Source organism: Lemur catta, chromosome 3, assembly GCF_020740605.2.
Source record: "Lemur catta isolate mLemCat1 chromosome 3, mLemCat1.pri, whole genome shotgun sequence".
NCBI lineage: Eukaryota > Metazoa > Chordata > Mammalia > Primates > Lemuridae > Lemur > Lemur catta.
This window is the reverse complement of record NC_059130.1, coordinates 60,609,848-60,754,026: the sequence shown is the minus strand read 5'-3', so window position 1 is coordinate 60,754,026 and position 144,179 is coordinate 60,609,848. Positions and strand designations below refer to the sequence as shown.

The 144,179-nt window shown below is 36.3% G+C and overlaps 1 protein-coding gene and 1 non-coding gene across 5 annotated transcripts; both read right to left on the bottom strand.

The window, feature by feature from the left end:
* Positions 1-48,430: 48,430 nt before the first annotated feature.
* On the bottom strand, positions 48,431-134,764 carry TTLL7 (tubulin tyrosine ligase like 7). 4 transcript variants are annotated; one of them, XR_006734132.1, is made up of 22 exons: positions 134,684-134,764; positions 126,268-126,468; positions 125,936-126,067; positions 123,919-124,040; positions 123,057-123,124; positions 117,552-117,710; positions 113,507-113,723; positions 108,937-109,101; positions 105,296-105,454; positions 100,563-100,657; positions 92,571-92,718; positions 92,411-92,484; positions 91,187-91,322; positions 88,472-88,558; positions 84,799-84,997; positions 80,642-80,847; positions 79,488-79,622; positions 77,240-77,320; positions 64,492-64,652; positions 57,678-57,851; positions 55,210-55,275; positions 52,075-52,113 (listed from the first exon to the last, which is right to left on the bottom strand). XR_006734132.1 is itself a non-coding variant. In XM_045547665.1 (21 exons), the coding sequence occupies exons 2-21, from the start codon at positions 126,290-126,292 to the stop codon at positions 52,008-52,010; spliced, it is 2,649 nt and encodes an 882-aa protein (XP_045403621.1). In that variant the 5' UTR covers positions 126,293-126,468; positions 134,684-134,764; the 3' UTR covers positions 48,431-52,007. The 4 variants fall into 4 exon arrangements, 3 of the variants coding, with proteins under 3 accessions (XP_045403621.1, XP_045403624.1, XP_045403625.1); XM_045547665.1 differs by lacking the exon at positions 55,210-55,275 and having other exon boundaries at positions 48,431-52,113; XM_045547668.1 differs by lacking the exons at positions 55,210-55,275; positions 123,057-123,124; positions 125,936-126,067; positions 126,268-126,468; positions 134,684-134,764 and having other exon boundaries at positions 48,431-52,113; positions 123,919-124,035.
* Positions 96,791-96,922, bottom strand: LOC123636331. The gene has a single exon (XR_006734510.1). It is a non-coding gene; the product is annotated as a small nucleolar RNA U109 (small nucleolar RNA).
* Positions 134,765-144,179: the final 9,415 nt, after the last annotated feature.

Here is a 144,179-nt window from a genome sequence, read left to right as displayed (position 1 = left end):
GGCAGAAAGAGAGAGTGCAACTGTGGCCAGCATCTTGACTATGGTTTCCTCAAGGAGGAAGAAGCAAGGCAGGAGAAGAAAATTTATGATTGAGTAGTTTAAATAATTTCAGTGGACTCTGGGGCACAGAGGCTGTGCCTGGTTGTCTGGTACCTGGCCTTGGGGAGATTAGGGCAGGTATATAGTTCTCTGGTGCATGAAAGCCTAAAAAGTGAGATGGTTGGAAATGCATACTTCGTTGGCTACTTAAGAAGGAGAACTGACCAGCCTCTAGTTAGAACTCAAAACTGGGTCAAGACAGTTTTTTTTAAAAAAATTGTATTACACAATGAAATTTTATTCAGCATGAAAAAGAAATGAGCTATACAACTGCATAAAGACACAAAGGAATCTTAAATGCATATTGTTAAGTGAAAGAAGCCCATCTGGAAAGGCTCCATATTGTATGATTCCAACTATATGACATTCTGGAAAAGGCGAAACTATGGAGACAGTAACAAGATCAGTGGTTGTCAGGGATTCAGGGGAAGAGAGGAAGAGGTGAAGCATGAGGGATTTCTAAGTCAGTGAAACTATTTTGTATGCTACTATAATGGTGGATACACGTCATTACACATTTGTCAAAACCCATAGAATGGACAATACCTGTAGAATGTACATAGAATACACAACCCATAGAATGTGCAACTATAATGTAAACTATGGATTTGGTTGATAATGATGTGTCAATGCTGGTTCATCAATTGTAAAAAATGTACCACACTCTACAGGGCATTGATGGTGGGGGAGGCTGTGCGTTGGGGGAGGGAGCAGGTACATAGGCTCTCTCTGTACTTTCCACTCAATTTTGTTATGAAGCTAAACCTGCTCTAAATATAAAATCTAGTAATTAACAAAATAAATAACATATGTAAGTCATTTAGAAACATAAAACTGAAGGAGAGCTCTCCTTTAGAAATCAAGAAAGAAAGAATGGTGACAATTATGTAGCCATCATACAATAAAAAGGAGTAAGAAGATGGATGGTGGAACCCCATTCTTATTAAAAGACAATCTAGAAAACAAGGTCATGTTCATAGAACATTTACTGAAGGCATACAACATGCCAGCCACTACAAGAAGCATTCAAATAATAAGACATTATCTCACTTAATTTCATTTAATCCTTAACTATTAACTCATGAAAATGTGTCATTAACTCATTCTAAGATGACGAAGCTGAGATTCAAAGATGATAGATGGCCTGCCCAGTTTGATTAACTCAAGTAAGGAGGGCTGTCTCCTGTGGGCTGAGCAGTCTATGAAACTCTTAGAAGAGTCTATGATAATTAAGAACCATCTTCTATAGAGAAAGAATTGACAATTTCAAGAGAAGATGGCCATGCAAACCACAGCATTGAGGGCATGGAGAAGGGAGAAGTGCCTCGAATCATTCATTTTACTTGGAAGGTGTAAAGAAGGCTCCACAAAGGAAGAAGTGTTAGAGCTGGACCTTGAAAGATGAGAACAATTTCTATGAATAATAAACATGCAATGTGAGAAAGAGTGTTTCTGGTGGAAATGATGGCAAAGGCAGAGAGACACAAAGATCAAGGAGCCCAGAGTGGATGAGGTGTGGCCTCAAAGAAGGATGTGGCATGAGAGGAGACTGGAACCATGACTGCCAAGGACTGTGGACTTGACTTGGAAAGCAATGGTGAACCACTGGATCTTTGGAGGAGGACTGTTACATAATCCAGTCCATATTTTTGGAATATCATTTTGTGGCAACATTGGAATGTCAATTACAGAGAACTGGGGCTGGATATAGAGACCACAGGGAGGCAATGGTAACACAATGACACCCAAATAAAGCCAAAGCAGAGTAGGGTTCATGTAAGGACCTTTATGTTTTATGAAGCGACTGAGTTGGAAGTATGAAGGTTTTATTGAGTTAGAAAAAATATAGTATATTCCTCAAATTGATTCTGAGTAACTTTTATCTAAAATGTATGTCTAAGTGTCACCTGCTCAATGAGGTCACTCCTAACTGCCCCATTTAACATCGCAACTCTATCCCAGACTGCTAATCCCCTTAACCTTCCTTATTCTTTCTTTTTTCCACAAAACCTATCAATGTAACTGCTAACATTCTATATAGTTTTCTTGTGTCATTGTTTATTGTCTGTCTTCACCCACTGGAATGTAAGCTCCACAAGGAAAGAAAGCTTTGTTTGGCTTGTTCATTGATCATCCCAAACACCTAGAATACTGCTAACAGATAGTGGATGTACGATAAACATTGTTGAGTGAGTGAATGAACATGTACGTACATTGGCTTCATCCCAGAAGTGCTTCAAGTTAGGTATTAATAAAAGATACTGCATAGAGATAATATCAAGGGTACTTAGAGATAAACTATCTTCTTTATTAAAACATTTGTACATATATCTAAGGAGAAATAATTATGAAAGAATTTCCATGATTAGTAAATAGCATACAACCCCAGTCGAGGAGACCATATCTTTTACATGTACTGAAATCTTCTATGGTTCTGATACTCTTGTAGATTGGACAAGAGATCAGTGATAAAAAGGGATGCTTTAGGGATGGGAATTGAGCCATGATAAAGACCATGTCATGATTTGATATACCATAACAGGGTTTTTTTTTGCATATTTTATTTTAGTCTGTGTAACAGCATGCTAGCATTGCAGGATGTTGTTATTTCTATTTAGCAGATGAGAAAACTTAAGACTCAGAATGGCAACTGGCTTGCCTAGTGACATAGTTTGAATGAGCCCATTTGATTTCAATGCCTGTGTACTTCCCACTGTGACAAGGAAATTACATGGGGGAAGCAAGACCTTCTTAAGCATTTACTTTGGACCAGATACTGTGCTACTCACTTTACAGCAGCCATATAAGATGGTTAACATTAATTTACCCATTTTACAGATGAGTTGATATCAATTGTTCAAGATCACATGTCTAGCAAGCTCTAAAACTGGGACTCAGACCCATGCCTGAGACTCTAAAGCCCAAGCTCATAACCACTGCACCATATTGCCACGTGGAAAACAATGATATTGCCAGATGGAACAGGTGGAGGTTTTGCTGATTTGGAGGAAGAGGAATTAGTAAAAGATAGGTTTCCACAAGGCAAGTGCAAAGAGATAACCATTTAGGAAATTAATGCAGTAGTTTGAAGGGCAGTTTAAGCAGATGCCATGCAGAAGTTACCAGAGAAACCATCAGTTCTTTAAGCCAAATAGTATTTTGTGAGAATGAAGACAATGTAATTATAAGATTTTTACCCATGAAAACAAATCCATATACATAAACATTTAGCTAAAAGAATAGGGCATAGTGCTGGGAATATTACATTAAACACATCTCTTACCAATTAGAAAGATATTGGTCATGCTGAAATTACAAGTTCTCAAATGCAGTGATTATACTGGGAGTTGAGGTATGATTACTGCTGTTTATGTTTACACGGAAATGTGAATCTTCCCAATCACTTCTCCCAGTGAGGGCTTCTGCAAGGCCAAGAAAGGAGCAGAAAATGTCTTAGCCGTGATGGTCTAGGACCTCACCCACCCCAACCCAGAGACTAGAGCCAGGGACTGTGCAAGAAAAGGAAGTCTGAAGGGAGCTGAGGATCAGCCACTGAAACAAGTGCATCACGGCAGAGATTAACAACAGCCTACAATAGATGCCGTGGCTTTCACTTAAGCCATCTTGTTTTCTTGCTTTTATTGCATATTGGGATGTAAGAAATCTAAAGCGCCAGGTGGTAAAGGGAAAGAACTTAGGAGTTCACAAAGAGCTTCAACATACATGGATTACTGTACTAGTTTATGAATACTTCAAAGGCTGTATGTAAGTAGAGCTAATCCATCTCTGCTGCCCCAGCTCTCAATGTGGGGTTGCTCAGCAAATGTATCTTGACCAAAGAATGGCTGGTCCTCATTGATCAACAGATCTGAGATGATTCTTTTACTTTAGGGCATGGCTTGGGCACACCAAAAGGATAAAGACAAAAGAGAATATCTAATTAAATAATAAAACATCTCTAACTACTTATATGTAGCCTGGGGGACCTCTCCTGCCATATTAAGAGATGATTGAAGGAAGCAGATTTCACTCATCTGACAAGAAGATCGACCTAAACGAATTGGGCTTCAGTGCCCCATACCATATACTTAGCCAGTGCTGTGTGTGTGTTTGCACATGACAATGTCGATGTCGAAAGAATGTGACACAGTTTCACATTATGGGAACTGTAACTACAGAGAGAGGTAAACTTCTTCCAGATGAATAATGAAGAGCAACCTTTTCTGTTAAACAGTGAGGAACACTCAGTCTCCCACAGGATCAAGCCTGCTTATTTTGAGGAATGCAAAGAACAAACGTTTTTCTCATTCTATTGCATTTATTTCATCAGCAGTCAGCAACATCTCTGCCATTGCCCTTCTGACTGCCATGCTCAGAAGGAAGGAAGTCTTTGCCTTATTATACAGTATTTTAAAAAAAAAAAATCTTAAAATTAGAAGCAGAAATAAACTAAAAATGTTGAGCAGAGAAATACTTGACTGAATGGAATCCAACAAACCTATTTGGTAGCTTGCATTTTGCTAGTCACTTGCAAGTCATCCTCGGGCAAGTTACAAGTTAAAGATATAAACTAGCATGTACCTGATACATCATTGGCACTCGGTAAATATTTGTTGGATTAATTAATTAATCCTAGCTTTCACAGCACAGCACCAGATAGGAAGAATCAATATTATTGTTAAAATATCCTCAGCTCTTTGCTCACCTGGCTCTGTCACCCAACACTTTTCTGAGTCTCCTGTTTCCTCTCTACCCCATCTCCTTCATTGGCATTCTCTTCCTCTACCCCCTCAGAGGCGGTATTCCCTAGACGACTGAGCCTAGCTTTTTGTTCTCCTTGTTCCACACATTCCACGTGAACGTGCTGACCACGTGTGACTGGCCTTGACCATAGCCTGTGATGATGCGCACATCTCCTCCCCCAGCCAGACCCTTGCCCTGAGCTTCAACTTCAGAACATTTCCTGTGTCCACTCCTTCCCTCTGTTGTCCGGTCTGCTGTCCTTCCCCAGGGCCTTATCAGTTCACCGCTGGACTGCTGCAAAGTCTCCTCTCCAGCCTAGGCAGAATGTCAAGTCCATTCTAACTGGGCTGCCAAACCCAGACTAAACCTTCATGACTCACTTTGTGACTGGTCGACCCACCTCAGCCTACAGGATCAGCTGCCACCTCTTCAGGAGGCCAGACAAGCATTTCCATGATCTGCCTCTGCCTGCTTCTCTACCCTCATTCTCCACTCTTTATCTCTCTCTTTAAAGACTAGCAATTCAAGCTGCTTGGTGTTACCCACACATTCCTCCCAGCCTTTGCCTTCACTATTCCCCTAAGTCCTACTCCCTTTTTAATGACTCAGTTCCAGTCTCCTCTCCTCCAGGAAGTCCTTCCTGATTTCCTCCCCCCACCTACTGTAGGCTGGGTCAGGTGTCCCTTATCCCGTGCTGCCCTGTTTGACACATTCTTCTTGCTGAATCTACCACACTGCATCAAATCACCTATTAACAATTCTTCCTCCCCCAACAGAATGTGCACCGAGAGAGGAAGAAGGCCACATTTTATTCAGCTTTGGATACTCAGCCCACAATGTGGTTGGTATCTGGCACAGAGGATAAATGAAACAAGTATTTGTTGAATAAAACTGAACTGAAGGCTGCAGATGTGTGAATTAATTAGCATCTCAACCATCTCTGAGTGCATAACTACTCAGAGCACAATCAATTATTCCATTTCCGAAATTCCCTCAGGGAAGAAGCTTGCCCCATTCAATGCCATTCAGAGGCATGATTGCTTAACTGATATTGCCAAACTGGGTCACAAATAATGAGAAAAGTTCCATTTCCCTCAGCTGTGAAAGTTTTGAGGTACACAAAATGACACTAGAAGCCTGGCCACTTGGCCTGCGCATTTAGGATCATGGCATCTGAGGGTATGAACGTGTTCCTTAATTAAGCATTCTCTGAGGAATAGTATCACAGGCCAGGAGAACCAGTCTGCCACAGGTAGATTTTTCATTAACCTCATTGGAATTTCCATTTCTCTGTCTTTACACTGTGTGCTGAAATAAATTGTCAATTTTGTTGATGCAAGCACACTCGCAAACGACTTGAAACTACTCCAAACACCAACAGCCACGTGAGAGAGAACAAAATGAAATGCAGTTTGTGGGAAAGTAAATTCTTGATTATGTTGGAATTAAAGGGTATATGCTTTGCTGCACTCTCAAGAATTACAGATAAGAGGCTCAGTAGTGTTTTACTCCTGTGTCAGACAAAGAGCTGGCAATTTACTGTACAAAATAAACAGATGGAGAAAAATAGAAAGGTGGTATCTCTGCTTTTTAACTATATTCCTCAAGGGTCATCACAAAGAGAGAAGTAATAATTATAGCAACTGAGCAAGTGTTCTCTGGCCTATTGGAAAGCTTTATAGGCCGGTTGTTTACTGCTAACTTTTGGTGAAAGACTAGTTTAAGTATATCAAAACTTTATGGCCTGAGTGGGAGCCATTACATATGAAAGCTGACCTGACTGTTACTTATAAGGAGGGCAGAGACTGGTATTCAAGAAATAATGACGTTACCTTTGCAAAGACAGAAACCAAAATGGTCTTTGGAGATCATTTTGAGTAATCAATGCACTGGCTATATGCCACCTCAATGTGCAGGGACAACATGTATGGTGACCTCTTTGGACCAAAAAAAAAAAAAAAAAAAGGCGAGAACCTCTATCCTGAGAATGTTGGTAAGTGAGCATATGCTTATGGGGTTGGAAGTAAGTCACAGTAAGCATCCATAGCTCACTGTGAGGGCACTGAATAGATTCAGGTAAAACTCAAAACATCTGGATCTATACTAAAGAGTGCCTGGCATTTGGCAATCTGTTGGGCTGTCATGGATTCACTAATCGTAGGGAAAGCAAAAAGGCCCCAAATTTTTTAATCTCTTCTTCACAACAGTTTTCATGTCTGATCTTTCATTTCTTTCCCCACTGCTGTCAGCTTCATCTAAGACATTGTCATTTCACACCTTGTCTCCTAACTGAGCCTCCTACCTAGACACTCTCCATTTTCCACTCTCCTCTTTACATCTTTGCCATTCTTATCTTCTTAAATACTATTTTGGTGGCCCAAACGTCATCCACCTCCATTCTTTCAGGGAACTGCTGCTTGCTTATTCTAACCGTGCATTTTGGGGTGCAGGAAAGATGCTACTTAACACAGATATTCCCTCCTAGACACAGGGGTAAGCACCTGACCTCAGAGGGATGAATCCTGGCACCCCAAACTCCAGGGCACAAACTTTTTACTGATAAGGAATCAACAAAGTTTGGAGACCTGGGCACAGGTGGCACTAAAGAGGTTTCAACTTCAAGGCCTCTCACCAGAACAGGCCCCTGGGAGCAGTGGGCATGCCAGGAGTTGTAGTGTCCTGGTGGGGAGGGAGAATCCAGGCATTAACCAAAGATAATTTCTATGCAGGCATTTCTGGTGAATTGCTTAAAGAGATCTCAAATGAGAAAGACCAAAATCTTCAAGTCTCCAATAATTTGGTGAGATTCTTATTTTCATTGAAAATAATTTTTTATTTGAACACATAATTTTTACATTCATAATCTTTTATTATTTTTCTTAAAGAAGCTCCTACCCCCAAATTATATAAATTGCAGGCCACTGTTCCAGAGCAGAGGTCTATGTATTCTACTCTTTTCAATCTCCTCCAAGACGTGCCCCATTGCCAGCCACATTCCTCACCACCCTTCCGTCCACATGCATCCAGGGTTCCATCTTGTCACCTACTCATCACTCCTTCCATGTTCTGTGCTCTCCAGCTTAGCAGCCTCTGCCCACCTTTCTACCTTGGAAGCCCTTTCACACATCTGGATCAGCCAAAGACCAACCATTCAGGCCCTGCTAACACCTCGCCTCCTCTATGAGGTGCACCAACTGCGTCTGCCAGAATTTCCTCACTCCACTCTCTTCCCATGCTCCTTGTAGGACCCAAGTAGATATTTTTAGGATAAAATTGAGTTAGATTAGGATACTCATCACATTATACTTTGCATTGTTACCTGTGTATTGATTTTGCCTTTTTCTTTATGAACTTACGGAAGTCAGGACTCTATTTGCCTCAAGTTTACATTTGTACAGCCCCTCTTACTGCTACTGCTTTGAACATAATGAGAGCTCAACAAATAATTGGCTTGAGTGGAACAGATCTGCTCATTAAATGATTGTTGATTGACTGAAAGGCAAGATTTCTAATTTGGAAGGTATTTCCTGAGCTCAGAAACCGAGTAAACTGCCATAGAGGTAACTGTTCCCAATTCTCAGATTTTTTCTGCTTTAGCACACAGAAGCACATAGTCGGGAAACAGGTCTGTCAGCCTTGAACTCCCAGGAGAGAGAACTGAAGTCCTGTTCAAATCATTTCCCTTCCCCCTGCTATTCCAGACAAGTACAGCTCATGGCAATATCCCTATGAGTCCCTGCCAGGACTGGCTGTTGGTTCGTAATATCCCCCAGCAATCAGTATCTTTCTTACCTCGCTGGAGTGTATGTGAAGAAAGGCATAGCTGAGGAAACTAAGGGACAGACAGGTAAAGCAAAGCCCCTTTCCAAACTCTCTGTTTAGGGAATAAAAACAATTAACAGGCTCAACCATGATTCATAGCTGTTAATCTACTTCTATTCAAGGTAAGTGAGGGTGAAAAAATAAAGACTGCAAATTGCACCTGAGTCTGGATTACTCAATTCAGACTCCAGGCATATTGCTTGGCATGATCCGGGGTGTCCTGTTAACCATGTTTACAGTTTTTGTTCAAAGGGAAACAAAGTTCTTCAGACAATTTTGAGGCACAGATCTATCTGGCAGGGCAATTTCTGTACTGAACAGTGCTGTTAGAAGGACGCTGTCCACATCAGAATATTCCCTTTCTGGGGTTGATGAGTACTGGAGAAAGTTTCTTCCTTTTTTGAGCTCAGGTGGTCGACATGAGGAAGGCTTCCTTCTTTCCTCCCCGACATCAGGTATCTCACTTACAGATGCAGGGAGAGTAGTTCGGGCAGGCAGGGGAATAACCAGAATCCACAGGCAGAAAGAAAAAAAGGATTCCATTTTGGCTTGACCTGCACCTGGCCCAGGAAGATTGAGTTTGCTATCAGTGTCTGAACAAGCTCCCAGGGGTTGGTGAGCTCTCCCGCTCGAGGATCCCCTTTGTCACAGGGTAAAGAATTTATTAGCAAGAAATTTCAATTTCAGAGCTTAAAATTGTCTCGGCTGGCCTCAAGCTCTGTCCACACTGTGCTGTAATACGCTTCTTGTCACTGTTTGCACATTTTTTTCACCCCATGATCCCTTTCATGTTTGTTTGTAAAGGGATTTTCTTTTAAAACAAAGGAATTATTACTTCATTTAGGTCATTTTACCCAGTCTCCCAGAGGATTCTTAACAGGCTTGTTAGTTCTTAATGAAGTTCGAGGAGAACTACAGCTGAAGTGTGTGATGTCCAGTCTGCCCAGGACCGAATGCGGCCCCACTGCCCGTCCACCTAGATGTACCATGCACGGATCGCTGTGCTGGTCTGCTAGGGCTGCTGGAACAAAGTACCCCAAACTGGGTGGCTCCAACAACAGAAGTTTATTCTCTCACAGTTCTGGTGGCTAGAAGCCCAAGATCAAGGCAGGACTGGTTCCTTCTGAGAGCAGTGAGGGGGAATCTCTTCCATGTCTCTTCCCTAGTTTCTGGTGGGCTGCTCCAATCTCTGGTGCTCCTAGGCCCACAGATACCTGCCTTCATCCTCACATGGCATTCTTCCTGTGTGCATGTCTCTGGGTCCAAATTCCCTCTTTTTATAAAGACATCAGTGATATTGGCTTAGAGCCCACCCTAATGACCTCATATTAACTACTTACATTGGCAACAACCCTATTTGTGGGGTACAGGGCACAATTTCACCCAAAACAATCGCTAAGGAGACACTAGGAGGCCTTTGGAAATATCCTGTCTCATGGGTCAAGATTTGATACCATTTATCATACGACAAACCTACTACAGTCAGAAGACACTAGGGTCGGCTTTGGTAACAAAAACTCATGACTTAACATAAAAAAGGTTTATTTCTCACTCACGTCAAAGGCTGATGTGAGTCCAGTGCCTATTTTGGGGAATGAGGCAACTTTCCTCTAACATTGACTCAGGGATCCAGATGGCTTTCATTTTGCATCTTGACCGTCTCAAAGTTCTTTCTTTCCAGTTTGTGAACTGGAGAGAAAGAACATGGAGAACTCACCCCTGCTCTCAACCGTCTTGGATTAGAGGTGACACATCACAGGAGTCGACCACACAGTTCATAGGCCAGAGTTAGTCCTGTGGCCTGAACTCTGTGGCAGAGAGACTAGGAAACATAGAGAAGCTCACGGATATTTGGTGAGCACAAACGCTTTTTCCATGCCTTCCTCCACCTAGAACATCACAGTCTTGATAAGCTGTTGCTAAGAGAGGCAGAAAGAAATGCACATCGGTGTGAAACTCTGGGCTCTGGAGTGAGGCTCTCCAGGTTTGAATGTTACCCCACCACTTACTCACTAAGTGTATTTAGCCACTTTACCTAATCTCATCGTCCCTCAAGGTCCTCCTTGTGAAATGGTATTAATAATACTCCCTACCTCATGAGCTTGCTCTGAGGAGTAAATATGTTGTAAGTTTTGCTTATAAGTGTTTCTAAAGCCAAGAGAATTGGGTGATTTCATTTGCAAAAGATAATTTACAAATGTTAGAACAAAAAAGGGGGGAGGGGATCATATGAAATATTCTGAAAACATTATGGATCTTGATCCTGAGTAATTAGTAAAATTTCTGTTAAAGAATGGAGGAAGCAGGCTTTTGGTGGCTCAAATGAGAAGGAGAAGTCATAATTGATGTCATCATTGTCAATCATCCCATTGATAAGAAGGAGGCAGGTCACTCTGCTTCTGCAAAGCTGGGGCCACATTGTTTCTGTGGACTTTGTTCACCACTTATCAGGTGAAAGAGCCTCTATAACTGTGGCAAAATATCACCACAAAAGTGCAGGTAACATCTGATCCTAAATATCATCCTGAGTGGGGGAAAAAAAAAAGGGACTTTGTTAGAAAAGCCTTTTTTTTTTTTTTTGGTACATTTTTTTTAATTGAGGTAAAGTTCACACAACATAGAATTGGCCATTTTAAAGTGTACAATTCAGTGGCACTTATTACATTTAAAATGTGCAACCAACACTTCCATCTACTTCCAAAACATTTTCATAGCCCCAAAGGAAGCCCTGTACCCATTAAGCAGCCACTCCCAATTTCTTCCCCCCCTAGCTCAAGGAAACCAACAATCTGCTTACTATCCTTATGGATTTACCTATTCTGGATATTTCATATAAAAGGAATCATGCCATGTGTGCCCTCTTTTGTCTGGCTTCTGTCACTTGGCATAATGCTTCCAGGCTCGTCCGTGTTGTAGCCTGTGTCATTACCTTGTAAGGCTGAATGATGCCCCATGGAAAGGACTCACCACATTTTGTTTATCCAGTCAGCAGCAGAAGGACAAAGTTGTTTCCACCTTTGGGCTATTGTGAATAGTACTGCTATGAACATTCATGTACATGTTTTTGTGTGAACACCACCTGTTTTCAATTCTTTTGGGTAAGAGTGGAATTACTGGGTCATATGGTAATTTTATATTTGAATTTTCAAGGAACTGCCAAACTATTTTCCACAGAAACTATACCATTTTACATTCTCACTAGCAATGTACAAGTGTTCTAAATTTCTCTACATCCTCACTAATACAATTTTCCATGTTTTTTATTATAGTCATCTTAGTGGGTATGAAGTGGTAACTCATTATGGTTTTGATTTGCATCTCCTTAATGATTAGTGGTGTTGAGTGTCTTTTCATGCACTTGTTAGACTTTTGTATATTTCTTTGGAGAAATATCTATTTAAGCCCTTTGCCCATTTTTTAAATGAGTTTTTGTTTTTTATTATGTAGTTGTAAGAATCTTTTACATATTTTGAATACTAGACCCTTATCAGATATATAATTTGCAAATATTTTCTTCCATTCTGTAGCTGTTCACTTTTTTTTTTTTTTTTTTTTTTTGAGACAGAGTCTCACTCTGTTGCCCAGGGTAGAGTGCCGTGGCATCAGCCTAGCTCACAGCAACCTCAAACTCCTGGGCTGGAGCAATCCTCCTGACTCAGCCTCCCAAGTAGCTGGGACTACAGGCATGTACCACCATACCCAGCTAATTTTATATGTGTATATATATATACACGTATATATATATATATATATATGTTTTTAGCTGTCCATATAATTTCTTTTTTACTTTTAGTAGAGATGGGGTCTTGCTCTTGCTCAGGCTGGTCTCGAACTCCTGAGCTCAAACTATCCGTCCACCTCGGCCTCCCAGAGTGCTAGGATTACAGGCATGAGCCACCGCGCCCGGCCGCTGTTCACTTTCTTGATAGTGTTCTGTGATGCACAAAAGTTTTTAATTATTATAAAGTCTAATTTATTCACTTTTTATTTTGTTGCTGAAGCTTTTGGTATCATATCAGAAAAAGCCTTTTGAAAGATATCCATTTCTTAAGGTTTGACTCTTTCACTCATAGACTAATTAAAAAAAAACTAATTTATCAATCAAGATACTGAAAGAATAAAGGAATCTCCATGATCTCCACTCATCTTTGATCAAGAATTTACTAAAATTAGTTTCCAATTTATATTTCTCCCCAAAATGTATTTGTCACTAGTATGTCTTTACAAGTAGGAGAAATACCCAGACTCCAATAAGATGTCATTAAAATATCCATAAGTGTTGTGAATGGCAGGAAAACTATAGAAAGGATTCAGAATTTAATTAGGAAATTTAGAAAATAAAGAGCAAACTGTTGGCAGTTAGTTATTAAAATATACCCTGGTTGGGGCGTTACAGACTGTCCCCTACTCAAATCAGCTGACTTGATTACCTAAAAACGTATCTTGAACCCAGGGGGAAGGGGCTGCAAAATAAACCCCATCTGAAGGAAGTAGCTTGCACTCCTTGTTTTCACAGCAACCATTAAAAAAGGCTACAAGTGTCCACATTTGACATAAAAAAGGGTCACCCTGAACATGTGAAGCCACTGATTTCATATCTGAGATCATAAAATTGTCCCCTTAGTGGGCGTCTTTCCAAATCCAGGATGGTTTAGAAGTAATTATAAAGATGATAAAGTATTAATTCTTTTGTGTCAAGTTCAGGAATGGGTTTTTAATCATTGAGGCAATCTGTGTATATTCAGCATTTAAAGTGTTTGTAATGACTCAGGAGTGGCATAGTAGAGACTGACAGATTAGCCTTGTGATTCTAATTTAAAATATGTAATTGACTTGCGATTTCAAGTTGAAGGTGAAGATTTTCAACTAAGTTTGTAAACAGAAGTAAAATGTTTAAGAGAACTAGATTTACTATATTTATAAGTTTAATAATTTATTAGGCTTAATTGACATTTAAATTCTCAAGGTAGTTTTGCTCATTAGAGACATGAACTTATCTGGTCAAGTAGTTGAAGAGCTTACAAAGAAAACAATGTATTACATTTATAGCTGCAGTTTCAAATGCCCACATTTGTAAATGAGACTGATTGTTTAAAGAGAAATTAGTTTGCTAAACTGATCAAACACTTAATCAGTTGCCCCTCAAAGTTATGGTTCTTAATTATTAAAAAATGTAAATTTTTAATAAGAATAATAACACAAATTGAACTTTAAGATTTAGGAAAAAACACAGGGTTTTAACTTTAAAAATCCAATACCATATTAATAATTTAAATTATAGGTAACTCTGATTGCACAATGTGCTGGAGCTACGTGAGGTGCCCATATGTCATTATGCCCATTCAAGTTACTCAATCAAGGAGCAGTCCTGGGATAAGAGAAATGAAATTAGTGAGCAAAGGTCAACTCAAGATAGAGTGAGTGTGGGCAATTCCACATAAATTAGGGAAAGGCTTAACTTTTCTTTTTAATAAGTGGAAAAGGCAGCTTCCTTCCAAGCAATTATAAAAAGAAAAAACAGTGTTAGAATAAGGTATTGTTCTCTGAGTCATGCTAATGGAGAAATGTAACTGCTGCAACCAATATGTGTCTCTGAAACACTGGCGACCAGACTAAATCTCCGAGGAAAGACAAGGTCTTGACATTCAGGATGCTGAGTTCGACATCCTTTCAAACTGCTTGCATATGACTTTGTGGTTTTCAAATGGAAAACCTTTGAGATTTGAATAACTGGTATGTTTCTCTAGTGGAAAATGAAGCCATCAGATGGCTGAAAAGGATGTCTTTGGTGGAGTCAGATAGCTTGGGTTCAAGTCTTAGCTCAGGCACTTATTAAAAGAATGACCTTGAACAAGTCACTTGCCCTCTGGAAGAAAGTTCGGTTATTTAATAGAGTTGTAAGTAGAGAATGCAATAACTATCTCTTAGGGTTGTAAAATATCATCAAGAGTTTAGCACCATGATTGACACATAGGAACCACTCAGTAAGTTACTGTTTTATTCACTGTATTGTTCAGAATAGGAAATTTCCGTAAAAGGACACAAGTCCACCATTAACATGGTGGCAATTTTTTCCCGTCTTCAGCTTCTGAATAAGAAATACACATTGCTGTTTTACATTAAGTTCATGCTTTTCATATACTTGAGCAAGTTTTCTCTCAAAGAATCAAGTTTGATATACTGTCATCTGTTGAAAATTTGAAGAAAGGACATGAATGCTGAAGGCTTTTATTAAAATGTCTCAAGATAAGAAATAACATTCTTCTCATTGAATGGTCCTAAATTCAGAAATGTGAAGAAAGCCAGCTTGCACAGCTGTGAACATGTAGTTATTGGAAACCAAATTTTGACTTTTAAAAACTTTATTTATACATGAAGTAACTTTGAAATTATTAAAATTTGAGATATTTGAGAAGATTAGACATGAATTTATTGTTCTCCTAATTGATCTTTCAGTACTTCACTGTTATTTAAATTAATTCTCACACAATGATCTCATCAATCAGTTCAGAGCATTCATAAAATGACCATGGTCACACCTTATTTACTGTTAGATAAATTTGGAAGCCCGGGATGACTACACAGCTCAGAATCCTCTAAGACCTCTGAGGCCACCTTGGGAAGCTAAGTCTTCTCAGAAACATCACATGATTCACATCTACCTACCTAAGTGTCCATAAAGACAGTCCTCTTGTAAGAAAATTGCTCTGTTAAATAAATGTTTATTACAGAGGCTTTAAACTTTATGTAGTGACAAATGACATTTTTCAAAACAATGTATTCCCTACAGCTTCAATAAGTAAGAATTTTTTCTCAACTCATAAGGAACTGGGATTTCATTTTTTAAATTAATTAAGGAATATTTTAAATAAAAAAATTAGTATTTCATTTTTTAATCAGAGTAAGGGAGGAGTAGGACTATCATGAATAAAGAAATTTTATATAGTTATGGACCAGCTGTTCCTTATCTCCACTGGGAGAAAAAAATTAAATTAGAAAAGGAAGCCCTCAAATGCACAGAAGGACATTTAGATAGTGAGAAATGACTGAGGAAGGTTATGGAATCTCTGCGCCCGGAGGGCTTTCAAAGGACAATCCTTACCTTCCTGGGGTGACCAGGTCCTCCTGGGCCAGACGCCATCACAAAGCCCCAATTAATCTAAATATTCCATTTTTGACAGGTATACTCTTGGGGTTTCTATGACAAGAAACTGAAATCTACTGTTGAGGAATGCACCTTTGATTGTTAAGCACTGAAATATCTGCCCAAATTAGGCTGACCCAGGATATGGACTTTGATCTCAAAATAGTTGAATCCTGAAAATTCTGTCATTGTCTTTTTAAAAAAAGAAAAAAAAACCTAAGAACTAGAGACAGCTCTTAAAGTAGTATAATTAGTGTGGAAGCATCTTTCACAGATATCATGGCATAACCTTCCATGAACCCAAGAGAGAAGACTTCACCATCATACTCAGCAACTAGGAGGGTTTTTCCTCCTATTTACCCAGATAAAAAAAAAAAAATTCTTAAAACTAACTAAGGCACACTTAAGGCACAAAAATTGTAGTACTTAAGAGGATTTATTTAAATTTCTCAAATAACAGCTTGAAAACAAATCCTGTTAAATGCTCCATTTCCCTATTCTTGTCAAAAATTTTTGCTTGGCCCGTTCCCTTTTATTAAACTCTGTAACTATTCATTATATTGCGAAATAACATGGATGGCTGTTAGCAATCACCTGTAGCTATCGGCATTTCTAAAAGCAGTTAGGAAGCAAAGCCTTGAGATTTGCCAACATGGTAAAGCTGAATTATGAAGATATGATTCATCAGAGAAAAGAAACTGAATTTTTTTTTTTGAAATGCTATGAACACACTCCCTCTTCTTCACATCTTTTTCCCCATTAGCATCACCTGCAAGAATTATTTGCTCTATGAGTGGAGGCCAAACCCAAGTTTTAATCGGAATACACACTGCAAAATCTGATGGGCTTCATTTGTCCCAGAGGCTGGCGAGGAAAACCAGCGAGGTATTACTTGCAGGAAGACTCAAGGAGTCGGGAAGGCCTTGGAAATACTGCAGCTGACACTGACTGCCAGCGCTAAGATCCCCACACTGTCCAGGAAGGAGGCTTCCCGCAGGCCCCAAGCAGATGCCCGGGCAGACACCAGGACAGGACGAAGGAGATGCCGATGGTCTGATGGGGGCAACAGCCATCCTAAGAAGAAAAGGTAGAGGTCCAACACTTGACCTCGGGGCATAGTCAGTGGGGGCAGGGGCACCACAGGCGTGAATGACTTTGAGACCCTCGGTTTGGTGGCACTCTGATTACCTTCAAAAGAAAATGCTTATAACAAATATTAAATCACAAGGAAGAATCAAGCCACTGGAGACAAGAAAGAACAAAGCAACAGAGAGAAGAGAGTATTTTCCCACTCCCATGTGGTGACCACTGGAGCAAGACTGAAGAATAACTGCCATTAAGCCACTTGGAAATAGCAAAGGGAATACCACAGATAACTGGGAGCATCATGGCCTTTGCTGAGAGTGACGGAGCAGAAGTAGCAAAGGGAGATACGTAGGAAGCTGCTATATCAGAGAACTTGATGAGAGACCATAGAATGATTCTTTAACTGACAGGAAGGCCTGGGGGAACTAGGGATCCACTGATTTCACGGGTGGGTGCTAAGCCACGGGACTACTGTTTTCTACCATTATGGTGATCCTGTTGTGGTTGCTGATAAGAAGCCCAGGAGAAGGCATGTGTAATTGATAATACTGAATGATCTGAGCACTGCAAGGCTTGCTTCCTGCTGCGTGCTTTCTTATCAGGGGAGGTGCTGTCTGATGTGATTTCTTCCAACCTTCTCTTTATCTGCCCCAGACATGACTCCCCACAGCCTCCCTGCTGTTGGTGTCCCTACATCCGGCACTGGGACAGCATCCTGGTCAGATGGTTCAAGCCCAGCTAGCTCCAACAGAGTCCTAAAGGTCCAAAAAAAAAAAAAAAAAAACACTCACAAAACCCTGTGGGCCAAACAGAGGTATCACTGTGGGCAATATTTCCACTCCCTCTCTTTCCATTTTGCACTGACTCCTTTTTCCCTTACTCAGATCAGCAAGTCCACTTCATATGTAGATGTCCACCTGTACAGAAGAAGCCAATCTTTCTTTTTATCAGCCATCCTTACAAATTTAAAAGGCTGTATTAGATCTCCCCTCACTTGATTTGGTGTGTGTGGGGAGACAGGTGTCCCAAGAATGTCCACTGAGTTCATAACTTCTCTGATTTTTCCCCTTGACTTCCTTACATAAATGGAGGGGATAATGGCAGAGCTAGTTCTGCCACCTCTTACGTAGGTCCTGCAAGGATTTTCAGAGGCTCTGTTAAAAATAAAAGGCTTACTATCCTTATTTTGGGAGATTTACTTACAAATATGAGCCACAGAAACTGTTCAATTCAACAATCTGTAAACACCTTAGTAGAAGGATGTCAAATGGGGCAGGAAAAATGCTGCCACTCAGAGCAGCCATCTCAGAATCTTTCTCAAGACAGAGTCACTGCCATTCTATTGGTATGAAATAGAATAACAATATTACTTTTATTCCCATTCTATAGGCAACAAAAATGAAGTTTAGAAAGATTATGCAGCTTACCTAAGATCACACAATTAATAAGCAGTGACAACAAAATTCTAACCCAATTCTCTCTTGAACATAACTTTGTGATTTGACATATGATCACTAATATCTCATATTTTATCCCTTTAAAGTGAATCTCTTATCTGACAAAATAAATATTCATGTGTTGACATGCATAAATATTTTATGTTCTTGAAAACTAAAATTCATAGTTTTAGCATCTCTAATAGATGTTATCAGGGCACCAACCTAAACATATGGCTGAACCCTCTATGTCTAAGAGATCAATCATCTTTAAGTTGACTCTTCATATTCTAATTCTCTAATGGATTTGGGAAGATTGAAAATCCATTCTCTTGTTATGTGAGGAGTACCCAGAGTCAGGAAGTATGGCAGTTCTTATATAAATATCTACAACTTGAAATTGTCTCATATTGTACATCCTCTAATAAACAGCAGGCCAATTACAGGCCAATTAGGTAATGGGGAAAAGTCATTAGTGAAACTATATCTAGCATATCTCCCTTTCCAGGCAAACACTCTGCAAGGGAAAAAAAAGTCAACCTGAACCAGCTTGATCCTAAAGAAAATGCAATTCCATTTATTCATTGTATCCTGTCCAATACAATGTGTCATCCTAAATAATGGTGAATTTTAACATTCTGTGTAGGAATATCCCTGCATAATGACACATAAATTTGATAAACTTTTTATAGGGTAGCCAACTTCTAATTATGTCCTGAGCATATTCCAATTAAAAGTCAAGTGCCAACTGGGTGCACCCAGAGAAAGTTCTGTCTTCACAACAAAAGTTTCAGCTGTGGGCTAAGGCTTTGAGGAATATATGGTGGTCAAAAGTGCTGAGATAGATGCTATTTCATGCCAAAATAAAGACAAGATCCCTGAGCTTAGGTGACCTAGGAAGTTCAGGTACAGATGGGAAATAAAAAGAGCCAAGGACACTTTGGGGGTACCCAAGGGTGGAAATAAAGTTACTCTTTTCAAAGCCAAGGTACGAAAACAAAGTTTACTTAAATGGATGGCATCTGAGGCCTATGTGGATTGTCAACAACCTGACTGAAAGAATTAATTATCACATCTAAATTAGATCAATCATTTCAAAGCAAAGAAAAAGAAGAATAAGAGAAGGAATGCACAAGTGGTATTCATCAAATATTGTTGGGAGACAAGATGCCCTGCCAGGCCAACATGCATATAATAATTTGACAGGTCTCTATATTAAGGAGAAGACAGCAATCATATAAGGTCTTCCAATGAAACATCTGAATCATATATAAATTTCCTTCTTCTAATTCTATGCTCGCCAAGAAATATTCTGATATTCCAGCTTTTTATGTAACTACCCTATAAGAAGAAACTTCACCTGTCCAGAAAGTGTTCAAAATTTTTGTAAATTAATAAATTAAACTTTCAGGTTTTATGTATAAGTCTTATATCACTTAGGACTCTTTGGACGAAAGTGATAAAAACTAATATTGACTAATGTAATAAATGAAAATTTACTAGAAGGACAAGTAGTTGGAAGAATAGAGAGTCCAGTCTTAGGAAAAGGCAGGAACCAAAGCATCTCAAGAGGCCAGAAGCCAGAAATACTGAGGTCATTTTGGAGCCAGGGCAACCTGGAGAGGGCATTGCAGCTACGGTGCTGGACTTCCATACATCTCTCCTGCCTTTGCTCATATTCTCAAAATCTAAATCCCAGAAGAGACTATGTGACTGGCCAAGCTTGGTCCCACAATTGTTCCTGGCCATACTAGAGTAATGAGAGGAAGGATATGGAAGGAGGAGCTTCTTCATCTATAACAGAAGAGCAGGTACCAGAATTCACTGTCCCACCAAGATAACACTCAGTATGACAGAGGTATTTTCCTCCACTCACAAAAGGTAGAAGAAACATTTGATAGCCAAAATCAAAATAGTCACCACAAATTCCCATGAATCATTTTTTTTTAAATGTAATTCAGGAGGTCCAAGCATGGTTACATTTGAGACAAAGACAAATTCAAGTTCTTAAAGTTGCAAGAGTGTGGGCCAGAGTCTGAACCAAGGCAAATTCACAAAAAATAAATGCCACTTTATGAGTTTGGGGAGAAAAAGGCTTTATAGGTCATGCAGTCTGACTCCATCTTGACCTCCCCATCGATGCCTGGTATTCTATCACAGATAATGTCTGAAAAAGATTGTTTGACCTGGTGGTTTCCAAACTTGGTTTCATATCAGAATCACCTAAGAAGGTTAAAGCAATACAACTCCTAGACTTCCAGGACTGGAAGGACTTCTGGGGTAGGCTTAGGGCTCTTTGTATTTATACAACCTCCCAGGATCACTCTTACAGCCCACTCCATCTTATGACTATTCTGAGTATTAGAAAGTTCTTCCTTCTATTGACCCAAAATGTACTAAACTGTAGTGTAACATCCATTAGTACCTATTTTAATTCTTAGAACTAAACTGAATGACTATTCTTTCTTCTCAGATAGTTGAAGGCAACTCTTCTGTCCTATGATGTCCCTCTCCACTTTCTAGCTGCCTCCAGGCTAGCCATTCCCACCTTTTCCAATCTTTCCCTTCATGCCAAGATTTTAAATCTCTTTACCTTCCAGGTTGCCCTTCTCTAATGCTCTTCAACTTCATCCTATTACTCTTAGAAATTTCAGGTGATCTGTGATCAGTTCAGATACTGTGATTCTATTTTTGCAAATTCAGATCACATTAGCTTGTGGGTAGCTATATCTCATGTGGCTCATTGAGACCTCCCAATTATTTTTTTATTTTGTTTTTTTATTTTAATATGCTTTATTTATTTTTATTTTTATTTCAGCATATTATAGGGGTACAAATGTTTAGGTTACGTATATTTCCTTTGCTCCACCCAAGTCAGAGCTTCAAGTGTGTCCATCCCCCAGATGGTGTGCACTGCACCCATTAGGTGTATATATACCCATTCCCTCCTCCCACTCCCATCTGCCTGACAACCGATAATGTTATTACTATATGTGCACTTAAGTGTTGATCAGTTAATACCAATTTGATGGTGAGTACATGTGTTGCTTGTTTTTCCATTCTTGTGATACTTCACTTAGTAGAATGGGCTCCAACTCTACCCATGATAATACAAGAGGTGCTAGATCACCATTGTTTTTTGTAGAACTCCATGGTATACATATACCACATTTTATTAATCCACTCATGTATTGATGGGCACTTGGGTTATTTCCACATCTTTGCAATTGTGAATTGTGCTGCTATAAACATTCTAGTGCAGATGTCTTTTTTATAGAATGTCTTTTGTTCTTTTGGGTAGATGCCCAGAAATAGGATTGCTGGGTAGTCCAAGAGCTACAAGTAGAACTACCAATTATTTTTTTAAACAGAAGTTGCTACCAAGCTTCACCCCTACCCCAGTTTCCTTTTCCTAATTCTGTATCAATATAGCTTGTTTAATTTTGATTTGGACCCACACACATGACTTTACAGTTAACTCTTATAAAACTCATCTTATTAGATTCTGCTTATCCCATTAGCTTGTCAATATCTTTGTCTGTACTAATTTTGTCCTCTAAATCAAAGTAACTCCTGAATTTCTACACAGGAGAGTCTTTGATGGTGGGCAGGAATCTACCAGGAGATGGGTTATTAAAGAAGCATTTGCCAAATATGTAACATAAGACGGAGAAAATATCTAATGACAGCCAATGAAATATGAGGGATAGCTCTTCCAATTCATCTCTTAATGTCTCCATGCATCAAATATTTGATATTCTTCCCAGCCTCATCTTATAGGCAAATTTGAAAATCACATCTTTCAGATTTTCAAGTGAACTATTAACAGAATGTTACACAGAACATGTTTGAAAACAGAAATATTATATACTTGCAACCAGATTAATATTGATTAACTCATCATAAACTTTTGGATAGTTGCTCAACTTGTTATGACACTACCTAATTTTACTTCTATGCAGGCTTTGTGTCTCCTGAATTCAAGCTTATCATGATACAGCTGGAAAAATTCAAAATAAAAATAATACATTTCCAAGATCTCCCAGTAAAATAGTGCTAGCAAAGAAAGAATTAGATTAATGTGTCTCGTTTTTAGTGAATCCATCCATCCATTCAATGGCCGTCGTACAATTTTGCCTGAAATTGACATCAATTTCTAGAGTTTATCTTTGAGTTTAATAGACTGCAAACTCATGAGCAATGGGAACCATAACTTCCTTGTGTGCTGAGAGTCCTTCAGAGTGGCTAGAACCCCAAAGACACTCAATAAATGTTGAGAGTAATAAATCTGTGGTTCAGTAAATCTAGTTTTCCCATTTTTGAAAAATCAGGCTGGCATTTTTCTCAGCCTTCTGATTCCTCCACAAGAAGTTCTCTACCCTAGATCTGGTGAAATAATATCCAGTTAGGGCAGGATCAGAATAGACTCTGAGGGAATAATAGTCAAGTGCTATCCTTCCCTACCAGTGAATTTTGTCATCTCACACCCTGTGATCCTGTAACAAACTTTGTGCCCTGAATATCTAAAGGAGCTCTGACCTTTAGCCATTTATCATAACATTGACCACATATGTTGGAATATGTGCTTATATATGCCTGACTACCTTTGTGTCCAATTTTTAATTGGAACCGACACTTGGCACTAATCCCTAGACTGCTAGGGGGCACTGAACTCTTCTCTTTATTGCCAGCCAGAGATTGGATCTTGCTTCTGATATTCCTGTCACTGACTTACATAGCAATATGACCTATCAATTACACACTGTTGCCATGCCGTGTTCTGCCACTTCTAAGGGCCCCTTGGCATCACCAAAGACTTGCTAGAGATAGAGTTATTAGGGTTTCTTATCTTTCTTATATTTAGGGGCCTTGAATGTCCATCTGACTTCACCATGGATAGGAGTAGATCTTCTGTAAGCTCTTGTATATTCTGTTTAGTTTCCTTAGCTTCCATTTGGCAAGTCTCTCTCTGGATTTCTAGCACGTCCCATGGTCATGGGAACAGTGACATCCAGGGTATAAGTCTTCTGTGCTACGAGACTTGACATCATCTGGAATATTTAGGTATTTTTTAGAATCTCTTTGTCATCCTTGGCTCTATTTTTCCTATATAATTTCAGTTCTATGATATGTACTTTGAAGATTAATTCCCTTGACAGCTCATATAGAAGCAAAAACAATTGAGGAATTCTATTTTTTTCTCTTTTCCATCAATGTTACATCATCAGTTCTTTACATGTAAGATAAACCTCAGTATTTATGTTTTAATCTGGGTGGCATTATTATTATAGGTCTATTCCACTCTTTTAATCACCCATGATTAAATGGCTTTCTTCCAATCTTTTGTACATGTCCTTTACATTCATTTATTCCAAAAATATTTCTGGGTATCTGCTGTTCACAAGATCCTATTATAAGTGCTCGTAATACAGCCATGAACAAAACAAAGGTCTGTTCTTTGGAGGCTAAAAGAACATCTTGGAGAAGAATATCATAGGCAGAGACTTGAGGTAGGAATGTGGTTGGCTTGTTCACTACAGTGGATGAAGTGGACTGAGCAAGCAGGGCTGGTGGGTGAAACAAAATGAAATACTAAAAAATAAAAGAGGAATACAGGAAAAGATAGAAGAAAAGTAAACAGATGGGACAAATTGAAAATAAATAGCAAGGTGGTAGATGTAAATCAACCATATCAATAGTTACATTAAATGCATATGGTCTAAAGCAATTAAAAATCAAAGATTGATAATCTGGTTAAGAAAGCAAGGTATGCTGTCTACAAGAAACATACTTTAAATATAAGGATTCAGAAAGACTTAAAGTTATAGGAGGGCAAAAGATATATAATCACTAACCATACAAAACATGGTGTGGCTATATTAATGTCTAACAAAATACAGTTCAAGACCAGAACTTTATCACTAGGTATAAAGAGGGATATTTTATAATATTAAAGAGCAAATTCATCAGAAAGACTAATAATCTTTTTTATTGTGGCAAAATATACATAACATAAAAATCACCAGTTTTAGGAATATAGTTCATTGGCATTAAGTACACTCACACTGTTGTGTAACTGTCACCACCATCCATCTCCAGAACTTTTTCATCTTCCCAAGCTAAAACTCTGTATCCACTAAATAATGACTTCCTATTCTCCCTTGCTCCTACCCACTGACAGCCACCATTCTATTTTGTGTCTCTATGAAACTGACTACTCTGTATACCTCATATAGATGCAATCATATAGTATCTGTCCTTTTGTGTCTGACTTATTACATTTAATGTAATATCTCCAAGGTTCATCCATGTTGTAGCATGTGTCAGAATTTCATTCCTTATTAAGGTTGAATACTAATCCAATCCCTTCTGGAACACATGGCAACAAGGTGCCATCCTGGAAGCAGAGAGCAGCCCTCAACAGTACCAAACCTGCTGGTGCCTTGATCTTGGACTTCCCAGCTTCCAGAGCTGTGAGAAACAAATTTCTGTTCTTTATGAATTATCAGTCTATGGTATTTTGTTACAGCAGCACAAGCGAACTAAAACATGAAGATAACAAGTAGGGATAACTCTTTGGGGAAGTTCTGCTATAAAGAGATTCAGAAAAATGGAGCATGAAGGGACTAGAGAGTCAAAGTAAAGTTTTGTATAAAGTCAGATATTTAAACGCTTTTGTTGCATGAGACTGATTCAGAAAAGGAGGAATATATGAAGATGCAGGAAAAAGAGGGCACACATGTAGGAGTGGTGTCTTTGAGAAGGTCAGAGTGGAGCATCCAGCAGACAAGTAAAGGGCTCTTCAGAGAGGTCCTTCAACAACCATCCCATTTGTTTTAAAACACCCCAAATTCAAAGATACTGCACTTAAAATGTTTGTTACAGTGCTGGCATATATTCAGTTTTAAAATTTAAAAAAAAAACTATTATTGGCTGCTGCTGTTCCTTTTTTTTTTTTTTCTTTGATTACACAGATTACACACCATGGGTGATTTCACGACAACTTTTACTTCTTAAAGTAGGCAAAGAAAGCAAACTTTGTAACTGAGCAAGCATGATGAATTTGGGTTAAGGGATTGTCACAAAAGGTTTTAGAAACTGATAACTTTAATAGCTATTCTCAAAAGACAAGCACAGCAAAAAGTGGAAATGTAAAAAACTTCTTGGCCCAATCCAGGTTCAAAGGCTGAATTAAGGTTATAGTAGAATAACTGCTAATCATCTTTTTCTCATTTTGAGCTGATTGAAAGCTCCAACTCTTACATAAGTGCTGCAAATATCCTAAACTGCCTGTGATTTTCCTAAGCCTCGCTGGTTTAGAATTAATATCACTAAAGCTCCATCCTCACCCCATACAGGACTATCTCACAAAAAAAGCCGGTATTCAACATCGACAAATACCCACAGCTTGAGATTAATAGTCAGGATTTAGGAGGGCAAGAACCTTCGATAAAAGCCCCATGTGAAGGCCAAAGTGGATTTTTAATATTGGGGACAACAAGCATTAACTAATTTTTCCTACTGGAGTGCACTGTCCTTTAGTCTCTATTTTTGCTCCTAATTGTTCCTGCAGGTAGTAGGTTAACATATAAGGTACTTAGAGAAGGAAGCAATTGAATATGCCATAGATACTGAAAGAAAGGGCTCAGTAAAAGAGCAGCATGTGCTCTAATCTGGCCTTTTACAACATCCACTATCAAAGAGCTTTGGGGTTTAAGGGGATTAGATACCATAACCCATCTGTCAGGTCATTATGGAAGGAAACACTCCCGCTGTTTTCAAGGGAAGATGCCCTACTGTATATTATTATCATTAAGCATTTACAGAGTACTGAAGGCTTGCAAAGCACTTTCAAAGCATTTTTATTTGTTGTTCCCCACAAAATGCTGTCAACTCTAAGAATCATCTACAAATGAAGAAATTGAGGTATGGGACAATGGTGGCAAAAGTTTCAGTCATGTGGGGAGGAACAGGAGCTATGAGGCGAACTTGGAGCCTTAAGAAAAGGGAATATCTCCTGTCTCCTCCTGCCTAGCCACGTGCCAAAGAGGTGTGTGTGTGTGTGTGTGTGTGTGTGTGTGTGTTTTAAGGACAAGACCAATTCTCTTGTGCTTTCCTGCAATCTTATACATTATTCCATAACAAATACTTATGGGTTATTTTCCATAGACACAGGATGTATGGAACCAGCAGTTGTACATCATGATTGACACTGTTCCATCTGGGAGGAGAAGCAGGGTGCACTGGAGCATGAGCCTGGGTAAAGATGGACTGAGACAGCGTAGCTATCACTTACAAAACTAGAGATCCCAAATCTAAAGCATAATGAGGCAAAAATGAAATACTACATGTCCATTCATCCATGTACTTGTAATTTGCTAGAAATAATTTAGCATTCCAGTAAATCCTAAGCAAGCAACTTTGTATACAGGGCAAAAAATAAAGATGTTTTCTAGAAAATAGCAAAGCTATCTAATATGGGCTCCCAGGAGAGGAGCTCTAACACTTCACAATAACATGGGTGCAGTTACCTGGTAGCATTTCTTTTTCTGAGATTTTCTCTCCTATTTAGAACAGAATTATAAGAGTCATTTTTGTGAGTCTTACAATTGAAGGGATTACAGTTTTCCTCTGAGAGAATTAATCTCCATTAAAATAAGGAACAAATAACACTGATATACTTAGACCTTAAAGGGAGAAACTGTATACCTCAATTGTGCAAAATTGTTTAAATGTACTGATCAAACTCGATGACTTAATTAAAAGGTCACATTTTATAGCTTTTAAAGTTGTTATGTCTTCTCCCCATGAAGGAAAAAAACAGTTTTTCATACTATTCTTTAATTATGAGTTGGTCAAAATGATTACTGATGTGCACTTATTCATTCTTTACTGAGTACCTACCACCTGTCAAACACAATCTCTTTCCCAGGAGTTCACAACCTAATAAAAGAGATAAGATATATCCACATATAACTGTATCATAAGGTGTAAGGTGATGGTTTCATATGTGAATTACAGGTAAATTATGCTGGAGCTTGCGGGCAGGTCCAGGTCCAGCGCTGGAGAGGACTGTCGTCTCCTGCACTGGGAAGGGAGTGTCAGGTAAGGAAGGAGGAGGAATGGGGGAAGGCTCCACAGGACAGATCTCAGTGAAGGTGGTTCTCCAAGCTTGTGTGGGAACTGGGTAAACAGGAAAGTAAGAAATGAGATATTCCAGAAAGTAGTGGCACATTTAAAGACACAGGAGCAAAGAAGGCACTTGGAGGGGAGACCTAACAGTAGCTGCTAGTGTTAGGTAGATAGCGAGGGATTCCGGGTCTCCTAGGGATGAAAGTGGGTGCTGTTGCCTTGGTGCAATTGCCCCACCTGGGAAGAAGGACAGGGGTGGGCCCCAGGCCCCCATCTTGGTCCTGCCCCACCCTAATCCTCTCCCAAGCAACTGCTATACCTGGGGGAGGAGGGAATACCCTATGAATCTGCCAATCAGAACTCAGCGTACCAGCTGCAAAAGAATGCAGAGGACGCTCTAGCCCACAGGGCAAGCAGCACAGGTATCATAGAGTCCAGAAATCGAACTAGAACAACCCATATGTGTAGTTAAGACTCAGGTCATGCAACTCCCAATTGTCCAATCAAAGTGATTCCATGGTGACACCTGAGCCACAGGGAGGTCCCAATCTGGGTACTATAAAATAAGACTGAGACCATAATCAGGCCATTTTTTTTGGCCCCTTCCTTTTGCTCTCCCTTTGCTGTGACAATGGGTCCAGTTGTCATCTGTGGTGTATGTATCACACTCTGTAAACCTATATCTTGCTTTTGTTCTATAAGTCTATCTTCCTCTCCTCAGTTAACCTCATTTTCGTGCTTGCATTACTTTGGTGTGTCTGGTCATTCTTCGGCCATGAGCGCACTAAGAACTGCTATTTCAGACTAAAACCTCACACTAGTAGTTCATAGCTACTAAATAGTTAAAAGGAAGTAGGAGAGAAGGCAATGACAGACCAATTAGTGCCATGGTTCCCAAATAATTCATCAGACTTTGTACAAATTTTGAGAGATCTTGACTCCAGGAGATTCTGATTCTAGACATATAGATTCAAAGTAGCTGGATGTGCAGTCTCACACCCGTAATCCTAGCACTTCAGGAGGCTGAGGCAGGACAATTGCCTGGGGCCAGGAGTTCGAGACCAGCTTGAGCAAGAACAAGACCCTGTCTCTACAGAAATAGAAAAATTAGCTGGGTATGATGGTGCACACCTGGAGTCTGAGGCAGGAGGATGGCTTGAGCCTAGGCGTTTGAGTTTGCAGTGAGCTATGGTGACACCACTGTGCTCTAGCCCAAGCAACAGAGCAAAAACCTGTCTCAAAAAAAAAAAAAAAAAAAAAAAAACCCACATTATATGGATTCAAAGGCTGGGGTAGCTCTAGCTACAGTCATCCATAGGTGATTCGGATACTCAGCTATGTTAGCAACCACTGGTTCCTTTCAAATTTCTCTTGGTCAATTGGTCCTTTCATTTCATCCCCACTTCCTCTGCCCTACTTCAGGTCCTCCTTACCTCTCACCTGGACAATTACAATGTTTTTTCTAAAATGCATGTATGCACCTAACTGCCCTATGTCAAAACTACTGATGGCTCCATATTGCCTAACAAAGGACATGGTGTACTAGATTAGTCAAAATCTAGCCCAAACCTGCCTTTCCTCCTTTATCTGTGTCATCTCCCAGCACAAATGTGAGCACACACACACACACACACACACACACACCCTCATTTCCTAAAGCCCATTCAGCCACTGTTGGGATGCCCCGTGCTCCCCTTCTCTAACAGCAGAAACACTGACACTCATCATTTCATTCCTGGGAATCTCTTCAAAAGCAATAATCTAAAATGTTAAAATCTTTCTTTTTAGACTGATCTCTTATCATTTCCCACCTCACTCCAGCTCCAGCTGTAAGGAACTGCTTGCAGTTCTCATTGCTTCTGGGCTTTGCAAATGGCGCTCCCTCTGCTTGATGGCTTCCTGGTGGTTGAGTTTTTCCCTTGATTTTTATTTCTCTGTATTTCAGTCTTAAAAGATCAGTTCAAGTATCTTTCCTCTGTCTTCTCCATCCTGCTAAGCATTTAGCTATTCCCTTCACCAGACTTGCTGGGACCTGGAACCTATCTCTACTATCGCACTCATCACATTGAATTGTAACGAATTACAGGTCCATCCCTCTCTAAACCACAAGGACCAAGAGTCCATTTTCTGTGCTTTATAATTAGCATTGAGCCCTCCAACATTTGTAAATAAATTAATGAATGATTCAAATGAGAAATAATGAAGCTTAAGCCAAGGCTGTTTTTGTTTTTGTTGGGTTTGTTTGTTTGTTTATTGGGATAGCGTCTCACTATGTTGCCTAGGTTGGTCTCGAACTCCTGGGCTCAAGTTATCCTCCCACCTCCGACTCCTGGGGAGGTGCATGCCACTGTACCTGGCTCCAAGTGGGGTTTTGAAGGGTGTTGCAGAGGTAGAATTTGTAGGATTTACTGTTAAATGTGAATGGTAAAGCTAAGAGAAGTGTCAAAGACAAGGTCAAGCCTAGCTGATCATGAGGATGATCTTGACCAAAAAAAAAAAATCAGAAAACATAGGATGAGAAAGAGGTTAAAAGGAGAACACTGACAAGCCAGCCTGGGACTTAAGGAGCTCTAGGTACAAAATGATGAGACATACAGATTGGGTCATTCATCCCTCTCTGTAGGCTGGGAAATCTGGATTTTTCCATGCTATACTGATGATGCTTCTTCCTTTAGCTCTCATGCTATTGAGATGCGGTGTGGGTAGCTATTAGTCACTGTATGACTACATAAGAATCAATAGATGTGTAACCAGTTTATTGAAAGGGCTGAACGTAATGAGTACAAACAGGAACCAGCTGTATTTTCCTCCTACCACTGCCTCTCAATATGTCAGATTCCCCTTTCCCATACCTTAATGACATTTTACGCAGCTCCCATAGCTTTCCTGTCATTCTCAACAACAACAAAAAATGTCAATCTCATTTCAGTAATTATGACTCGCTTCCAGGTAGTAAAAGGCTCCGTTAAATTTAAAATTTTCATCTCATGTCTCATTCAAAGCTTCTCCCCTCCCCACAAAACAGGCTCAGGACCCACCTGATTCCAAGCTCCTGCAGTGGAAAGCTGAGCATGGTCTGTTCAGAGTGTCTAGAAAAGGGGACAAAATATTTTTACTTAGATGATGCTCCTTGTACTTCTCTATTGACTGTTCCTGGCCACTTCCATGCCATCTGTGTGTACAAATGCTAACTTTTTGCAGGGTCCATGTGTGTGTACTTCAGAGCCCCCTAGTTCCCTGGTGTGGGCACTCTCTGGCTAACTTCCTATGATCCCTACATACACACACATAAACACACACATAAGGGTCCCAGCAAGGCAGCTGGAGCCTGCTTACTTCCAACACTTGCTCCATGGAAATTACATATCTGCGTGACATCGAATGATGGGAGCACAGGCTTGCCTTACTGCTGATCCCTGTCCCAGCACAAGTGGTTCCATAAGCCCCACAGAATCTTGATGACTTTCCAACACTCCATAATAAATGGCCTTCTCTTTGTCTCAGAGAGATCAGCCTTGTTAAAGCAGAAGTGAAAGGAGAGAGAAAAGAAACAGTCAATGCTCAGTTTTGAGTTTTAAAGTAGATTTATGAAATGGATAGATAGCAGAGACAAAAGTGTGAAAGCGAAAGCTTTTACTTGTAAGAACTATGTTATTTTGCAAGAAAAAGGAATTTTTTTTTTAATTCCAAAAGCATGGTTTGGGGAAATAGGCAAGGAATAAAAAGGCAAAGCACTAAAGGAGCTCAGGGCATAAAATTTATGCCATAAACACTAATTAGAAAGACCAAACGAGAGCCAGGTTGCTGCACTCCAGAGGAGATAAAGATTTGGAGGGGTAGAAAAGGCAAGATAATAATAATGGAGGAGAATGTGACAAAGCTGAGAAGTCAGAGAGGCCCAGGATGGGGGCCCAAGCCTGGAGGAAAAACATGTGCACCCAGAAACTGCCCAGCCTTTGCCAGAGCAAAAGCCATATGTCACCATCACGCACCAGAGAGGCACAAGAAACCATCTCATTGTTACAAGTCCATTGTGAGAGTATCCAATGGAACACTACACATGACTTGTGCTGAGAAATTACATCAGCTGTACTTTCCATTACCATCCAGGGAGAACGTACTATCCACTGCAGTCTACTTATCACCTGGTAATCATGCTAGTGTGTTAAGCTCCATCTGTATCATTATTTGTGGATAATCCATCACCTTTTAATGGCCTGGGACAACCTTTTAATGGCCTGGGACACTTGAAAATCCCCAACATAGTGGCCTGGAGCCTTAGGATGGTGGCATCACTGTGGAAGGAGAGGCTGCCAGCCCCCAGCTTCTATACATGGGTTGCACTGAGTGGGTCACTCCCACCCAATGCAAAAACACCTTCTTTATATATTGTTTCTCTTAGGAAAAGGTCTATACACAACTTTAACACAACCATGCAAGGCTTACCTAGAAGAAAAGCATGATAACAATAAACATAAAACCTGACAATTTGGAAAATGCAGAATAAGGCAAGGTAACTTTCCACTCTATTCACTCCACATTATTCACACCATCTACCTAAGCCCCTTTTTAACTTGAACGTGTGGGAAAATGGGCTTTCCAGGGTAACCTGGCTTCAAACCAATTTCTTCCTTGGTCTTATATATTAGGAGTGGCATAAAAATAATACTTTCCTCTCTTCTAGAAACTAAGTTATGTTAAATAGGTTCCTTGTCTTAACAAAAGAAAACTAAGAAAAAGAAGACTATGTAGAGGAGCTCTGGCTATGAGGAATACCAAAGTGTAATTAACAAAAGTATTTAGATATACTGTGGATTGAATTTGGTAATATTTAGTTTTCAAAATTAAATACCTAAAATTTACCAGGTCACAGAAAACATCTATAGTGCATTCCACATTTCCCTAGATATTCACAGGCAAGTATTTCACTCAGCTTTAGGGAAATTTTCCCGAAGGTCTTTTGAAATGTATTTGTATAGAACATTTCAGAACCTATCAGTGCTGATCTCAATAATTCCAAGCCATGACCCCTTCCTTCTGATTTCCATATCAAAAGGCTAAAGCATGGGCAGAAAACCTTGAATAGTCAGTTAATTTCTTACAGTCCTTAGAAGAGTTGACTACAAACAGTTTGTATATTCTATTCATGCCTATGGTTGCAAAGTGCCTTTGTAGGCTACAACATGAGATATTACTCAATAAAACATTGCTTTCTCTGTTTTTCAACATTTTAACAAACATTTACTAAGAACCTTCTTTGGTGTGCTGGAAGTTGAAGACACAAAGATAAATGAGAAACAATCCTTGCCTTTAGGGAGTTCATAATCTCTTTTATTTAGTGTATTTATGTGGTGGTCTCTTTGTTTTGTTCAATGTATTTAGATAAATGGGGTGTGTATGTTGAACTTTGCATTTATTTGTACTCTGTGTCCCTGTGTTTGAGGGCAAATCTGAGTCTCCCTGCCTTTTTGGTTTTTTTTTTTTGGTAGCTCTCCATATGAATGTCAGAAATCTATTTCTTTTTCTGATTCTTTCCTTCTATCCACTTCAAACTTACTCATACTTTTTCTCTCTTCCTTAGTGAGTTAAGTGAAAATACATTTTATTTGTTAGATTTGTTAAATTATTGTGTTCCCTGATCTTAAATCTTAATTTTTATACTTTTAATTTTTTCATATTATTTACTTACGTAGCCCTTACGCGATTTTTTCTCATTTATGTGTCAGTAGAACTTAACAGAAAAACAAAGTCTCTATCTCCTGAGCTGACAACTCCCAGGCAAGATATATAAGATACATATATAATCATAAATAATAGAAGGGTGATTATATTCATCATTCATTTTTACTCATTGTCTGGTATCAAAAGTCTCACTATGATTTCCATTAGGCTTGGCTTCATTTCTTTTACTTTCATAGTATGTGGGCCAAGATAATATTTAATTTGAGAGAAATAAAAAATACCCCTAGAAGAAATCAGGAAACAGATTATAAGCAAAAAGAAAAATTGTATATCTAGAAAGGAACATGTAAACAAACCTGTTTGTTGGCTCAATCACCAATTTGCTTTATTTCATGCCCACACATAACTCCCCAGTATAAAATAAAATCAAGTTTACAAATATATTCATCACACTCTATTTTATGAAATTCTAATATACTAAAATCAGCCACATTATTCACTTTATTCGTGCTTATTTGGGGGCTGTTTATTATTAAGCCTTAGCCTTAGTCTTAGCTCGAAGTACTGAGTGATGAGTATTGTCAACTGGTTTCTCCTGAAACCTTTGCCTCCCTCCAATCTACTTTATGAACTTTACGCATTCACGGCTGTAGATTGTTACAGCTCCCTGTCTCTCGTGCTGCACAACACGTCTGAGCTCTCTCTGTGGGGACCTACGATCCTTTGTTCTGACAGCTGCCTTCTCTCTATGTTGTGTGATCGGAGAAAGTTTTGAAGATCTTTTGGTCGCATTTCTGCATTTGGAGCTTAAACTGAAAATCAGCTGCACCACTTGCACTGCTACTCAGAGCATCTGTGTAGCTCAAACCTCCCCTGCCCTCTCCTTTTCCCCACAATAGTCCTTACTGACTTCATGCTCAGCTCACACGGTGAGCCTAGAGTAATGTAACTCGGTCAAAACTTACACAACACATACTCTGTGCCACACAATCTGAGAGGTGCTTGGAGACACAAAATGGAAAGTTAGGATCCTTGTTTTAATTAATTATCACATAATTTCTTAAGAGGGAAAAAATGTAAATCATCACAAAAAAGCAACTGTAGAAATAAGGGTTACATAGCCTCAATATAAAGGACTGAGCTGCTCATTCATGGGCAGGTGGGGACTTTTGACATATTTCAGGTAAAGGGAATGGCAATTTTACAAAAGAAAAAGCAAGGAGATAAACAGCAGAGCATCTTCCAGGAGTCTGCATGGAGCATATGTTATGGATACATAAAAAGCAGCTCAGAGAGGTTATATCAAAGGCTGAAGATGGCAGGACTAGTATTAGACATAGAATTAGCACACAGGACTAACTGACTCCAGAATCCATGTTCTCTACACAACTGCCGCAGAACAGAAGTCACTTACTGTCCATACAACACACACAGAGTGACAAAAAATGCTCTCTTGGTGTCTGTGCTTCCTGTAATGTGTTCAACCTGATTTAAAGTGGCGTTCTTCCCCCACTGCTCCATTGAAACTGCCCTTGTGAAGGTCACGCACAGCCCCAGGTTGACTAATCCACCTCTTTTGCCTTACCCAGCTTCTACACAGCTTTCAATTCCACAAAACAATTTCTCCTCTTGGCTCCTCTAACCCTACAGAGCCCTGCTTTTCCTCTGGCCTCAGTGGCTGTTCTTTTTCAGTCTCCCCTGCCACCTTCTCATGTCCTTTGCCACCTGCAATATAAGAATACCCAGGAATGGCTGTGCATCTTTCTACTCTCTACTTTCCTTTCCAAAATGAACTCATTTTGACACCATGGTTTTAGATGTCCCTAACTTTGAATGCCCAAATGACAGGAGTGGCTAAAAGTGTAAACTCTGGAGCCAGCCAGGCTTTCTGGATTTTGATCCTTGCTCCACTGACTAAAGTAAACCAGATGATCTTGAGTTAGGGGGGTCACTTCTCTGTGCTTCAGTTCTCTTATTTGAAAATGGAGAAGACAATAGTAGCTATTAGTATACACAACCACCTTCCCTGCATCTACACTTCGATATCAAATTTAATGTATCCCAAACCAAATTCTGTATTCCCTATCCCCTCACAAACCTGTCCCTCCCCACTCCAATAAATGGCACCATCATACACTTACACACTCCAGTCAAAAAAAATCTAAGAACATCCTTGTGTCTTTCCCTTTGCTGACTTCCAACACCAGCAAGTCTCATCTGCTCTACCTCTAAAATATATTCCAAATCTCTCCAGTTTTCTTCATCTCCACTTTCCCACCCTAATACTAATTCCATCATCTCCTACTTGGACAACTTTAGTAACCTCCCAATTGACCTTATATTCACACTTGTCACCCTACAATCTATTTTCCATATAGAACTAAGAGTTACCTTTTTTAAAAGGCATGGGCGATCATATCACTCCTCTTCTTGAAACCTTCCACTGGCTTCCTACTGATCTCAGCATTCAGATTCTATACCACAGCCTAGAACGCCCCCTAAAACTAGCTCCTTCTTCTCCATCCTCATCAGTAACCCACCCCTGACTCCTCACGCACCAGCCGCACTGGCCTTTTCTGTCCCATAAACATGCCGTCTTGTATCATCCCAGGACCTTTGAGCTTCAGTGAAATGTTCTTCCACTGGCAGAGATGTTTTTACCCCTGGGTGACTAGTACTGATAGGGGTGCCTGGCACATAGTATATTTTCAGTAAGTATCTGTTTAACAAACTGACTGGTTGATGGTTCTTTAAAGTAAGTCAAGATTTCATTCATTTAATTTGTATTTTAAATTCACTAGGGGTGCTTTCTGTGTAAAGGAACTCTGAAGTGAAATATTTTTAAATGTGTAGAATCATTCCTAAGTTACAGTTTTAAAAATGGGATTTTTGCAGTTATAAGGAACACACATACACACACACACGTTACACATGATCCAGGAATGCTTTAAAAAAAAAAACAGGTGGCTCACTGAATACATAAAATTGATCATATTCTGAGATAACTATATCAAATATAGAATTGGATCAAAGATCTCATATATAATTATCAGTTTTTCAGAACTGAGTATGAAAGTGTAAGAGTAGTACAAGACCACAAAGGTACACAGGGCAAATGCTTCCTTGTGGCACCGACATTCCCAACACATGCCCATCAAGATTCTTAACAGCAAGTTATAGAAACCATGCAAATATTTATACACAATATTTGAAAGCCACAAGGGTCTTCCTATAAAGACTTCTAAAAATAAATCTTTAACAATAAATTTATATGCATTTCAATATTTTTCTGAATTTTTCTTAATTTAAAATCACATAAAAATAACTTTCCTGAAAGCACAGAACTATTGCATTTATTTGTAGCCATGACCATTTTTTTTCCTTCCCCCACCTTGGTAAATACTCTCCCCACCCCAGGCCCCACTGGCTAATACATATCTAAAGATCTATAAATCATGAGTTTAATAAGTATAATAAATCATTTGTTACAGGCATTTTTAAGATTTGGCCTTATCAAGTTTTAACTGATATGTTTTGCAGGTACTCCTGCTGTTATATGGAAGCAATATAAGTTTAATATTTAGTTACTGCAACCTAAACACACTATGTTTTACTGAAGTATGAAAACTGTGAGTGGAAACAGTGTCCCTTAAATAATTAAGGCAAGACTGTAAGACACAAAATCCAGCAACATTTCTAATTAACGTTGGTGATAATTAATTCTTTAAAAGTTCAAAATTTAGTGATGAAATCTTCATACTTCCATTTTATGGTCCAGTGTCAGTTGTTTATATTCAGAATTGCCATTACACTTAGTAGTACTAAAATCTTCCTAAAGAAAATTTCCAGACATATCAGTTCTCTTAAAGTTGGATATTATGTATCTTAATTGCTTTAAAACAATATAAAATTTAAAATCCACCACTCACACATTTAAAACTCTTGAAATTTTTTTTAACCTCATTATACCAGATGGAGAAAACATATCCTGTTGAAAGCCATTTCTGACAGGAAAAACAGCGTCAATTTTTAGACACTCAAACATAGACCATAAGCGAAATCATAATGAAGAAACATATTGTGCATAGAAACTATCTAAAGACAAAAATATGATCTCTATAGAATGCATCATCAAATGCCTTAACCCTAACTAATCACTGCACCTCATCCATCAAGTTCAGGGGCAGGTAAAGTAATAGATTCCTAAATAAAGCATGTATGTGAAGCTTCTGCTTACAATGTAAGATGGCCACTTAAATTTATTTTGTAAAGTGTGCTTATGTTGCTCTCTCTTGGTGAAAAAGTAGTACTGTTCAAATTGATAACCACTGATTTTGTAAACTTTTTTTTAAAGATTTTCTTGTTAAGAGAAACAGTCTGTTTTGATACAGTATTTTCAGTGCCATTTGCACAAATTAAAGTGCTAATTGCTAACCTCAGAACAGCTAGAGCTACTTTAAATAATTCTGAGTTTTTAAATTGACACAAATTAAAAGCCAATTGGAGTACACACTCAAATGTTTTCTTTTATGGACTCTCAGGAGATTTCCTTTTGTAATAAACGAAGTACCAAATAAAATTAAGAACAAGATGATAATAACTATATAAGAATTCAGCTTTGAAAACCCGACTCACTGAAAGAAGGTGAAAATATTGGCAAAGAGGCTCGTAAGTGCTCTATCCATTTATGTATTTGCAGAAAACAATTATGATCCACTTTTTGAAAAGGTTACTGGATAGACATAAGTGGTAGCAGAAGTCCAAACATGTAAAAGAAAAAAGAAAACAAAAACTTTTGTGACAACCACTTCGAAGACCAGAACCAGTGGCATGCTGGAGCCAGCTGGTACCAGTTTTCAAGAGCTGAGTGTGCACATAACTTCTCAACTCCATGTTCAGTGACATAATTTTGACAGTTGAAATCTGTCATGGTGGGAGTGTTTCCACCACAGAAATTGGCAAACACTACATATAAGGATTTTGTCTTTCTTTTTATGTGTGAGGGTTTTTTTATTTTTTTATTTTTTGGTTGACTGGTTGTTAAATATTTACCAGCATATCACTAGAAATGCCAAAAAACATGCCAAAAAGAAGAACTTTGCCTCTGACCAGTAAAAATTGATGCATAATTAACAATTTGTCCTAATTGTACTGAATATAAATGCCGAATAAAGGACTTCTTGAGGAAGTCATTACATACTAAACATTGTGTAAGTGAAAATATTAAAGTTAGTCTAGTACCTTGGAACAAGAGGGAGTCTTTTTCCCTCTTTTTCATATACTTATGAATCAAACAATATAAGGCATTTTATTCCCAGAATAGAAACTGTTCACGATTATCATTTCTCCTCTAAATCAAGAGTCTTTAGAGAGAGGCACTCCAGTGATATTTCTAACTAGTTCTCTACGGTAGTCAAATAGAGCTGAATAACTTTTGGGGAGTAGTTAACTTATCAAAATACCACACTCGATCAAAGTGAAAACATGTTTTGTATGCTTTTGTATTTTAAATATGAGATTGATGACATGGATGTCCAATAGCAGGAACGAAGACATTCGAGATGTAAGCAAAAGTTTGTTTGGCAAAGGCTTGAAAATGATGTTCAATAAGCCAAGCCCCTCATGTGCTCACTGGGTTACACTCACCTTTAGGAGGCAAGACCCAGGGACCTTCTGGGGTCTTCTTTGCACTTGAAGATTCACCCATAAGTTTAGAGAAAACCTTCAGAAAACAACTGTTATGGTGTTTAAAACCTTAGAGTAGGACCTTCTATCTACAAGACATGAAAGTTTAACTTCTAAGTATCATGGTCTTCCGCAGCTCACCTATGTCAAAGGCAAGGAAATGAACTTGTAATACACAGCCTGGTAGCTTGCGTTTGCATTAGGTACAGTTCACTGTGTGAGAGGATTACCAAGGGAAAGTTTGATTGATTATTATTCTAGCTCTTCCTGTGCCTTCAGGACCCAATTGAAGACGTTATACCTCAAGGTGACTATTCCGTTGAAGAGAATATAATATTAATTAATTAATGATTACATATAAATAAATAATGGAAAGAGACTAATTGAGCCATAGTTCAGCTAAATAGCTCCAACAATGTCACCAGCAGTGACACTACCACTGAGCAACAGATAAACAGTACCAGCCATCGAGGGCAGAAATAGAGCCTTTTAAATTCATTTTTCCATGTATTTCCCCATAATGAAAACCAATAACAAAAGCATGTTTTAGATGAAAAGATGTTAGAGAAAATACAATCATTGAACAACAAGAGTTGTTGGTTTACACAATCATTAAAACCTCAGAACAAAAAGATACCCGGTGATATAAGATTGTTTTTAATATTATCGACAGAAGGACAGAAAGATCATCATATCAGTAACATAGAAAGAAAGAATCATTATGCCGCAAAGAACAATCAATGGGAATGCAATTTCCAATGTTACAAGTCATTAAGTTGAAGATACATGAGAATCAGTTTTAAATACAACATATAATCAGAATCTATATTGAAACCAGATAATAAAAATAACTTTTTAAAATCTGCACCCAATCAATATGGTGTTTATTTAATAAAATAAAAACCTGACCTCTGGGTACAGTTATTTTGAAGGTTCTCTGTCACAGAGAATGAAAATGAGACTTCATTTCATTGACGTCAGAAAAGCACAAATAAATTCTCATAACAACCCTACGAGTACTAACATTATCATCCCCATTTCACTGATAAGGAAAATGAGAAACAGGACATTAAATAACTTATTCAAGATCAGACCATTAGTAATTGGTGGGGCAGGGATTTAAACCCTGGCAGTCTAATCTCTTAGCAACTACATCACACACCTTTCATCTGAATAAAAGATAAAACTGTGAAAAATCCAGAAGTCGTTTCTAAGGAGAAAGTTCCATCTTGAGCTGTACTTTTGCCTCTGTCTGCTAGATGCCCCTATTTATAGTCTACAGTATTAGACGTGCAATTCTGCCTTCTGTTCGGCAAATTCCCCATTATACCTGATGCCTGTAAGGACCATTCCATCTGGGAACCAGAGCCAGTCTCTCACATTATATAGAGTTGTTCCACGATAACACTAACAGAACATTTAACAGAATTCCCTACATGTATCTCTGTTACTTATCTTTATTACATTTCATTATCATTATTCGAATTTTTTTTTTTTTTTGAGACAGAGTCTGGCTGTGTTGCCCGGGCTAGAGTGAGTGCCGTGGCATCAGCCTAGCTCACAGCTACCTCAAACTCCTGAGCTTAAGCGATCCTACTGCCTCAGCCTCCCCAGTAACTGGGACTACAGGCATGCGCCACCATGCCTGGCTAATTTTTTCTGTATATATATTTTAGTTGGCCAGATAATTTCTTTCTATTTTTTGTAGAGATGGGGTCTCACTCTTGCTGAGGCTGGTCTCGAACTCCTGACCTCGAGCGATCCACCCGCCTCGGCCTCCCGGAGTGCTAGGATTACAGGCGTGAGCCACCATGCCCGGCCCATTATCATTATTTGTTTAGATGACTTTTTCCTGTGCTGGAATTTGAGCTCATGGAAAGTGAGGATATTATCTTATTAATAATTCGTTTCTCTGGCATCTAGCATAGTTACTGACACACAGCTGATACTCAACACATATTTGTTAAAATGAAATTCCCTGTCATAGCCAAAGAAAGCCAGCTTAAAAGGAACAACTTTAGCCTTCATATTAAACACACAGTTAATTGCTTTTTTTACACTAAATAAAATTTTTAACAATGAAAAAATCTTAGATGGTTTCTTGACTTCTTTCTTTAATTCCTCATATAAAATAGGTCAAAAAATCTGAAGGATTCTTGTCCAGAAATGCCTTTTGAATCTGGATCATCACCCTCATCCTAACCTGCCTGGACTCCAGCAACAGTGTCCTAACTACTCTTCTGCCACCAGCCACTCCTAAATCTAGTCTTCCACTCCTGGTCAACATAGCCAACTCCATAAAATGCAGACCCTATCTCCTTACTACTTGATTTTAAAAATAATCATTGATTCCATTGTATAAAGGGTAAAATCCAACTCTTAACTATGGCATCTAAGAATTCCAGATTTGGCCTAGCCACACCCCCATCCACACACACCCTAACCCATGTCAGCCAAGCTGAGCTTCTCTGTTCCTTAAGTTGGGCCCTCTAACCTCTAATATTCCCTATTTCTGGAACCCTCTTTTTTACTGTTGACATCCTGCTTACATATCAAGACCCAACTCAAATGCTATCTTGGGACACTTTTCCCAGCTCTCCCACACAGAATACTCATGTTTTCTGCTATTCATACTCCCACAGATACCTTGTGTCTCCACTGCACCCTTTGTCTGCATTAGTATTATCCAATAGTGATTATGTATCTCTCCACCTAGAACATGAGCTCTTTGTACTCTCAGAGCACAGGACAGCAACGCTTAGGAAGTAGTAGCCTTAGTGTTTGTGGTGCTAACAATTGACCACTTTTACAGTAACCAAGCCCTGCTGAGCAAAATCGGAAGTAGATAATAAAAAACTTTTATTTATTATCATCTTTCTTACTATCTTTTTGTTTCTGAAAAAGCATGCACATGGTAATTCTATGATGTTTATACTTGGCACTTCCTAAGAACAAATGCCTAAGCCTGTTTCTTACAGATTGCTCAATTCTTCCTTACTTTCACACAGTCTATTCAGAGATCTTGATGGTTAGAGGAACTTTTTGGGAATTGAGCAACTGCATTGTCCTCTTGTCCAAAAATTGCGTACTTACTACCTACAACAGGAAGAAGGAGCTAGATAGCAATGCTTGAAAATGTGTGACGAGAAAACCTGGAGCCCTCCCCAGAATACCATATTGTCAGAGTAGGAGACAGAGCTGAGAGCCGATGCAGGGGCTGGCAGAGTGGGTGCAGGTGTTAAACTCTAACCAAGAGGGGGCTGATAACCACAGACCAGAAACGGCTTCATCTGGCTTGTCAGCTATCTAGGTCACCTTACATAAACTTTGGCTAATTACAATATCATTTGCATTATGGTTTTAAAAGCTCTCTGCCCTTGAAATTGCCACAACAGTTCCAAAACAACTATATAAAGTATAAAAATGGGAGGGAACCCAATTTGAGGAATTACTACCCAAATTCTTAGTAAAAAACCAACCCCTTAGCCTTGAATATTCCTCCCCTCAATTAGTGCGACGTCAAAAAGCCCAAGACCCTTTCCTCTAGGGGGCAGCTGCTCTCTGCTCTGGAGGGCATACTCTCACTTTCACCTTCACTAAAAGCTGCTTGCTTTTGGCTTAGGTGTGGCACATCCTGAAATTCTATTCTTCCCACTATCACCAAGAAATTCGAAAAACCTCCACACACAGGACAGTAACAATATTGGCTTTGGGAGCTCACAACCCTGAAATATTTTGGCAGAATTATGTTTCTCTGAGGAGGGTAGAGAAAGGCATCATGTGGAAATAACAACAACAAACAGTTATTGAAAGGTAGATGCTTAGAACTTTACACTGAATACCCCAGTTAATTCCCATACAACACTACAGGAAAAGCTCTACTCTAACATGAAGAAACTGAGGCTCAAAGAAATGCATTTTGCCAAAGTGCCCCAGGGATTGAAGCCCAGGCTATCTGGCGTCTCAGGCCACTTCAGGGTTGATTTTTCTGAGGGGTGTTGTCCCAGTTCTTTGGCTCCTTGCTTGGAAAAATTGCAAGCGGGGCCAGGGTGCCAAGGAGTGATGACAGACACTTAGCACCTCCACACAAGCAGCTTTTATTGCAGGCTTTTCAGTAAAGAAAGAGAAAGTACATTTCCTGAGGGGAAATCAGTCCATCTCCAGGAGTGGAGAAGATGCTTGGGTCTTCCCACGCTTCTGCTTTCATGTTTATACCTTATGATATGCTAAATAGTACGTGGAATATTCATTATTTCTCTGGGAAAAGGGTGGAGAGTTCTTAGAGCTAGGGGCCTGCCCAATTTTATCCTTATAGGGTAACTTCCAGGGGTTGCCATGACATTTGTAAAGTGTCATGGTGCTGGTGGGTGTGATTTTTACTATGTTAATGGGAAAAGGTTACCTTCGGACGCGAGCTCCCAGTTTCTGCGCATGCTCCTGGCCGGGAAAAGTGCGTAAGCTCAAGTTCCTGCTGTTGCCCATTCGGTGCTAAACGTTAATTGGCCTCCTCACTTTCGCCCCCCTCCTCTTTTCCTGCGGTTAGGCTGCCAACCTGCACCTGTCCCTAACAGCCGCTCTTTTAAGCCACCACTTTACTTTACTGGGAGTAACTGGGGAATTTGGTGGGTTTTTTGGCTAAAATTCCTGGCTGTGTCAGTAACTTTGAACTTACTTGTTGATCTGGAGCCCCCTGGAGAGAAAGGAGGTGAATCACCGGTTCCGGCACCACAGCGCCCCTTCCCGGCCCCTCTCCATTCCCCTGTGGACCCCTCAGGACTCCTAGCTTGGTCCGCAGACGCCCGAGGTCCCCTTCCCCTCCTGGGCCCACTGAGGGTCCAGCCGGCGTCTGGATTCCGAGGGCGGACCTGGGCCTCTCCGCCAACCCTGGCCTCGACAGGAGGCCCCGCGGGAGCCACTGTCCAAGGGCCTCCCCCAGCCTCCCCCCCAGCTGGCGCCCCGCTAGGAACTGCTGAGCTCTTGAGGTTGTGTCAATCGTGTGTGTGTCCCCAGGGCCGCAGTTTAACGCATGCACAAAACGCTGTGATTGAACGGATGAAGATGATTACTTCTGCTAACACGTTTCCTAAGTCGGATTCTTGTAGAACCTGAAACCTCAGCCTCACCAGATTTAGAATCACAAAGCAGAATCTTTCAGATCATTGAGATGTTTTTTATATACAACGAGGAAATTATAGTACTGTACCCTAGGGACTGGTGCTTGTTCATTTCCTCACAAAACGCTCATGTAGACCCAGTTGGTATTTATTTTTAGGAAACAAAGACCCTGTCCCACCCAGCTGCTTCATATAAGAACCAGGATTGGAACCCATATCTTCCGTTTCCTATTCCAGTGCATTTTCTATTTCATAAGGAAAATAAACAATAAAGTAGATGAATGGTAGTAAGCTAAGGAAGCTAATAGAGTAGAGAATCCAATCTTTGTAAGGGAGCTTCATTTTTATTTTTCCAAATCCTTGGGATTACTTAGTAAAGTGTTATGGTGCTATGAAGCCTTTTAGAAATCTGTAATCCCCCATCTAACAATTAGGTACCTAGGTCCCATCTGCAAACTGCTGCGGAAATTTCTAAGCATGTGTAGGAAAAAGCAAAGTTAACATTTCTTAGAACATTTCAGGTCTCGCAGTGGACTTCTTGAGGTTTACTAGGACATAGATTCCCAAGAGATTCTGAGTAGCCACAGAATTTAGAAAGGTTGTAATCATTTACCTGCTGCTCAGAGAAAGAGGACACTATGACCATGGGCCAAATTGCTAAGAAAAATAATTAGTCCAAAAATGTAAATAATAATGTGTGAATGGAATCTGCCTTTGCCCATTCCACTCTGTCTTGGAAATGTAAGAGCTTGAGGTTTTAGTTAAAACAACCAAAAAAGGAAAGATTTACTTGGCATTTTTAGAATGAGAGTAATGTGGCAGTGCTTCCCCTGAGAAAAAGTGGAGCTGAATAAGCTGAAATTTAGAAACTGAGACATGGTCAGGAAAAAAACCAGAATTTAAAAGCAAATATAAGTAATATTTGAGTGAGAAACTTAAGGCCAAAATACAAAATCAAGCTAATTTCTGAGGAATCCGCTTATTCTTTGCAGTAAATGTTTCATGACAAGTCTATTGCTTCAGTTTGGGAAGAGTCAAAACACAATGGAATTAGCTAAATTTGTTTATTTTTAAAAATCCCTTCAATTTCTTCCCCAAATTTGAGTTTTCCTTTGTACTTCACATTATGATGTAGAACATTTACTGAATAAATACCAATTTGGACTAAAGTGATATTAGGTTTTGATGATCTACCTATTTTAGCCTAAGGACTAAGTGATTTTCTGAATTCACATTTTCATCATTTTAATGAAAATGAGGTAATATGCTGAAATGGTATTTTCTTAGATTGTATTAAGGTTTATATACTCTAGATTTTTCATATACACTGTGTCATACTTTTTCTCTAAATCAGATATATTATGAACTTGCAGATATATTATTTTTACTGCTAAGAGCAGGCTGCAAGTTTAAAAAATTACTATTATTATGTTTCTCGACCTTTTTAAAGTTATTCTAGGACTAGCAATAGCATAGCTGTAGTAGGACAGAGCTTGACTAAATATAGCTTTGTTGTTATCCTTGGAAGTTTTTGTCACTGCAGTGTCTATTTAATACTTAAAGGTTTATGTAGATTTGCACCTTTTCTTAAAACAGGACAAGAGGTAGAATTTGCATATTTTCATTGTATGTTTCTATTACTATTTCAGAGATTGAAGGCTTCCTTGAAATAATGTTTCAAAACAATGAGTATCCATTTCTGTGCAACCATCAAGACACTACTCAGGCTACAAAATTCTCAGTACTTTTGATAACTACATAAAATAGTTTGGTTTAGGCCACTATAATGCCTAGAGACTCATTAAATGCAAACTTTTATCATATAAGACCCAATAAATGATTAATATCTTTTCATAAGAGCTTAGATTGCATTCAGACCACATTCTTAAGCATTTTACATTACTTTGCATATCATGATTATGTTGCAAATATCCACCAATATAACTCATGCTTACCATAAGCATGACCCTAAGGTTATATTTACCTGTCCCTATCCTCCTGGCCTCAAGCCACCCCTTTTGAAGCCCTGGTTCAAATACTCCTGTGGAAATGATCAAATTCCTAAGTGACAAATGCAAGTTAATTTCTTGCACTAGATTTGTCAGTGTTCATATTTATACCACCAGTGTATATTTGATAAGTAAATGATTAAATACATCGATTACTTTATCAGTAAATCCATTTGTTTAGTTTGTTGTTTTCCACAGTTTGCTCCACAGAAGCCTGGTCCTGGGATATGCATTGCAATTAAAGGTACCACAGTGAAATTAGTTTGAGAACTGATGCATACTATAGTCCCTTTCTGGAAACTCTCAATGCACCTTAGGGTACTAAAGACTCTGAGAGATATTTAAGTACAGAAACACCCAGTGTTTTCCAAATTTACATGACCATGGTGATAAACATTGTTATACTACAGCTACATGATGAATAATCAGTAAAAGATAACTCTCTCCAAATTGAAGATCTATTATTTTTCTCTCTACAAAAGAACTAAATGTTTTATTTTGTTTTTAAGGAACTATATAAAGTTTTCTAACCCCTGCAAATCATTTCAGGATTTATTTTGTAATTTAAAAAGATTTTCAGTCATTTAATTAAATGAAATCATATATGTTCCTTAAAAATGATCTGATTACATAGGGAGATACCAAACTACACACATTGGCCTCATCTTTATCTGTCACTGAAAAATAAAATCAATTCAAATTTTAAGGGCTTTATAAAATAATTTTGCTTTACAAAAATAGTAAATTTTCTAAAATATATTTTTAAGAGTCAACCTTTATACCATTAGGTTGTCAATTCCAAGAAGCAAGGCATGCATGCATTAATATTCCCACTTTGGATTTTTATTCAAAGTGCTTCTTTTCTTTAAAAGAAAACTATTCTAAGTAACTTTTATATAATTATCCTAAAGAACAATGGTATAAATGGCAATATGATATGATTCTTTTTGAGGCCTAATATGCTAAGTTCTAACAATGACAAAATTAAAAATTCCTGAAAAAAATAAACTTCATATCTGAGATGCTGATGTAACACTATTAATAATCAGATTAGTAATACTGTTATCATCCCTGATGCAAGAAAGATATAAAAGTGTCATTTCTAAATTTTAACTCAGTCTGCCTTCTAGCTAACTAAAGGAGGTGACACCAATTTTGTTTACTTGACCTGACTTTAATAGCAGGTAAAGTTATCCCCATAGTGCTATTGCATCTGTACAGCAGAAAAAATGACTGGAAATATATCTCATCACCCTAAGCTTAATTGAGAGCCAGTCTCTTCTATTACAGAAAACTCTGTATGTGCGTATGTAAAACAGAAATAAGCATTTGATGACATATTGTAGCTTTCTTATGTTAAGCATTTTTTATTATAGTAACATATCTGAGTAATTGAAATAACCACCATACAGATATCACATGCTGGAGCATGACAATGCAATGCTAATTGCACACTGTGTTGACATTTCAAGCATATTTTCTGTAACAACATTTGCATTCATATACAGGTAGTAAAGCACATGGGGATAATCTGAGTCATGATTCATGTTAGCAAATGTATTGCTTTCAAGCTAATCCTCAAACCCAGAATCTTCAGCAAATCCATTAATATTCAGATGTTGTAGCATGTACAGTAGTTATTGTATGAACCAAACAGCTTAGGACCAAGAATTATTGTTCGTCTTTGAAACAGAAATAACAATGTCATCGGATTACTTTTGTAAGGTAAGCCTTCGTGCTAATTTAGGAACTATTAGTGTATTGATTGATGTCTTCACCATCAGCTTTCAAGTTAGTAGGTGGTGATAAAATGAAAGCTTTCTGTAGCTCTTCTTAGATAATACAGCCCAGTTAATGGAGAATGTGTTACCTGAGTAATTTTCCTTCGATATACCATATACTCATTTAAGAAAAGGTAAAAAACCCACAGAAACACCAAAAAAGGGCAGCAATCTCAAAGTGTGCAATAAATTTTAATATCCCAATTTGGGTTGCAAGACTGTTATTTGTAGCCATGTATCTTGCTTTATATGGATCTGGCCAATTAATGCTCTTTCAGATAGAGAGACTGCAACGTGGTTCTTAAAAATCTCAGCAAACAAACTGAACCTGATCCAAAAACATATTTTATCTATGTTTTATTGTCACTGAAGCAAAACCACACCACCATAAAATGCAAGAAAAACCAGTGTTTAAAGGACAGGCATTCTCTTTTCTTGACTTTGTCCACACAAAAGTCAAACTTTCAAAGGGAACTCTGAACTAAAAGAACAACAACAAAAAAAAAGTAGTAAAGAAAGAGAAAGCAGTATAAGGAATAAAATTTTCATCATGAATAATTTCTAAATTTATAATTTATTTCTAAGTCAACATTAACCAAAAGTATTTAGACAGCTAATATGGTCCTTGAAAACTTAAATTTCTTAATTTAAAAAGAAAAGTAAATTTTCAAAAAATCATGAGGTCACAGGAACACAATTAATTGTACAGTTATACTTTTTATTGTTTAATCCTTAGAACCAATTAAATTAAGACTCAAAATGTAAATTCGCAATACAGAACAGAAAAGGAAAGTATTTTCTGTCACTCTAGAGGTATTTGCTATTATTTTGTTAAGAACATATATTTAAGAATGAATCAGTGCTTTACAGAAAATCAAATAATAGTGTTTATGAAGCTATCAACTTTTTGGTACTTTTGAAAAAGTCGAGTAATGTATATGTTTAGAATTAAAAGAATTTTTAAACAGAATTACTTTGACATGCTAAAGAAGAAAGTACTTGAATTAATTTATATTAAAACATCTGAAAGTTCAAGTTAGATAACAAAATTCCATACTCATATACTTTACAAATTAAAAAGAGAATTAAAATGAAATCCTTTTCTTGATGTCTAGAAGCCACTATTATCTAGTCGTGTATACATATTAGACAGGAAGAAGGCTGGGTTTTTTGGTTTGGGCTTGGTTTGGTTTTAGTTTTAGGGAGGAGGAACTAGTTCAAACTTTTTGTGTACTTAGACCTAATATTGACATATAACATTTATACAGATCTTTACATCTTATAGATAACCAAGGATATTCAACTTTGCTCTAAGCAGGGGTTACCATTTGTCATTTCCATATTTGATGCTGTTACAACTTCATTTTTATATATGCAAGGTAAATGAAATGCTAGTAAAATAAAATTTGTTGCTAGCATAATTAATCAAAATATGAATCACAACAGTTCCTTCAACAGATTACATAAAGCAAACGGTAACTAGTCTACAATGCTGGATTATTCAAGTGAAAACTAATTTGCTCTCTCAGACTATGTTTGTAGGTGATGATTTAAAATAAAAAGGCTGTTTCTTAGGCAATTCTGGAAATTATTCCAATCTCATATAGTTCTGAAAAGCATTCCAATCTTAGATTTACTAAATGAGCAGGGATATGTTTTTCTGTAACAGGATGAAAATATGCTTTCATTGTAAGTTAACTGAATTTCTTATTAAAACCTCTGGTAAGATTAAGTAGCTTCTGGGTTTTTTCAGATAAAGCTATTTTTTCTCCTAGAAGAGAGAGAGAGAGAGAATCAGATCTATGCTATCACTTATGCTGATATTTTTAAGCCTATGAATAAAAAATTTATAATAAAAAATAAGGAATATCTTATAACTCTAAAACATTTCTATGGCCTCTTGGGACTTCCATGGTTTATTGTGTCTTTTCTTCTTAGTTGCTCATTAGGGAATAGCACTTCAGCAGACATAGTCCACAGCATAGCAGGTAGTATATATAATGAGCACATGGCTTTTATTCACAACTTCATCATATCAAACTAGATCAGTACAAATAGGCAACTGTGGGCAATAATATCCTAGTACTCAAAAATAAGACCAGACTTAAGTAGCTAGAGAAATGAAATTTATTCTTCAACTGATTGGGTAATTTCATACATTTAAATTACTCTTAGTTTTAAAAGTTTGTGTTTGTGTGGGTTTTTTTTCCCCCTGGGGGAAGGGTTCCTTGTAAAGTTGGACATTCTTATTTTTGTTTTAAATAAAAATTTCAATCTTATATAAGTAAGGACAAAAGTTCCAAAGCATACACTCTAGCAAATTAAGTAACTGTTTCTAATTTTAAGCTAACGCAAATGAGTGGCCAACAAACTGGATAGATATCTTATACCAGACACTTAAAAGTTATGTCTTCTTTGTAGCCAAATCATAAGTTTTCAAAATAATGCCTAAAAATTCTCCATGAAAAGATTTACTTACTGATTGTTCTTACAGTGATTTTGTAATATCCCAATTTTTGCATTATTTATTCTAAGAAATCTATAACATATTTAAGAATTCATAAAATAGTCATGAATACTATACTGTAATTTCTTTCATTCTCACATCCTTATCTTCTTCTTTCACAATAATAGCAAATTCTTCTTTAGGATGCATCCAGCAAGGAAAAGTATCTACTGAAATGTGGATGTTCCATAGTCATAAAGAATAAAGTTCCTGGCAATGATTTAGGAAAGAAATAAACTACTTCAGCTGAACACAGACTCAGAAGATGGCTTGAAATGTGAAATATATCTAACTTCCAACTTTGGGTTGCCAATTATCTAGGTTGAGAATTAATTCAGCCAATTTGCTCCTCTCAGTCCTCCTTCTCCTATGGGACCATTTCTTGATTTACTGGAAATAGCTTTTAGGATAATAAAAGGAGGTAAAACGTTCATGGATTTTAAAAATAATTAGCATCTGTGAGAAAATAAAACTGTTGGGGGAAGAAATTTCAAAAAATTCTAAAAAGTGAATATTGCACTTTCTGAGGCTTTCAATGTCAATGATAGTGTCATTTATATTTTTATGGAAAACTGAAAGCTCATTCATTGTTTTGAAAATTGTATTCAAGAAAAGGAAGTATTGCTATGAAACTTATGCATAATAACTTTGGACAGGAAGAAAACTTCATACTCAATATTAAAGAACCCTCAAGGGTACATCGATGACTAGTAATATGTGGTAATTGGAATCTTTTATTCACAATCATTTAAATTAGTTTCTATGGTGCAGTGAAAAACTATTATATTAGACTTTGCAATGTTAAGTTGACCTCAACCTTGAGTGATTTATAAAATAAGTGTGACTCATTATAACATCAAATTGAGTTTGAAACATCAATTCTTCTGCAAAACAGAAAAACTGTATTTTACTGTATGTTAAACCCATCAAAGATTTACTTTCCAAATAAAAACGAGTGATGTGAGACACAAAAACCATGCAGAAAGATTTTTGTCACTACCATCATTTTCTGTTCCTTTATGTGACTCCCTATGAAAAGTAAACATGAAAGCTAGTTTACATTTTATTTTTAACCCACTGGATTGTCTTCCATTTTGGATCATAAAATGATCTTACCAGATCTTTACTGAACATATATATTATTACAAGTAGCTAAATTTCCACATAAAGGAATAAAAATGTTGGAGAATCGAGTTATGAACTTTCTAGTACTTTACAGTGTGCTGTTCTAATGATAAACCCGTTTTATACTTAATCCTACCATTGAGCAACACCAGGCTTCTAAATATTTCTTGTTTCATTTTAAATGGCTACTATAGATGAGAATTAATAAGGTATTATACTATTAACCCCTTTTCAAGTCAAAAGGCATGATATCTAGAAAATAATTTAACACTGTAATGGGATCTTCAAGATCAATTGTTTTATATACTCTGCAGCAAAAATAACATTTCTAGTAGGAAGGAATTAATTATAAACCTAGCAAATTCTAGACATTCACATATTTGTGTAAACAATTTTAACATGGTTTATTCCAGAAAGGTTAAATCTTATATTTTCTGCTAATTTTTTTTCATATATTATAATAAATATATACGTTATTTGGGTGCATGTGTGTATATATTATCACACACATTTATATGTCTTATATACATAGAACAGCACTTAATGGTAACTTTCTTTGCATGTTCAACGTGAGGGAGAAAAAATGATTTGCTATTATGCATAACTCATGGCGATCTTCCCTTCTGTTTCACAAATGGCCATATCAGGATGTAAACAAAACATTGGAGCGAGTCATTCCAGGTGAATTGTATTTCAAGTTGTAGGTTGGTGTTCTCATGAAGAATTGGGTACCTCCTGGTAGCAAATACCTAAAAATGATAGTTAATAAATTAGATTTTTGCAAGCAAATTATTATTAACATCTCTCACTAAAGGGTTATAGGGTTATAAATTTACATATTCTACATGAGAAATGTTACTATAACAATGTAATTCATATAAAAAGATTTACTCCCCCAGACTATGGGAGTGAAGGGGAGAGGAATCATAGAGCTTCACCCAAAGAGTTGAAAATAGATGCAACATATGATAATAGTATCCCAAGACATCCCATAAAGAGCCATTGTACTGAAAAGCTGTGTACTGTTTATGTGGCTAATGTAAATTTAGAATTCATCATCAGTCCCTGTAAGTAATGTGTGGGTCCAGTCAAATATTCCTTAAAAACATGTGATATGAGAATTTGACTGGCCACATTAACAATAATTGTGTTAAAAATGTTGAAACCACTGATTATAATTTAATATCATTGATACATTATGACTATAGGCAATCCAATAGAAAAAGTTAAATATCAGCATTCATAACTAGATTATAAATTTTATATTCGTAGACTTTATAGTGCTTATGATTACAGAACATCAAAATCAATCATCATTACAGGTCACATGTAACCAAATGTATTTTCAGACAACTGTATTTCAAAATATGTGATTTTTTCAGATTTTAGAAAGGCAACATAGTGCATATACTAAAAAATACCTCCATCAAGGCCTTAGAGCAGAAGCTTCTAAACAAACCATTAATATTTGTGTAGTAAAGTGTATGAATATTCACAATAAATCAGATAAAGACTATAAATAATTTTATGTCAATTCAGGTCAGATTTGCAAAGTAATGTGTTACTTTTTTTCCCAAAACTTTGAAAATTAGGAATTGCAAATAAGAGATTGTGCACCTGTACCATATGTTTTCCTGTGAGAAACCTTGATTAGCATTAGTCCAGTCCAATCTATATGACTAGTGAGGAATGGTCAAGGAAATCCATATGAACAAATGCAAATAAACAACACTATTCAAAGTATAAGTCCTGGTCATGATGAGAAGGACATGCTATAAAGTCAGGACAAAGATATTTATGAGGATTTCTAAGAGCAGAAGTAGCAATACAATGGTTTGTAATTATCAGTGATCTTGGAAAAATAAACAATGGTAGAGCATCATATCATTTATTTTATTTTTTTCACTTGACATTAGACTCCTCCAGTGACAGTATTATAGTTCCAATGGGTACATGAAAAATTTGAGGTCCAAGGGCACTATTAGCTATCTAGGCTATGTCATATGATACTGATAACTATGACACCTCTATGTCAATGGAAAATTACATTTATAGTTGTGTTATCTGAATTTTGTAGAGAGAAAATAAATTCACTATAATCAAACTGCATACAGAATTCAGATTAAAATGAGAAAATTTTTCATAATATCCATAAATATCATTTCATCATGAATTATCTATCTACTAATATCCTCTAAATCTATTACCTAATGTCACAAACTATAAATAATTATTCAAATCATTAAGTTAATAGAGCAGTAAAATAATATACAAGAAACCAAATTAAATCAAAATTGTATAATGGGTGATGAATAATGAAACAATTGATTTCTCACATCACAGGTTATATAAATTATTTTCTTAATATCATTCGGGTAATTTATATGGATTAATTGTTATGTCAAGAGTTGGCAGAGTCATGATGATTAATCGGATTATCTTCTGCCATGAAAAGTCTACCCTTCTCATCTAGGGCAAAGGTGCAAAAGAAATTAAGGTGTTTGATCCAAACTCACTATTCCGTATTAGCTGAGAGTTATTCTACCTTCTGTTGAAGATATAATTTTATTGCACTGACAATTACACAGTAAATAGTAACTTCTACCAACTTTAATTCAAAGAATTTCCAAGCAATTGCTACTATTGACATTTCAATAACATTCACGTAAATTGCTGAGATAAAGATCTCCATTTTGCACATGAAAAAAACAAAAGCATGAAAGCTAGGACCACCACTAGTTTATACTATTTTACTGAACAAATATTTAAATAGTGGTTTCATGTGCACAGCACTATTCTAATTGCTTTACAAATATTAACTCATTTAGTTCTCATAACAGTTCTACACGGTATGTATTATTGTTAGCTCCATTTTATAGATAAATAAATTTCACAAGGCACACAGGGTCCAAGTGCCTTGCCCAGGGTCACAAAGCTACTAAATGGCAGAGCTAGGATTTGAACCAATGCAGGCTAACATCAGTACTCCTACCAACCATACTATATTGTCATGATAATTTCACACAACTGTCATTGTATATGAATGTCAATTTTAAAACTAATGGGTACAATTATTATATTTGTCTTTTCAGAAATGTGAAGTTATAAAATAGCCTATAAAGTGGAAAAATATTATACATGCCACAAACCTAAACTTTTTAATACCAGCAGAAAAAGTCAAGATGAAACTTTGAGACTTAAAAAGGAAAAGAAGTTCAGTATGAACTAAAAAAAAGCATATGAAATTACATTGGAAGAAACACTTTGCTTCCCTAATGCAAGTGCTGTGGGATATTTTAGAGTGTCACAGGGGAATACAATGGAGTATTTGCCTTAATATCTCCATTAATATCTCTTGGGAGATCCCACACTAGCTGAACATCAAAGATTATTTTTCAAATGTTCTTTGCAATGAAGTTAAATAATTTGATTTTTTAAGCAGGAAGACTATCTCAAGGAAATGGATTTATAGACTGTATCTAAAGAGTTTGTGCAAAGCACCAAAAAATGTGAAAAGTTTACAACTTTATTTTTTTTCTAGCTTATTCTTGATGTAGAAAAATAGCTCCCTTATAGCTAAATTGTGCCAAGGAAAAATATCCCAGCCTACCCTATCTCCATTGGCTTCACACACTGAGCCTCACTCCCCATCCCTAAGGCGGGCTGTGCACATCTTCACATACCCATTATACAGCCATAGCACATGCATTTGTGTAATTCCTGATTGACATAGAATCAGTTGGCCTTTTATGTACGAACTTATTGCTGACTATGGAGGGTCTCTAGAACATGAAACATTTCAAGACTGGTAGGGAATTAACTTTGAAAACATAAACTACACCCACCTTCTGGGATCTTCCTGGAGTAAGACCAGGACCCCTGATCCCCCAGAATAAACTCAGGTTCACAGTCTGGGGGAGCAGGATAAATAAAGGTCAATAGCATATTTGTCTTGTGTTTTTTAAAAAACTTTTTTTATTGTAGTAAAATGTATAACATGAAATTAACTAGCTTTTACCATTTTTAAGTGTACAATTCAGTGTATTAAGTACATTCACAATGTTGTGTAACCATCACCACTAATTACAAAACTCTTTACCCATTCAATACTGAATTCCCATTTCCCCTCCTTCCTATGCCTGGTAACATATATTCTACTTTCAGTCTCTATGAATTTGCCTATTCTATACACCTCATATAAATGGAATCACAATATTTGTCCATTTGTGTCTGGCTTATTTAACATGTTTTCAAGATTCATCCATGTTGAAGCATGTATCAGAATTTCAGTCTGTTTTATAACTGAATAATATTCCATTATATGTGCCTACCATACTTTGTTTATCCATTCACTTGTTGATGAACACTTGGGTTGTTTCTCTCTTTTGGCTATCATAAATAATGCTGCTGTGAACATTGGTGTACAAGTATTTGTTTGAGACCTTGTTTTTAATTCTTTTGGGTATCTTCCTAGGAGTAGAATTGCTGGGTCATATGGATAACTCTCTATTAAATTTTTTGAGAACCTCCCAAACTGTTTTTCACAGTGGCCACATCATTTTACATTCTCACTAGCAATGTATGAGAGTTCCAACTTCTTCACATCCTTGCCAACACTCATTATTTTTCACTTTTTTGATAATAGCCATCCTAGTGGATGTGCATTGTCTCGTGGTTTTAACTTTGATTGGGGGGCAGGGTGGAAATCCTTGTTTTTCAAGTTTCACCTTTGCCATATGCTACCAATATGGATTTGGATAAGCCACTTAACCTCTTTGGGCCTCAGTTTTCTCCACTACGAAAAAAGTCCAATTGTTTCTGCCATGTCTGGCTCACAGAGCACAGAGCCAATAAAACAGCATATGAATAAAGTATTATTTATAATTTATGTACTATGAACATCAGCCTCACTGGCAATACTATCCCTGTTCTGAAATAGATATATTGAACTATAAAGCATAATATCTTCCTTCAGAGTAACCAGGAAGACTCAGCTTATTTTGCCTACCTACAAAATCTACACGATCAAATCAACAGAAATTGGCTTATGAAATCTGGAGTTTGAATGAATTCCTTCCTAGACTGGAACTTAAGGTTTTCCTGATCATGCTTCCAGAGTATCACCCCTTAAAGAGAAAGCTCTTCATTTATATGCTATAATGTCTAAAAAATGGCCTTCATTCTTTTAAATCATGTGGAAATGTTAATGAAAGTATTTAAAGTTTTATTTTAATATTTTGCTTCAGTCAACACATTAAAATTGTAGAATATGACTTGATATTTACATATTTTAAATATTAATGGTTAACTTTACCTCTGCTATTGTTGTAATGATCAGCTTCTATTTGTATAAGAGTTAAAATAGGTCAAAGGTCCTACAACAGTACCACAACAGAATCTAAGACAAAGATTAAAAATATATCTCTCAATAATTTCTCTGAAAAATATTCTGAGCCATTCTGCTGTTGCAGGTCACTTCTGTAGAAAGTTAGCCTTATTATACTCTTTGAGATCTTTTTAATAAACAGATCAATTTCTAGGTGTTTCAAAAAGGAAATCCAAGCTATAGTAGTTCTGTTTTCCTCACTGTTTATTCAACTATTCACAGACATTTTTGACTATCAGTTAGTTTTTCAAAGTCATGGCTTAATTTTTTTTTTCTATCCTGAATAGCACTACAATTTACAAATACACTATAGTTACATATTCATCTTTATTTCTAATGAAAACTACAGTTGTTTTGAGAAATGCTAAAAGGTACTTCTTATTTACTCTGAGTATTTTTGCAGCTTATAAACAATACGGTTTCTCGTGGCTTTTGGAAAACTATCTATTTTAACCAGGCAACATTTATAAAACCCAGTTTTTAAATAGAACCTGACAAAAATTCACCTCCTACATACTTGTTTGGTAATAAAAGTAGTAGAGGCATAACCAAAGGCATCTTTCTGACCTTAGTACGCTCAAGGATAAATGCCAAAATATCCCTAATGGGGAACAAAAGTTAAATGTATCGCCACATTTTTAGGTGCTCTTATTCTTGGCTTTTGAAAGCAAAAACATAAAAGTCCAATAGTCTCCTTTCCATCTATGTTCTATCACCATTAGGTTCATGATTGCAGTGCTTGTTCGGTCTCTTAAAAGTAAAGACTGTGCTAATTAAAAATATTTTGTAGATAATACCATGTATGAATTTTCAGTCTTTAGCTTTTTCACTAGCCATATAAGCAAAAAACAACTCAATTTCAAACTGTATTTTGGCATTACTTTATACGAAACTCACAGGAGCTAGAGAATGTGAACAAACAAGTACCTGGAATTACCCCAATCAGGACCAATGCCTGAAAGTGATCCTCTCGTGTCAGTTGCATATTTGTAAACCACTAGCAGGCACTGTTTACAAAGCTCGACCAGGCGCTGGCAACATTGGAGCTGCAAAGGAGTCACCACCTCCGGGCTTTTACTGAATATACTCTCCCAAGAGGATCTGTTGGCATGGAAACAGACATGACCTCATGTTCGTGTTCGGTGTTAAAAATGGCAACCAGCTATATCACTTACCTAGGAACAAACCAATAAGGGAGAATAGAAATGGCCTGCAATAACTGTGAATAGGTGAAAGGTATATATAATAAATACAAATTAGGAAATTGATCTTTACATTTAAAAATACAACATTCAATCCATATACTATTTATCCTTTTTTCTTTAGAGATGGGGAGGCTGTCTATGTTGCCCAGGCTGGAGAGCAGTGGCTATTCATGGGTGCAGTCACAGCGCACTGCAGCTCCTACTCCTAGGCTTAGGGAATCCTCCAGCTTCAGCCTCCCAAATAGCTGAAGGTTACTACAGGGACAGGCCACCACACTCAGCATGATTTGTCTTTAACACTTTTAATGCTGCCAACTGTGGGTGGCTGAGAAGATGGTTTTCCAACACCTCCTATAAAATGGAGTCATGCAATATTAAAGTATTTATAAAATACTGAGCTAATTTCTCAAAAATTAAATGTTCTAGGAATTTGGGTTTTCTAGGAATCTGTATTTATCTAACATTAATAATGATCCTACAAAAGGATTAAAAAGTTCCTGCAACTTAATTTGTGACCTCTCTTCAACTAGAAGAATTTAGGTTTATCCCTTAATTACAGCCATCCCTTTAAGTATACTTTTAGACATAATTATGTCCATGATATTCCTAGAACATAGATTCTATACTCTAGAAGTAATGTTACCTTAGCAAGTACTACCCTATTGCAGTCTCAAAGGTAGTATCCTTTCTCCTTCCGCACACAGCTTTTTCCAAAGCAGGTAATAGGGCATACTTCCTTGGTAAATGGCAATTTGTGTGTGAACAATTCCTAAGGTACCAGCGTGGCTTAAATCGGGAAACACCTCACCAGCCCTCCACCAGAGAGAGAGAGAAAGAAAAAGAGAGAGAGGGGTACTGACTTATTTCTTAGTGTAAATGAAACTCTTTTCAAGCCTTGAGGGGAAAGTTTGGTTTGAGATTTGGTAATGGTTCAAGTCTCATTTTACATAAACCAATTCACATAACCCTCAGAGAGAAAAGAGTAGACTTTTAGAAAGGAAAAAATATTAAGGAAAATATTTTCCTGAAGAAATGTACTTCCCAATGGGAAACTCAAAGACTCCATTTTCAACCTTCTGTGGATATTTGATATATTTGGAATTTTAAAAAATGCTTTAGAAACTCAGAAAGGTATTTTTTTACTAGAAAAGCTACTGTTTATTTTTTCAGGAGAAACACGGTCCCAAACAGACAGCATGTTATCAGTGAATGACAGGTTTTCTTAAAGGAATAAGATTCAAATGAGCTAACTGAAAGAAACAAATTTTCTTCAGTGTTCTGAGATGTTCAGGACTAAATATAATAGACTAATACAATACTGGGTTCTTTAAATTAACAAAGGAGTAAAAGTTATTTTCATTCAAGAAATGTGCTAGTTAAATTAACTCTAAAAATAAAATTTAAATTATTATGAAGTATAAGAAAAACTTGATATGATATACATGTGATTATCAAGATATACAGATGCAGATATAAAATCACATTACCTAATTTGATCAAGAAAAACACTGGAGAAAATAAATTAATTAGGGACTATGTTTATGATTAATATATATTAATCTAGCAGGCCCTACATGTCTGGGAACAGAGTAATAAAAATTTCATATAAATGTAAATACACAAAGAAAACATCCTGTGTTTTTACTTTCTTTCTGCTGGGATTTTGGGTATGGCTACAAAAGTCTACCTCCATCACCACCCTCCACTCTCAACTTGGATATGTTTATTTTTTGATACTTTGGAGCCATTTGATAAGATCTACTGTCAGGTCACTCACATCATGGTAATTTTTCTTTACCTAAATTGGGGTTTAAAGGTAGGAAAAGTACAAGTAAAATGGAAGAAAGATAAAGGGGCTTCTTCTATAACACTCTAATTTGATATAACTTTCTGAATAATATGTGCGTTATATTAAATATGACCAGCTTTGGCTTCTCATTCTTTCATTCTTCCTTAAATATTTAAAATAAATATATGAATCAAGGTCCTGCATGTATTTATTTCTAGTGTACATATTTACCACCACTGGCCAAAGACTACATTCTACTCCATTAATCCATATTTAAGTGTCAGCATACCCAAACCCCTCATAAAGAAAATGAACGAAACCTGCTTCATTTGCACTGGGCTAATGGTACGCCTTATATACAAAGGAAACCTGAGTAAATTAGAACTGTGTCCCCTCCTCTACCTGACACCTGGCATAGCTAAGTTGGTGTAAAATTCCTCTATAATACTACAGTATTTCAATTTTCAATATGAGAAACACAAAGTGTTTTTTAAAGGTGAAAGGAGGGTCAGATGCGGTGGCTCACACCTGTAATCCCACATTTTGAGAGGCTGAGGCAGGAGGATCACTTGAGCCCAGGAGTTCGAGACCAGCCTGGGCAACATAATGACACCTCATCTCTAAAAAAAAAAAAAAAAAAACATAATAATAATTAATTAATTAATTAATTAATTTTAAAAAAAGGTGAAAGAGGTAAAAATAGTTACAAATAACACTACTTTTATCAAAGAACCCAAGGTCTCATCTACCTGCTTTCTGAATCTAAATTCCAAGGAAATGGAGTACCAAAATCTATGCATTAAGAAAAATTAAATGATTATAAAGTTCTTTCTGGCTCTCCCTAATCCTCAGAGATATATTAAAAGAAATGACTTTAAATGCCTTCTTTTATTTTGATAATATAAAGATAAGGTATAGAATACTTAATACTTCTGGCAACAAAGGAACTTATTAATGAAATTCAGAAACTTAAAAATCCTTACATTATCCAGTAATCCAATAATTTTCACCTACTTTCTCATCAAAACATTTAATAAAGCAGTTATCTAAAGAGTGAAACAAATTTGTTCCTTTCTCCTCCCGTAGAAGTCCTAATTGATGATGAAGTGGCCTACAGTTAAGCAGCAGAAAGGAGAAGGGAAAGTTAAACAAAATAGTAATTTTATATATATATATATATATATATATATATATGTACACACACACACACACATATATATGAAGGACAATATACCAACTGAATAATCACCAACAGAAAGATTAATGAGCTGAAAACTACTAACAACAACAAACCCAATTGAAAGTGATAGGAGAACAGGGAGATTCACACCATTTTAAGTAGTCTATATATTATGCATACATTTTCAAATAGGCATAATTCAGACTGGAGACAGACTGCTGCCTTGGAATGTTCCTAAAGCTTCTTCTTGCCCTGAGATTCTAAAAGAAAAGCTTTTACACTATGACAAACTTTCACAGGAAAATGCTTTTGAGTAAAGGGTCCAAGTCAGATTCTCTTCTTTGGGGTTTATATACCAGGGTTTTGAATGGAATTAGGGCTTTTCCAAATGACGCATTCCTTCTCCCATACCAACCCCTGCTCTTACCTGGCAAACTCCTATTCTTCCTGCACCTGCCAGTTGAAACGTTACCTCCCACAACCACCTTTCCTGAGCTCTCAGGCCTGAGTTTGAGTCCTATCACAATGAAACATGGTAGATAATTTTATTCATGAAAATTCTAAGAGCTATTTCCCTCAAGAGAACATATTCAGGGCACAGGGCATCATAACACTCCCAAGAGGCTGCATGTGTTAAACAGGTTACTGGGCTTGGGCTTCAGATGCCTGGAAAAGGAAAAGAGGGACAAGGGTGTTTTCTGTTTGATGCATCAGCAAAACCCCTGAGCTGACACTAGGGAAACCCACCACAAAGATCTACATTACTCTCTGATGTTTCTGGAGGCAGACAGGGGATGGTTTACTTATTCTATTTTAGGGGACTCTTGACAGGCAAAGGCAAGAATGAAAGGTGGCCCAGAATTATTCGGATTACATTTTTCCAAGATTTTACACCTAACTGTGAAAGAAAGCTCAACCTTATATTAAAATCATTCCTTTAGAACTGAGAAGAGTAGGTTTTCATCTCGACTACTGGCTGTTAGACCAAAGGTTAAAGGAGTATACATTGCCTAGGCATGATGCAGAGGATACAGTAGAACTATTCTAGGTCCAAACTGAGGATCAAACACACACAATACTATGTGACTTTATTAAATTAAGGAAGCCTAAGAAACTCATTTGTAAAGATGCAAAAAGTAAAACCTGATGTTAAAACCTCTACAAAACTACCAAACTGAAAAAAGTATATGGAGAGTGGAGTCAACTTGGACTCAAAGCTTCTCCTGCTCTACCTGCTCAGGCATAACGGGTTAGGGACTTGGCTAATGCTACAGGACTTGCAGTAAAATAAGCTTGGCAACCACTGGCAAATCCACTTTGGAGAGAGTTGGTAAAGCACAGACCAACCTGGGTTTAAATATAGGTTCATGTATTTACTATGGGAATGTGGGCAAGTTGTATACTCTGCTTAATCTTCAATTTCCTCATCTATAAAATGAGGATAATAATAATAGTATACTCAAAATACTTTTGTGGAGATTATACAAATATTTAATATGTACAAAAGTGTCAGACACTTAGTGAGCCTTCAATAAATATTATTTACTATCACTAGGATTACTAGTACTAATAGATACCAACAGAGAAATTTGGAAGGAATATTGTGCCAGGGACAGGAGAAAAGGATTCTGAATCAAGTTAGAGTATGGTAGCAAAATAGTTCAGGAAAGAGGAGCCCTAGAGGTAAGGAAGTAGCACATATGAGCATCTTTAGGGTCTGCCATTGGCAATTGTCCATGGACTCAAAGCCATAGCACCAATTTCAGAAACAGATTATCTCACTGCCTTCCATGGTGGAGAGTAGCTGGGATTCATAAATAGCATCAAATCAATGGACTGACAAATAGAGAAAAATATTCCCATTAGGAGTTCAGATTGGGAGTACTTTTACAGAGAGTCACCAACTAAGGGGTTGTGGAGTACAGTTCAAATGTTTCATTAAGTCTCTATAGAAATAATTTATAGCCAAGATTATTCTCAGATTTCATCACACCCTAGAGTGCCTTATGCCTTCCCCCTGTTGGTGAATGGCAGCTGAAGAAAAATATGATGGCAAGAATAAATCTGCAAGTAGTATGAATGATTCAGTATCAGATGGCTAGAATATTTATACAGAGGCCATTCTGAGATCATTTCAGAGTAGAATAGTCTGTTGAGGCTTAACAGAAGAGATAGGAATAGTACAGGGCTTTATACAGGATTCAAATAATGAAGAAAGGGATTGGAGGGATGGGATTGTGGAAAGAAGTCCAATCAGATATTCAATGCTCAACAGTTCAGAGGAAGAAAAGAGATCTGAAAAACAATGAGTTTGTTTTTCAGGAGCAGAGTTCAAGTAGGAGAGTGATGAGAGAGAAGATGGAGAAGACAAAAATCAACATATTAGATAGCCTTGTATCTGTAGATAAGAAGTTTAGACTTTAATGATAAATGAGGGAAATCAATACACATTTTAGGAAATGACTCTGACAGTAAGATGGATGAAGGATGCAAAAATTGGAAGCAAAAATGTCCATAAATTTATTAATTTCACCTAGCCTTTCCACCAAAAAAGAATTCTCCTGTCTGAAATCCTGTCATACTTCATCTGTGTCTCTTTTGTAATGATTATTTTTGTATATATCACATTTTGTCTATTAGAAATATCAAAGTTTATTGGTTAAGAGCATGAACTGTGGGGTCAAGGCTAACTAATTTCAAATCCCAGTTCCACTAGGTCCTTAGCACCTATCTGTGCCTTAGTTTCCTTATCTATAAAGTGGAGATAATATAAAACCTGACTCAAACTGATGTTATGAGGATTAAATCATGTAACACATGTAAAGTGCTAGAACAATGCCTGGCACATGGTAAGTAGTATAGTTAGCAATTATCAATTTTCTTGAGGGCAAGATCTGTGTCACATTCAACTTGTATCTCCAAACACAGTAGTAAATACTTGATTACTGTTGAAAGAATGAATGGAAAACAATCTAGTGTAGCCACAGTGGGAATGTGACAGAAAAACTAGCAGGATTTAGCAAATGGTTAAATAAAGACAGTGAGGGAAAAGGTGGATGCAAATGCCCTGGAGATATCAAACTTGTATGATTGGGAGAATAACAATAGGATTAGGGAAAGCCAGGAAGGGAAGCCATTTTTGAAGAAAAGGTCACGGGATGTTTGGTTTTAGATGTCTCAAGGCTAAAATGACAATGAGTCACAGCAGCAATGGAATTCTGGAGAGGAGCAGGAGTGTAGCCATGATCTTAGAAGTCTGCTGCATAGAGGGAACAGCACAGGAACTTTAAGGATATTGGTTTGTAATTGAGATTTTTTTTCTCTAATTAAGACTACCTTCTCTCCACTGAATTCAAATTAGTTAGGTGGTGCTGTGTTCATATTCATCATCTTATCTAAATCAGTGTAATTGATATAAATTATAGTTGAGTACTAAAAATTACATGCAGTAAAAAATCCATATTTTAAAAGATCATTAAAGAAATTCAACCATTTCATTGGGTTATCCCTATTACTAAGTAGTAAAATATTAGAAATTACAATAATAAAAAATGACATAGAACTTACCCTGAATCACAGAAACAATTCCACAGCCCTTGACCACGATTCCAGAGTAAGCGATTAAAAACCCGGTTGAAAATCCGATACAAATTTAATTCCTCGACATCATGTACCTTCCAGATGCGTGGAAGAACTGTACGAATACTTGTTTTTACTATGTCCAAAACCTAATGGAAAAAACCAAAGTACTTAAAATCTAGGTATGTTTTTGTGTATCTAAAATTCAAAGATGAACACACACATAAATTGAACAAGATAGATTAAAAAATCCAGAAATAGATCCATGCATCTTTGAAACTTTGGCGTATGACAGAGGTGGAAAGTCAGACCAGAGTAAGAAGAAGCTGTTCAATAAACAGAGATTTTAAAATAATAATTTTTATGGAAAAGAATGGGTGAAGTTGAATGTTTACTTCATTAAATTAAAAAGAATCAACTCTAGAAGGATTAAGGCCTCATATGCTAAAAAATAAACCATCAAATATCTTGGAAAGTGTAGGTGAATATCTTTTAGACCTTGAATTGGATAAAGATTACTTAAGTCACAAAAAGGTATGGATCATAAAAGATTGATAGATTTTGATAAATTAAGAACTTCTGGTCTTTATACCTTAAAGAAAATAAAAGACCAACTTACAAATGGAGAAAATATATTCAAAACATATATATCCAACAAAAGATTAGTATCAGGAATATATAAAGAATGCTGAACAAATTTTTAATATAAACAACTTAATAGGAAAAAATAGACAAAAATTTATGAGTAGATATTTCATAAAAGAGGAAATATACCCAATAAACATAAAGATAAAAATCAAGGCAAAAATAAGATATAATCTCATATCCATTTAATTGACAAAAATTAAAAGTCTGACAATAACAAGTGCTGGAGAGGATACGGATGTACAGGGTCTCTTAGACATCAACGTGAGTACAACTTGGAGCAATTGCTCTGGAGAACAGTTTGGTATTATCTCCTAAAGTTGAAACTTCCTAAGCCCTATGGCTCAGCAATTGTATTCCTAAGAGAAGCTCTTATATGTAAAAACAGGAGGCATGTATAATAATGTTCATAGAGACTGTTAATCGTAAACACCTAGAAACAACTAACCCTTCAACAATGGGAAAGTAGTTAAATAAACAATGGTATACTCACGCCCTCTGGACTATTATACAGTAGTCAAAATGAATTAAATATGACACACAACACAGAGCATATTAGTAATAAAACGGTAAGTTTAAAAAGCATATGCCAAAGACAACATATAGTATGACACACTTTTAATAGAAGTAAAACAACTAAATTTAAAAAACACTTATGGAGAATATACATAGGTATAATAAAAAATATATAAAGAAAGAAAGCCAGGGACTGGTGAACACTGAGTTCAAGAGAATGGCTACCTGAGACGGGCGAGCCAGGGTGATGGAGGGGAAGAAGCATTCGGTTAGATACAGGTTATTGCCAAGATCCTAGCTGTTGATTTGGGTGTTGGGTTCACAGGTGACATAATAACCTTAAAAACATTAAGCAAAGCAGACCATACACAGACCAATAATGAGAAAGTATCATGAAATGAGGACTCTGATTAATCTGGACAACTGAAATCCTAGAGGTCCTAAAAAATTTGTAATCTCCCAAAAAATACTTTGTCTAATTCACATGTATTTGATACTCATGCATTGCAGGTATTTCACAAAAGTGTAAAAAAGTAAATACCAACAAATACAGTTATTCTTAGTTCACCAAAGTGGATTTTTCACTTTTTGTTTCATTTGTCTAATTATGGGAACTGCCAATAAAAATACGAGTGAAAGATGAAAACGGAAAAAGACTAGATTTTCAAACGTAAAGGCTGAGTGGAAACATGATTTCTCTCAACAGGCAAAAACATATGAAGAATTGGAAGCAGATGAAAGAATAATCTGTTTCTCTTTAACAGAGCAATATTTAAAGAAATGATACTGGTTCTCTCTGATCAAAGGCAAATTTAGAATAAACATCTGTTTAGAAATAAATTTAGTAAAAACATTGTCAAAATAACATCTTCTTTATAGAAGAATACCAGCTACAGTTTCTTGCAATGAACTGTGTGAGCAGCATCATCCCTTCCCTTCCTGTGCCAGCTCCTTGCACTGTGAAGTGGGAGCCGCAGGTCAGGGCGTGACAGGTGAAGGGGAGGGAGCGCGGAGGGATAATGCAATCTGCAATAAAGTAGTCTGTGAAACACATTGTCCTGGAAAGGCTCATTATTACAGATAATGAATGCTTAATTATAAAGAGGAATTTTAAAAAACTTTAATATGAATTATTTACAATAATACTGATATAATATGCATATCGGGCATTAATTCATGCCTTTTTATTTTTTATAATTTTCATTTATTAGTTTAACTCTTTATATTTTTTATTGTATAAAGCAGTACTCATGGCTCATGTGATAATAAGAATCAACACTAGGTAAACGATAAATTTAAAACATTTTTCTTTTCTCAATTTTCCTATTTTCTGCCCATGTGTTAGTGAATAATAACAGGCTAAAAGTCCTAATGAAGGAAGAAAAGAATAAAAAAGTAGCCAAGATAACCCAAAAACTAGTCTCAGGGATAAATATGAGTTATATAAAGTAACTGAAATTTAAAAGTGTTATCAATACCGAGAATTTTGACATTACCTTGCATTAATCAGTTTTCACATTATATTATGAAATAATTGTTTAAAATGATCAAATGAAAAAGCATTTGAGATTATAGGGTATTCATACATTTCTTTTTAAATACACTTCAAGGGCAACTAATATGTGTTGGCTGCCTGCTCTGTGCCAAGCACTGTGCTGGATATGTTACTTAAAGGAGACTCTCTTGGTCACTACTCTGCATATATTTTCTTCTTAATTTAGAGGGAATTTTAAAAGCATTATAGTCTAATATCCTAGCTCACACATGAGTAAAAGCAGCAATTTCAGAATGGGGTCAGAGAGTTCAGGATGGGAACTGTTCCTGCTCCACTCCCTAAAGTTTCCTCCAATACACAGATGGAAAAATCTTCAGGCATCTTGGCACCCACCAAGCACCCCCCGCCTAAGAAGTGAATTCCCAGATTGGTGAGACAATCTGGGCAATCTGGGTGCTTCCCCTTCCTTTGCAGAGCCATCCACTGGGAACATGCACACCCCCTTGCTTCTCTTTGCCTTCAGTTTTCCGGAGCCTCCCCAAGAAGGCAAGCTCTGGGCTCGGGGAGAGGGATGGGTTAGGGAGAACCACCCATATAATTTGGAGGCATGAAGAGACATAAACCAAGGGAACAGGAACTCAAATCCTTCATCTCTCCTCTGCATCTTCACATAAGCTCTTTCCCTGTCTGGAACAGTCTTCTCCTATCTCTTCTCCTGGGGAACTTCTATGTCTCACCTCAAACATCACCTCTTAGGGAGAACTTAGCTGCCACTAAACTATTGTATAATACCTTAGTGCCCAGTTCTTCCTCTTTACAACCATCTCATTTTATTTTAATTTCCAGTTTAATCAATGGAGACTATTATCTACATAAAAGAATGAATTATGCCCATCTTGGTAATAAAGTTACCATGTCTCCAAGGCTTAAGACAATGTATAGCACTTAGTAGGTGCTTGTCTCAATGAGTTATTCCTTGAAGAGAGAGAGAGAGAGAGAGAGAGAGACCCAGCAAATAAGGCCAATGTAAGCATGCTTTCTTTAAAAAATAATAATAATAGAAAAGCTTTCTCACCTGATTTTTCTCTTCTTCTATTGCACTCCCCTCTGTGATGAGCACTTTTGTAACTCAGACAATTAAACTCAACCAATTAAACACTACAGTTTGAACCTACTGCAGGGTAGAATTAGTATGTGATTACGTAAATAATCTCCAAACTACTGTTTTGCAAAGATTTAGATTAAATATTTGCTAGAAATAACACAAAACATGTAATTCACTTTTCTGACTGACCAACATATCAAGCAATGCAAATATAATAGAGCAAAGAAAAATAAGGAAAATCTTAAGAAAAAGAAAGGAAGGAAAGGAAGGAAGGAAGGAAGAGAGAAAGAAAGAGAAACCTCTGCAGACAAGGTAAAAATCAGAGCTAACACTTAAAGAGAATTTACTATGTGCCAAGCACCGTTCTAAGTACTTTTACATATATTAACTCATTTAATCCTTAAAACAAAAACATGAGGTAGATACTATTGGTCTACTGTCCCTTTCCAAAAATCTGAGGCTAGATTCCATAATCACAAACATTAATACTTATGCAGAAAAAAATGTAAATATTCAAACCAAGAGATACACAAACACAATACATATCTTCTTGTCAGGTCACTGTCACTAAATGAGTTAAGGTGGGTTAGTTTTGCTGCCTAGTGGTTACAAAAATTTGGGGGGTTGTGAAAACATTTTAGATCTCCATTTTATGGATGATAAAACTCAGGCACAAAGCAGATAAGTAACTTGCCCAAGATTACACAGATGGTGAAGGGATAACTGTGCATTCAGACCTATGCTCTTAACCACTACCCAACACTGCCTCACAATTTTGTCTTTCCAGATGCCAAGAGCAAAATCCTAGAAGAGAACCCAATTGTCTCTTCTTGGATTCAGATTCACCTCCAGTCAAATGATATTTGGGAAGCAGGGTGGGATCACTGTGTACAAACAAGGCTGCCTACGCATCCCCTCCATCACAGCCATGGAGCATGGACTAGTTTGCTTCAAAGGCTGTACAGATGGGAAGACAATGACTACACTTTTAGCAACACACCCACTGAATAATATTAAGAAAGCAGAGAGCAGGCAGGCAAGAAATCAGACTGGGATAAGGTAAATTCATACCAGTTCTATTTGTGATGTTTTTTTGGACTTCTGGTGCTTTGGGGTTAGAAGAATTTGAGTGGAAGATGATTAATTTGGGAAACACAAAAATAAATGGTCAGCAAGATACCCTTGTGTTTATGTGTGGGCTCAAGTGAGGCTAACTTATAGAATATAGGTATCTATTTCCTTACATTATGACTTTTCAAAGCATCCCAATCCAACATTTAAGCTCTCCAAGGGAAAAAATAAATGGGAGATCAGTCAATGACAACATTAATAAAATGAAAAGATTTGTCTTTTCCATACGAAATACAGCACATTTGAAGGCATAAAGCACACAGACAAATTCATATTTTGCAAGAACATACAGATGTTGAATGACAAACTGCTCCATATGGCTGAACAGTTGGTCCTAAATTAAAATAATGGCACGAGGTGAAGGCGGTTTAGAAATAACATTAAAATCACTACATGCTGTATTAATGATGCATGCAGCAGCCATGGTTATAGGGTAAAGGCATCTTTGCTGATGCAAAACGAACAGCTCTAAACAGCATCTATGTCAGCCCAAATGAAAAAGAGATGGAAAACAATATCATCAAAATGCATGCAGAAGCAACTACAGCAGGTATTAGAAAGAAACTGCTATTTAGAAAAGTGATACTTGATAAACAAGGATCTCTTAGAACCCTAAAATAAATGCAAATATAGTACAACCTTAATATCATTACTTATTTCTCTTCATCCTCCAATCTTGGTTTATGCCTCAATATCACATCAGAGAATGAGGTTTTCAGCAAATTTGGCATTCTTCACAGCCCACCAACACTGCACTATTTTCATACTTCATGTATATTCCTCACAAGCTATATAAAGCAACTGCATTCTTGGCAGAAAGGTAAATTATGCAAATGTGTAGTTACCACAACACGACATTAAATAAGATTAACTATTTCCATTTTCACCTGGTGAGGATTCTTTTCAGTATTTAATTCCCATACCCTTGATCTTTAAATTTTACACCCATTAAGGAAACTCTGAAGTAAGGCAAATAATTTTATTTCCAAGAATACAAAAAAAGAAAGCATGTGGAAGACTGTGGGTGTATGACATTCTAATCTCAGAGTTTTACAGCAGTCTAATGACCAATCAGCAAATGCCTCAATCACAGAACAGGAAGAGGGAGACACATATTTCAACAAAGGTCTCTAAATGGAATTAAGTCATTTAACGAAGTGTCTTGTGCATCCACACCTAGAATAGTGCCTGGGACATGGTAGTCCCTCAATAAATATCAGTTGAATGCATGATTTAGTGAGCAAATAAATAAATGAATGAGTAAACAACTCTCAAAATCCCCAATAGTGCCTAGTACAATATTTGTCTCAAATTGGCAATCAATAAATATTTGTCAAATTAAATTGTATCACACACAGCCTTTGTGGTAGCCATGGAGACATGCCACTTAAATCAATGACTCCAAGAGTGCAGTTAGCTGATGGCATCCCCATTCGGGATCCACTGCAATATTCAAGCCATGCTTATACTCTTCACCGACTGCTCCCGGCCAACCATTGAGCAACCAAGGATTGAGCATGGTTGGGATACTAGCAAAGGGCTATTTCTGCCCAGTGTGATCCCTCCAACAGGCAATCTTTGTTCTGGGCTCCCCATCAGTTTGACCAAGACTTTCTCAGAAATTCACTGAAGTCCGAGGGTCTTCCTACCCAATCCTCCTCCCTCCCATTCACAGGTATCAGACCTACAATGAAGTCTGAAGACTCTTCCTGCCTACTCCAGCTCTCTCTCCCCTTATCTTTCTTGGGTGTTTTCCCTTATAAATCCATTTCACTTCTAATTCCATCTTAGTGTCTTTGCAGAGGACTGAACTGGTAAAGCCTTCCAATGATCATCCCAGCTGAAAGAAGAATGATCTGATTAATCTACATCTAATTTAAATTATTTAAATCCTTCACTTTCTAAACAGAGAAATTTTATAATATTTAATTCTGCATTCCACAGCTGACCTACATTTTCAGATTTCTTTCTGTTTTCTTAGAAGTAGTTTCTAGCTTTTCAAGGCAGTGGCACAAGATTCCAACTGATAGTCAAACAAATAGTCAATATGTTATAAGCAGTTTTTTACACCTCATTTCTACATATTCTACACAAAAGAATTCTACGTATGAATAATTCTTAGTAAATAAAATACATCAGAGAAACAATCTGACATGGGGATCCTTAGCAGAAAAGAAAAAAATCAGCCTGCATTTTACCCCTTCTAAAGCGAGAATATGTTCCCATTTAGTGTCCTACTTCCTCACAAGAACCCTCCAATACTCAATGTCATAAATCTCAGGGAAGTTCTGAAAAGTCACCTGTCTAAAGTAAGGGGCAGAGGCAGTATTGAACTGAAGTCCAGACTATGCAAGTCAGTACCTCTTTCCAGTACCTGATATTGCCTCTCTAATTTCCCACATAAACCTTTTTTTTCCAATGTACTTTGACTCATTAGTATACTTATATTAGCTCTCAGTCAGTCACTGATCACTTCACCTCTAATTTCATCTGAAATAAACTTGAGGTAGAGAAAAAAATATATATATTAATCAATTTATATCAAATCAATTATATATTACATATAAATAAATCAGCTAAACACATTTAAATTTGTCCCAATGATTGTTTCTACAATATCTCTATACTTTTCTCTTTTCCTGTCTGGGGTGCATTTTAAGTATTTCAACAGTTAATTCTAATGGTATTTATTAAGCATATAAAATATCAATAAAAATTATAATAAAAAATCTTTGTTTATATTAGAGCTCGGTATCTCCATTGAAGGCTGGCTTGATGATTTGCATTCATGATGTGTATGTTTGTTAAGCTTCTTTTTGAGAATATGGGGGAAAGGACTTACAGATTTTGGCAGGGTTAATTTTATAAAAATGAAAAGTTTTACAAAAATTTGTTTTAGAGTGTCTTCTGTTAAAATAATTACTCATGGGTAAGAGTTCTTAAGTTCCCCCTACAGTAGAGGAAGAATGTCATCACAGAATGAATGCTGCTGAAAGCTGTCCTCTGCTTCTTTTCCCAGAAATGCCTCACCTTTCACTACATATCTGAGAAATTTGAGTCTGCTTTGGGAAAAGCCTCTTAAAGAACAAAACTGTTGAGTAAAGAGAAGGAGCCACAATAATCATGATGAATGATAGCAAGAAAAATTGCTACAAATAAGTTGCACATGTTTAAATCCTGGGCTTCCACTTCTGTTCACAGCTTGGGACTAGCATTCCTCAGCTACTTTCAGGGATCCATGGAAGTGGGCATCTTTGCAAGGTAAATTTGCTCTAGTTAAGATCAGCCCTTTTTGTACTTTGAGAGCCAAATTTCAATATGTGAATTCTTCTGCCAAAAATAGAGCTGTCTATTAAATTACCTGTGTAGAAGAATGACTGTAACTGCTTGGGTAGTGCAAACTGTGGGATTTAACAAGCTTTTATTGAAGATGGGACACATCATTACTTGCTACAAGCATAATGGGAATGTATACCTTTGATTTATGCCAAAAGGAAGAAGCAACAAAGGGGCTCAAAGAAAAGGTAACAGAGTATAGAAGTTGTAATAAAGATCCTGCCTCACATGTTAGTTCTCCCACTCGCTCACCATAACTGTATGTTAAAGGTGGTTGCACATCTGAGAACTGGAAGAAAAGATTACACAAAGATAACTCCAAATATTCTTAGAGTAAATCAGTATGGGAGAAGATATATAGGCATACAAGCTTGCTAGTAAATTTATAAACAAGCATTTATTTTCACTTTAAATTTAGAAACTCAACTGAGCATAGCAACCCTAAAACATATAAAATTATTTCCTCCAATTCACAAATATTATTAGTATTCACGCACATCATTCAATCATCCCATATAATGTTTACTAGGCCTTCTCATATCACATGTGAAAAACAGAATGGCACTGTCTTAATTTGTTGTTGTTATTCAAATAAACACATGTCACTAGTAAAGACAGGCGGGTACAGAAAGAAGATAGCTTGCTGTTGAATCTAGAATTAAAATAAAAGAATCTAGAATTGAATCAATGTAAGAAATGTTTATAAAATTTCTATGGGACAATGCTCATAGATAGCCTGTGTGACTAATGGAGAATAAAAATGAAAACCATCCAAATCTGAAAGGCTTCCTCTGTGCCTTTCAGAGGAACTTGTCATTATGAACCCAGATGTCTCGGAGTATGTGGAAAGGGACCCCAGAGAGCCAATAGACTCATGACCTCCCAGAGACCTTGCACTTGGTGACTGTTTATTGCTTATGTCCTTTGCTCATAATTAGTGAAGTCTGGTTAACTTTACTAATGTATGTTTGCTTCATATGTCAAGAGTCATAGTCTTGTTTTATCTCAGGTTAAGATCTATGATTGCAGAATAGTATTCAATTGAATGCAACTGAATTGTATGGCTGTGCTAAAATTTATTTAACCATAGATCTATTGATAGACAATTAGGCTGCTTCAAATGTTTTGCTTTTATAAATACTACTGCAATGAATGCTCATGTACATAAATCTTAATACAGTCAGGCTACTATTCTGTAGTATAAGATGCTAGAAGTGGTTTCGCTGAGTCGTAAGGTTACAAACATTTGTAATTTTAACAGATACTGCAAATTACCTTTCTAAAGAGTTGTACCAATATATTCTCTCTCTAATGATATAGTAAAGGCCTTTTTATACATATTATTTCCATCACTGGAGATTATCTGTCATTAATTTTTACCAATATGATGGTTTTCACTTGCTTTTTCTTCATCATTGGTGAGCTCAAGGATATATTTACATTTTAATTGGCTATTTGAAGATCCATAAATTGTCTTTTCACGGCCTTTTTATATGCTTTGCTACTTTATTAATATTTATAGGGTAGTTTGTCTTTTCTGATTGATTTGTAGTAGGTATTGGTTTACTAGTGTTACTTTCTGTTTTATATGCTACAAATACAAATAAAAATTCCTCGACCACCCCATCCCCTACCCCATTCTCCTCACTACTTCTGCCTTTTAACTTGGTTTAAAATATCTTTTGGCATTCATAAGATTGATATAATCAAATCTGTCAATCTTTTCCTTTAGGCCTTCTAGGTTTTAGGTATTTCTTAAGAAGTTATTTCTCTGTTTTAAGATTATCATGGACACATTTTTCTACATTTTCTTTTAACTCATTAATATTTTCTTTTTAATATAGATTATATAAAACTGTAATCTATATGGAATTCAGTTTTGTATATGATGACAGATAAAGTTCCAACTTAATTTTCTTACAAATAGTCAGTTGTCTCAGTATCATTTAGTGGAAAAATCATCTTTGCTCCAATGATTTGAAATGCCACACCTATCCTGTATAAATATCTTATAAATACTTTAATCTGTTTCTGGACTCTATTTGTTTTAATTAGCAATTTGCTTACACTCAAAAATTACATGGACTTGAGGAAATTCAGGGTTCCAATTCTAATAAAAGGTCCTTATCTTCATGAATCAAAGCCAGAGTCATTGACTTTGCAAACACAAATCCAGGGCATACATGTTTTTCAATCTACCTCTGTTACCAGCTTTGCTACACTCTCCTCAACAGCAGCACTGTGTGTGACACATGGCAGGACACTAAGTAGATATTTGTTGAATGAGTTTATGTGCCATAGTGAGTTCATGCAGACAAAAGTATATAATTTTAAAAGTCCTTATCTGATCAGTGTCAAGTTTCGGCTTATTAACAATTAATCCTAGAAGGGGTAAATGATAGTTTGTATTACCGAAAGAATACAGCAACTTCACTAAAGCTACTAAAATAGCATAGATCCAAAAAAATAACGTTACAGTGCATTTAATGAGCCCCTCAGGGTACTGGTCACTCCCTTTTCCCACTCTCCAAGACAGCTACCACACGCCTTTTACTCTCTCCCCAAAGCTCCAGAAGCCCTCCCCGCCAGAAGAAAGCCTTTGCATCTTCCCACCACACTACCATGCACCCTGCCTTCCCTCCTATTAGAATAAATGGTCTCAGTAAGGAAAACCCCCCCCATGGGTTCTTCTTACGTAAGAACTTTTTATCACCTCTCCTTCCTGGGCCATTCCTCTCTCCTAGATCATTCCCATCAGCACGCAAACTGTAAATACCTTTGTCTTTAAGAAAACCTTCTCATCAACCCACATCCCTCTCCAGTTACCACCGCATTTCCTTTTCCCCTCTATAGCAGAATTTCTTGAAAAAGTGCCTGTACTAGCTGTGGTGTTTTCCTCTCCACTTTTCATCTCTTGAACATATTCCAATCAAGTTTTACCACCACCACTCTTCTGAATTTGTTATCACTGAGGTCATCGCAAACCTCCATGTTGCCAAAAACAGTCGGTTCTCAGTGCTCAGCTTACAACCCCTGTCAGCAACATCTGACACAGCTGATTACTCTGTTCCTAAAATAATTTCCTTACTTGGCTTCCAGGACACCCAGTTCTCATGGTTTTCTGACAACTCACTGGCTGCTCCTTCTCAGTCCCCTTTGATGAATCCTCTCCCTCTCTCTGAGTTTTGTATGTAGGAGTGGCCCAGGGCTCAGTTCTTGAAACTCTAGGTAATCTCATCTAGTCCCAAGGCTTTAAATATCTCAGAGATGCCTCAATTTTTTATCACCATACACAACCTCAGCTCAGAACTCAAAACTCGTATGTACAACCATACACTGAACATCTTCATTTGGATGTCCAATCAATGTGTCAACACTAGCATGTCCAAAGTCCAAATAAATGAAAACAACAGCAACAACAAAACCCTGCTCTTGCTCTTTCTCCAGCATCTGCCCATTCAGTTAACACCCTGCCTCACTTACCCTGAAAACCTTCTAGCTGGTCTCTACTCCTATTTCCCACATTCCTTCTCCCCCGGTTCTGTTCTCCACCAGTAGTTCTCATGATCCTTTTAAGTTATAAACCAGACGTGTAACTCTTCTACTCAAATTCTTTTAATATTTTCTCATCAATTGGAATAAAACTCAATATTTTTCCATCTCAGAAGTTGTGATATGAGCCTTGCCTATCTGTTCAACCTCATCTCTTACCACTACACCACATCACTCATACTTTTCCAGAAAACACAAACTATAAATAACTGAATAAAATGGTGCCTTAGTATGCCTCAGATGTATATCAAGCTAATTCCAACCTCAGAATCTTTGTATTTGCTCTTCCCTCTGCCTGATTCTCATTTCATTTAAGTTGTTATTCAAATGTTACCTCCTATTTTTTTTATTCTGCTTTATTTTTCTTCATAGTACTTTATACAGTCATCACTCAGTACCTGCGAGGATTGGTTTGGGGACCCCCCACAGATACCAAAATTCAAGTCCCTAATATAAAATGGTGTAGTGTTTGTATATAACTTATGCACATCCTGCCATATACTTTAATTCATCTTTAGATTAATTATAATGCTTAATACAGTGTAAATCCTATGTAAATAGTTGTTACATTGTAATGTTTAGGAAATAATGACAAGAAAAAGAAGCCTGTACATCATTTTTTATCCCCCAAATATATTCAATACCTGGTTGGATGAATCCATGGATGCATAACCCACAGATACAGAGAGCTATCTGTACCACCTCACATTCCACATTTGTTATCAAACATCTTAACTAGAATGTAAACTCTGTGAAAGCATGGATTTTTTTAAGTTCACTTTTTTTATCTTCAGAACCTAGAACAGTGCCTGACACACAGGAGGCACTTTATAAATAGTTGTTGAAGAGCTAGGTAAACAAAGGAGCATGTAAAAGGTTTGAGTATGAATTTGGCTTAATGATCCTAGCTTAATACATAATCTGTTAGAGCAAAACTCTTTTTGAGCATTACTCACTTTTCGTTGTTTTACAGAGTCCAATTTTATGAGCCAATATGAAGCCACTTTTGTTTTATGATGCTTCCAGTTATCGATGATCTATTTTGGGGAAAAATATTAAGAAATTTAATCTAGGATGTTCATCAAAAGTAATAAATATTTATTTTTTTATATTAATAAAAAACAGCTTAATTAATTTGTGTAATGATAGCACTGAATTATTACTTGCAATAAAGAATGCTGACTTTTGGCCAGGCGCGGTGGCTCACGCCTGTAATCCTAGCACTCTGGGAGGCCGAGGCGGGTGGATCGCTCGAGGTCAGGAGTTCGAGACCAGCCTGAGCAAGAGTGAGACCCCATCTCTACTAAAAAATAGAAAGAAATTATCTGGCCAACTAAAAATATACATAGAAAAAATTAGCCGGGCATGGTGGCGCATGCCTGTAGTCCCAGTTACTGGGGAGGCTGAGGCAGTAGGATCGCTTAAGCCCAGGAGTTTGAGGTTGCTGTGAGCTAGGCTGACACCACGGCACTCACTCTAGCCCGGGCAACAGAACCAGACTCTGTCTCAAAAAAAAAAAAAAAAAAAAAAAAAAGAATGCTGACTTTTATAAAAAAAAAAGTGCAAAGATTTCTAACATAAGGTAAAGAAGCCATCTGAATCCAAAGCTTTCTTTTCTTTTTGGGCCAACATACTCTCTAATGAATGAAAGTCAAATGTTTTCAGGCACATAAGGTTTGGGAAGAAATCCAAGACAGACTTTCCATTTTTATTTCAAGAGTTATATTTATCATATCACTCATAATAATAAAATATTGAATAATACATTAGAAGGCAGCCTATATATAATTAGGATTCTACTATACATTTGTTTTGTTTTTTGTGCAAATCCGCAAAATTTCTAAATGTATATTCTAGTAATATATACTGTAGCAAGCAGATTAAAATATTGCATATAGTGAACATATAGTAATATAATATCTGATATAATTATTAATTATATAAGTCTATATATGTTCTTTACAGAACAATCACATTAGCCATGAATATCAGTTCTACTGTCTGACTGCCTAATATTCTTCTACCTGATTCAAAAATGTAGAATATAAGTAATATTTCTAAGCAATATATAAAATAAAGTAGTACAAAGTCATTGGCTTTACTTAGAAAAGAACTTTATCAGATAATATATGAAAATAAAAACATATGTATACCTTACAACCAATGTTATTTTTATTCCCTTTCTTTTAATGTAACACAAGTAGCAACTCCTTGCAAACCAGATATCATTTTCACTTTTTATATATAACAACAAAATGTATGTTTGCGGGCTTTGTTTATGATTATATCATTATCACACAATATAAATTGCCATTATGAAGGTTTTAAACCAAGAATGCCTCATTTATTTTTGTTTCTATACACTTGCATCAGACAGGTCTAAAGCAATGCTAAAAAGCAAAAAAGACCAACTGTGTGGCTGTGGTTTTATCCTACAGTTGGCCACTAGATGGTGCCTTCTCCTCTGCAAAAAAAAAAAAAAAAAAAATGTAGGGAGCCCAGAAAACAAAGCTCTATTACTGAGGAATAATCTAAGAATGACCATTTGAAAAGGATGTTTCAGTGAAGAAATGGAACCTTGTGTGAAGAAATGCTCTTTCACCAAAAAATATTTGAATCTTATTTCTGAATTATGAGAACTTCATTGATTTTCATATGAATTTTAGGACCCTCTGCCATTTTAGAATGTTCCACTGGGTGGTGCACATGTATGTGTAGCAAGAAAAACACACACAGCTTAAGTCATTTCAAAATTTAACCCCAAACTATATGACATTAAAGGTGCCACATTCAAATATTATTGACATTTTATGCCAGGGCCCCAATTTTTCATCATATCCCATTCCATATTTGATCTTTCTAAATCTTTACAGAAGCAAGCTTAACCTGGTATTTCTTTCATCATTAAGAACAATAATTATTTGACACTAATTATTCTTGTTTGATGAAGCAGTCTTATCATTAAAATAGGACTAAATACTAAAATATATTTTGCATTACTGATTATAAATGTGATCTCATTGTTCTTGAATCATAATAGTTAAAATAAACTCCTGTATTTTCTAAAGCCTGTGGATGTTGAAAAGAATATTAGTTAAGTTTGGTATGTCATCGAGTATGTCATCAGGAAATAAAAATTTTAATATTTTAAGAAGAATAAAAAGGTATGATCTCCTTGGTATTTTATATACATCAAATACGCACATCTTCTATCAGAAGTTCTGATTCTGCATCTGACTTTCCTGGAAACCGGATCTTCATGTCCTTGAGAACAAATAAGGTCTGACTTGTTAGATCATCTTCTTGTTCTTTTGTTTTCAGTTTCCGCAAAGAATCACTCTTAAATTTGAAAGAATACAGATATTTGGAGGGGGTCTTATTTCATTGTGCCAGTATAATCTGAAAGACATTTCTAGGTAAAAATGATGCACTTTTAATTGAAAAAAATAACAATGAAAAAGGAAAAAAGTTTTTTTTTACATTTGTAAATTTTTAAGATTAAATGGATATGATTTCCAAGAGTATCTTTCCCACTTCTACACACTTACATTTTTTTGGCTCAAAATGCCAAAATAAAAATATGAGTATTCAAAAAGGACTCCCTGGTCAGTTTAATTTATTACATATACCTCAGGTAAAAAATCTTGATTAAAAAAAAAAAATCAATCATTGTTACCAAGTGAAATTCATTCCCTTATATTTCCTGACTCTTCCCTTTGGAAACACCATCCACATTAAATAAACAAATTAAATAAATCCCTAGTCTAGGTGAAGGTACTTGTCTAGTTGAGCATCTAAAGGTAAGCCTATTTGCAAATACTAATAAAGTCACTACTTTCTCAATACTGAATCTCTGGGATTCACATGCTGAGGAGGGAATACTCTATGTTAATTTAATATATAGAAAACATTATAAATAGCATTGTATTTAAGTGCTCTAAGGAAAACTTATCTATCATTTTTTAACCTACTAATCAACTATACCATTAAGTAAAATTTTCCATAAAACAAATTTCCTCAAATTTACAGATAGACTGCATAATACACTGCAAAACCACACATTTACTCAGGTGATTTTCAACAATATTATACTACTACATTAGCAAATGGAAAAATAAAATAATGCTATTCTTAGTGTCCATCTTCAAGTTTAGTGATATAGTGGAGTCTGCCTTTTAAGACTCCATACTAAATTTTAGGCTAAGATAGATGAATAATGCAAATTCCAGGAGGATATGAGTTGGATTGTAGAAAGGGTCTGAGGTTCAAATCTGTCCTCCTCTCATCTGATCCCCTTTGTCACCTAGATTCTGAGTAGGGCTTCCTGCAATCTTGAAAGAGCAAAATAGTTGACTTACCACCTGTGAGCTGATAGAGCTGACATTGTTACTGTGAGGCAGATGCTTTGTGTAGGAGGAAGCACGGTTTAAGGAATGTGACCGAGACGCTGAAGTTGGCCGTGGTACAGATATCATTTGTTGAGCAGAAAAAGGGCGGATGTCCCCACTGGAAGGTGACTGAGCAGAGATGGACCGTGGGCAGCTGACTGAGCGACGTATGGAGCCTATCGATGATGGAGAAGAGGGGTAATATAGCAACAGTGTTAGTACAAGGGTCCCACTGTATTAGTACTATATAAACTACCCCCATAATACCATGAATAAATTAAATAAATACCAAAAAAAAAAAATAAATAAAGTCTAGACCAGGTGGTAGCAGAGTGAAATAAATGTCAAAGCATAGGCACCATCATGAGAATATGAGTTTGGAGTAAATTTTTCAATTTAAACAGTGAACTTGGTGCAGAACCCCTGTGACATATAGATAATGGCTCTTTTGGGAATAATACTATAAATAGTATTTTAATGTTATATTCTCAAAATATGACATAAAAGAACCAGAAGAAAGGAAAATTAACATTTATGGAGCACCTTCTCGAAGCCAGGCATTGTGCTAGGTGCTATACTTTTATCTTAATCCTCCTAGAAACCCTCTGAAGTAGGGATCTCTGTTGCCCAGAGACTCAGAGAAAGAACTTTCTCAAGGTCACACAGCAAGAAAGTGGCCAAGCTCAGGTTTCAGTTCTGACCTATCTAATTCCAATGCCCTCCATCTTTCTATAATACCATGATGTCACCCACTATCCTTGGGATTAGACCAGTCACTTATCAGAATCTGTGTATAGATTGGAGATTGTGTATTTTACATCAAGATTTATAGCGAGGGCTGGAAAGGAGTCTAGAGAGTGACCAGGCCAAACAGATAAGTTATAGAGTTTCAGGTCCATGAGAAAAAAATAATGAAACAGAAGAAAATGTAGAGATGATCCTAATGGAGTTTAAATATATAATTGGTCATTCTAAGAGTAGTACTAAATAGATAGTTTTCTTATTCTAAGAGAAAAGAATTTTAAATTAGATTAAGTTTCAATAGTAAAAGATTTAAGTGAAGAAAAAAATGTATGGATCTATAGGGTTGTTAACAGAATAAATATCTAGGGAAAACTATTTAATAGAAAATATCTTCCCCAATGCATACTGAGAACATTTAAGAAAGAGAACCAACTATTCCAGATAAATTTTGATGCCTGACACAGGGAAATAGATTACCTAATAATACCACCAACATTTTAATTTTTTAAAACTCATATGTTCTATATATCCTCTGTTCTATATTCTCTCTCCCCTCAGGGAATATATCAATCTTCATTAATTAAATAACTTAATAAAACTCACATGAAGTCAGGTTGAATACCCAAATATTTCTCTTCATTAGCTGTTGAAAAAAATTTAAACCTTTACAAAGGCATAGATATAAACCTTATACTTAGGGATGTATTTCTAAAAAGTAGCCTAATACTCCTCTCATTTAGATTCTGGAGGGTACAAAATAGGATACTCATAAAAGCTATAAAGGATGTTTAAAAAAACATTTCTCTCTGTTCTGTTAACTTCCTTCTGAATCTGAAAATCGCAACATTTTTTGTAAGGACACTGCTTCTAGAGAGAGCTATGTGAGGAACATTACCACTGGTCAATCTTTTTTCTTTTTTACAAAGAACTGCAAATATTTAATATGTACAATGGTCAAACTTATATTAAGAAAATACCAAAAGCATTTGCAACTAACTATCTTCTAGTCCTGCTCCCTTTGAGGGCTTAAAAAGGTAATAGTTTGGTTCTGTATAACCTAATCATAGGGCAAAAGGAAAACATCCTTTCTCTTGAATCAACACAGATGCCCATTTTTCACCTACAAACATTGGAAATTCAGACAGAATAACTAAGTAGCTAGACATGCCAATGATGTTTGGGTAGAGTAACAAAAATATTTGTAACTTACATCCCCCAATTAGGTGAGAAAAATATTTATATAGTTTTTATATGACTACCTTGTATCAAATCAAAATATATCCCTTTAATGCTATAACAAGTTTTAATTTTTCAAGTTAACTATCTACAAGAGAAAGTGTTATACGTAATCAGGATTTTGTCCTTAGTCATCAGCATCACTCTGCAGACAAAACTCAAAGAGGATTTGTGGCTATGATGTTCCTTAGTGTAAGGTTAAAGAAAGAACATAAAACAAAGTGAAACTCTTGTTATAATTCCTCATGAGTATAAAAGGAAAATATAACTGATAAGGAAAAGGATATGTAATTGAATTAGGCTGGATTTAAAATGAGAATTCATACTCAAAAATATTTTTAAATCTGTATCATATTTTAGTACACTATTGTCTGATCTCAATTTATTTACCCATAGGCCTGAAAACAAAGAACAGTCTCAGAGCTATAAGAACCTTAGCAATTTTTTCTCTATCCTATCCCTATGCCACATCGATTCATGCTGTTAGGGATGTGCATATTAGCTAATAGGAAAGAGATTAAAAAACTAACAAAATTTGGGCAGAAAAATGTCAGCTTCCAAAACTAAAACAGAACCATACTTACACAAAGACACACTGAAAGTATTTAAGGAATCTTGAAGAAAAAAAGGAAGCAATTGAGAAAATAGCTTACAAACTCTGGGACAGGTGCTCAATAAACATCTCTTAATCAGCAGTCCCCAACTTTTTTGGCATCAGGGACCAGTTTCAGGGAAGACAACTTTTCCACGGAAGTTGGGGGAGGAGGCGGAGCTCAAGTGGTGATGCGAGCAGTAGGAAGCAGCTGTAAATACAGATGAAGCTTCACTCTCCTTTGTTTGCCCACTGTTCACCTCCTGCTGTGAGGCTCAGTTCCTAAGTTTCATGGAAGACAATTTTTCCACCAACGGTGGGGAGGTGTTGGGAGAACACTCAGGTGGGGATGTGCAGCCTGGTTCCCAACAGGCCACAGATCGATACTGGGCAATAGCCCAGGGGCTGGGGACCACAGTCTTAAATGAGTAAATAAATAAATGAAGTGGAACATAATACGTTATTTCTTCTCTATATAAACCCTCTAAGACAGGAACAGTAGCAGCATGTATCTTTATGAAATGATTTGGAAATAAAGGAAAGACCATTGCTCTAAAATCTCCATCTATTGGTTCTTCATTCCTCATTCATTTTGCCATACTCATGGGAGGCCAATTTTAAAATATACACCTTATCTGGGAAGTTAACATATTAAACCATTGTTGGAGATCAACAAGGGCTCATGATTGTGTTTATTGCATTATTGAACTGGTCTCTTTAGTGGAACCCTAAGACAGTGGAACATAAGGCAGATAGGGATACGAGAGACAAGAGTTAATTGAAGTCCTGGATTGGAGGCAGCATTAGGACAGGGTTTTCCAAGTGAGTGCATGAAAACAGCAATAGTACATTGGACATCCGGGGATGAAGGAAGAGTAACAAACACAGTATTGGACACTTGAGATTAAAGAAGAAATCAAAGTCAGAAAGTAACAGAGAGAAAGAGAATGTGAGAAGAAATAAAGGTAGAAGGAGAGAAAAGGAAGCAGGAAAGGAAGGAGATGGAGAAGCTGGTTGGTTGGTCTCCTAAATACTTTCCAGGCACCAAACGCCCTGATTTAGGTGTTCACTGTGATGAAGATGGGAGGGAACAAAACTTCAACTATTTCACAGTTATGTGACTCACAGATACATTCAAGTCAAATATTCAGAGAGATAGATACATTTTTTAAAAATAGGTGATAGTATAAAACATAGTGGGTGACAGAGAAGTCGTAGAGAGGAAGGAATGGAATGAGGGAGAATATACTGGCTTAAAATAGAATTAACCAGCATATCAGCCATGAAGCACAATTTATAAAACCCACGCAAAAATCTGACACTTAACAAAAACTATGAAATATAGAAGGATGGATCCTTAACTCAGCCCTTTTGTTTCTACTTGTAGAACTTGAAAGGGATTGAGGGATGTGCCCAGGAAAGAAGTGGGATAGAATCCAGGTCTCCTCACACATGACGACAAGGGTTCATTTGGCCCAAGGACCTTTATTGAGTTCAATAAATTTCAGTTCCATAATTCTTCACATAATACCTAAATTTGTAGAAATTGACTTACTGGGTTGTTGAATTAATTTGTAGTGGTTGGGCTGTTTAAGATTATATGTAACTTCCTTTTCTCTTTTCTTATTTTGATACTCTTCTTTTTCATTTTCATCGGATTCCGAAGAGCTGCTGCCACTATCGTAACTGCTGTCACTGCTGTAGTACTTCTGTCTTTTCGTCATCTCACTGCTCTCTGGCATAGAACACAGAGGCTAAAATAGAGGGAAATGTGTTATCTTTCTTGTTAGAATTCCAAAAAACATAGGCTTACTAACATGATTAGTTACTATTTTTAATTCCCACCTTATGCTTGCTGCTTTTCACGGAACGCTGAGAATCCCCAAAGTGCTACTGCTCCTGTCTGCTTAGCCTACAGTGCTAGTCACTAATCGTTCTCTCTCTGCAAACTATTCTTTCCTAAATGATATACCTCAGTCATCATCAGGAAAATGCTGTTTCTATATGATTGAAATAAAGGGCCACAGTATTAATAAACAAAAAATAACAAAATAAAGGAAAAATATTTGAGATAAAAATATAAAAATCAGAAATGTCCTCAGCTTTTATTTATTCCCTACAGAGAGATTACTCAATGAGACTCAGAGATATAGCTCTGTTGTACCATTAACATTCAGAGTTTATGTGTGTGTATGCATGTACGTGTGTGTGTGTGTGTGTGTGTGTGTGCTGGGGAGGAGAAGGAAGGACAAGAGGGGCAAAGAGAATAAAAAAGCAGCAGCCAGAGAAGTCACTTTATATAAGGCCACATCTTAAAACAGAGCCTATGAGCCCATCCACTCTATCCACTCAGATAATGAATGTACACCACCAAGTTAGGCATTCCTCACATGGCTATATTGGCTGTGGATATTTATAAAAATAAAAACTTTTAGTTAATTATCCACTTTCTAAATTGGTCAGGAACAACTTATGTCTTTTCACACAGCAATCCTAACACACAGGTTCTGGCCATAATGGAGTAACATAGCTTTATATTGCCCATGCTACATTTTTAAAAAATGGTATAATGTGAAAATCAGTATGGCATAGAGGATAGCTGCCATGTAAAAGGGTAAATCTGTAAAGATTCAAAATGCCATGCTATCATGTTCCAATATCTCTGTTAGAATCACTTGTTTCCAGTCTTCCCAATCAATGTGGTTCCAATGACACCAGGTGAAGGAATAGAAGGGAGGTAAGACAGCTTCGCTTCACAAAGAATGTGCATAACCGAGGACAAGACAGTTTTGCACTTAGTCATTTTAAGAGACTATTTATTACACACACCATATGCCTCCTATTCCTGCTGGGAGAGGTTCTTACAGTTGTATACTAGTTGCTTGTTCTCTGTTAAATCAAACAAAATGTTTTGATGTTAGCATACCCTGTAATGAAACCCTTGGATAGCATGGGATTTCACTGAAAGAAGGTATATCCTCTAGTGTAACAGTGAAGGATGAAAGATAAAGAGAGAAATAGCATTTCATGAAGTGCCTGGAATACATAGAAAGCCAAAGAATGATCTTCTTAAATTTATAGCCTTTGCAAAGGATAAAAAATAACCAAAGCAGGAAAGTAGTTTTTAATACACTAAGGTACCAACTTGTTCTCTTTTTGATGGTCTAATATTTACTGAGCACTAACAATGTTCAAAGAGATATGCATAAAAACATTTACCAGTAACACAATCATCAAACATTTTGACAGTCTTAGGGAATATGAATTCTAGAGGAAGGATGTTTCTTCAGAAGCTTAGCATACCCAGAAGACACAGTGGCACAATCAGGCTTGCTAGTAGTGCCTTACTTCACGTAGCAAACAGGTTTAAGGTTTCTTAAGGAGCTTGACTACATAATGAGTTATTTGACCCTATAAAGAATCACAACAGGAAATGGATAGCTGAACCTTGTGTCATATATGCCTTTGGGACGTTTTGACCACTACACTGCTCAAGCAATAATTAATTAGAAGTCACAGCAGTATAAACTCCAAATAGTGCCTTAACTACAAATGAAATTTGATTTAAATTTACAATTTGTACTTACAAGTGGAATTTGTAAACTGGCTTTGAGTTATAAGATACCATATTACTTATTTTTATGTCCAATTTTATTATGAAATAGGCCACATATAAAATATGTATAAACATATAATGTATAAAGAATAATAAAACAAATACCCACATACCTACCATCAAACTTAAGGAACATTGCTAATATTTTATGTATTTATTATTTATGTAGCTAATTTACATTTCTTAAGTTCTCAAATAAGTGCAAAGTTATTACATCTCCTAGTATAAGTACAAGTTTTATTTAACCTTGATTACTCCAATTATTCTTCTACCAGTAAAAGCACTAGAAACCAGTGTTTGGCATGTGATATCATCCCTCTAAAAAGGAAGAGCTACTTTGAAGTTTGGCTCACTTTAAACACTTAGTAAACACAGAGATAAAAGTTATAAAAATGCATCTACTTCAGACTGATTATGTAGTTTCCTAACACTTTGAAATACTGCTTGGCTTTAACAACTACAGGAACTACCCAGGTCATTTCATTTCAATAAATACATTGTTAGTTCCCACTACTTGTTTAGAATAAGGGAGTTGGAAAAAACATACAATGTGAATTCTGGCCTCTGAGAGTTTATAGTTTTGTTTGGATGACAAGCCTTATATAAATGAAACAAAGTGAACTATTCAACAATATACAACTGTTATCAGGGGGTTTGCTTTTGCCATTCTACCAGGAACATTGTGCCCCCAGGGTGTCTCATGTCTGGCTTACTAAATTGCAATAATTAATATACAAAGCTTAGAAACTTCGCAGTGTTTCCCAAAGTGATGCCATGACTCATGAAAATATTCACTTTTACATATATTTTAAAATATATTTGTTCTAAAGGAATTAGCAACTGTGTATTCTACAATGCCTCAATATAAAGCACATATTAATAATTTGGAACAATGTCTGACATACAAGATCTCCACCAGATAGGTATCTCTCACCAAGGCTCATCTCATACCATATTTCACTGTCTAAGAACCTTCCACTTGAGTCATACCAAACTTTTCATCATTTCTACAACACCCTATGCAATTTCACACTTCCATGTCTTTCCTTTAATGTTCCCTCTACCTTGAATGTCTTTGCACCTCTCTTAAGTGTTTAGAGCACTACTCATTTTTCAAGCAGCGCGAGTAAACCAAACACCTGCCCATTCTTGTCTACGTGACAGCTTTCTATTTATTTGTAGGAACTGTACCTATTTTAACTAACACTATCAATGCTGTTAGTGAGGGCTAACCAATAAGCGTCTCTAGAGTCATGATTTGCCTTATCCATAATGCTATATATTTCTTTGATAATTATCTGTCTAGAGGTATGTGGAAAACTTAATACTTAGTTTATAGTAAGAGTACTAGTTCTAGGTCCCTCTTGGCCCTGACTCATGGGGCTTTCACTAACATTAGGGGAAAAACCAAAATATGAAATAAACTAACAAAACAAAACTTCTCCGGAGTGTGAGATAACATCATCTTCCCAACTCTATCTGCACTGGATGCACAGTCCCTACAGTTCCTTGAAAGCAGCACCAATCGTTTGCATAAGAAATATCAAGAGGAAAAAAATAACTGTACTTAGTAGTATTTACTTTGATACTAAGGAAGGTAGAGGTACTGCACCTTTGGTCCTCGAGGTTTGGCAGTTTTTCCCGTCAACTTTTCATCATCAATTTCACATTGTTCCAGAAGATCCAAAATATCTTCCTCCTTCAAAAAATATTTTAATTAAAATTATGATCAGTAATAGACCCTAGAATTTTTCCAAGTTCATTAATCTCCACAAAATAATATACAAAAAGATTCCTGAAACTATTTAGTGAGGATTATTCAGATCAAAGGAGAAATAAAAGGTTATGTCAAACTCTCTTGAAGAAACTTTCACTAAAATCTGGCAATATAAATAACACAGCTGAAATCTATTGTGTATTATCACCATAAACAATTGTATCCTTATACCCCAGTATACCATTAAAATATAAAAGTACAATAATTCAATAAATTAGCCTATCATACACTTTAAAATTTCTCGAGGTTCACTCTGATTTTCCAGACAAGTTCACCAATTACTTTTATACTGATTAGTGCATAATAATATTAAAACTCCAGACAGAAAACTGATGATTGGCCTAATAGTTTTATTTAGAAACAAGCTAATGTTAGTTTTTGCTGAATGGGCACTATTTAATGAAACTCTTTCAAAATTTTAACAATTGTACAAGAGTATTTTTAGAGCTTTATGAAGATTTTTAGTTTATAGTCATTAATGGTGGTACAAATGCACAATGCCATGGTACCTTTCTTGTGCTCTTCTAGAGTCATTTTGAAGTCAAAAGGAAAAGTTATAAAAACATACACCCCAGTGGATATTGAGCATTTCAGAACAATAGGAGTATAATAGCTACCCTCACAGAGCTATAATCAACTGCTTCATTGAGATATTATTAACCTATAAAAATATCACAATTTTATCTATATATTTATGATTTATATTTCAATGTCACTTTAAAACAAGATTTTTGAAGAAACTAGAAATCTTATAGTGCCGTAGAAATTTGTAAAATAAGTTCTTTGTCCCAATCTAAGGAAGTTTAGCTATTAAGATACCAAAAGTCTGCTATTATAAAATTTTAATTAAATAATAATCCTATAATGAATTCCATGGATAGCAGCACAAGATGGTTAAGAAGAAACTCAAGGAGTTCTTGAGATCATAACAGATAATACTTTCATCACAACAGCTAGAAAAAGCCAGATAAGCTAAACAATCATATTTTTCAAAACTTCAGAAAGCCATAGATAAAAAGTAGTACAAAGAAACTGAATTCCAGAGAGGGAAAAGTTCTTCCTAGATGAGCAGAGATGAGTGGCCACTTTCTAGTTTGGGGTCATTTGTCAATTCTGGACATGGGTGGGCAGAGATCAGGTCTATAATAGGCAGAGAGATTCTGCTACGATAAAGAGAGTCTTCTTGAAATGTTCCCTTTTGAAACTCTGGGCTACTATATTAAGAGATCTGGCTACTCTGCTGAGACATCATGTAGGAAGGAAGAGACACCCAGCCAGCTCCCAGATGTTCCAGTTATCTTATCTGACCTGCCAGATATGTGAGTAAAGCCACCTTGGATTTCTAGCCCCAGCTGAGCTTTCTCACAAATGCTACTGTGTGATTCACTCCAGGCAAGACCAGCAGAAGAATCATTCAACTGTGCCCAGCCAAGATTGCAGAATAATGAGCAAATAAATGAAGTGGTTTCTTATGCTGTAATAGAAAATGAATAGACCTTTCATTGAGGTAAACAGATGAGAATGTGTTTGTGTATGTGTGTTTCAGTTACTTCCTCTCATATGCCTGGTCTATGTAGTATCAGGAAAAAATATTGTATGTTAGTTATAATCCAGATAGTGAGAATGTCACAAACCACTAGGTTAATTCAATGGATTTCTTTATTACGTATACATATCTACATAATAACCCATGGTTTTACAATATACTGATATTACAACATAATATCAAAATTCTCTACTCCATAATTTGTCCTGTTACACATCTTATTTACAAAATCACCTGGTTCGTTATGAAATGTTACCAACTGTTAAAACAAAAAGCCTGTGGAAAGTGCATCTTATAAGGTGAGTTGTTTTTAAAGACATGTTGTTTGGCTTTATTCTTTTTTTCTTTATATAAACAGTCATTATCATGTATTGATGGGCACTTGGGTTGTTTCTACATCTTTGCAATTATGTATTATGCTGCTATAAACATTCAAGTGCAGGTGTCTTTTTTATAAAATGTCTTTTTTTTTCCTTCTCGTAAGCACCTAGTAGTGGGATTGCTGGATCAAATGGTAGGTACTGAGGGATCTCCATACTAATTTCCACAGAGGTTGTACTAGTTGCATCCACACCAGCATCTGTTGTTTTGGGGCTTTGAGTGGATCAATAAAATGTGGTAGATGTATACCATGGAGTATTACTCAGCCATTAAAAATATGATAAATTAATATCTTTTATAACAACCTGGATAGAACTAGAGACTATCCTTTTAAGTGAAGTATCATAATAATGGAAGAACAAAAACCATATGGACTCACGACTAAATTGAAACTTATAGATCAACACTCATGTACACATAGGGTAGTAAAATTCAACAGAAATCAAGCAGGTGAGAGGGGGGAGGAGGAGATGGGTAAATTCACACCTAACAGGTACAATGCACACTATGTGGGTGACGAACGCACTTATAACTTAACTCAAACTGTATAAAAGCAATTTATGTAACCAAAACATTTGTACACTTGTAATATTCTCAAATAAAAAAAACACTCATTCTCTTACCTTCATCTTTTTCAAAGGATTATTCAGCTCTCGCTGGAATGAAGCTGCTCTTCCTGAAAGGAAGGTCTGAAAGGCAACAGCCAACAAGTTTTCATACTTTTCAAGTAGTGTTTTATCTTCAGGAGGATAAATTCGTCTACAACAAAATCAGATAAACCGATTTATTTAAAAGAAGCTATCATAGCTCAATAGTTAAGATCAACTACATAGATAATCCTTGACTTCCTACTCTGTGCCAGTCACATTACCAGGTGCTAGAAATAAAGATGAATATAGTTATGAGAAATTCATGAATTTTCATCTGCTACTCACACAAAGTAAAGTTTATCTAGAGAATTATCACTAAACAATGCAGTTCCAGAAGGTAAAGCATAAAGGTTTGGTTGGGGGAAATGGTTGGAGAAGAATAACAATTGGACAAATTGGAGAAATACTATCAGGTAATGAGAGATAAGGCAGAAATTTCTGACTTAGTGTGGTTACTGAATTATACAAGATTATAGGCATTAGTTCTGATGATCTCTTTTGTGGTGACAGAATTTGTCTCTCCAGTAGAGAGAATCAGGTAGAGATAGGGCGGGAGGAATGTGTTCTCATCACTACTATGGATGCTGTTAAGGCCAGGAATGAACATCTGACCACAAGTGCAAGAAACTGCACCCTCCCATGTTCCTTAATCCTGCAAGGGCAGTGTCAAGGCTTGGGAGGATGGGCAATCTTTCTAAGAACTGGAGGAGCTTAGGGGGGTTCCCCTTTGGATCCTGTCAAGGGTGATATTGTAGAGGGGTTCCAGTTCAGCATAGTACACACCCCTCTCTATTGTCTCATACCTAACTCCTGTAAACATTTTCATTATTTGCCTGGTTCCTGAAGCATTTGAGTTTTAAAACAAAGAACAGCAACCACTATGAATTAGCAGGAAGAAGACTAGCAGTCCTGAATCCTGACTTTCTTCAAATACCACATTATAACTAAATATAGTCACAGGACGACAGCTGGTTTAAAAAGCCCTCCTACAGCCACCCCCAAAGGCAGACCAACAGAAGCTCTCTCAATTCTGAACCATCTCCTTGCTGACTACCTTTCCTGAAGAATATTAAGTAAAAAGCACTTTCTCTGAATGAAAGAACAGTGCTTAAAATAAGCCTAAAAGGCTAAAAAACACAGAATGATTGCTTTGACACTTCATTTCTTCAATCTATACAAAAATGGCAGCACAGTTACCTATAATTCCCCATATGTCGATTTTCATGTTCTTCTCGCGAGATCTGCTTTCGTACTTGAGCAAGTCTCTCTTTCTAGAAATAAAGAAATTTTTCAAATAAAACCTGACAAATGAATCACACAATTCAAACTGTGGGTGCTTCGTTAAACTTTTTCATACCAACTCTTCTTTCCGCTTCTCCAACTGGTGTCTCTGCTGTTCCCAGTCTGAGGAGCCTGGTAAGAGCCTTTTTATTGAATTTTGACCATAAAGCCTTCTTTGAGCCTCAGCTTTTTGCTTGGCCAAGTTTCTCCTTTTGTCACTGGTCCTAAAATATAAAACACAACTTCATATTCTGAAATTAAAACAAGTTCTGATCTCATCCCTGTGAGGAGAATTTACAGTAGAAATAGAATTCAATGTTTATTAAATTTATATATTCATACATTACATTCATCTAACCATCCATCAGATATGGGACTCTGTATGGTAAACAGACGTTCTGAAGATAACCAGATAAAATGGAAACTGTGTATATTTTAGAGAGTCAGAAAGACCTAGTTTCACATTCCCTCCAAGAAGCTTACTACTAGCTATACAATCTTAGACTGGTCAATTAATTGCTGAATATATTTTAAATGTTAATAGTAATATTTCCTTCCTAGAATTTTTACAAAGATTAATATGTGGTAACATTTATAGGTACTTAATGAATGTTAGTTCTCTTCTCCTTCTTCAACCAATTCATTCCATTTATATTTAAAAACTCTCATTTATACTGGCCACTCATGAATACATTTTTATTTCTGACTGGAATCCCAGCCTAACAATCATCATTTATTCAAAGATATCTACATATCTTTGTCCTTCTCATTTTTTGCCCAATCATGAAAATTTAGTTATAACTCTCTGATTTTTACAGGACAAGTCCTGTTGTGGGATGATGAACTTCTTTCTCTTTCTTCCCAGCCGTGCTGGTGCAACAAGATAAGCCTGAGGACTTTTCTCCTTAACCTCTCCAACTTGCACTCTTACCACGAAAGACTGAGCAGGAACAGATGTATTCCAAAAAAAAAAAAAGGGTAAAAGCAAAGCCAATTTTGCTCTCACCCTTAGGAAAAAAGAGTTCTTATCCCTGAGCTTACATTTCCATGCCTTTTATTCTCATCACCCTGGTAGGGCCCAGAGAAGGGACTAAAACCAACAGAGAGAGGACAAGAAGCTATTTTGCCGGCTTCTAGAGTTGAGAGGTAAAGAAGTGCTTAGGTTTACAAACCGCCCCACTCAATTCATCAGGAGATTGCATTGAGAATATGGGGCCAAGGCCCTAGGCAATAGTGTTCTTTTGCCTCAAGTATGTAGCACCTTCACAACGGGAACTTGCAGAAGTGTTACAAAACTGATTCTTTCTCTTTCATGACAACATTGAGGCTTGAGTGTCTGGAGTTTAACAGGTGGTCAGGGTAGAAGGAATAATTTGAGAAAATAAATAAGCATGCCCAGAAAATTGCAAATCATTCAGGATAGCTAGAGCTATGGGTGAATGCAAGAAACTCAGCTTATCATAAGGGCTTAAATACTATGCTACTGAGCCTCAAATTTAACTTTGAGCAATGAAGGAGGGCATGAATTTTAAAAATAGGAGGGCACAATTATATTTACGTGTGTTAAAGATTATGCCCTTGGCAGTATGTACAGTGGCTTAGAAGAGGATGACAAAGGAAGAAGGCAGTTAAGACAAGACACTATTTCATTAACAAATATAAAATATGAGGGAAGCACAGAGGGATTAGAGGAAAACAGTCAGTTTAGAAGACCATTTCTGAGGAAGAATGGATATGTTCTGATGATTAATTCAATGTAAGGAGTAAGAAAGAGGGAGGCACTTGCAATGCCATCAAGATTTCTGATTTTAGTGACTCCACTGGTACTTCCAATGACTAATACAAATGAGGCTCTGAGTTTCCCCAGTTAAGGGTAAAGGAAATGTCATGGTTTAGGTAGCTCTTAATTTTTAATTTTTTTCATATCTATTTTATCTGGAATGATCATTTCTATATAGCATTCATTTTAAAAGAAAGAGAGGAGAAGAAAAGGAAGTAGAAATAAAAAGAATATAGAGAAAGAAAGACAAAACAATCAATAAGGAAAAGAAATGGAGGAAGCAAAAAGGAGGAACAAAATCAAAGAGGAAGGGAAAATAAAAAATGACTGAGATGCCATGAGTATTCTGTGAAAGAAATAAGCATAGATTTATATGCATATCCACAGCAAACAAGACACTCCTAGATAAAGATGCTAACATACAAACAGTTCAAACACACTCAGAGAAGAGTAGCAAAAGTAAGTACACACAGATGTTACTTCACATTTAGAAACAAAGAAAAGCCAACCACACTGAGACATTTTTCTAAAAAGGATGCTCCCATATTCTAGCCTTTAGGAATATTATCATTTTAACAACTGTGTTTCCATGTCTATAAATACAGACATAAATTAGTACTAAGGACTCTCAGCAATTACATCACAGATTAGAATAAAATCTAACCAAAGAGCCAAATATTGCCATTCATTTAAGGTTTTCTTTAGTGTTTCCATTTAACTATATCCATGCACTGACCTAAGGAGTTTTGATTACCACTTTCTCCAGTCCTTTTCACTACTCATTACAGCCTGGGATTCCATCCAAGGGACTTCTCTAACCACATGTTTCACATTCTCTGTGTTCCAGTAATATAGAACCATTGGAAGTTCTATGAACATGCTTTGCTTTATCTCACACTTCCTTATCTTTCTACAAGTGGTTGAATGAAGTGCCCCCCAACATTGTCTTCAATACAAACTTTATTTATTACTCACTATAAGCTAGTTCTTTTTTTTTTTTTTTTTGAGACAGAGTCTCGCTGTGTTGCCCAGGCTAGAGTGGGTGCCGTGGCATCAGCCTAGCTCACAGCAACCCCAAACTCCTGGGCTTAAGCGATCCTACTGCCTCAGCCTCCCCAGTAGCTGGGACTACAGGCATACGCCACCATGCCCGGCTAATTTTTTCTATATATATATTTTAGTTGGCCAGATAATTTCTTTCTATTTTCAGTAGAGACAGGGGTCTCGCTCTTGCTGCGGCTGGTCTCGAATTCCTGACCTCGAGCAATCCACCTGCCTCGGCCTCCCAGAGTGCTAGGATTACAGGCGTGAGCCATCGCGCCCGGCTTTATGCTAGTTCTTCATATGGCCCTGGGGATACAAAGAGAATCAGGGCCATTGCTCTCAAGTAGCTGACAGTCTGGAGGCAATGGCATATAAATAACTACGTAGGGTACAATGAGTGCTATTTAAAATGCGATGGTAAATATGGTGATAGCACAAGGGAAGAAGTAAACTTGCCTTGGCAAAGGTTTCAAACAGAAATTCAGGCTTAGGCTAGGTTTTAAGAATGAGTTGACAAAAATGTGGTACACATATATATTCAATGGAATGTTATTCAGCGTTAAAAAGGAAGGGAATTCTGACACATGTTAGAAAATGGACGAACTTGAAGACATTATGCTAAATGAAATAAGCCCATAACAAAACAATGAAAATATATGATTCCATTTCTATGAGATACTTAGAGTACGGCACTCAAATTCATAGAGACAGACAGAATAATGGTTGTTGTCAGGGACTAGGCGAGAGGAGAATGAGGCTAATGTTTAACGGATATAGAATTTCAGTTTTACAGGATGAAAAGAGTTCTGGAGATCGATGGTAGTGATAGTTGCACAACAGTATGAATGTACTTAATGTCACTGCCCCTTAAATACACTTAAAAATGGTAAAAATGGTTAACTTTTATGTTAAGTGTATTTTATCACAATTCAAAAAAATGAGTTGACATATACCAAAGGGACAAAGGTGAATGAATATTTGAATGAGAACAAGTGCAAGGGCATATAAATGTGAAACAGCACCACAAAAAGTTCTTAGAAAAATCAATTCCAAAGCAGAGAAAAAAGAACAAGAAGAGATAAGGTTGGAGAGAGATGCAAGGGCCACATCAAAAAGTGTCTCGTATATAATCTAAAGATCAAAAAGTGCCTTGTATGTAATGTAAAGGAGTTTAAACTGTATCTGGCAGTGTGGCAACAATCTCATCAGCATATCAGAGTTTATAAATCTCTCTTCAAATGTTGGCACCCCTCAGGGTTCTGTCCTGGCCTGTCTTCTCAAAATATGCACTCCAACTGTGTGATCTCATTCATTAGATTCAACTGCAATCTATACACGGATGTCAATCAAATAGATATCTCTATCTCCTGGGGCTCTGTATTTCAAATTTTCCATTTAACATTGTCTCAAAGCCCCTCAAAATTAGCATGTTTAAAATTGAATTATGTCTCTCTTTCTTTCTTTTTTTTTTTTTCTGTAGGAGAAATATACTATAACTCACCCTTTACTGCAAGGTTGGCAGCCCTGAGAACTTTTTTAATGTAGCGTGCTATGAATGTTTTCCTGCTCACAAAGGAATGAGGAGCAGACACTTCCACAAGCAATCTCTCTTTCTTTCTACCTTGCCCCATCACTTACTCCACTAAGCTTCTCTCTCTCCTATCGTCTTTATCTCATTGGATGGCATATTATTAAATGAGTCATCCAAGCCAGAAACCTGGGAATCATAGGAGGCTTTGAATTCCAAGCACCTACTGCAGTATTAGTGGACACTCAGTAAATGCTTGTTGAGTGATTCACACAGCAACAGAGTGGAAGCTGCAAAATGGGGTGGAGATTAGTGGTAGAAGCAGAAAGGAAGCCAATAAAATAGTCCAGAACAAAGATAAGTTGGAGATGAAGAGAAAAAATTAAGTGATAGTCATAAATCACTTTGACAATTTGGTTGATTGGTAATACTGGGAGTTAAGGATAACTTCCAGTATTCTAACCTGGCCTTTTATGTGGATGGTTTTGCCATTAACTAGCAAAGTAAAGAAAAATACAAAACTAGGTTTGTGTGATTATCATTGTATTGTGCTATGAGCATATATATTTCCCTTTTAATTACTGAACTACTTAAGAAGGGGGAATTTTATTAATTTTTGTATCTCCCTTTGGTATCTCATAACTACAGTAAATACATATGAATTATTAGATTTATACCTTGTAGGTAGAAGATATTTGCCATTGTTAGCAGAGAAAAGGCGATAAGCCCAGCAAGAAGAACATGATTGAAAGAGAAAATAATTCAACTTTGGTCATACTGAAATTAAGTGTCATCAGAACTTTCATCCATTCATTCACTTATTTACTTGCTGGCTCACTCATTCACTGTGCATTTATTGAGCACTTACTAGAACAGAAGCATCCAGTGCCCATGGTCATCAGAGAACTGCAAATGCAGGACTAGGGTTCCAGAGTGGGTCAGAGATAATGAGAGATACCCTAAACTAGCCCTCACTACATTCATGTGTAGATTAGGAACTCCAGGATCAGACTCATAGATGATGCCACAAAAGTGAATGAGATTGACAAAGGAGAAAAGAGGGCTGAGGCAAGAACGGTAAAAAAATGACAGGTAAGAACAGAAAGTAAGAGAAATCACAGGAGCAGACAGAGGAATGATCAAAGTTAAGTGATTAGTGACCCAGAGGCTAGTGTCAGAGAAGTCCAGCAAGGATAAAAGTTCAAGGGCAGGGTAGCATTAAATGCTGCAAGCCTGTAGTTCATGAATTAGTTCTAAATAAAGGAAAAGTAATTTAATTTAATCTAATCTAATTAAAAAGTATTTCAGACCTAGGGACTCATGGGACTGTGAATGTCTTTTCTAGACTCTATTTTAATGATCGTAATAGAATACTTACAGAGGAAAAAGACTCGTCTTATCAACCCAGGAATACCACTACAACATAATTGGATTTTCCTTTTATTACAGTAAAAAAGAACTTTTACTTGTTCTACATATAGCCCCTTTCATGCTCTCTTGTCTCTGAAGACCCCAAGCCTAATGTTTCAAAAAGTTACTTGAGTCTGAACTCAAATTGTATCTGCCATCCAAGTACAAAGGGATCAATTCTAATCCGCCCCATGTGAGGTTCTGTATTCACAGCAGTTGTGATGGAACATCCTGAGGAATCTATATTCTTCCAAATGTCCTTGAAAATAAAAGCACATGTTTACAAAATGCACTTGGGGATACACATGGAGTCATACCATAAGTAAAGTACTGTACTACGAATTGTGAAGAATACAAATGTATATACTCTTCAACTTCAAGGAGCTTAAATCAAATTGAAAAGAAAAATCAGCCATGCCCAGGTAAAACAGTAGAGGGTAAGACAGTAAACAAAGTGATAAGCCACATACTATGCAGACTATAATTCCTTCTGGAGCTCAAAGAAAGGAAAGATTAATTTGGACCAAAAGGAAGATATCATAATAAGAGATGGGATCTGAGTCACAGGCAGTAAAGAAAGACATTCAGGCTAGGGAACAGAATAAATCATCACTGCGAATGGGCAAGCTGTGTGGGAAAAATAATGAGATAATCAGCCTACCTAAAGCAGTTTGGGTTGGAGGGAAACAGGAAATAAGATGGAAGAGCTAAGGTTAAGTTATAGTATGAAAGCAGCTTAGGCTGGATGTTGGTAATAGAAATCTATTAAATACTTAGGTTCTTGAGCAGAAAGATAATGAAAAAAAGACCATTCCAATAGTCTGACTAAAATAAACATACACGGGATTTCTGGAATCACAGAACAGTTTCTTCTGTCTAAAATTAAAATTCCATATGAAAATTAATCCTATAATATTTAATAAATCGGCAAGAATTTTCCCAGTGTTCTTAGTTCTTTCTTATGTTCCTATGATGTGCCCATCACAGACCTAGCTGAAACTCAAGTCTAACACATGGGCTTGTGTTATTTCTGACTGTGAATTTCAGAGAAATTTCTGTGAAATTTCTGATGCTTAGACTGTATATACCTCACATTTAAAAAGACCAAAAACACCCACAAATAATGTCCTGAACTGGCATCATAATTGGCAAAGTGAAAAGACATGCCAAAAAAACAAAACAAAACAAAAAACTAAGCACAAGGCTTACTTAAACAATAATAGTAAACTTGTATACAAAAAAAATGTCTGGCATATTGCTTAAATAATCTAAAATACCTAAGGCACTTGTATAAGGTAAACAAAAAAAATTCTCATTCTACATCTCCTTCCTTTCTACTCATTTCTTTTGGGAGAATCTTCCATCAGGCAAAAGAAGAGGCCATATGAAAATTTCTGAACAGGTTTATATGTCCATCTCTTTTTTAAATTATGCTGCCCACATAAAGCTACTTCTTCATTAGGTGCCTGCTAAATGCTTGGAAACATCTTAGATTAAAAAAGTGCTTGGAAGCATCCCATAACTCTTCTAGAGTTCTTGAATGACAATTAGAATAAATTGAAATCATAGAATCTCTGAGTTTAAATGACCTGCGTTCCTTTAATCCAATACCCTAAGCTCCGTTTTAGCACTTATAATGGCAGAGAACTTGCTATTTCATGAAGCAGTTCAGTTAAAGGACTAACAACTTTCTTTTGTAATGAGCCAAAAGCTTTTCCCACATAATAGCATTTCAAGTATTTGAAATCCATTATCATGTATACTGCAACCAGCCCTCCACCCACACTAACCAAGTTTTCTCTTAAATTTTACTTGCCTCTCTGTCTATACTATTCAATGGGAAAGTTAACCCTCACTGAACAACTGTCTCTCTTTTTTGCTTATGCAAGCAGCATGATATAGTGGGAAGACCTTTGGACAGAAAGGTAGGAAATCCATAATTGAGATTTTTTATTTTCCAGAATGACTTCTCGGTGCTTTAGTTTCTTCTTGTAAGATGAAGCAGACAATCTAGAGGGTCTCCTAAAATATTCTCCAATGCAACTTCATACTCTATACTAAATAATTATGCCAACACTGTAATTTAATCACATTTACTGCAGGTACGGAGTATTATATGGGAAGCAGGAAAAGCAACGTACAGGAAAAGGGGAAAAGGTATTTTTTAAAAAGCCATATGGGTTTAAAGAATGGAATCAAGAAACTAAAAATACAGAACACAAAAATACAAAAGATTACAAGGCAACTTCATGTACAAATGATTCATCTATACCAAATGTGGAGACAAGATGGAGGAAATACTTTACCTGATGTTTAGTAGCTTTAGTGCATTGAGCAACACTCCCCGTTTTACATCATAGTCTATTTTCTGATCAGTTCCAAAGCTTGGGGCTCGATTAATCTGAAATTTACAAAGAAAACAATGAGAGTAGCCAAACGTTGGAAGGTCAATAAATATTCAATACATATTTGTTAATCTAATGTGAGATCTTTAGCCAATAGGACTCCACAATAAGTCTCAAAGCTTTACATGGCCCAGTTACCACTGCCCAGCTCTGTTCCCCATCAGCCTAGGTCAAGGAACTGCAAGGAGTTGACTGCTAGCACCACCTCCTTCCCCCGCTGCCTTAGTTCAGGGTCTTCATTGCCAGCCTTATCTGGCCTCTCTCTCCTCAACACTCTTCTCCAACCCATCACTCCATGCACTCTAGGTTTTCAATTTAGGGAAGTTAAAAGTGACTTATCTTAACAAAAAGGTAACAGTAAGTGATATTCATGTAATCAATATATTAAATAGTAATAATTATATACATGTGTATATTTAAAATATAGATACTATCAGTGCCCTCTTGATCTTTCTGATGAATCTACTGCTGCCTAAAAGATGAATTTTGTTTCTTTCTACATGGCTCAAACAATAATTCCTCAATTTTCATTTCAAAAGGAATTGCCTATATTGCTCAGAAGATACCATTCAGGGAAGCTGAGGACTAACCTCTATGAGCTTTTCTAGCTGTATAAGGACTAATGGGAATAAATGAGCTGTTCTACTACCTGACATCATTTCCAGGAATTCATTAAGATGAGAAATAAGGACTAACTGTACAAATATCCTGAAATCCATTATAAAATATTCTACCACTTCAAGAGCTGGAGTTTTTGTTTTTGTCTTTGTTGTTGTTAGGTTTTTGTTGTTATGAAAATGTAGTGAATACCAGATGTTTAAGAAAATTACTTAATCAATTAAATCAGTGGGTTAGAACACTGCTGAGAAAAAACTACAGCTTAGCTTCTTGACCACCAACTAACCCCTTAGGCTATCGCCAAAAACATGTGTGCTACTAGACCTCATTATACAAATCCATCACCACAAGAGACAAAACAACTGACAGCATGCATTCTACAGCTGACACCTGAGGAAATACCACTTTATACCAAAGAAACCATCCAGGAATACAATGTCTCTAATTAGAATCGTGTCATAAATTCACTGCAAAAACATTAGTAAAAAGAAGCAAAACAAACAAGAGATTACCTCTAATCCCACTACTTTACTGTATTGCTAACAATTTGTTAAATAGTATTCCAGATATTTTCTATGTATACATATATAAAATAGTCACTTTACCTTCCAAATGCATGTCTATACTAATCATACTTTATTTTATAATCCAAGTTTTTCTCTTAACAATGTACCATGAAAATCTTTCATCATGCCATCATTTCGATGGATGCATGGTACTCTTTTTATAGAGATATGTCATGTTGTATTTTGACTCCTTTGTTGATTTCTGATTTAGAAGGTGATGGACATATTCCTGTCTTTCTGATGCAGTCTCAAGGAGAGGAAAATAGCTTGAAAATTGCAAGAACCCACATTTATTCTGGGTCCATTTGAGAAAGAGAGTTTATTAATCTGTTACTTCAAAGCTCTAAGCACTTACCCTTAGAAGTGCAGTGAAAGTATAAAGTAATATGCAAAAAATGTGACCATACTGATTCAAATCTCTGGAATTTGTAATAGATAGTTTTGCTACTACATGTGATAAGACGTATAATAAGCCAGACATTTCAGAACTGATGATTAAGTTGTTCACTGGAATGTTATCTATCTTTATAGAATTCCTTAGGGGTTCCATTCCAAATTGCGGTCTGGAATTCTGCCAGGCATATCCCTCCTCCAGAATGGTACTGAGGTCTTAGTATAAAACAACCTCTCTCTCTCTTTCTTCTTACTTATTTCAAATTCTTCCCTCTACTATAAAAGAAATTGGTCTATGAAGAAACGTACCCACATAAGATAAACTAGCATGTAGAAAAGCAGAAAAACTTTTTTCAATTTAGGTTATCATTGAAGGTTGTTCTTGTTTTTTAAAAAAATTTTATGAGAAAGGTAAAGAAAAAAATAAATGAAGAACCACAAATGGCTGACAGAGGAAACTAAAAGTTAAACAATGTTCTACCCAGCCAAAATTCCCCTCCACAATGTTGATAGTTTCTTTGGTTCTCATTTCCTACCCTGATTCTAAAACAGACAAAACCCAGCAGATGTTAGAATCTTAAAATTCAGCAGTTTGTAATGCAAGCAAAAATGAAAATTATTAGAAAATATTTAAATTAGTGAATACTATTATTAACTCTTCAAAACAGTAGTTTTGGCAAAACAGCACATTTGTTTTATGCACCTATCAAAGTATCCATAATAGATGATATGCTCCTAAGAAAGTGCTGTTCCCTCTGCCCCATGGCTTTTCCCCACCCCTACCTTATCTCTGCCATCCCCTAGCCCCTACCCCACCTTCTACAGCCCTAAAAACTCTGCCCAGGTGTTCTGTTTGCAAAGATTTTTTTAAACTCTAAAATATACACATGTACCACATGTATACAGAGAGGTTAATCATGCTATTATTTGTGCTACTTCCATGTTTTCCTACTAATATTTATAATTATTATCATAAAACACACATCTGAATAACCACTAGTCCAGGGCAAGTATTCTTGTCTTATTCTTCTTGTATCCCCACGACCCAGCACAATAACTATAACTTACTAGGTCCTTGTTTAATTTAAGGGTACTTAAAATATTGGTAGTATATTCATACTTTACCAAATTTCTGTGTTTTTCCCTAAAAATGTTTTCTCTTTTTGAAAATTTCTGTAATTTTGCCACTAACAATCATTACCTGAAATTATTGTAGTTAACTAAGTTATCACATTCTCAGAAGCACTTTCTACTTTATTCCACTTGATGGCGCCAAAAGGTTTTGAACAACGTGTATTAGCATCACTACAATTTCAGCTCAGAGCAAAACACAAAGCAAGATCTAAATAAGGTTCTTTGAACTGTTTTAATATAAGTGTTCATTATTCACAGCTGTTGGTTACTGTGGATTTTTAATGGTTCTGATTGATCTGGAAACGATGAAGGAGAGAATAAAGAATGAAGAAACATTCATGAAAACAATGGTATTTTGAGCCTTTTAAAAAAAATTCAGAATTCAACCATTCAGTCAATCTGATTTAGCAAGCTAATGGAAAGCTCCAATAAATCAACCGCTTTTTTTAAAAAAAGGTAAGATATCGATAAAGTCATTATTCCCCACTCTCCTCTTTATGCATGTGCCTTTACTTCTTCCCCACCCCATCAATGAGAAAAGACAAGTAACGGGGGTGCAAGAAAACACAGCTAAGAACTGGAAAAGATTACTACAGAAAAAGTAATAAATCTAAGGAAGAAAATCTCAGGCCTTAGTAAGATGAAGAGTCCATAGGGCATAGTCAAGTGTTTTTATATGCAAGGAATGCAAGAAGCAATGGATAAGCAAAGCTCCTCACATTTATGTTATCTCTAGGGCTCAGGCTGGAACAAATTTGAACACCCAAAAGAGAGAACTATTAGTACATTTACTTGGAGATAGAATACACATTATTTTCTCAAAGTAGATGAACATACACACACACCCACACAGGTACATACACATAAGATCTTTGGCCCTCAAATTGGAAGAGTGTATAGTCCTAAAAAATATATTTTGGATATATTTATCTCACCTACCACTCATTTAATTTGCTTATGCAAACCTTGATAATACAGGTGCAACTTCCAACTTCTAAATTTTACTTTAATTTAAAATGAAAAGTAGTTGTTAATTACATCTTCTGTAGCAATGTATTCCTTAAAATGTAACTGATTCAGTAAACATTGTTGAGATATGTGCTATTTTTCTGATAAAGTTTCCTAAACACAGTATCTCAGTGGCCATGGGAAGGTTCTATGCTCACAGAACACAGAGCTTGGAGGGAATTGCTGGAGGGGGTCCAGCTGGACCACATGAGTTCTAAGGTTTCTTCTCGGTAACATAAATGTAAATATGGTTGGAAGTATAAATATGGCAAGAAAGATACAAAAATCTTAAACAGATAATATTTATTTTCTCCTTTATATTATTCCATGTTTTTTAAGTGATCTTTTATATAAAATCAAAGAAAATTAATGATAACTCTCATCATACCAGTGACTGGTAGCACACCGGAAGGCACACAGTTGACAGGCTGCGCGTGGGGGGAGCCCACGTGCCCATGTGCCACCCGCGGTGCTGGATACTGATACTGAACACTGACTCAGGAACCAACTGGAGCCTGAATGTGAAAGTGAGACACACTGCAGGCAAGGTCTTGAGGCCCAGGTACCACAGAGAGGGAAGACAATCTCCAGAACTCACAAAGTGGTACAAGCCAAGAGGTTGAGAAAATAGTAGAGCAAGTGAGCAACAAATCAATGAAAGCAGCTCCACACTGACATTTCAAAATTCCTGGCCTAGAACTTCATTCGATGCTAATTTGGTAAAAGTAATGTCAAACATACATTGATTCATTCTTAGAACTGTTCTATTCCCTGAATTTTCATTCTCTACTTCCCACATACTCAATTCAGGCCTCATTCTGGTCAGTGAATGGGACGACTGTGTCAAGTACACATTTAAAGAACATTTCTTTTAATACAGTGATACATTCTCTTTCTTCTTAAAGAATGCCTTACCTCCAGAAGCCATGGCTTTAGTTTTCTGTCGAGCAAAATATCAAACCCCAGGACTTCAAAGCAGACACTTTCACTTCCTGGAGGTTGACCAGGTCTGCACATTCGATATGCATGCAAGACATGAGGTTCTGCTACAATCAGAGTCTTTACCACCAGTTCCTACAAAGATTGTGATAAAGAGGTGAAAATGCCTTATTTCTTTGTATTTCATTTACATGTGTGCAAATATGACCTGGGCCTACAAACCAGCACCCTGGCCTGGTTTACAAAGCTCTGTGACTTCTGGCCCTGCCACTGCTCTGGCTTCATTCTTTACTCTCCCCTGCCCACTACACTCCAGTAACGCTCGATCACTTTGGGTTCAAGTAAGTGGCACTTTCTCCTACCTTAGTACCTTTGCACTAGCTGTTCCTTCTTACTGGAACACTCTTTTCCCTGTATTGCCATGTCTGGCTCTTTGATATTCAGAGAGGCCTTCCCCGACCCCCAAGTTAAAAGTAGCCATCCATCATTTCTTATCGTATCACTACACACTGCCATAACCACCTGATATTTTTCTTTTTTCATTAGAGCAGGGTCCTTGTCTGTCTTATTTACAATCCCATTACCAGTGCCTACAATAGTGCCTGGCATTTAAGAGATGTTCAAAAACATTTGGAAACAAATAAGTAAAATAAAAGTTGGTAAATATGGCTTCTCCCTGTTAAATAAGTAAGAATCAGAGCATATGCAAGCCCCATACAGAAGGGGATGGGGGTGATAGGGAAGGCAGATTCCAAGGACAGTAAATTATCTCACAAAGAACAGTATAGCGCCTCTACTTAGGCAAAGGCCAAAAAAGCTAGGAAGATAAAATCTATGAGAGTTTCTTTGTACTATGATGATTTTGTAGTTCATAATGTTTATCTGAGAAGGGTATTGCCAATTAAAGAACTGGCTATCCACATTTTCTGTAAGGAAGTACATAATACTACTAAGGTGAGTTGTCAATGCTAATAAAAAAAGTCGTTTCACTTAAATTTGAGAATAAGCTATGGATTATGGAAAAGTTGTCTCACTGGTTTTCCCTTGAATGTATTGTCATTTTAACTCCCTCTCTACAGGTATAGGCATTATAGAAGGGCAGTTAAGAACTTGGCTCTAAAGTCAGACTTCCTGGGTTTATTCGTGGCTTTGATACTTTCTAGCTGTGCAACCTCAGTCATGTTGCTTAAAGTCTGTGAGTCTTATTTTTCCTAAATATAAACTGCAAAACAGGTTGATGTAAGAACAAAATGAGATTCCAAGTAACACTCTTAGCATAGTGCCTAGATCAGAGAATAAGTATTAGCTACTTAACATTAACTTAATGTTATTGTGATTCTATCATTCCTCTAGAATTCCACTTCATATGTCAGGTCAGACACAAATACTCCACTATCTGGTGGGAACAATGTTTATTATATGGGGAACAAAAGGGAAAGACAGAAGTTAACATTGTTACCCAGAACCACAGCCCAGTTCATATTTGGGGATAAGTATCAGAGATCCCACAAGAGATTGTTCTCGGAAACTTTTGTTCAAGTTAACAAATTCATGATGACATCATAGCACATAAAAGACGAAAAGTGACTTCATATAATCTTTGGAAATATTACTGAAACCACTTGAAAGTAGGAAAAAGTTAAACTTTTGACTAATAAGTATCTGTGTGAAACAAGACAGGCTGAGGGGGAAAAGTGAATATTAATTGACCTGAATTACAAACCCATGTTTTTGCTACATAGAAAACAACACACATTTAAGCTGTATGGGTAAGATTGCAAGTGGATGTGAAAATCAGGGGCAATATAACCTAACACAAATGAAATTCCACTACCGCTTTTGAGAATTTCCAACATATCGTCACCACTTTGAAATATGATTTGTAGATTTATACCTTAAGTATATAAAAAACATTTAGTAGAGATAGTTTTTTGAGTGATTATACTTATTTTTAATCTCCATGGCCTGATTTTCTACTGATTTCTTATTCATTCTTGACCACCACAAAGGCACACAGCTTTGTTCTTCACGGAGGGTATTGATGAATGTCAGTTTTCACATATTGATGGTTACTTTTTAGGGAAATTACCTCTAGAAAAGAGGTCATTGAAAAAAAAAGCCCTAAGTTAAAGTAATGGGATTTATAAACTAAAATATTAAGATAAAAAGTTACTGCATAATTGCCTTCTCCAACTCCTCCTGTCATTCTTTTTATATTATCCCACTGATTCACCTTAAACAGTTATCTATATAAAGTATACTAGTTCTTAATAAAGAGAGCAAATTTTCAGATAATTACATAAATGCAGAAAACTTGACAAGATAATTATAATAAAAGTACTTGAAAAAGTTAAAAGATTATTGTTATTTAGCTGGTTATTTATAGATTCTTAATATACATTTGAATGAACACAGCCAAGAATGATGCAAGATTTATCCATTTATAGCCAAGACTCAAAATGTGTCAGAGCTTAACAGGTCCACGTTGGCCATGTTTGGGTCATATCTAAAATTTATACTTAAGGCTCTAGAAAAGTTAATTTCCATAACCTCTCATTAGTATTAGTCTCGCTTGTATGCCTTCTCTTAATTCAATCGTGCGGGGAAAGTACCACTTCAAACCAATGTGTGTAAAGTTCCTCCTCTGCTCCTATCCCCACGCACTTCAAGCCACTACACGTGGTCTTCCACTCCAACCCCACAGAATCCAATGCATGCCTCTGTCCTTGTACTTGCTCCATTGCATTTTATTAACAATTTATGTGTGTTTTTTTACTAGTACGTTTTTTGAGGACTAGAGCTGTGTCTTATAAATCTTCAAATTATCAACCAGACACAAGCATATTTCAATCAACATTTGTTGAATGAATAAATGAACAAATAAATGACTAGAACTCTTTTCCTTCATCTTCAAAAACAACCTCTACATCTTCTTAAAATAAATTCCTTCCTACTCTGTTTCAGATTATGCCATACCTATTCTCCTACAGTTCCTGTTTAAAACTTCAGAGAGATCTCTGAAAACTTCTTCTTCCCCATCCTGGACATTCAGTTAATCCCAATGTTTACTTCATCGTCACCTCTTTTACTGGGGTTCAATTCAGGTCATCCTTTTCATTAAACTACTTATAGGAACCTCCAAGTGCCCTCTCCACCTACTCTTGGTTTTCTCTCTAATCCACCCTACACCCATTTTCAGATTTATCTTTTAAATGAATAGTTTTTGGTCATATTACTCTCCTCCATTAAAAGCTGAATGAATTCCTATTGCCTCCCAAGTCAAGTCTTGCTTTTCAGACGGAAAATGTGGCTCCACATATCCTTTCAGCCATAACTTCTCACCAAGCTCCCACATAACATATGTGACAACCTGCGTCACTATTCTCACACCGCTATGCCTTTACTTATGCTTTGGTTTCCACCTAAAATCCCCTCTCTCCCATCCCAAGCAGTAAAAATCCTACTTATCAAGGCTCAACACAAGTCTCCTTCCTTCATGAAAATACTCTTTAACTGCCCAATCTAACGTAATCTGTTCTTTATTTTAAAAAGCTTGATGGTGCTTTAAATTAATGCTGAGGAAAGACAGTTATAATTGTGGAATGGTATAATCTTACTGAAATATCACTCCAAAACTTAGCAACATCATGTTGATTTGCTTGTAGGAATTCTGTAAACCATTTGATGGAACGTTTGCTGCCTTTATTTTCAGTTTCATCCCGTTCAAAACGCTCATTATGCTTGTTCACAGAGTAGTTTGTCAGATGCATGTATAACTGGGTCTGTAACAAGTTAAAAACCAAAGTTGTTACCAACTATGAGATTCTAGAACTGTGAACTTTCACAGAACAGATAGCAGTCAAAAACTAAAGACAATTTTAAAGTTTAAACTATACAGATTGACAATCTCATGGTTATTTAGATAATATTCAAATTAAATAGAATGACACATTTCCTTAAAAGGATTGAGAATGTAATCTTCTACAGAGTTATTTTATATATTATTCAAAATATATCTACCATAAAAAGTATCGAATTAATAAGAACATAGAGAGTAATTAAAATGTGAAACTACATATTGCTAAGCAAGAAAAATGTTCTGAGTTTGTTTTTGTTAGTTTGTTTTTAATGTTTGGGGCCCTTATAGTTTTCACCCAAATTCGTTTTGGGAAAGGAGTCTTCTGAGAGATCATTCTATGTCTTTTCAAAGAAAAATAAAAAATGAAAGCTCAAGTAAGTAAAATAAACTAAGAAGCAGGACAACCAAACAACTTCTGCACCCCCATACTGATTGGTAGGCCCCTTTAACTCCTTAACAAGACAAAGAGCTCTTAGAGTCAGCAGACAGTATACCACGTACTACTGTACACATGTCTAGACGACTAACAGTAAATGTATAGTGCTCCATACCGGGGCTCGTATGTTTTTGTCTCTTTATAGTCTGATGTTTGTTGATAGTATTTTCTTCAAATAAACTTGAAAAACAATCCAAAATTTAAAGCTTCTCATAGTTCTCATTTAATATACCTCTAATGACTCTTTATCAAGCTAGCATAAACATTCTATCTTTAATTCCTAACTACCTCATGATCCTAAAGATTGCCTTGGATAGTATTGTTGCATCACATGAATATACATTTCATACACATGATTATTATTTTCATTTCTTAATAGCTAAATCTATTCATGTCATATTTTATTTTCACTGCAGTTCCTTAAGTCTACGGTATTGAAATCTTTGAAGCAAGTAGACAGAAATGATCATTTGAGTTACACATTGTTTATTACCCAAGTGTCTACCACTTATTAAAATTTTATTTTTTTACTCATTAAGCAATATTTAAGGAGCATCTACTATCTGCAGGAATTTGTGCTGGGCACTGTGGATGCAAAGATGAACAAAACAGACAAAGTCTCTATCCTTATGAAACAGAAAAAGCTTTAAATGATACTTAAAAGAAAGAGCATAAACCTTATGCTTCCCTAATTTTAAGTGCTTAATCTAAAGAAAAAGGAAATTAATCAAACTATAATATTGCCTAGATCCCAAAATACAGGAACTTTAAAAAAGTACAGTTAGAAAATAATTTTTTTGAGGAACTCCACAATTGGAAAGACTTTCTTAAAATTAATAATGGTAGTAATAAATACACTAGCTCTTCTAGTGAATAAGTGAGTAAGTAATGGAACTTTGTATTTTTCTTAAAATGTTATCTTTGTAAGTGTGACTAGAAATTTCACAGTCTCATATCCACCTTGACAAAGATCCCCTTCTAAATAATTCACTTCCAGGTAGTCATTTGCCAAAAACAGAAGTGAAGGCAGCTATGAACCATATAGCAACCTGCAAGGGTGAAAATGATATAACCATACTCCACTGTGTTCTTCAGCATATAGGCCCAATATAATAAATTGGTATATATTAATACAAAGGTTTTCAAGGATTGGCTGACCACTACATTGGTAGCAAAACATGAATGCTTATTATATATTTCAATGTTTGAAATTCTCTGTCATATAATCTCCCTCTATGTAGTTTATGAACATTTAATTCTTACAGAAATACATGGCTCATTCAAAAATACATGCTCCTTATTTTAACAATTAGAAATAGAAAAAAGGAAAAAAATATGGAGCACACTGCCATCCATAACAACTAACAAAAGCAATTTGGTTTATTTTTTTTCTAGCCTTTTCTTCTTACACTTATCTTTCACATAATTGTGGTCTTACTTTACATACAATTTTGTATTTCACTTTATTTTCATATCTCAACCTAGGAATTTAATCATGAAATTTTAGATATATGTGAGGGATATTGACACGTAGGAGAACATCTTTTTCTATATATGTGAAAACCAAAGCCAGGAGCTTATATGATTCAAAAGCACTTAGCAGAGGAAGAGCTAGAGGCTACATTTCCTTTCTCCTAATCTCTCATTATGATTTCCTAACCCAATAGACTTAAACAAATTGTGTAACTTAGGATATTAGAATAAAGTACTTTATCACCTAAAGAACTTCCAAGTCTTACCCATTCCAGTACTATAATATCAAAAGATCATTACTGCCTTATATAATCTATTCTTACCCATTTCATTATTTAAATTATAATCTATAAACTGACAAGTCCCAAATCATGCCGGTAGCTCAGATCTCTTTTCTGAACTTCAAACCTATACTATGTATCCAAATGCTGATAGAATAAATCCATGTGGAGGGTCTACAGGTATTTAAACTGGACACAACAGCTGTCTATAAAACTTTTCATAGATCCTATATTCCCTTATCATGGTGAGTAAGGCCCTATCCACCCCACTGTCCAGGCCAAAAATCTGAGTTTTATTCTTGATTTCCCTCTCATTTTCCCTCATTCCACAAATCCAACCTATAACCATATTATACCAATGTTATCCATGTTATCTTAAATATATCTCAAATTCATGTTCTTATTCTGAGTCCAGCCCCACTACTATTATTTCAATTTAAATCCTTTTTTCTTTCATATGTGGTCAGACTAGAACACAGCCTCTTGTCTTCCTTACTCTAATCTTTCCCATCCATCTCTACCCCTATATCAGACTCCCCACACTGCAGATCAGGTGGACTTTTTAAAATGTAAGTCTCATTCCTTTTTTCCTTTGTTTAAAACCTTTCAATGTTTTCTTTCATCTGAAGTTAAATTCCAAAATTCTAGACATGGCCTACAAAGCCTTGAAAGATCTGGCTTCTAGAACCCTCCATCCTCATCTCTGAACAGCCACCCCTGCTTAGTCTGGTCTTTAGCCAAACTGAACTTGTCTGCTTTCTCCAGACATGCCACTTCGGAGCCATTCTTTTGCCTGGAGCTCCACCCTACCCCCACCCCAACCTGGCTAACTCCTGATTATTTGGATCTCAATTTACTAACACTGCCATAGTACCCTCAGTTTCTTAGGCCATCACACTTACCATTGGGTATTATAATTGCTTATATTATTTTCTGCCTCCCCACTAGACTTGCTTCTGTGAGGTCAAGCACTGTATCTGTCTTGGTCACTGTTTTTCCAAAACCAGCACAATGCCTAGAACCTAGTAGAGTTCAAACATTACTTGGTGATTGGCTACATCTACACCTTATGATCTTTACCCTTATGACCTTTAATGAGATGTTTCTTTCTCTTAATTTCCATTCCTATGAAAAATTTGACAGTTCCCTTATTCTTCCTTTGCTAACTTTATAACACTTCTCAGTTTATTGAACACAGGAACAATTACGATCAGCTATTATTTAATTTTGAAAATGTGACCACTCTTAATGGAGTTAATTTTGTACATAATATTAAGGGAGAACAATAACCCAGCCTTTGACATATTGGGAAACAATACTTAATTGTAATTTTTACTATAATCAGTAGATTCAAAAATAGGGTTAGAGGTTAACTAAATTTTAAGTGTGCATAATAAATTATAGCTTGACTTTCATAAATTATAAATTACAGATACGATTTCATAATAAATTACAGTTATAACTTTTATGAATAGTTACGGCTGCACAAAGGAAACCTAATGGAAAAATATCTATAAAAAGCTCCATTTAATAGACTTTAAAATGCACATTGAGACTGCTAATTTATGTTTTAACTTTACATTTAGTCAATGTAAAGTTACAACCTTAATTCTCTTTCATTTCAAGAGAAATTAATTATTCTACTTACTAATAACTTTTGCTTTTTCTGTTTCATATGCCTTCTCTCACATTCTGCATGTTTACACTCTACCTTTTACACCAAGCCTGCTCAAATGCCACCTTCTCCATGAGGAGCTAAACACAAATTGTCCCAACACTCAGATCCATAACATTTTATATGTACTTCTCAATTGAGCATTATTATTATTTATCTTATAGTCATTTCTATACAGTGCCACTGTATACAGATGTGTGTTCTGAAATCTACCCTTGTGCTCACAGCATCTAGAGGGGGTACCTTTTCCTAATTAGCCAGCTTAGAGAAGACACCCTTTTTTCTAATTTTCACAAAACTGCCTATACATTAGAAGCAGTTTTATTTATACATGTGATTCTTCTAGACCATGAAAACCTGAGAAAAAGAATTTTGATTCATGCAATCTTTATGCATAATGGGTGCTTCAAAAAGTACCTGTTGAACAAATGAATGAAAACTTAAATTCTTTGATATGACTTACCAAATTGGACTCATTAGGTGGAATGTACTTCTCTGTTCCCATTCGTACAAGTCCATCATGGTAGAGAAATATTTTTAATGGATCACATGATGTTACCAGAATATAAATTCGTAAATCAAACTTGTAACCTTCCATGAGGAAAGGCTTTTCAATATATTCTTGAACAATCAAATGATCCTGAGATGGAAGTTTGTCGCCATTTCTTATCAAAGAAATCCTAAGGTTAAAAAAATAAAAAGAATAATTTTATATGGAGGCAAGATATTTAAAAAGTTATACTCAAGAGGAAAATATTGGAGTAGAGGAACCCCAAAAGCCTATCCCTCCACAAAAGCAATGAAGAGCAAAAAAATTTCAGAATCAACTTTTTGGAATCTCAGGAACTAAGCAAGGGTTTCCAACAACCAGAGAACACTTAACTAAGAAAAAACAGTTCAATCTGTGTCAAAGAGCTTTGTAGTATTATAACTTAATCTAGTTCCATCACCCACTCCCATCTCAGCGGGTGGCCTTGAACAACAGCCTGCATTCTCAGTACATGTAGCAATCTTGGAGGGGGCAGAATGGACCTTATTCTTGTGGTTGTTTGTTTTGGCTTTTCTAGTGCCTCCCTATAGGATCTCAAAGAGCTTTTTTCTGTCCTGTCTAAATTGGAACTCTACCAGTGATGAGGAAGTTACCTTGAGGGAAAATTGCTAGAAACATTTAAAGGCATATGTATTAGTCCCTAGTATTTAGGCCCAGGAAACAGTTGGGGCAAACAACAGACTAATTAAAAAGATTAGGAAGAAAGTCTGGGGAATGAGAATCTTTAGGACTTTGAAAAGCTCTGATATATTCCTGGTAATCCAGAAGACCATGTGTATGCCCAGCCCTAGGTGCATGTTCAAGAAAGATCTGGTAAGGCCCTAAACTCTCACCTCTGGCTAACCATCAGACTCTGCATAAGCAGGAAGTGAAGGCTGAGGCAGAGTTGTAAATTGCCTGTCTGAGTGTTGAAGGGATGCCCCTAACAAACACACACAGCCCATCTGCAAAGACTGGAAGATTTTGTTGTTATTTGTTTGTCTGTTTGTTTTATTACAAGTGTTTAAGGAAATCTCTGTCCACTTTCTAACTGACCACTGAGCTAGCGGAACAGGAACTTCAGTGGCCATAAACAATAAAGAATACAGACTTTAAAAACTTAGTTTAGAAGGGTTACTAAACAAATAACTACTACAATGAGCAGCAACAACAAACCACGTAGAGGGGGAGAGTCTGATTTCGAGAGTTGCTACAATATAATACTCAAAATGTCCAGATTTCAAAAAAAAATATCAGGTATGCAAAAAAAAAAAAAAAAGAAAAAAAAAAAGAAAAGAAAGTATGGCCTATATACAGGGAAATTATCAATTAGAAGAAACTATCCTTGAGGAAGCCCAGATACTGGGCTTACTGGATAATCAACTATTTAACATTTGTTCAAAGAGCTAAAGGAAAACATGCACAAAGTACTGGAGGAAACCATGAGAACAATGTCTCACCAAATAGGGAATATCAGTAGTAATAGAAATTATTTGGCAAAAAAAAAGAAACCAAACAGAAATTCTGGAGTCAAAAATTACAGTAATTGAAATGAAAAATTCAATGAAGTGGCTAAATATTATATTTGGGAAGGTATAATCAGCAAAGATGAATATGAGCTAATTGACATTATCTAGTCTAAGAAACAGAAAGAAAAAAAAGAATAAAGAAAAATGAATACAGCCTAAGAAACCTGCGAAACACCATCAAGTGAAGGAACATACACATAATGAGAATCTCAGAAGTAGCAAAGAGAGAAGAAAAAATCAAAAGAATATTTAAAGAAATAATGGCAGAAAATTTTCCAGTTTGATAAAACACATTAATCTACACATCCAAGAAGCTCAATTAACCCCAAGTACAATAAACTCAAGGAGATCCACACCAAGATAAATAATAATAAAATTGTCAAAGAACACCAGAAACGTGACTACATAGGCAAATATAAAAATCACTATTAGTGAAGTTCTGGTTTGTAACCCCTCATTTTTCCTAATTGATTTAAAAGACAACTGCATAACACAATAGTTATAAATCTAGGCTGATTGACACAAAACAAAAACAACATAAAGGGAGTGAATCTACATAAGAACAAAGTTTTGTTTACTAGTAAAACTAAGTTGTTACTAATACAGACTACATTGTTATAAATTAAGATGTTAATTGTAATCCCAGGGGAATAATTTTAAAAAATTCAAAAATATGTAGTAAAAGAAATGAAAAGGGAATTAAAATAGTACACAAGAAAATATCTATGTAACACAAAAGAGGGCAGTAATAGAGGAATTGAGAAATAGAATCTATAAAACATACATAAAACACATAGCAAAATGGCAGAAGTAAATGATTCCTTTGCATTAATTACATTAATGTAAATAGATCAACTCTCCAATTAATGGCAGACCTTGGCAGAATGGACTAAAAAAAACATGGTCCAACTATAATATGAGCTATCTACAAGAGACTCCCTTTAGAGTCAAAGACTTAAATAAGTTAAAAGTAAAAGGATGGAAAACACATTGCATGCAAACAGTAATCTGGAGTGGCTATCCTAGTATCAGACAAAATAGACTGTTAGCAAAAACTGTTACAAGAAATAAAGAGCAACATTATATAATCATAAAAAGTCAATTCATCAAAAATATGCAATAATTATAAACACCTATGCCCCTAACAACAGAGCTCTAAAATATATGAAGCAAAAACTGATAGTATTGAAGGAAGAAATAGTTTAACAATAATAGGTGAGGTCTGCAATACTCCACTTTCAATAATGGACGGAACAACTAGACAGAAGATTAGCAAGGAAACAGTTATATTCAACAGACAAGAGAGGTGTCCCTTACCTAGGTACTATTGCATTACATGAAATAAAGCCTGGCAACACAGAATGCTCTTTCAATTATCTGCTTTTTCCAGCTATGTTTTATATCATCAAAAGAAAATGGAAGATTATTACTTATTTATAATATTATACCATTAAATATAAATATATATAAATATAAATATTTTAATATTAAATTTTTAACACTAAAATGCAGAAAAACATGAAATACAATTATTCCTCCCTCCAAAATTTCCTTTGATATTAACATATAGGGAGACAACTTAACATTTAGCAATTAATATCCAATTTCCACTAACAAGAATTGTTGTTTATTTTAAAATTACCAAACCACATTTTAAAATAATGTATGATTGAATTAATAAGTTATGATTAAAAATTAAAAGGAAAGTTTTGAACAATAATTTACCTGGTAGTTACATATCCAAATATCCTTCTTTCCTGTAGCATTTTAAATTAAAAAATTAAAATGACTCAAGTGTATTTTATTAAAAACAGCCTCAGCTACATTTTCTTTGAAAAAGTACATTGCAGAAAACTAAACGTAAGTAAGCAAAAGGCAACAAGAATATTAAGTTGCACATTCTATTCTCAGTTAGCAAGTCTAGTTCTTGGCACTTTGGCTTATAATGTGTTCTACTCATTTTCAATCCAATTACCATGGCTACATAAAGAAAAAACTTACTTATAAAGCAAAGAAGATATATATTTCACTGTACGATTTCTAGTTATGAAAAGAGTAACTCCCTTTCCATTTCTTTCTCCAAGTCAATTTTAGCTCTACTGCAGCCGCTGATTTTACTCTCCAAACTTATCAAAATTATTATAAATGTGAGTTTTATATTTAAGAAAAAATTAGAAAACAGTGTGGGTTTTTTTTGCCCTCTATTTTGGTTTCTCCTGTTAAAGTCTGACAAACTGTTGATTTAATTTTTAAGTTGAATCACTGAAGCCTGTGGGACAGGTTAAAAGAATTGGGCTCAGTAAGTATTTAGTTCCAAAAAAGCAATAGTTAGAAACCTATTTTATTATTTTTCCATATTGGTACTCAACCATGAGTAATTAATTACTCATATTCATGCTTTTCCACCAGAATTTTTAATTTTTATATATTCCAGATAAAAATAAACCTACCCATGACCCATTGCACCATTAGCTGGTTTTACTATAAAAGTTTTTTGCTTCCGTTTTTTCTTCAGTTCTTTCACATAGTTCTGGAATTGGGTATATTCAGCAGGAAAGATCCATGTTCGAGGAACAAAGGTATAATCCAGAGGTCGGGACTTGATCATTCTGTAAATTAGAGACAATATGAAAAAAAATTTTATTCAAACTTTTATAAATTTCTTCTTCTATGCCACTGATATTTATGACAAAGATTTAAATTCCCTCCATTCTTTCATGTATTCATTCATTTATTCATTCATTCAACAAATGTCTATTAAGTGCCTATTAAATGCCAGACACTATGACACTGGAATACATCAATGGAAAAAAATAGACAAAAATCTCTGCCTTAATATGTATTAATTTACATAATAGCACATGAAACATTTATTTGAGTATACACTGCATGCTAGACACTGGGGATATTAAGATAAATTAGTATGGTCTCTACCCCCAAGGAATTTACAGATAGCTATTAATTACAAAACAATGTGATAGGTACACTAAGGGCATGTAAGGCAAGGTAACATGTAGAAGGAGTCATTAACTCTGCCTTAGGATTAGGGGTAGGAAGTATACAATTGTTTAAGGCCAAATGACATATGTACAGCTTCTTTAAAAATGATTTTGAGTCTTCTGAGTCACCCATAGGAAGCAGTTTTTGATTGCCTCTTACGCTGTCTTTTAGAGTTTATTTTTCTGAGAAAACCCTGTGAAAGCCTCTGAGTCAACAGGAGTTTTGTTTATATGAACTACCTATACATGTGGTTTTACAGGTACAATGTATGTTTTGATATTTTTGTATTTGCTACAAATTAGGCTGCCTACTTGATATATAATTTAGGGACAATATTAGGTATAAAATGTTTACTTTTGTTTAAACCCAAATGTTAAACATTTTGTATGTATCGATTTCCAATAAAAATGAAGAAATTATGAGAAAGATTTTAAATATTATCTATTTTAAAAATCTGATTATTTCACAACAAGACTTTTTTCTAAATTAATGCAAGTGTTTTATAGATGAGCAGATAGTTTCCAAACGAGATTGGCAAAAATTAAAATGGAACGATAGTATAGAGTATGCACAGAATTAAGACCTAAATTCTAAGACTACAGTGTCTCAATCACTTGACTTTCACAACTGGAGGCTCATATAATTATCATATTTCAAGTGTTCTTTCAAGAGAATCCTGTAAAAAAATTATGTTACCACCATGAGAAGGAAAATGATTACCAACTGTAATCCAGATTAAGCAAACAAACTAAATAATCTCAGTACAAAATAGACTAATATTGACTATTTTGAAAATTATATACACCAAAAAAAAAAAATCTGAAAGAAGCACAGTAACAGTGCTAATGTCAGTGCTAACAGTGCTTTTGTGCTAACAGTGCTAACAGTGCAGTAACAGTGCTAACAGTTGCTTTTGTTTCCAACACTTTTAAATGTATTATATATTTAGTAATGACATGACATTAGATCAAGTTAAAGTTTTTATTAGAACAATGTATTTTAAAACTAACCATTTGGTATTTATGAATGGTACTGTACTTTCACATATATGTTTAAAAAAAATCCAAGCACACATATTGAAGTGAAATACCTTACTCCATTTGGGTAATCTATCACAAATGAAAAGAGACATGAGTTTTTACTTAGGAATTTGGGAATCTGAGATTGTTTCTGCTCTTGGCTCTGTCCCGGGTTTGATAATTTATATTAAATAAGTAATTTAGTTAGCTCTATTTTTATATTATTAGATCATAACTTTTTATATAATAGAAAACTATTTTTTTCCTTAAGGAGAATTCCAAGAATTCTATAAAATGAGAGATTGCCTATTTGCATGGCCTGCTAGTGGGTCTACCTTTTTCCCTCTTACCTCTCCCAACCAAATCTGGTCATATTACCACCATCCCCAGTCTCTTCATCCCCACCTCCCCAGTGGCACCTAAGATAAAGGCCATAATTCTGAACATTACCCTTCAGCTAATCTCTCTCCTGTTCCCTATCCATCTTTCCGTGCTCCAGCTGCAGTTGGCATTATTTCAGTATCTTGACTATTCCTGCTTTCTCCCACCAGGTGACATCGGCTCATGCTACTCTTCCTGCCTAGATGGCTCGTACCTACCATCTTCACCAGTAAACTCCTACTCATCATAAATATTTCAGTTTCCACATCACTTTCTCAGGGCAACTCTCTCCCATACCTTCCTAAGTCAGAATTCCTTTACTAAACACCAGGTTGGAAGTGTGTGCCTCTACTTCATAGCACTTATCATAGTTGCAGTCAAGTGTTGTAAGAACCATAAGTCACTTTTCATCACCTCGTGCCCAGAGCCCAGTGCCATGCCTGGTATATAGTAGACAATAAATAAATGTTAAATGGCAAATGAAACACATGTCCAAAACTTCACGGAGATAATTCCCTTTCCTCTGGCATCCATTCTTCTCTTTGGAATCCCTCTGTTAATAAATCATACTACCTACATAACATCCTAAGCCAGAAACCTAGGAGTCATCTTAGAAACTTCTGCCCTCCCAACCTTCAAGTCTCACATCAAAGTAGTTTTCAAGTCTTATGGATTCTGTCTCCTTAACAGCCTTCAGAGTTAGTCTCTCTTCCCCATTCCCACTATCATTCTTTTGGTTTATTAGCTGCTCATTATTTCTTACCCAGATGTTGACAATCAACTCCTCACAGGGCTTTCTTTCTCTAGTTCTAGCTTCATTGAATGCATTATCCACGGTGTCACTATAATTTTCTAAAACATATCATTTCTCTGCTTAAACCCATTCAATAACTCCTCATTTCTTTCAGGATAAACAAAATGCTTGTTGAGTAAAGAGATGAATGATGAAATAAAATATAACATGGTCTGGCCTTTGCATATATATCTCCAGCATCATCTCAGGTTGAGCCTCCCAACAGCCTATATAAACCACAGAAAATGCTTATAAGTCTTCAAAGACATCATGTTGATTCAAACCGCCATATATTTTCTCCCATTGTTGTCTCTGCCTACAATCTCCTTATCTTCTTCTCAAAGGGGGAACTCCTGTACACTTTCAATATCTATCTAGTATTTTAACTTTTCTAGAAAGCCTTCCATGACCTTCCCAAAATGATCTCTTCCACCATCTTTGTCACTACCATACATTGACCCTACCTCAAATGTGGCATCATCAACCTATACTGTGTGTATTAGTCTTTCTCCTTCACTAAAATGTGAGTTCTAGGCAGGGACTAGGTATTATTTACCTTGTTTACTTAAAAATCAGCAGTCTCTTAGGACACAGAGTAGACATGCAAAACATATTTGTTGAAAGAATAGATGCATAATTATTAGGTCGTTAAGTATGAAATATCTGATTTCCTTAAGTACTAAGTTTGACAGTTGATATCTCTGATATTGCACTTTGACACTTCTAGGATTTTTCCCCTATTGTGAAGGTACATCCTCAGTCTTTCAAATGCATATTTTGGCTTGTGATTATCTTTCACATTTTTTAGAGCAATTTTTGTGAAACCATGAATAAGTCAAAAATTCGTGTTATTTTTGAATATGAGTTCCATCATGGAACCAATGCAGTGCAGACAGCTCGAAGTATCATCAAAGTGTTTGGGGAGGATGTAGTTAATGAACACACAATATGTCAATGGTTTGAGAAGGTCCATTCTGGTGATTTTAATTTTGAAAGTGAGCCATGTGGGTGATCTGCGACCAAGGTGAATAATGATAAACTGAAAGTTGCAGTGGAAGCGAATCCATCTCAACATACACATGAATTAGCAGCAAGGTTTGACATTACTATTTCAACAATATTGGACTATTTGAAATAAATTGGCAAGGTAAAGAAGCTGGACAGATGGGTACCATATGAATTAAACAAGCATCAGAAGAGAAATCGTCTCAAAGCTTGCCTTTCCTTGCTGTCACGACATAAAAGTGAACGATTTCTGTACCATACTATCACATGTGATGAAAAACAGATTCTTTTTGACAATTACAAGCATTCAGCACAATGGTTGGATACAGATGAAGTGCCAAAACACAGTCCAAAACCAAATATTCATCAAAAAAAGCTAATGGTGTCTATTTGGTGGTCCAGTGCTGGTATTATCCACTACAGCTTCATGAAACCTGGTCAAAGTATTACAGCGGATGTCTATTGCAACCAACTGGATGAAATGGTGAGGATGCTTATGATTAAGCAACTGAGAGTGGTCAATATAAAGACAGGCCAATCCTTTCACAAGACCACATGTCACAAAAAACAATGCTGCTCAAAGTACAGAGGCTGGACCTGGAAACTCTCTGTCATCCACTGTATTCACCAAACCTTGCAAAAACTGACTACCACTTCTTCCAGGCTTTGGACCACTTCTTGCAAAGAAAAATATTCAATTCTCAACAAGTTGTGGAAAACGCCTTTTGCAATTTCATCGGCACTCACTCTCCAGGCTTCTTTACTGCTGGCATAAACAGGCTACCCTTAAGATGGCAAAACTGTGTTGACAGTTTAGGCACGTACTTTGATTAATTGTACTACCTCTTGTTTGAGATATAATAAACTAAACTTTTGATTCGAAATCGGACATTTCAGATTTAATGACCTAATGTAAACTTTCACATGCAAACATACTATAATAATATTTCCTTAATTATGCACACAAGTTTACTAAACTTTTTCTGTGAAGAGTCCTCTTTTTAAAAAATTCTCTCAGTTTATCATTCAACTCTTGTAAAACTAAAAAAAGACAAAAAGGACAAAAAATAAAAACCCTAGCCAATAGAAATATAAACTGCATACAAATTCTGCAGTTTATTTGGTAAAACACTTGGGTACCTGTTCACAGTTTTCCTTTGAAAGTAGATTTTTACTTTAAATGCTGGTCACAAAGATAAATATATGTGTGTGTATATCCCTGGGTGAGCACACACACACATATCTATAGGTGTATGTGTGCACCTAGTACAGTGCCTGACACATACTGGATGCTCAATAACCCCCCACCCCCTACCACACACACACACACACACACACACACAGAGAGCACATAATGCAACAAATTAGTTCCTGAAAGGTTTAACTGAAAATAAACAAGTATCTATTGAATGCCACATACAGATAACCTCTTACATTGAAAAGAAAAGCTTCCATTACTAACAAGACAGTAAGTTGTAGCAAAAAGTCCTGAGATTTTGGAGACTGGGATTCTGGTCCAACTCTGCCATTAACTATTTGCCTGACTTTGTGCAAGATATTCATTTTTCTGACCCTTATTTACCTCCTATGCAAAGTAAAAGACTAGAACCAGGGAACTTATAAGACCTAGCTCTAAAATTCTATCTCTTTCATCTAAATATCATTTCAAATCAATGTAATCTGTGAAAGATAGCACTATAATATCCATAGTGTAAACTTTGAATAGGTCTTCTCTATTACAAGAAAATGAAGATTACTTGGTCATATTTCTTGCTAAGAAATCCTTCCTACAGATCTCCCCCATTCCTGGAAAATGGTTGATCCTCTGGAAAATAAAAAGGTAAATATTAATATTCTCATTGACTTAATGAATATATTCATTTATACTATAATACAGTTATATCCGTCCTTTGAGTTTTATGTTTTAATAAACTGACAATTATTAATGTAAAAGATTTAAAATTAAATGACCTACAATGAATTTGTGTAATTAAGGAATCTACAATAATCAGAGAATAAAATTGCAAAAGTTTAAAGAAGTCAAAAAAGAGTATTTACATAGATAGTAAAGTTATCATTTTCTGTGTTAAGTGATAATTCAATATGCAAATTACTTTTGGTTTTCTAGATTTACTATATTCATACATATATACACATAGGCATTGGTGAAAAAATGGACTTAAAATATTTGCTCCTTAGGGTTAATTTTTTATTACCCTCTACTGATAAATGAAGGAGGTCTATATAAATTGTCAATTCTCTAAAATTCCTTGTATTTGGCTTTTTAGTTTGATGTCCGTTTGCTTCTGAATATAAGTTTGTATTACGTTCTAAAAATAAAAGAATGAATGAAAGAATATAGCTGACATTACAAGGTATCTCCACATCTTAATCTCCCTATGCAATCTAGTCCACATTTAAGTGTAACACAAAGCACCATTTTACAAAGAAGTTTTTTCTATCAATTCTTCCTTAAAGATAGAAAGATGTTAAAAGTTACATTTGAAAAGGATACAGCCTTCATACAAAGAGTTGATATAACTAGATAGCAACAAAAAATGGTATTCGGGTGAGACAGAATTTCCTCATACCAATAATTGGCCATGATTAACTTCCCACCTGGTAATTTTGCAGCTCTGCAATTTTCTCCTGCTGGACAGCAGAATCATACCATATAAGGTTACTTGTTTCATCCTCATCTGGAGTTTTCATAAATCCCATTTCATCTATTACTAAACGAACTGCAAGTAAACAGTTAAGTTAAACAAGAATTAAAATACTCCTGAAATATATTCATTGTGAAAACATTTAAATATGTATATATAAATTTTAGTTCACTCTTCTTTATTTGAAAATATCCATTAGTTGCAGCATAACCTTTTATTATATTTTGTTACAACAGTTTTATCTAGGGCCAAATTATACTCAATAGTAACTGAGAACTGTTTTTAGGTAGCACCCCAAATCCTCAGTTTTGATCCTCTCAGATTTAACAGGTACACAAAACTGCCAAAGGGTTTAGTATTTATTTATGGCACAAAGAAAACACACAAACAGCTGAGACAACACCTCTATTCAGGAAAATGTACTTTTATAGATTTTTTTGTGACCTTGGGCTAGGCACAAAACTGCAAAGGTAAAAATATCCCCTGGTCATCAGACCTATCCTATACTTCCCACCTCACTAGTTGAAGTTATTTTTAGCTCTTAAAACCAACTCATCTATGTTTACTCAGGACATGAAATAACGAAGCAGAATTCACAGGAGAGATTTAGATGCTGGCCTTCCTGTGCTCCCAACCCTCTAATGCTACTGAAAGTGTTTCTGCTCAAAGGAAAGCTTCCTTTTTAGTATAAACTATTTATGTGCTCCTCTCTGATCTAGATCTCACCATTAAAATACTGACGTTTTTCTTCCATGGAATTTCAAGTTTAGAATTAAGATAAGGAAAATACTTAGGAAAATTTTTGGCTTCCAACAGAATCCTGAGCCTTAAAAGAATGGTGTTATCTATATAGCAGTGCTTAAATGTTTTGTTTTTAAGTGTTTTCTTTTTACTAGTACCCTACATATGAGGAGAAATGGCATCAACTGTCTGAATGATTTAGTTCAAATATAAAACTGACAGCCAGACATCTGTTGGTCTCAAGTCCTAGATGCTTTTGATTATTTTTTTTGGCTGAGGAGAAAGAACGGACTTTGAATGAAATAGTGTCTGGAATACAAGCATGAAAGAAGAGGGTAGTGATTGGGGGTCAGGGAGAGGATTGTTGGGTTGAAGTTGCTGTTTTCATGAGAAGCTTGGTAAAACGTGGAGTTATACTAAAGTCGCAGGTGACAATGCACAAACAAGAGGTGGGAAAAGGGCCACCCCTCTCTCATCTTTCACAGACCACCATGCAGCTTTGGCATCCTGAGTACTCAGCAGCTGCTGCGCCACCTAGAACTCAAATGAAGGGCAAGGGCAATAGCAACACAGCCTGGGAAACCCCTTTCACTGGCTCACAAGCAGAAAACAAAAATAAATTCAGAACAGCAGGTTAGGAGCACACCTGTTCCTGGGTATATGAGAAACGTTGTCAAGGGCCTCACTCAGAAATAGCTGGAAGACTTTGATGAGATAAGTAGAACTCCTGGCAGTTACAGGGGGAAGAAATGTAATGAACTACTTAAATTTGGGTATTGGCTATATACACAAACCTGTAAGGCCAGGAACATTTGGGTTATATAAGAATATTGGAAAAGATTCATTTTTCTTTACATTCACAAAATCAGATTTGTAAGGTCAATCACATATAAACCTCTTTTATTGTGAAATTCAAAGCTCAGAGAGCTGACAAAGTTAAACTTCAAAGAAAAACACAATGTTGAGTACTAAATTGTCCTTTTTAGCTAACCTATTTAATTGCATTTTTGTTTTAACTGAAATTTTATAAATCATTTGGTATCTTTTTAAGGATATCATCCTCCACTGCATAGAAAAGGAACTCCTCTAACATGTCAGAAATTTTATAGAAGGCATTTAAAAATCCACTACATAAAAGATACTTACCTCTCTGAATTTCTACATTGTTTTCAATACCAAACCAGTTTTTCCAACAATTATGAAAATCCCATGATTCCAAGGAAACCTACCAATTTCAAACTTTGTCCCAGCAACATTTGCTGTAATGGTTCCCTTCTTTTTCTTCTTTCTGACTTTCCTTTTCATTGTGCTTTGATAAGGTAATTGTGTATTCAGATCCAGAGGACAGGGTCCCTGAATAACTTTTAAAGAAATGTAAAATAACCAGATATCACTGAAATAACAAAAAAATCCATACACAGAACACAAATGCCCCCCCCCACAAGGTAAATTATAAATTCTGGTACTTTAAAGGTCCCCAATTAATTTTTAATACTTTTAAAAAATTAATAGTAATGATCTATAACACATCCATATTTTGTGACATGATCTATCTACTTACCTCCTTCTTGAGGCAGAGATGGCATTATTGCCTGTGCTGATTAGCAAGCAGTGTGTGCAGTTGTACCAAGCTCTCAGGAAATCTGGAAATCCCACATTAGTCTACGTAGGATATGGCCCCAAAGCACTGAAAGGTCCTATCATATTATCTTGGTGGAATCCTCAGATTTCAGGACACTGAAGTTATGGGATTAGAAAGTACCTGCAGGGATTTTTAAACAAAGTTATTTAGAAAACAACTTTTATAGCATTTTTTGATATATGCCAATACTATTCTTTTTAAAACTCAAGTAAAAGTGAAAGTTAATGTGTTCAAATCAACAAATATTTGTTAAGCAATTTATTAAACCTTATGCAAAATGCCAAGGGATGGTTTCCTGTCCTGAAAGAATGCATAGTCTAGTGGAGGAAGTTTTATTAAGTCATGTGTAATATTTACATGGAATAAATAACACGCCATACATGAACAATAACAACAATAACAATATTCACTACCATTTATTGAACACTTTACTATCCAAGGCATTTATATTATTCCACTTAATCTTTCAACAAACCTGTAAGGTAGACACTTTTATTCCCATCTTACAGATAAGTAAATTGAGCTCAGAAAGGTGAAATAATTTTTGTATATCTTTACAAAGAAAGTAAGTTTCAAAGTAGAGATTAAAATAAAGCTCCTTCTGGTGTCAGAGCCAGATTCCCTTAACCCAGCACTCATACAATCTTCACCCCAATGCCTGAAACATAACTACAGCCTTGCTTTTAATATGAGACATGAAATAAGTGCCAAGGTAGAGGGTGCATGTGGACAGACTGCAGAAAAGTGATTCCTTTTTAAGGGGGTAGGGAGAACGACTTCCTAAAGTAGACCACATTTGAAGTGCGGTCTACTTTAAAAAATGAGAACGATATTGAAGGACAGAAAAAGGAAAGGGTTATTACTGTGATGATCTTATTTGGGGACACAGAGGAGTGCAATAATGAAGGAACTAATTTGATTTGGCTACATCTCAACATGGCCTATAGTATATTTTGGTTACATTTTAACTTTATATATATGAACCTAGGCATTTATGCCCTAACTATACTATATTACCCAGTCTATACTATAAACTTTCTAATTTCTTCTTCATATTGTAAGAATCTTGGCATTTTTGTGAAATGTCTCTAAACACAATAAAAAATTATAAAGCTTATTATGATAAACAAAGGTATGATATCAACACCTTTATCCAGAAATTATCAGGTTTACCAGAAATTCAGAAATATTCAGAAATTCAGTCACATAAAATGTGACTCATGTAAATTAAACCAAATATTCATTATTCATAATGTTTCATTATTTTTAAAAATTTAGAGCTTTATTCTCAGGTATTTTAATAGAATAATTTCCTAGTATAATTCAATATCAAAACTAGGGAAATATTATTACAGACCAGTTGAGGATATGCACTGTGTTAAGCATTTAAAATTTTTATCTCATTAACAAACCTTGAACTTAGGTAACACTTCTCCCTATTTTTTCAGATATAGAAGTTAAGGCTAGTTAAATGAAATTAGTCAAGGTAACACAGCTTAGAAAACCTAGACTTTAAACCTAATTCTGTCTGATTATCTATTCTATTCATTGAGATCCACAATTTTCAGCCACCACACTAACACACTATATAGACAAAAGAGAAGTTTGCAACCCTATTGCAGCAGTACTGCAAGATATGGCAGTATTCTGGGAATTCACAATACTTCAAACCCAACAGTGAATTCACAGTAAAACATGTCTAAACTGATCTCAGCTCCAAATACCAAACTGGAACAGACTAGATTACTTCCCAGAATAAAAGAAAAGAGTAGCCTAAAATTTAGTTCAATTTCTTTCTGGAGGCTTTCTGATACTTCAGGGAGGTAACTGTTTGGTTTACAAGTTCTCATCCAACATCTTGTTACTGGAGTAAACAAAGGTCCCCTTTACAGTAACAGAGTACTTATTACATTAAAAGTAGGTGACAAAGTCAACAAGACTTTGAAAACAATGTTTGCCTTACTATTCCAGGCTCTAAAAACAAATTTGTTAATTTCCAACTTAAATGATGAGCCAAACAACTTTGATTTGTATAGAGTTCAAAACAAGAACTTTTATCCCTTACCCCAGCCACACAAGAATTTAAAGTTTGTAAAATTATTCTGTCCACATACACACTTTACTTAATTCCATTTATGGTTTGGTAAAACCATTTTAACAAACTCAAGGACTTCATTCTACCATGGCAATTCTAATTATTTCACTTTATTCTAAGCAAGAGATTTGAGATGACAGACTTATCACACCATTCAGTTGAGCCACAGTTACCTACTTTCCAAAACCAAGAAAGCATGTTTTCGATACCTCCCAAATACTTTAAGCCAATAGTTTCTCGACTTTGGCTGCAAAGTAGAATCACCTGAGGAGCTTTTGAAACTCCTAGTTCCCAGACCACACCCCAGAGCCAGGTGGGGCCCAACTACCAGCAATGAAGTTCTCCAAGTGATTCCAGTATAGCCCAAATTGAGAGGCTCTACTGTAAGCATATGACATTGAACTAAATTAATAGTTAATTACAACATACACGTATACAATTGTAAGAAAAAAGTAAAACAAGAAAACTCTTGCCGGGCACGGTGGCTCACGCCTGTAATCCTAGCCCTCTGGGAGGCCGAGGCGGGTGGATCGCTCGAGGTCAGGAGTTCGAGACCAGCCTGAGCAAGACCCTGTCTCTACTAAAAACAAAAAAAGAAATTATCTGGCCAACTAAAAATATATATAGAAAAAATTAGCCGGGCATAGTGGTGCATGCCTGTAGTCCCAGCTACTCAGGAGGCTGAGGCAGTAGGATCGCTTGAGCCCAGGAGTTTGAGGTTGCTGTGAGCTAGGCTGACGCCACGGCACTCTAGCCTGGCAACAAAATGAAACTCTGTCTCAAAAAAAAAAAAAAAAAAAACAAGAAAACTCTTGTAAAAAAAAAAAAAAAAGGCCAAATAGGTGAAAATCATCTATAAAAACCTTGTCTGGTTCGACTAAAAACAGAGAAAAAGAATTAGAAGATCAGCAGATACTGATGATTTCTAAAAAAAAGAATTTACTTTCAAAAGGAATTAATTTTCCAAAATTTCAAACAAATGGTATTCTTGAACATAGAACTTCCAAGTGCCAGTAGATACACAAGATTGGAACAAAACCAAAATAATTCCAACACATTGGTGCTAGAGTACCTTTGTTCTCAGTTCTGCCTGTTGAGCTTCTACCAATCACTTAAAATCCAGATAAACTGCCACATTTTCCTTAAAGCTTCCTCTGATTATGTCTAAGGAAATTCATTTCTCCCTCTTCTGATCTATCACAGAGACCTTCATTTGTACCCCTATTATAATCACCTGCCAAGAAGGTAAACTCCATGAAGAAGGTGGTTTTCTTCTATCTTGTTTACTCCTCCATTCCCAGAACCCAGAACAGAGCCCAACACCACGTTAAGTACATACTTGTTAATGTGTGCTATGGTTTGAATGTTTTGTGCCCCCTCCAAAATTCATGTTGAAACTTAATCCCCAATGCAATAGTATTAAGAAGAGGGGCCTTTAGGAGGTGGTTAGGCCATGAGGGCTCCTCTCTCGTGATTGGGATCAAGGCCTTTATGATAGACACTTGACACAGCCTTCAGCCCTTTTTGCCTCCCCACCCCCCTGCCACCATGTGAGAACACAGCATTCGTCCCCTCCAGAGGACGCAGCAACAAAGTGCCACCTTGGAAGCAGAAAGAGTAGCCTTCACCAACATTGAACCTGCCAGCACCTTGATACTGGACTTCCCAGCCTTCAGAAATGTGAGAAATAATTCTCTATTATTGGTAAATTGCCCAATTTGTGGTATTTTATTATAGCAGTATATATGGGCTAAGACAATGAGTTAATAAATCAATGAATTAATAACAGCTAGGAGAAAGGAGAGTTATCATAGAATTTTGAGAAGCAAATACATGTCATTTAAAATTTTTTACTTTCACATTTTTAAGTGAAAAAAGCAATGTACATAAAAGTTTACGTATTATATTGCCACTTAGGTAAACTAATAAAAGCATATGGAATATACGCACAGAGCAGTGCTGGCTTGCTATGGCTGGGGCAGAGCTAAGGGAGACTTACTTGAATGTATACCAGGATGTTGTGTATGTATTACCTATTCAAAGGAATAAAATATATCTGATAAAAGTTTGTGTCAACATTATCATGTTGACAACCAAAATGATCTAATTTTGTTTTCCACTTATATGAAAATACTTTCATTTCATTTAGATGAAAGTATAATATGGTACAAAGAGCACTGAACAAGCAGTCAGACTGAATTCCTATCCTTCACTTTTGCCACTCAGCAGGTACAAATTCTTAGTATCCAAAAGGAAGGAACTGATTCTTTCTAGCCCTAAAGTCTAAAATGTCAACCAATGCAGATAACATTCCTGATTTTTTGATGACAGCAAGATGAAGACAAAACATCTTTTGCATAAAAGAAGGAAACTCAGACCTTCCCCAACAACCCCCAAGTATCCATACCTCAGTAAATATATGAGCTCTTAGTACATATTTACAAATTTTACCTTAACCATAGATGATTAAAATAATCTAACAAAAGGTCAGTAGGAAACAAAAATAGCACTAAATTGAAAATATGTAAAATAATATCAAATAAAAACATAATAAGAGCTGTTTTATGGTGAGGAAGAGAACCAATACAAACCAGTACCTACTGTGTACTAAGAACTTTCATATAACTTTGTGTTTACTAAGTCCACCCAACAAATGCCCAATACATTTTGTTCCAATTTTATAAAGGAGAAAATTTAGGCTCCAGGGTTAGGACACTTGCCCAGAGTCACACATCTAATAGGTAGCAGTGAAGTGGTTTGTCTCTAAAGCCCATACTCTTTGCCACTTTTTGTGCTATCTGCAAAATCCAGGCTTTAAACATGACATATTGAAATTTTCACAAAGGTGCTTAATTTTGTTTGACTGGATCTACTGTAAAAGCTGGGGGCCAAGAGCAAGAGAATCAAGTTGTGGCTTCAAAATGTGGTTGATACCACAAAGCTGCAACAGATTTAGTCACTCTTTCTGGAACACCGTGGTGGGGGGTATCCATATCCAGACTGTCCTGTTTCTCCTTCATGAATGTTCTGCAGTTCAACAACTAGTGTTCTGTTTCAGGTGCTGTTCTCAGTGAACAAAATGGGCAAAACTTTTCTACCTTTGCGGTGCTTACATTCTAGTGTGGGGAAACAAACTATAACAGTAAACATATTAATATTAAATAAGTAAACTAAAGGAAGTGCTGCATACCATGGGGGCAAAACAGAGCTGGATCAGGAGTGCGGAGGGAAAGGATGGAGAAGGGTTGCCTTTTTAAATACTGTGTCTGGGTGGGACTCATTTGGGAAGGTGATATTTCAAAGAGTTTATCACAAGTGGAATTGACAAAAATTATTATATCTATGCACAGATATGAGCATGCTAGCATGTGCCATGTGAATATTTCGACCCTGAGTATGTGTGATGGGAAAAGGAACCACTTTCTGTGGTACTGAACAATCTTTAAGGCCTCCAATGTAGTTCTTCCTAAATACTGGTTTTCTTAAGTATTTATTTTCTACATTGACTTTAAAATTATTATTTTCACACTGACAAGGAGTAAAACAAACGTTTCACTAGATTCATTGACTTTTGATAGTTGTATCACTTTTCTGACATTTTTGGGGTAGGGGTGTCAAATGGGCAGAGTGCTCCCAACACCTCCCTCCACTTTGTGTCCCAAGACCAACCTTGGGTTTTTACACACTTCCAATGGCTTTCTTTGTTTCCTGCCTCCTAGCATCATACCTTTTGCCATCTAGCTCATCCCCTACCCCATTTCCATACTTGTTATCCTATTGTATGACTTTCCAGTTCTCAAAACCTATCAAAACAGTCTTTATTAATCAGGACAGGCTGTATTTTGTTGTAATAATAAACCACACCCAAATCTCAGGAGCTTAAAATAATTAAAGTCTATTTCTTTATCACACTACCTATCCACCAACGATTGGCCGGGGTGCTCTGCATATCGTAGTCCACCGAGGAACTCAGGCTGTCAGAGCAGCTACCATCCTAGCAATCACTAGTCATTATATCAAAGGGAAAGAGTATTGCAGGGTCTCTCACAGGCAACTAGAGACACACAAAATTTCTACTCACAAGTCAATGGCCTGAAGTAGTCACATGACCCCACCCAACAAGAACTAAGAAGTGCAATCCTATCAAATGACCAGCAGGGGGAAAAAAAGGCAGCAAAAACACTAACAACCACCACGGACTCTAACTTTGATTACCCCCATTTTGAACCTGGCTATCCATCCCTACAAACTATTTTCTACTTCTCCATAGCACCACTTTATAGTATTTTCCCATGCCTGGAAAAAAATAGCTGACTATCTACACTGGATGCTATGAACTGAATTGTGTCCCCCCAAATTCATATGTTGAAGCCCTAACCCTCAATATTTGGACTTGAAGCCTTTGGGTGATATGTAGGTTTAAATGAGGTCATGTTAAATGAGGGCATATTCACAGGCCCAACCCCAACACTTCTGAATCAGAAATCTGGGAGTAAGACCCATCAATTGACAAGCTTCCAAGTGATTCTAATGCAGCCTGAAGTTTGAGCATCACTAGACTAGAGGGCCTGGAGTTGGTGGCATGCAAAAGGAAAGTGGGGAAACAAACATCAGGACTGGAGTCCATTCCCTCCTCATTGGTCTTTTAAAGCACACCCATATGGGGTGCTTGAAAGCAACAAGTGGAGGAGAAAGCATTTGCCAAGCAGAGCTCTTCTTTTCTTTTCATAATCTGCTCTGGAAAGCATCTAGAAAGGAAGAAATTTGATACAATGAATCTCACTTGCTACTGTTAACAGCTCCACTAAATGAGATGAGGTTTGCTAATCTAGAAAGATAGTGTACATCCTTTGTTTTACCCCAAACCAGCTGGCAATGCTGACCAACCAATACATTCATTTTATAGATAACAAATCCACCAAAAATCACTAAACTACGAGGATTAACAGCAACCACAAAGATTAATAATACACACTCTACTCCCAAGTATTGAACCAGAAGCATGGAAACTTGCACCGAAAAAGTCATGGATAGTCAAAAAATGGGGGTGAGAGGAGAGAGGAAGAATGCAAATCATTCAACAAGGGACTAAATACATTGTGGTACACTCATGCAATGGAAATACTATACACCAGTTAAAAATAAATGAACTAGAAAACATTCTGAACCACACAAACAAGGCAGATCCAAAACAGCTGAAGAATACACAGAACATATCATTTATATAAGGTTTAAAGTTATATGAAATAATATATATTGCACAGAAATTAATACATATGAAATAAAATTATAAAGGACTACATGGGAATGATAAACACCAAGTCTGATACCTCTTTGAGAGTAAGGAAGAAGATGCAATAGCCAGTCCTGTTCTACAGAGAATGAGCACCTGTGTTCTTACACATACCAAGAGTGTAATTCTTATAAAATAATAAATATGCATTTATCATGGTTTAGCCTTTTGAGATAAGAGGTAGAAGGCAGAAATGACATAGCCATAATACTTTTGCTTGAGCCATTGTGTGTCTGTCTGGAAGTACTGTGATCTAAATCACACTGTTGAAACTTAAGTCTGATCCTGACTCAGAAACAATGTGGAGTCATCAAAGGACTCTAAGAGGAGTAACATAATCCAGATTTCTTTTTAATAGATTACATTGGCAGTTATTGTGGGGGCAGGAGTAAAGACAGAGTCTTAAGAGGACATTACAGAGTCCAGGAGAGAGATAAGAGCTTGACCACAGATAGGAGCAACAGACATAGGGAGAAAGGACACTGCTACTATAGAATAGCAACAGGACTTGGTGATCAAGAAGGAAAAAGTAATCTCAGATGACTTGGAGATTTCTGGCTTAGGGAATTGAGTAGAAGATGGCATCGAGAGAATGCCTGCAGAAATTAGAGCCAATCTGAGGGGCAAGATGATTTCAGTTTTATATTTGCAAATAAGTATGGATGAAAACAACAGAAGACAAATGAATTAGTGATTAGAGATAAGAGATAAGGAAAACCTCTACTTTTATAAATAAGATAGCTTTAATTAAACAGGGAAAAATCCCTTCCAAAGCATAACTACTCCAATTTCTGTGCTTTCTGCCAAGAAATGACAATAGATTTCAAAATGCACAGCTGCATCACTGGTGTACAAATTACATCACCCAAACAAACCTCATAACAATAACACATTGCCACCACTCATTGTGTGTACAAATTGAAAGGATTTTTAGAGAAGCTACTTACTCCTTGAACATAGTAACTTTTGTCTCCCTTTCTCAGGCTGGGTATATTCCCCGAAGCTGGATCTGCAGTGTGTTCTAGACCTGAAAGAACCATTTGATTAACCACTTCTAAAAACCTGATAGGAGCCAAGTATGATATTATGTAAGAATAAACAGAAGAACTATTTATTCATTCTAGTAACAGAATTAATGTTGACCTTGAACAACAGTAGCTCCCACTAATGTACTACTTATTTATTTTTCCAATTGGCCTTAGCCTGTTCCACAGAGCTTGTAGCATAGGAGTTAAACTGCCAAGCTACCATATAATGGGGATACAGTTCTCCAGAAGGTTTCTGAATTTAAAATAAGAAAATTTGTTTTCAAATCTCTTTAAATTAAATTAAATCCCAATAAAATAATCCATGGTTCAAGAATCATGAAAAGTTTAGAAAATCCATGTGAAAAGGGCAAATGTACAATGTGTTCAATGTTTATGTTTAAGTTATATCACCCATATAAAAGTTCTACTAAGCTCTGTGGAGTGTCTTGTCTTTGGAACCTAGCCTAGTATGACATGAAAAAACAGGGACTGATAAATAGGTAATGGTAACACAGCATGCCTTGAAGGCTTTTTCTCTTATTAATATTTGTATTTCCAGTACCTAGGATAATGAAAAAAGCAAAAAGCTCACTCAATAAATGGTGAATTACATAATGTTCAAAGTGAGTAGCATCTATAATTCAGTTACTGAAGTGACAGAAGACAAAGTCATTTCATAACACATCCATCATATGCTTAAGTAGAGCCAAATGCCCTTTTGGGCACATTTCTCCTATAATATAACATTGCAGCTGTAAATACTTTTCCAGTAGCCTCAAAAAAAAGTCTTACTTGCTCCCTAGGAATAACATGTTGTCAGTTAACTTTTGCATATCTCACTCACTCTTGTCAGTCCATTTACCTCCTCCCATTCCCTCACCCTGCAAAGAACTATACCAAATCTAAGAGATGAACTTCACATCTTCGAAACACATAACCTATGCTTGATTACACAAAGACCTCTCTTATTCTAAGCTGTGGAGTTGAAACCGAAGATCCTTTGGACCTAAGTCTCCCTAGATTTCAGTATCCTGGATCACAACGTGAAAGAAAGGGAATAAGGGAAGCAGAGAATTTCTAAAATAGCCAGCTCTCCGTTCTTTGCCAGAAAATGTACAATAGATATCAAAATGTGCAGCTGCTAAGCTGGTGAACAAATGACATCACCCGGATGTCATCTGATGCCAGTATTTGTGGTTCTTAATGTCTAAAACTTAACTCTTTAAACTCCCCTGAAACCTGATATTCCTCTTCTGTTCTGTACCTTGGTAAAGGGCATCCCTATTTAGACAAACATCTAAGAGACAGATATATCAGAATAATCTTTAACTTCTCCTTTGAACTTCTTATTTGATATTCATTCAATGTACACATTATCACTAGTTCTCCCCTACTAACAAAACATCCGTTGTGTTATTATTAGGGGTGGCATTGTGCCTAACTAAATAACTACATTTCCCAGACTTCCTTACAGGTGTATGTGGCCATCTGACAAAGTTCTGGCCAATAAGGTGTAAATGAAAGTTGTTGAGCAGGACTTCCCAGTAAAACACTGTGAAAGGGAAGTAGAAAATCAGTGGGCACTCATTTATTCGCTTTTCTTCCATCCAACTTGGAATGCAAATGTGACTACAGGAGCTGCAGCAATCCAAAGTGACATTGGTTTTGTCTTGGAAATGCTCCACCAGTCTTGGACTGCCTACCTCCAGAGAAAGTAACCGTCCAACTTGTTTCAGCCACTGTTAATTTAAGATTCTGTTATCACCAGCTAAATTCATCTTCTAATAGACAATGCTACCCCAATAAAAATTACTATTTTGCTTTCTGAAAAAGATATACAGCCTACACATAAAGTTATTGGCACAATGACTTTGTACATTTATCACCTTTGCCACAGCCCACATTTACACATTTTCTTCTAACTGTAATCTGAGTTTCCTCTGGTGAATCACTACTGCTATCATATGCTTTAGGTAGGGTTGGTGCCAATCCCAGCTCCCAGAACGGGTGAATGATTTAGGCCTAAAATGATTATGGAATCCCATCCTCTTGACGATGGAATTGGTTCAGAAATGAACACAGGATCCAACTAAGGCCAATAAGAACCAGGCCCAGAACTCATTTTCAGACCCTGAAAGAAGATAGGTTCTTTTCTGAGCTGGCTTTGAACCTGAGAGAATACACATCAGCAGCTGCTGGTCCCCATCTTGCCTCTACACAGAGCCTGAGGATAAAGTCAACATGAAGGAGGGAGAGCAGAAAGATAAAGATAACAGATTCCTTAACTGTTCAGTAACACAAACTAAAAAAAAAAAATCTCTCTTTTTCGCTTAAACCAGATTCCTAACCAAAACAAATGATAATGAATTTAGGTTTCATTTTTTTATGTATTTTAAATAAAGAAAATTACTTCAAAAAGTCCATTCATAAAATCCCACAACTCAAGTGAAGTAAGAGGAGGTTTCCTTACATGTGGCTTGTATGCAGCAACTTAAAAAGTGTCTTTAATTTATATATTCTCCAATCTCAAACACAGTGCCTGGAGCATAGGAGCTAAACTGCTGCACTACCATATCACGGGGATACAGCTCTCTATAAGGTTTTTGAGCTTAAAATAATAAAATTTCAATTGTTCTAATTTCTAGAATCAGGTAAATTTGTCATAGTTTCAAATCCCTTTAAAGTAAATTAAGTCCCAGTAAAATTAAGCCATGGTCCAAGAATCATGCAAAGTTTAGAAAATCCATATGGAGAAAGGCAAATGTACAGGCCTAGTGCATATAATGTTCTGATTACCTCCATCAGTTAAGCTGTGTGTAGTACTACAAGATTTTAAGGAGGGGAAGAATAATAAGGTTATTTTGTTTCTAGATCATTAAACTAGGTGCAAAGTGAATTTATATCACCTTTGGAAAGATATAAAATACTAATAGCCTTTACCTGAAAGGCCCTCTGTGAAGAAAACTAATTAAATTCAACTATAATAAGTTTAGCTCATTTTAAAATAAGATTCTTTCCCAAAAATCACTCCAGACCGTTAAAAACACTGTATCTATCTGGCACCACAATCTTTGCCGTGAAACCAGTCCTTTTATAGAAATGCAGAGGAAAAGAACTATTTTTGTCCTTCAGTCTAACAAACAATAATGGAATGCAGAACAGAACTGGTGCCTGAAGTTAACCAATGCACAGTAACATAATCTCTATAGATACTCTCAAATAGTATTATACAAATTTGTTTTTTCAATCCTTCCTCTCTCGACCTCTGCCTTTCCTTCTCTCAAAGAGTAAATAAATACTATAAATATACATCACCAATTTGTTTAAAAGCTTAGTTATCCCTTTATCATTTTGTTGTATAGCTTATTAAGGCAGGAGACATTTAATGCTCCTTATCTTATTAGGTGCTCTAGCAAGAAAAAAAATATGCTTCCTGCCTTAAACATATACATTTTTTTCTTTCAGAAGTTACTTAGCAGGCCAGGTGTGGTGGCTCACGCCTATAATCCTAGCACTTGGGGAGGCCAAGGCGGGTGGATCGCTCGAGGTCAGGAGTTTGAGACCAGCCTGAGCAAGAGTGAGATCCTGTCTCTACCAAAAACAGAAAGAAATTATCTGGCCAACTAAAAATAAATAGAGAAAAAATTAGCTGGGCATGGTGGTGCATGCCTGTAGTCCCAGCTACTCGGGAGGCTGAGGCAGAAGGATCGCTTAAGCCCAGGAGTTTGAGGTTGCTGTGAGCTAGGCTGATGCCACGGCACTCACTCTAGCCCGGGCAACAGAGTGAGACTCTGTCTCAAAACAAACAAACAAACAAAAAAAGAAGTTATTTAGCAGCTCCAAAACTACCAGAAAGATAAAAATTCATCCAAAACATACTGATACTGATCATATCAACTATAAATATACTCAAGAATGACAGTACCCTAGATATCTATAAAATTATACATGTAACCATATACCCACAATGTGTACCTCAGTGTTATAAATTATTATACTAAATCAACAAAGCTGATTTTCAGTACTGCCTCATGGGATTTGACTTACTATTGTTTAATCCTAATACTTAAAATTATCCATATATATATAAGTCTTACTAGCAAAAAAACGTGCATTCTTTAGAACAAGTTTAATCCACGCATTGCAAAATTGTCATCTATTTTTGTCTTGAACTGACTTTGTTAAGCATGTCACGTTGCTGAAACTTATTCTCTTATGCTAACAGATTATTTTGAAGGAGCTTAATTTATGTCTCCATGGTCAATCTATTAAAAAGAAACAGACTTACTGACATTAAGAACATGAAAGCATGCAATTTTAAATACTCTCCTTACCTACATTATTATTTCGTGCTTTTATTTGATTATTTAATTAAATATTTCATTTGAATATCTTCTTTAAACAACTAAAACATAAGCTTCCTGAAGGCAATGTACAGTGTATATATTCTACATTCTCCACAGCACAAGCATTGTGCTCTGCATTTATAAGTCCCCAATGATTATTTATTTAATGAAGTAAATATTTAAAACTCTTCTATTTTCTTCTCATCAGCAGACCTGACTTTCACATCTTGACCACATCCCCCACCAAGAATTTAAGGAGTTTGACAACTGGAACTTGTCACCTGCTATTAAGTAGGTAGTAATAGGTGGGAATGCTAAAATCACTCAGGAAGCTCAAAATGATGTCTATAGCAGATCAAGATTTGCCATCGCATGATTAAGATTACAAAGAAAAGATAAATTCACTGTGATGATTAATTTAATATATCAACTTGGGTAGGCCACAGTACACAGATATTTGTCCAAATAGTAGTCTGGATGTTGCTATGAAGGTACTTTGTAGATGAAATTAACATGTAAATCAGTAGACTTTGAGTAATGCAGATTGCTCTCCGTAAATAATGTGGGTGGGCCTCATCCAATCAGTTGAAGGTTTAAGAGAGGGCAGACTGAAGCGCTCCAAGAAAGAGCCTCAGACTATCTTCAGGCTCAAGCTGCAAAATCAGCTCTTCCTTGGGTCTCCAGCCTACCAGCCTACTCTGCAGATTTTGGACGTGCCAGCCTTCACAATAGCATGAACCAATTCTTTAAACTAATAACCTCTCTCTCTGTCTCTCTCTCCCCCTCACCTTTCTCTCCTTCTCTGTCTCTCTCTCACCATATATATAATTGGTTCTGTTTCTTTGGAGAACCTAATACCTACATTATGCCATAAGATCAGCTACATTTCATGCAACTAAAAATCTGATGTAAAATACTCTATAAGGCAAGAAGTTTCTGGAGGAAAAGGTATATCAACCTAAATATAACCAAGGCCTAAACTAAGGATGCTAGATTATTATAAAGAGAAGGAAATGGATAAGGACGGTTGTATAAAGAAAAATCTACAGCATTTATCTCTAGAATAGAAGAACTGAGTAGATTAATAGAGACTATGTATAATTACCACCACATTTCTTTGTTTCTAAGCCATACTGTTTGTTTTTTAATATTTAAAAACCTCTAAAATTGTGATGTATCTTATAATCACTGTCAGCCAGGTGGCAGTCCTGACATAGTTATCATTGTCTGTGCCTAACATCAAAATTTGCAGAATCAGTGTCAGAAGCTGAGACAAAAACCCAGATAACAATAGTGGAACACTCTTTTAAGAAATGCTGCATCATCGACTCTTGATGGCTAGAGGATGATGCTATGTGGAAAAACATAGTAAGGACTGAATCAAGAAGGGATTCAGAGGAGTCTGTCTTCCAATGTTTGAGGAATGCCTTAATGAATTTATTTTACTTAAATTCTCCTCTTTTTTGTATTCAGAAAGTGATATGACATTTTTAAAACTATCTTTAAAAGACTCTTCCAACATGTATAACATAAAATTGTAGTACTAAGAAAGCACTGTTGCATAGTTGAAGTTGCAGAGGGTTTACTTTTATCGAGTAAATAAAATAATTGTGTGACTTACAATGAATGTGATCTTAGCTGTGATAAAAAACAGTAGCTTATTGGCTATTAGAATTTCTAGTGTATAGAACTAATGACAGCAGCAATCACCTTTTAGGCCTTTACACTACGCCAGCAGTTCTCAAACTTAAATGTGCACCAGAAACCCCTGGAGAATAAGATTACTAGGCCCCATCCCTGAGCTGCTGGTTCAAGGTACCACAACTCGTATCAGACCTCACCCTCATGTACTGTGACCTGGGCAGGATTAGCTCAGAGGCAAAGGGCAGAACCTGCAGAGGAAGCACATCAGTACCTGCATCTGCACAGGGGGAGGGGAAGCAATGACTGACATGGGAATGATCTATTTCCAAATCTGATTCTAATAGCAACAATCTGTGTGGTGACTGCGCAAGGCACTACGGTTTCCAATTATCAATCTGAAAAGACAGAAAGTGGAACTAAGATCCCTTCTGCTCTAAAATTCTAAAATCTTTGGCTCCAGTGGGGGGGGAAAGGATAATTCAGTCATTCGTGATGTAGAAAGGTTTTCTAACTCAGGCTTCATTCAAAATATCACTTTGAACATTCCAATTACAACTGGACCCAGAATGACAGAATTTCCAAAAGGGTAAAGAGTTCAGCAATTCTTTTCCTCAAAAAACAATAAAACTCCAAAAACTTGTCAAAAATAACAATTTCAGGACTCTGGAAAATGACCAAAGGCATACAAGAAAGGAAGAAGATTTTATTTCAGAAAAACTACTGAACTTCAGGTAAGAAGAGTGGGAGTGGCCTCTTAGCCTGGACTCATTCCCACACACCACCACCCTCCGGCTCCAGTAGGAGCAATAATTCTACCACGGCTGTCAAGGCATGAAAACCAGCAACTTTGCTGTGGGAGGTGACTGACTTGATTTGGAGCAAAGTGTGAAAAAGCACCATACCCACTGGCTTCTTGAAAACAATAGCAAACTCAGTGGCAAATAACAGTGGATGGCCAATACCACAGCTGCCTCTAGTTGTGATCCCAGGCCATAATATTATTGGCCAGAAAAATACTGGGGTCATGAGTACCAGTTCTCCATCTCACCTAATCCCAAAATTATGTTGCCTGCCATTTTTTCTATCCTCCTTACTCATAACCTTCATTCCTCACTCACCCACCAAGAAGATAAGAACTTTATCACAGAATTCAGTGGCAAACAGATTATATTTAAATTCATATTTTAATGGGAACATAACCCTACTTTGAATAACAAGAAGTCAATATATTTACCTACTGATTCTCACTTGGGTTCTAGTTAGATGAAACTGTAACACATCTGAGTTCTAAGCAGAAGAGGTTTTATTACAAATATTAACAAAAAAAAATATGTATTGGAAGACTCAAAGTCAGCTAAGATATTAGCCTGGAAAATTTCATTTCTTTTTACCTCTTACAACACTGAGGCTAGGGAATTGAGGTATCTTACTCAACTCATGAATTCCTCATTATGATCCCCCACCCCAGACTTCCCATTTTATGCTATCAAGGAAAAATGAGAATGCTGACTTCATAATCTCACTCTATATAATTTTCAGATGGAATTTTCCTTCAAAGGAGGTAGGAGTTGTCATAAGGCTATTACTAATAAACACTAAAGTTGTTTAGAGGAAGTCTCCATCCTTTATTTAATTTTGTTATGTATTATTTAAAATTTTCCACAATTGATTTTTTTTAGTGACAAGAATAAGGATTTAAAGATAAACAAGTTTATTTCAATTAGAATAAGAACATTCTTACCATAATGGGAAATAAGAAAAATATACACAAAAGAATAATTTTCACTTGAATACAGAAATATCATGAACACAGGAGGCACTCCATAAATATTTATTAAATTAATACTTTTATATAACAGGTGCAAAAAATCTCTATTTGATTTTATTATTTATAATTATTTTCACAAAGTAAACATAGATATGCTTAGAAATATGTCAAGAACACCACTGGATAATATTCAGTGTTAGTATTTCCCTGATTACATTACTTTGCTCAAGTTTACTTTTGATAAAGTGACCACATAGGTAACAGAATCATTTTGTAAATGAAATATTTATGTTCCCAGAGAGAATGCAGATACACTAGAACAGGCTACTCATGGTCAATGATAAGTTTCTCAGTTTACTCTCTAGATTATACTGACTCCAGTCAATGTTACAGTACTAAATATCTAATGTTATTTACAAATAATATTTCATATAACACAAAATTAAATGCCTCATTTGGTTTATATATATAAAGCAACACATTAAGAACCCACTGACTTTAGTACTATTACATTAGAAAACTAAGCACAGTAAATTACTGAAATCAAACTCAAAGCAATTTAAGTTACTAGTCTACTTTTTGAAGATAGCCTATAATTTTTTTCTGTCTCCTGTGGTCCCCAACCCCCAAGCCACAGACTGGTATTGGTCAGTTAGGAACCGGGCCGCACAGCAGGAGATAAGCAGCAGGAGAACAAGAGAAGCTTCATCTGTATTTACAGCTGCTCCCCATCGCACACATCACCACCTGAGCTCCACCTCCTGTCAGATCAGCAGGAGCATTAGTTGCAGGAAAACAAGCTCAGGGCTCCCACTGAATCTGCATTATGGTGAGTTGTATAATTATTTCACTATATATTACAAGGTAATAATAATAGAAATAAAGTGCACAATAAATGTAACATGCTTGAATCATCCCAAAACCATTCCCCCTACCCCCAGTCCATGGAAAAATTGTCTTCCATGAAACCGGTCCCTGGTGCCAAAAGGGTTGGGGATGGCTGCTCTAGACCATACCTAAAAGGAACCTTCTTGAAAGCCACTAGAAAGTATAACAAAAGCCTAAAATATGTGATATGTTTATGCTCTTGATTTGGTAATTCCACTTCTAGGGATCAATCCTGATAAAATCATCTAAAATGTTGAGGCACATCTGTGAACAGGAATGTCTGTCAAGCCATTATTTATAATACTTGTAACTGAAAACAACCTAAACGTATCCCACAGAAAAATTAAGTAAATTATGATACAGTTAAAGAATGGGTAATTATATGGTCATTAAAATTGACTATGAAGAGCCTTTACTGGTATAGAAGACACAGAATTATCTGAGCAAGTATATGAATGATTCATAATAAGTGAAATAATATTTATTTTACCATGAATGAATTAATGATAAAGTTATAGAAGATTTGCTTCAATTGATTAGGCCTAAACAAATATGCCTAAATTGGGATATTATATTCACTACCTATCTGCTTTACATGTCACAGTTTATTTTTTGAAAGTTCAGACTATTTTACAGTAAAGATATGAAAATACCAGCCTGAGCAAGAGTGAGACCCTGTCTCTACTAAAAATAGAAAGAAATTATCTGGCCAACTAAAAATATATATACAAAAAAAATTAGCCGGGCATGGTGGCTCATGCCTGTAGTC

Coding starts and splice junctions, on each gene's coding strand:
- TTLL7 (XM_045547665.1), bottom strand. CDS start 126,292: ATGCCATCTCTGCCTCAAGAAGGAG. Junction 84,998..88,471: donor CCAAACCTCGAGGACCAAAG/GTGCAGTACCTC, acceptor CCTCTATTTTAG/CCTCTGTGTTCTATGCCAGA. Junction 64,653..77,239: donor ACTCTGTAAAACAACGAAAA/GTGAGTAATGCT, acceptor TTTTTCCATTAG/GTTTTGGACATAGTAAAAAC.